The sequence below is a fragment of the Magallana gigas genome, chromosome 1 (genome assembly GCF_963853765.1).
Source record: "Magallana gigas chromosome 1, xbMagGiga1.1, whole genome shotgun sequence".
Taxonomy (NCBI): Eukaryota; Metazoa; Mollusca; class Bivalvia; order Ostreida; family Ostreidae; genus Magallana; species Magallana gigas.
This window is the reverse complement of record NC_088853.1, coordinates 65,729,808-65,857,697: the sequence shown is the minus strand read 5'-3', so window position 1 is coordinate 65,857,697 and position 127,890 is coordinate 65,729,808. Positions and strand designations below refer to the sequence as shown.

The window sequence follows — 127,890 nt, the reverse complement described above, 5'->3', positions numbered from 1 at the left end:
TCAATGCATATTTGAACAGATTTTTTTAGTTTAAAAAATTAAATACCGGTATATGTTTGAAAATACATGATTCTATAGAGTTGCAACTTTTAATAACCAGTGTTTGTCCCCTAATCTTACTGCTATAAATATACCTTTTTTTCTAAAGTATTCTTTTCAAAATCTACAAACATAGCTTAATCAAAATTCAAAACAAAATTTTGGGGTCTATATGCTTCATTTGGCGCTACGGTGTATTTAAAATGTCCTTCCTGCACTGAAAATGCAAATTGCATATGAATTGCCTTTCCCTCTATATTTTATTCTCAGAATGATCCATGGGATCAAATACAAACTTATACTTATTGGACCAAAAGAAAAAATATGTGCGTTTTCTATTTCATCAAATTTTAAAATAGAGTAGGTAGGTCGGATTATTTTTTTTTTTAATGAGCTTTTAAGTTTTCCCCTTTCCTAGCATATGATTTTTCTATACAATAAGAAAATGTATTTTACAGGTGGAGCAATCGTGGATAGTGACAACTGTTACAGAATTAAAGCTTTCTTAAATCTAAGGTTTATTTGGAATGTATCGAAGATTTTATTTTCATGTAAATAGAAAATATAAATATCACAGCCACTATCAATACACAGAGTATAATACTCATTACCACAAATATATCATATATTGGTTATTAGTTCTATTTCCCTGGTCAACTGACATAACAGTAAACATTAATATTGTAACTGTAAGTGTTGAATTCAGAAACAGAGGAAATTCTGGTTGATCAGACGAGAGCCTTAGAATTAAATCTTTTCAATAATTCCAAAAAAAAGGGAATACATAATTAATGGTTTAAGACTAATTCTGAAAATTTCATTTGTAATTGAACTGCAGCATTTTAAAATCATATTTATAAAGTAAATGATTGTTGGGCCTATTCAAAGACTTACGATGTCTGCAGTCTCCACACCCAGAAATATAAAAAAACAACTTTGCCTCTGCTCTTTTCTTGTACATCTTTATATTAATTTTGAACACATCACTGCCCTATGAAACTATTTATTGCATTGATAATTTAATTAGCTAAAATAACCAACAATAACTCTCATCCATACTGTCAATCTGCACTTAGAAATCTTTAAAACGCTTTGATAAGTGGTGTTTTCTATTGAATTGCTACAAGCGTTTTTTGAACTCTGAATTGTAAAGACTCTACTGTTGAAACCAATTACGGTTGGTAATCTGGATTTGGAATAAAAAGTGTTAGGGTCAGCGTATAAAAAAAAGGGTCGGTCAGGAAACTGGAAATACACATATTTTTTATTTTGGCCTTAAAATAAATAAAATTAAGGTTATCATCAATAAAAATGTTACAATTTCTTCACCTAATTCATATTCTGACCCTTTTGCACTGAAAAAAAACGCAATTTTTATCCATTACCAATTTAACATGTAATGAAATTATTTAAAAATATCAAACTTTTCCTCAAATTATGATAAATTTGTCAGAAAAAGCTTAAAATATCAAAAAAAATAAAGCAAATGTAGGTCTATTATGAAAAATTTGATATATGGCATGAAATAAGCTGATTTTAGGCTAAAATTTGAATTCATCTTTCTTTGACTTTTATGAATTCTAAGTTAAATTTGCCAATGTATGTCCATAGGAATATAAAAAAATTGTAAAATTATGTTTTTCGTAACAAAATAAAAATATCCTAATGAACAAACTATCTGGAAATTTTGTTTGAACTGAAAATAAAGAAGCTAAAGTGATGGTATTTTAAACGGACTTGGACACGATTTGACTTAAAATTTTCACCATTTTCAATGTTTACACTGATAAATATAGAAGTTTATAATGCTATATCAAAATTTGAAAGCAAATATCAAGTTATAAGCAAGATACAGAGTTCATAACTCTTTGTTTTGTAAACAAAGCTAGAATATTGTCATTTTTCACATTTGTGTTTAATTGGTGTAAGTTTCAATCAAATGTATCTCTCTTAAATTCTGTTGATAATAGTATTTATGAACATATTGAATTAGTTTAAATTGTTTTTTACATGTCATTTTGCCTAAGAAGTGGTAATTTTCTACATTACATTTTTGTAAACAGGCATAACACTCGAGCTTTGTTTACATAACAATCAGTTCTTAACTCTGTATCTCGATTGTAACTTGACTTTAACATTCAATATCTTCGTCATTCATTTCAAATACACCAATAAACCATTCTATACATAAAAAAATAAAAACAAAATTTTTGATCTCAAATCGTGTTCAAGACCCTTTAAAACAACTGAGTTATGAAAAATCAGGGTTGTCTCTAAAAATTGAAGTAGAAGGAGGAAATGAAAAAGTAGAAGGGGGTCTGGGGGTCTTGCGTATAGCTACTTTGTGTTTGAAATGCCAAAATAGCCGGGTAAATAAGGCATTATTGGTGAGGGAATTCCCCGCCTCCCGGGTCTTAGAGACAACCCTGAAAATGTTCATTTCCTTCTTAAAAACCTTCCGCCACAAAATATAGTCCCATACTAAACTCTGTAAGTATGTAATTATACCTTTTATATTTCATTTAAGATAGTTTAACTGGCATTATAAAATTCGAATTTATGAGTAGAATCAATATATCATACATGATTTCTAGAATAGATGTTACCAAAAATGGCTTCCCAAAAACACAGGAACATACCTTTAAATTAAGCCATTGACCCTTGCCTGTTTGTACTAAAGTCCCATCATTGTGATAAGTTTTGCCTACTCCCCAGGTTGAAGACATGTACCATTTAATGAATTAATATAAAAAAAATTACATTACCACTTACCATTTCAAAATCTACCAGACCTCTAAAAGACTTAAAAAATGTTTTATTTCATTGCACATTTACTATTACAAGCCAATATAGCACAACACACCAATGATTTCATATAAAAAAAACATTACTTGACAAATCCACAATAAAACTTAACATCTTAAAAAATTCCAGTCCATTATCATTCATTATTCTATCTTATTGCAAAAAGAAATCCACAAGACAGAAGTTAAGCAAATACTCCTATTGGGAAAACCTAAATATTTCTTAAGGTAATACATAAGGTTGATCGAAAAATACCCCTGATGAAAAACCATCTATACCCTATAGTGTTCTTAGAAATCAAACCTTTTATATTAGTGTAATAAAGGCCTACTCTTTTAAAGTTTAACGTTATAGCCATTAAATATCTTTTTTAAATTATAAGAATATTTCAGAAAATCCCTAAAAATTTAATCTATAATTGAGATTTTCCAATATTACAAGTTGCCATCCTCTTATAAATTTAAAATGAAATACAATATCAGAATAACAATGATACAAAATAGATACAAAGCATTATATAAGTTCATCTCATTAAAAAAAAAATAATTTATACCTATCCAAAATCTCCTCTACCACTTTTTGTGTTTTGAAAAAAAAAATTCTTGACATTGAACTTAATATCAAATTGAATCTGAGAACTCAGAACCTGACTAAACAATGTTCTCAACAATATTCCCAAAGGTTCTTAGCCCAAAAATAATGTTACAATTTTATTTTTATATTTCAATATTTAGGAACAAATTTCCAGAAAATAACCATTTAAACAAAAAAAGTCTCTATCAAATAATTATAACCATTATGGATTTATGAAAAACAATTTAAAATAAAACCCTCAATCTCATAAAAAATCAAACAATCAAATACCCACTCATCAGAAAAAATATCAAGTAAAGTAATATCATAACAAAAATAAAGCTCCATAGAACAAAATCAAATCCACATTGAGTATGACTATTAAAAAAAAGTTACCCAAACAATCAAATACCCACTAATCAGAAAAAAATATCAAGTAAAGTAATATCATAACAAAAATAAAGCTCCATAGAACAAAATCAAATCCACTATGAATATGACTATTAAAAAAAGTTACCCAATCATCAAAATAAAAATTAATTACCTCCCAAAAATAAAATAAAACAAAAGCTTAAAAACTTACCGTATTCCGGTTATTAAATCCTCCACTATGTAACGGCGAACCCTCCTCTTCAAGCAGCAACGGGGAAATAACCGCCGAAAAAAATGGCCGCATATTTATAACACAAGCGCGGACGTCTGAGAAAACACCCCCTAAAAAAAAGCCCACCCGACGATAAAAAACTCAGATTTGTGTTTTCTCTGAATCTTTGAACACTAATATCTCTGTCAAATTGAGTTAAAATATACAAGTATTATATATAGATAGAATCGTCTTTTTGAGTAGAAAAACACACAGTGCATCAATTTCCAATTAAATGATAAACAAAAAAATTATCAACGAAACAATACAAGACAAACCTAAATAAACAACATACCCGACTAGGAAAAAATCAAATTATACGCTACCTTCCACAATTGCAACCAAATTTTTCCCTGTTATTACAACTCCAACATATACACTACCGATTTAAACTCAAATAATCACGAAACATATCAAAATTACCACACTATCCTCCACTTATAGTACATTCATAAGAAAAACATTACCAACCCAAATTAATAAACTTTTATGAAAACGAAAAACAATTACCAAACCCATCCAAGTCCCATATCAATTATTTTTAATTAATGACACATCATAAAAAAAGTTGAACACCATCATATATTCCGCTCCATTTAAAATAAACACCTGACCCAAGGTGAAATAAATTTGTCTATAAACAAATACCTAATATCTCATCTCCTAACAATAATTAAGCTACCCACAAAAACATTCAACTTACATACAGCTCAGTCTACTCTAATCTATCTCCAAATATCACTACCGCTACTATATTCCATTTGAGCTGTTCAAACCCGTACCAAAATACATAAGAATGTATAAACCGGAATAGACCGGTAGATGGCGCTGTTTTAAAAGTTCGGATAAAAAGAGAACCAGTCAACACATTTGAAACGTAACTTCGTATTCATTTCAAGATTTAAGAAACAAGCAGTGGCATCGGAAGCAAATAAAAAGTGAAGCTGATAAAATAATCCACAGAAATCTTAACAAAACCTAATCCCCAAAATCATGAAAATCCCAATCTGTCGTTCGCGTTCTCAATATTTCAATCTCTTCAAGATAAATATCAGATCAATTATGTATGCAAGTATTATGAACAAACACAATTGTATATATTTGATATATTAACACCATCAATAAGACAAATATGCAAATTATCCGAACTCAGCCTTTACAATTTCAATGCAACAAGCCAGAAACATACCAATGCTAAATTCAACAAACAAAATCAATTTATAAAATGCAGAACGCTTCACCATGTTTATGAAACATTGAACAAGACAAATGAAATGATTTTCCATTGTCCGTTAATTTGACATTCATCGATAAGATATATAAGAATATTGTGTTACTGATATGAAGTTAAGACCGCGATACATTATATAACGCAGTTTTTAACTCGACCAACGAAACTTTAAAAAAATATTAATCAACATCGCACATCTAACTCCATTTCTTTTAAAAAATAATATCGGAATTACCAGTTCTTCTATATATTCGGTTTATTATTACTGTTTCCATCCAATATTTCCTCAGACGGCCGTGTCATTTAGTCTCCGCCCATTTCAAATGTTCCGACTATAAAACCTGAAAGTATCGAAATTTGCACATTTCGACTCTTGCCAGATAATGTTTTGCAATTTTTTAACTAGACTAATTGATCAAAGAATTTATACACACATCTTAACAACTGGATGATACAAGTTTCAATTTTCAAACGAACTGATGATGACATTAATTCATATTCAGTCAGTGTTTATATAAACGCTACAATACACAGCCCCTCTTGACAATTTGCACAGCACGATACCGAGACAGGAAAAATAAGATGAAAGACATTGTGTGTACATGTTTATACACACACATCTTCAGATCTAAATGGTCGATCACTGAATATATAATATATACCGTTTATCATGTACACAGACTTTCTTGGCAGTACCAACCGCACATAAAAAACAATTAAGAAATAAGTCGTCACAAACAACACTTTCTAACATATAAAAGCTCCGAAATTCAACAATAATCCTAAATGTTGTATAAGCCCCCCCCCCCTCCCCCCCCCATCACTTTCTTTCCAATACCATCGACTACAAATACACAACCTTACAATAATCATTTATCAGTTCTAAAATAATCAAACATGAAAACAAATCTTCAAAATCGGAACAACTATACCAATAACAAGAATTTATTTAAAAATCCTTATATTCTTCATCTTTAAAATCGATTTTAAAAAATTTAATTATATTTTCATAATTTCAAACCCGGATCATAACTTTAAAACTATGCGTTACTAGTATTGGAACCCATGTATAAACTTTTACATGAACTATACCAAAAATGTTCAATACAAAAATGCACTTGATATAAGACAATGGACAAAACACTTAAAACATTCAAAACCACACAAATTATCCAACAAACAATCAACTCTTCCCTCTCTCCTCTCTATCTCTCGCTCTCTCTCTCTCACTCTCTCTCTATCTCTCTCTCTCTCTCTCTCTCTCTCTCTCTCTCTCTCTCTCTCTCTCTCTCTCTCTCTGTGTAATAAAATTGCACTCAATAAATACAAAGAAAAACTATTAACATCAAAAAATCTATACTATTGTCACTTTCCATTGCCGAGTGTATCAAAACCTGTTTAAATTTTATTCAAATACAAACCTCAAAAACATAAATAAAAATTATTACTTCTCTGCTTTAGCAATAAATTATGAACCGTACAGCTAATGTCACGAAAAAACACAGGGAAATATAGAAGCTCAAAGTAGGTGACAAAGCCGTAAAGGGGCTGACATGAGTTCACAGTAGCACACAGGTGCCCGTTTCACAAGCATACTTAGGACTAAGTTATCTTAGGAAAAAATTCCCTGAAGTACATTACTTATTCGTTACACAATTCTTGTCTTATCTTATGAAATTTCAAAGTTATGTCTTTACCTTAAGACAAATAAATCGACGTCAAATGTCTTAAAAACACACTCTATATTGCGACTGTTTATTTTTTATTGAATGAATTACATGCACATTGAAGTTGAACAAAAATACAGATGCACAAATCATTAGCACTTGTTCACTTTACTTCTTAACTTAGATTATAAACTATCAAAATATACATATATTTCTTCAATTAACATCTCTCGTGTAAACTTTTAATTTTAACACTTTTCTTTAAAAATCATCTGGTCGCACGCGCAGATGTGTAACGGGTAATGTTATAGCTGGTGAACTGATCATAATGAAATAAGTCATTCCCGAAAATCACTGATATCTCAAGCAGTTTGTTAAAAACAGGATTAAATACAAATAAAACTCAATATCAGAATGACTGGATGCATGATTTGTCCTATTCCTCCACCAAATAAAGCTTTCCCTTTACGACAAAAATTAGAGATCTTTTCTATGAGGTGGGGTGATGGGTTCTTTATTTCAATTTTTGTTGGCTGGGATAGGAATGACTAAAAAGAGGTTCAGGTATGTCAATGTTAAATCATCCACGGGATTGATGTTTCATTAACAAATTGTTGCCTTTCATCCTCGCTACCACTATCAGCCAAGATGCATTTATTTTCAATGTTTCCTTTTGTCAAAAGAAAACCATTCTTATATCAACCATTTCAAGAAAACCCGCATTAAAGATTTCAATACAGAAGCTATCCTAGAGAAAAGGTTACGTGTTTTGTAGCCGAGATCGCTTCCCTTATATAGAATTCCTGTAATGAATCATGAGTACGTGCTGTATATAACAATGCTTGCAACCATATGAAAATTTAATTCCCCATAAACATCTCATTGTTAAAAAATTCTGAAACGATTACACAAATTGTGTTCGACAAAAAGTTTTCCAGACCATTTTCTTCTTGTCCTTTTCTAGACACATCTTACAGGCTTTCAATCACAACACGTTTTTGTAACAAAAGCACAAATGAAAGTTTAGTCATCACATAGATTAAAACCAAATCATGTATATCTCCAACACGCAGCAACAACGGAAGACCTACTCGTGGCTTTGCCACGAGCTCTGCTCTAGTTTTTATATAATTTTTTTACATCCTTGATAATTCAATTTTTTATAAGTAAATTTTAAAAAAATTAGTTGCTGTGAGAAAAAGTGTGGGGGGGGGGGGGGGGCACCCACAAGCTTGAATTAATAATTGCCTGAGGATGCATCTTTAATGTGTCAACATTTATATTCATAATTGATGAAAACGTTATATGGGATGTAATAAGCACAATGAGCAAGAGTGTTCAATTAAAAGGGCATTTCACATTGCACGTGTGTAATCCTGATTTAAAAATAGATTGCCATATTTGAAAGGTCAAAAAAAAAAAAAGAGGGAGGTGTCATTGCAACAAGATGATACACATTGTCTAAGTAGTACAATGTAAGTAATAGTTGGTGTTGGATTATCATCATTAACAAAGAATGATCAGTTTGGATTAATTAAAACAAATATAAATTCATATAATTGGAATATTTACTGGAGGGGCTACGTACAAGTAATTCGCCGAAGTGGGGTACGTGTGACCCGATTTTCGATCAATTGGGCGATTTCATTCATCTGGAAAAGGGTTTCACTCGCGTGTACAAATGTAAATGTACATCTAACAATTGCTAGTCAATTAAGTGTGTATGTTAATTCGATAGATTTCTTCTAAAACATTCAATCCAAAGTATAATATATGTAGTTATTAGTTGACACCCTCTCAGTGGATCTATGCCGATGGATCTATCTGAGATCTCAGCTGTTGCGTAAATGGTAAAGAAAGACTTCGCGCCATAATACGTCTCATTCATAATTTTGGCTCGCCGATTAGTGGGCGAGTCCAAGTTAGGCCAGAGCACATGATGTGTAGATGGTCTTACCCACTCTATTTTTTTAACTGGTCATATAATAAATAGAGATGTCATGGATCTTTCACTTTTGTCGGAGCATGTAATAAATGGAACCAAAAAATAAAGTAATTCTAATTGAATTAAATTGAAGTTAAAATGTAAATACCCCCTCCCACCTACGGATTAGGATTTTCAAAATTCCCCATTTTTTAAATTCCTTGTCAAGATTTTTTTTTGATGAAGCTGCCCACCTAAACCCCCCCCCCCCCCCACACACACACACACTTTCAAATAACGATGCTACATGTACGTGTTTGAATATCCTTTCCTATATGGTTAGAAATAACAAAATGTCTTTGATTTTGCATCTAATATATAACAAATTCAATTTTCAATTTGGCTGTTTGAGATTATTCGATACATGTACATTCCTAAAATGATTTAAAATAATGAAATGATTTAATTTCCAGTGATATACAGGTACATGCACTCGATCGAAGAAAAAGATTGAAATTGCTTCTAAACTCTGCGCGTTCAATTTAATAATTTATGATCCGCAGCGAAAATTAAATTTCATTTCTTATAAGATAGCCTAATTGATACATGCATGCTTCCATTGAATAAATTTGGGTAGTCAGGCAAGCTTTTTGGAAAGCTATTGCTTGTATAATATTAAGGTCAAACGCGACCTTCATGTGTCTTCCATTTTTTCCTATCCCCACAATGTGAATTAAGATTTCCACTTTGTTATTTCATAATTAAATTTTTATGTAATATGATTTTTTTGGTTTGAATATAAAGTGTTCAAATTAAAATATATAGTATGACTTTACTTATAAGCATTCAAATGCATTTTGCGTGCTATTTTAAGGGAAGTTCGAAATATTCTAGCTCCAAAACGAGCCTGGTAATGTACTCTAATTTTTTTGGAATTAACAGGTTTAAATGTTAATAAATAAGGAATGAAATATCAAAGAAAATTATATAAAATTGAGGAACGTTTCGTCTGTCCTTAATTAAAATAATATAAATAGACATCATAAATCCCATATCAAACGACATATAACCACTTGAATCTGCGCGTCTTTTAATGAAATTATGAACAGCGGCAATTCTAAGTTAATGTTAGCTGCAAGTCTGTATAGCACTTGTATGCAAAATTTCGGATGGTACTTAATTTTTCCAGACGGAGAGCTACATATATGCAGCTAAGGTAACTAATAATGCTTCCGATGAAATACTTTGTTTAGTAATGCAAGGTTTTAAGAGAGCAATACTTATTTGTTTAAAAATAACACCCTAATACTTCGCATTTCATTCGCTGTTTGTAGAACAAGCAGAACCAGTATCAGTTCGATCCCTACCGTATGTACATTGTTCGAATTTAATAGCCCTTGCATTGGATTGCTTTGCATGTACAAAATATCTTTTAAAAATTCAACACTGAAAGTGTTTATCTATATGGCTATTAATCTATATGTACATGTACACATAGCGTACACATGTGATTCAAAATACCCCAAACGGAAAAATTCACTTATTGAGTCTACATTTTACAGAATTTGCAAAAAATACATTGCGGGTCTGAATGTTGGTTAATGTGTCAATCTATCAATATACAGTTTGTTAATTATTTTCGATTGCTAAGGCTACATCGTTTTTTATGAACATTGAACAACATTTTTTCCATGCCATTATTTCCACGGAAGATAGCGAATACAATTATAAAGCACAATTTATTTAATTATCTCTTTAATATTGTGTACTAGTATGTAATAAAATATTTATAAAGTGCTGCCGAAGGTTGTTTGGTATTTTCGTTTGTAGATGCATTGCAAGTAAAAAACGTGAAACGCGGGGCAAGTCATAATTAATATCCCTAATAACCGTTACTTAAAAATAGCGGCTTTGGATTCAAATATTATCGTATACGAATATTAAGTTCACTTTTTAAAATCATCTCCACGATGATAATATTATATCCATCGGAAATCAGTATTTTGTTTTGCTTTAAAAGAAATGTTCTATCGGGAGCAATCCCGCGTTCGTTTAAATTGCCAGCGTACATTTGTCATGTCAGTAATACACATTGTGCTTTATATGACGGCCGTGTATACGTACTGTAGAAAAGTTGAGTTTAATTACCATGCATTCGAACCATTTAATTAACACATCTCCCAGTACTGAAACAATTCAAAATGTCTCTGTTACAGTAACACAGCGGGGCGTTAAACATGTGTACGTCCAGCTCTACAAGCATATGCACTGTCGTCAAGGCGACGGCCTGAATACAGCTAGCGACTCTTCTATCGATCGGTTACCTGAGTCTCGTAATGCATCTAAATATAGAAAGGGGCACAGTTATGAAACAAACATCAAAAATAAGGTCAAAGACGTTCATCTTTATGAAATGAATATGTACATATGAATAAAAACATTTGGGAATTTTATGTAGAATTATTTTTGCGCGCTGCATGTATCAGTTAGTGCATTACAAAAAGCCCTTTCATAACCTCCTAAACGTGCGCACCCCCACAAAAATCGACCGAACTGACAACAATTGTTTCTGCAAATACTGGCTATAAATTACGAAAACATTAAATTGAATACCACGGAAGGATTCAAAATTAATTTCTTTACAACTTTGCTTCAATAATGCATTAGAAATTGTTATTCCTTTACAAGTTATTGACAAGAAACTTTTGACGCATCTAACTCCTTAATTATAGGGGCCAGCCCCTTTTTCTGTATACCGAATGAAAGGTCTTGGTAAGACCAAGATCTTTTAAAATACATGTTATAACAAATTTTTATCAGGTAGGAAACTAACACGGAAAATACGCGAATTTTTTTGAATTTTTTTCTTGCCTTTGTTTCAACATCTATACCACCCCTTTTATTTGCATTTAAATAATAAATAAAATATATCTCGCACAAATTCAATGTATTAGCTTTCAAACCAGCCCATCTTTGAGACTCTGCCAGTCATCGTTATAGCTAAACCCCCCTGGACAAAAGAAGTCGTTAAATTTTACTAAAAGGGGAATAACTCAAAACCGAATGGGGATTTTCCTCAACTAAAATATGCAACGACAACATCACGCGGCATGTTATCAGTCCTGAAAATTTCAAAACAATCGGTGAACAAACGAGCGAGATATTAAGGATCAAAGTTGGCGTCTAGAAGAAAAAAAAAATAATAAGAAATTTGAAAATTTTTCAGAATAATAGTAAGGTCTTCCGTTGGAAACGGAAGACCTTAATAAGAATTAGGTAAACATTTTATAAGTCGGAATAAATTCCTATACTTCCATTAACCAAATATCTTCATTGTGTTATTGAATCGTAGATTTCGGGCATTCAATCATGTTCTAGTTATCACTCAATTTTAAAATGGCTGATTGGTCAATTTGTATTGTTTTCAGCTGGACTTACATAGCAGGTCGTTATTTTTCATAAATTAGCCAGTAATTCTTTTTTTTTCTTTAAATATCCACATTTTCTGTTATATTGGATTGTAACAATGTATCTTGACAACGTAAAGAACAGCGATAATAACATGTAAGAATGACACGTTTTTCTAAAATTTCAGATGGGAAAAATAATTATACAGGACTTCTTCTGGGCTTTATATTAACAGTTTCTTACTCCACCAATCAAAATGAGGGTGTCGTCTGCTACAAAGACACAAACCATACAAGGTCAACTATATCTTTCTCATTCGATATAAGCTGCCCTGTGATTGGTCAATATGTCTCGTATTACAATGAAAGACTCCCGGACATTAGCTATCCAGCTGGTTACAGTCAATACGCCCAGTCAGCTCTCTGTGAAGTCGAAGTGTATGGTAATTATTGTTTGGATTTTTGTTTGTTGTAGCACCATTCACAATATTTATAGCCTTTTCGCACAAATGTGTGTTTCTATATACAAAACTAGCGATACTTTGCCTTCCTTTCTTTGTATCCAGGTTGTCCAATTCCTGGATTCGACGGTCCGCATTGTGCTGTCCCTTGCTTCTCTAGCTGCAAAAAACGTAAGATCTTTTAGGATTGGTCAATTTATTTCAAATAGTTTATAAACGTGTCCCAAGTAAAAGACATGCAGCTATTTTCTATACTAAATCATGCAATATTGTACTATATTTTTTCTACTTTAAACGTTAAAGTGAATTGAACGATTTGTAAACAAAATTGGGGTCAATAACTGATATCCTAGATGCATGTAAATAATATTAAACATGATATGTGATTAATAATCCTATACAGTCGTTTGTTTGCAGTAATTGTCATGTTTTTGTTGGCAAATTATTATGCTTTTCTTAAAAGTTATGAGTTTTGTATATTGAACGGATGCTCTTCGATTCCCACGAGACTCTAGTTCAATGCAATAATGCATCTTTGTTTTTATCGTTAGATCTAGAAAATCTAGCTCTCTGGAAACCAACATATCAGTCTTCCACGCGATCTGGCGCTTCCGGTTCAGAGAAGGCAGTTGATAACCGGAAATCTGATCGGACGTTTCGCGGTGGTCAATGTTCAGCAACTTTACCGGATACTAAAGCAATTTGGCGAGTTGATCTGAAAGATATATATCGGTTAGATCGCATTGTGATATATTTTAGGACAGAGAACAAGACATGGGGTAAGATGCGTTAGCGATCTTTTATCTCTTAAATTGTCTTATTCTGTTTATGTTGATCATCGGGACATCTAAAGTGAATTTAATAATGAGTTTGGCACGTCTTCTTACTCGCAAATGGTTGTTGTATAGAAACGACATAGAGTATTTTCTTTGTGTGTGTTTTTTTTTCTTCATAATGATTTGTTTTTTCTTAAATCTGCAATATCTGGTCATTATATTTCAAACTGTAATACCGTATGTGAGTTTGTCTTTTTTGCATTTAAAATTAATCTACTTTTTGAATGTAAATTCAAAGGTTGTATGCAGCGTAATCATTCTATACCGAAAATTAGCACCTCAAATGTTGTCAACGAATATCGTAATAGCTCCGACAGCGGCTTCTGAGCAATCGACCATTAGATGTTACGGTTTATATCACATCGTGTTACATGTACTCAACTGCAGCCGTTGATGTAACTAGCGGTTTTTTTTTATATATTAAAAAAAACAAAACGTAGATACATACAAGTTACATCGATAAATTAAAATGAGTAATTTCTACACCACATCATTAAGGAAAACTTTAAGGTTTAAAAATTCTAGGTAACTTTCAAACTATTGATAAATCATTTTTACAAAAACGTAAATGAGAATCATGGTAAACAACTTCTTGAATGACGATTTCAAGCTATTGATGAATCATTTTTCACAAAAATGTAAATGAAAATCACGGTAAACAACTTCTTGAATGACGATTGTTTGGGAATGCACAAGGAAAACACATAATAGGATTTCGTCTGCTAAACAAGTGTTATCGGTAAGGTGAATCAAGTCTCTTTTTTCGTTTTTGGAAAGAATCTAAACGTGTGCTTGTTTATTTTTTATTGTAATGCAGTTTCTCGATTAAATAATCAACTAAATCAATAAATTTATTTGAAAAAGCAAATACTTGCTCTTACGATAATTATTTTAATGAATGGACAACGTTCAAACGTCATAAATAGCGTAAAGCACCGAATATCAATATGCAATAGTCAGCATAACAAAAGAGATGTGTTGTGTTTGTACTATGCTAAATTAATAGGCAGGGTTTAATACATTAATTATGCACTCGCTTCCAGCTTGTTTACTATGTTTCAAGCCATGACTAGTATTTATATAATAGTGTTGAGTTGTGCATGTACTATGCCTAAATAATAGCCAGGGATTGATTCATGTTGCATGAGCCGGAGGCGAGTACACTATCAAACCCTGACTACTATTTAGGCATAGTACATGCACAACACAACACTATTGTTATTATTATGCCGAGTTTTGTATATACTGACGTGCTTTGCTTTAAGTAGCTGTGACGTTTGAGCGTTGTCTTGTCCCATAAAATAATCACCGGAAAAGCTAGCGTTTGTTCTTTCAAAGTAATCAATTGAATTCAAATTGATTGAAACTTTAATCAACAAGTTGTTGTACAATAAAAAATCAACAAATGTTCATGTTCTTTTCAAGAAACAAGGGACGTTTCACTTTACCGACAAGACTAGAAATGTTTAGCAGACGATTGAATTTTGTTCTTGTACATTCTTTATCAAGCGTCATTTAAAAAAAGTGTTTTTGTGATTCTCATGTAGAATTTCTTTCAAAATTGTTTAATCCATTTGTTCAAAAGTTTATCAAAACTTTAACTAATAAAATTATCGTCAATGATGAGGTGTTTTTGGAAAGATTTATAAATTTAATTGCTTGATGTCAATCGTATGTTTCTACGTTTTATTAGGTCACCTGAGTCACTCAGGTGACCTATTGCAATTGGTCTTCGTCCGTTGTCGTGCGTCGTGCGCCGTGCGTCGTGAGTTAACAATTTTACATTTTTAACTTCTTGAAAACTACCAGGCCAATCGATACTACTTTTAGTGTGAAGCATCTCTATGGTAAGAAAAATCTATATTGTGAAATTCATGGTTCTACCACCGATGGGGTGCCGTGGGCGGGGCCAAATAAGCAAAAAAAAAAGCCAAATTTTCAAAAATCTTCTTCTCTACTCCCACACATGCAGGGAATAAACAGGTTGCATATTTATGATGTCCATGAAGCCCTCTACCAAAATTGGGAAATTCATGGCCCCTGGTTCAGGGGTTCTGGCTCTAGGGTGGGGCCAATATGGCCATATAGTAAAAATGTATTAAATCTTAGAAAATCTTCTCTACTCCCATATATATTTGTTAAAAAGTAAATGCATGATTATAATGTCCATGAAGCCCTCTACCAAAAGTGTGAAATTCATGACCCCTGGGTCAGGGGTTCAGGCTTTAGGGTGGCGCCAAATATGGCCATATATAGTTAAAATGTATTAAATCTTAGAAAATCTTCTTCTCTACTCCCATATATATTTGTTAAGAACTAAATGCATGATTATAATGTCCACGAGGCCCTCTGCCAAAATAGTGAAATTCATGACTCCTGTATCAGGGGTTCAGGCTCTAGGGTGGGACCAATATGACAATATAGTAAAAATGCATAAAATCTTAGAAAATCTTCTTCTCTACTCCCATGAATATTTATTAAAAACTAAATGCATGATTATGATGTCCATGAAGCCCTCCACCTAAACTGTTAAATTCATGACCCCTGTGTTCAGGCTCTAGGGTGGGGCCAATATGGCCATATAGTAAAAATGTATTAAATCTTAATTTGTTTTTTCTTTACTCCAACACATATGGGAAAAAACTGAATAGATGGTTATGATGTCCATGAAGGCCTAAATTGTGAAATTCATGGCCCCTTGGTCAGGGGTTCAGGACATGGGGGGGGGGGGGGGGCAATATAGTGTTAATGCATATAATGTTTAAAAATCCTCTTCTCTATTCTCACACATCTGTATGAAAAACTGACTTCATAATTATGTTTACCATCGTCGGTGACCCACGTGTGATTCACATCGATTCTCTCCATCATCACCCGTGGGTCACTAATGAAATTTTGATTTTCATGTCCCCTGGAGTATGGGTTTTGACTCTAGGGCAGGGCCAAACTGGATGTATAGGTCTTAATGCATATAATGTTTAAACATTATCTTCTTTACTCCCACACACCTAAAAGGAAAACTGAATTCATGATTCTGTAGACCAGAAGTTTTTCACCAAAATTATAGGTTTCATAGTTCTTTTTGAAAGATTTCAGGCAGGGAGGAGATCGTTATTACAGATTTATAATTGTTCTACTGCAGAATGAAAACTAATTAAATGCATATATGAGACTCGACAAGTTTGTGTATGGGTTATATGCTTCTCAGGTGACCGTTAAGGCCAATTTGCCTCTTTTATATTTAAATACCGTCAGACATATCATCGGCTGCTGTAGTGTAACGATAACGCGTTGGGCTTCAAGACGTAATGCTTTTAGTAGCACGAGTCCGAAACCCGCTGTCGGCGCTTGCAATATTTTCGTTGTAAACATTTGCCATGCTCTATTTCGGCATAGTATGCTTACGCTATATAAACCCATTGTATACTATGCGAAAATAGATGAGTATTAAATATATAGAGACAAACTGACAAGAGGCATAATAATTCGGCATAGTAGATGCACAACTCAAATCTATGATAATAAGAATATGAACTGTAGAACAAAAACCAAAAAATACATTACATGTTACCGGTAAACACTGTAATAATAAATGTACTAATATTTCTATGCACATCTTTTATGACAACTTTGAATAACGTTGTGCAGATGAACACAACCCTCATAGAGCTGTGCCCCTTGGGTTCTACCTCTACATCTCTAACACAACCGATATAACGACCGCTGTCCGATGTTATCACGCTAATTATTACACAATCTACGATCTTCCGGATGTTATGCACATTCTCTGCGCATTGTCCGGACGTTACATCATATACTACAACGAACGGAAAGAAGGATATGTCTATCCTGCAAACTATTCCCAGTATGCATTTGCTGATTTGTGTGAAGTGGAAGTCTATGGTATGTTTTTGTTGCATCTGGATTTAGGAAGAGAATTTGAAGATAGTACGATTCAAGGTTTTATTCAGGTTTTCCGATCCGATTCTCAGCCTCAAAGTTTGTTGTTTTTTTTATCGGGGGGGGGGGGGGGGGAGTATATATCTTGTGTTTTTCATGATAAAAGTCTCATGTTTCTTTTAAACGTTTTACAAGAGATGAAATAAAATAAAAGTTTTAGATTGTATCAATTCATTTCACAAAGTTATTGCATGGATATAATATAAACGAGTTTTAAAAAAAAGCGCCGGTGCACCCGTTGCTCGAATTCTTTATCATCATGTCAAGTAGTTCTCCGTGAATCCACTACGCCTAGCACGTAGTTGTGTACCTGATGGTAATACAAACACTAGAATACTACTACATGTAGTAATTAAAATTGTTCGTATAAAAGATTTATGGTACGGATACAAGAAATCCGGATAATTTAGAGTTATCGAACCTTGCTGAGGATCGGAGATCGTTAAGGGTATAGACTGTTGATGTCTTCATGATAAAGCCCCTGCTCTTTGTTAATTCTTCCATTGTTTTGTTAGCCGATGTTTACCGATGTTAAATACCGTGCTTGCATAGCTTACCGTAATAAGCCTGACCAGAAACAAAGTGAAATATAGTCAACATTAGCTTTAAGAATAAAAAAACTGATGTTCAATAATAAGTTCCCGGCGGTGGAATTATGAATAGGCCCCTTTGATTCATTGATGAAACAAAAACTGTGTAAAAAAATATATCGGATAAACTCCGGAAATCAATAGACTACATTGTGTTTGAATGCCCTGTCTTTGATTCTCAAACAATTTGTTTGTAATGATTTTGGTGATAAACAACAAATCAAATTCGGGCTTTTTAAAAGTTGTTCAACCGATAAAAATACTTGTACTAGACCTATTTTAAAGGAAAGTAAACCAATAAATATCCCCAAGTATCCTTCTTATATGACGAGGGTCTTGAATCAGATAGGAAGAATGTAGTTTCAGCAATACTTTATGTATAGTTTAAGGAACACTTTAAGACGTTTTTAAAGTTTTTTGATGAATTAATATTTAATTTTGAGGACCTGTAATTTATCACTGAACGGAAATTTGATTAAAACGTAAGTGAGATTAAACCTTCGAGAAAAAAGTGAGAATTTATTGAACAAAATACAGTATATGTTGGTTTAATGTATTTCATCGCAGGCTGTCCTGCCCCTGTAGAAGATGGACCAAGGTGTACTCGTCCCTGCCCAACTAACTGTGAACAGTGTTACCCACATACTGGGGTCTGTCAAAAATGCAAACATGGCTACCAAGGGACTGAATGTGAACCTGGTAAGAGCAGACTTCAGTTTACTGATATTCATATATTGATATTGGCTAGACAATTCATGTTTCAAAATCATAATTATGATTGTTCGATAACACAGGGTCCCTAGTCTAGATGAATATGCTTAGCGTATTTCAGTTTATCGATAGTTATTTTTTTTGTATAATGTGTAGATAATTTAGAGTTCAATCTTTTTTTTTAAAAATAGGTTCGATAATTAAACTTCTTTCATGGTAGTCTTTTGTTTATACTAGTAACAATTGAAGGGACTCATCATTAGGTTGTCAGAAAACGAAAAATGTGAACTTTGCCTATCTTTACAAAAGTAGGACTATCGGAATATTGAAAACAAAATACCTTAGAAAGTGAAGTATGCCTGATTGTAAAACTTGGATGAAAACGTACGAAAACTAAGTAAAGAATATATTTATTTGCTTTGATTGAGTTGATTAAAACACTATGTTATGATAATAGATGCTACAATATTGAAACCAATTATATGAATTGTTTTGAGTTTATTGTATCGAATCGAAAATTTTTACTATATATCGATGTATATTGAAGTTACTGCAGTTTACTTACTATATTTGTTTTCTATAAAAGTTGTTTGCAGTGCCTCTGCCTCCATAAGTATTTCACCAAACAGTACAATTAATAGTCCTGACTACAATGCTATATATTCGGCGGACGGACTCACGCTTCCTTCCAATGGACGACTCCGGGTGGTGTATATCTACATTGCGTTGCCAAAGCTGACATCCGACCTAGCTTACTTGCATATATCTATTGTTAAAGCTGAACATTTCAATGTATTGTTTCTCTCAGACAAAATGGAAAAGACTGAGGTATGATTTAAAGCTTACATAAATACTTTACTAAAGAACACAGTGATCGCTTTTTGTTTCTGTTTGTCGGAGATTGGTATTGATTCCCTGTTTGTTTTTTCTTTGTTTTGTTTTTCTTTAAATTCCACATTATATTTGTTTATTTGTTTCGTGTATGAAGGCGTCAAACACACGATAAACGCTAAAATGCTTGTCTGTTATACAAAATATATGTAAATATGCATTTCTGTTTATAATCTAAAACAGCCAGTCATTTAGTAATTAAATTATTTTAGAATTAAAAAATTTTCTTATCACTTAATCAGTAAAATGTCAGTTTAAAATGTAACAATAAAATAAGAATGCTATTTAGATACTTTTAATATTTTGGACAATAATATTTCAGTATAGAAGAACGAGTATTCAAACTGTTCAGAATAATTTTCCATTTAGATATTATAAAACAAAGTAACCGTCTCTTTCTTTCTAGCGTTGTGTGTATTGTAGGAACAGTATTGGACAATGTATCCCGCATCAAAATGCAAATGAAATACACTATAATACCTTTTTAATTTTGTACATTTTATTCAAACATATTCTCTCTCTATTGATTTGCTACTATTAATTCCATTCCTTACATATTATTTTGTCGTTATCTATTGTGATTTAAGACATTTCTATTTGCAAAGAACGCGTAACTTTGAGTTTTGTAATTTATAGCATAACATTTGCCACTCAGATATATACATAGGTTCATTCTTAATTAAAATATGTAATTTGTTGATGTTTTATAAGTTGTCAATGGCTTATGGAAATAAGATAGATAAATCAATCGTATTACATAGGCAGAATCTGAATGTCCTGTTTCTTATTTTGCAGTATGATCAAGATGTTGTGGGCCCTTTTCATGGTCGCATATATGCACGTACCAACTATGGCTCTGTAACCCAAGCTATCCGTATTAAAGTACGATATAGGAATTCGGTTACCATATCCAATCTCAAACTTCCTCTGAAGACGTGCAGAAATGTTACAGTAAGACAACCAGACATCTTATTAACTGAACTTTAAAAAAATATGTCACAATGAAAAATTATGACAGAAAAACGAAATGTTTAAGTAGTAAAGGAGACGTATAATGTACCTTTGATTTGAATTATTAAACAAATAAATACGTCTCAGACAAAACATCTAGTCAAATACAGAGAGAGACACAGAGAGAGAGAGAGAGAGGGAGAGAGAGAGAGAGAGAGAGAGAGAGAGAGAGAGAGAGAGAGAATGTTTAAATAAATGTAATAATTATTTCACTTTGTTTACAGACGCACACATAAACCAGGTGGGAAGACCGGAGAAAAACAAATAACTAACATAATATGTTTAATGCGTTTACAGATTTACAACAAATTTGTATAAATGTATCTATTAAGCTATTTTTGTTCTTTTACGTTTCTGATATACAATCTGCCCGACATGAATTCTATACAAAGTCTTCATTGTGTGTACATTTTTATCATTTTAAATGTTTGTACATTTTTTTTTATTTCTACAGTAATATAAGTGCCTAACTTTACTCTTAAACTTAAACGTTTAAGAGCTTAATGAACTTGTATGAATATTCTATAAAACTTATCATCTTATTGGTCTAGAACGTCATCTGACATGGTAAACAAAAATTGGTTTTCCCGGGACATAATTACCAAACTCAACCTTTTTGGAAACGTTGGGATTTTTTACATTCGATTTGTATGAGAAGCTGAATTAAAAACATCATTAAAAGATTATTTGAAGATTCTCATATTTTTTATCTTACAACACACATCACAATATCAATTAAGTTTTTATTTCATAATCGTCTTGGAGATATGACGATTAATTGCCAAATAAAAATCAGATTGTCCATTGGCAATACCCAAAATATAATTTTTCTTTGGTAAAAAAGAAAGATGTAAATATTCTTATCAGAATTATTGTACTTTCTTATCAAAATTGTTGAAAGGATCTTATGGAATGACGATATTTCTGCCTTTGGTCGTGGGGTATCTTGATATTCTTTAAACTATTTATAGATTTCTGGGTTTGCACACGTTATATTTTTTGCTATTCAGAAGGTTTACGGACACTCTACTTGATGTCATTTTTAATGAATAAATAACAATTGCTAATCAACAAATAATAATAAGGTCATTTAAAGGAAACTTCAGAATATTTACAGTACATGTCATACTCCGATATAAAAAAGAATTATTTCTTTAATAAACGTTTAAAAATATATAAAAGAAGAAAGTATTCAATTACAAATCATAAAACAAAAATAAGCAAAACAAATACATTGTGTACGTCTGACTATCTGAATAAACTTGATTCATTTTTTTTTGCAGTATTGATTAAGATGGATGGATAGTAGTGGTCATTTCTTTATTAGATTGATCTCCTTTCAAAAAGAGCTTTATATGAAATAAAATATTAACATATTCAAATTTAAGAGCATAAAAATGTGGAATATTTCTTTATTGAACAACTGTTTTGGCTTTAAAAATCATAATTTGAAGTAGATCCAGTCTTTGTTGACCTCCCTGCCTTACTCACAGTACACTGTCCGTTATTATTCACAGTACACTGTCCATTATTATTCACAGTGCACTGTCCGTTATTATTCACAGTACAATGTCCGTTATTATTCATTAACTGAGTTAAAACGTTGGTTTTTGTTTCTTATTTGTAATGGAATTGAACGAAAATTGCTCTGATAAAAGGCCACGGTATGTTTACAAATTAAGCGCGCTTGTAAAAACACGTGTAAAAACAAAACAATTGTTTCACAGATATAAAGCATTAGATATTTGTCTATCGCCTGTCGGCAAATGGCAATAGCAGTATACGGAGACTTATAAGGATTTGCGCTCAATTCTTCTTTTCATTCTAAATGTCTTCAATTATTATGATTAATGTTAGGAATCGTTCGCTGCAAGTGAACTACAGGGGTTAAAATTCTTTGTTTAGTAAACAAAGCTCGAGACCTGTTATAGTTTACATATGCTTTGTATTGATATCACTTACAGTCTAATATTGGTTTTTATTGCTGATCGAATTATTCAATTATGAACACCTGTCTGCCAAAGTTGTATTGTTAAGGATTTTGTAATTTATGTACATTATTTGTAAACAAATAAAGAACTCGAGCTTTAATTGCATTTCAATAACTTCTTTTCTCAATACCTGGATTCTAATTTTACTTTTAACATTAAAATTTGATAATTCATTCAGATTAAAATCTGTTTATACAAAAAACTAATTATCTTTAATCAAGTAAAGTTCGATTGATGCTAACGGAAAATGGAACTAATTTAAACACCATCTTTGATATAAAGAAAATCAAATTCTTTTCTAGCATACATTATTTTCCATCCAATCGCGTTTTGTTTTTTCTATGTGTCATAATGTACAGTATGTTAACACTTATTGTCAAATCTGTTGGTGATGTGACGTCAGTTCGTGCAAACGATATAATGAAAACTTTTGTATAAAAGGAGAAATACGCTGGACATTGGAGATGTTAGAAAAGAAAACACTTCTGAAAGTGGCCTTCTGTAAAGGTGTTAGTTAGCTTCTTAAACATTTTAATATCCTGAAGGTTAGAGGACACCGTACTTAAAATCATTTCTAATCAATAAGTAGCAAAAGCTAAATGACAAAAAATAAGACATTTACAAAACCTGTTTTAAAGTTATAACAGTCAAATGTTGATAGTTTAAACATATTTGTTTATAACCGATGTAATCTGCGTAAAATTACAAAGCACGGAACATAATAAGAAAACCAAACAGACGTTGTTGTCCAAAACAAAGAATGATCGGAATGTAATGACATTGGCCAGCATACCAGTAAGGATATTCCTCTTAAATATACGTTATCATAAACGAATTTAGATATCCTTGTCAAATGTTGATAACTTGTGCATGATGTAAAAAGTTATATTGGTCTTCTGTCAAAGGAAACTATTTACGTATAATGCAATGTCCTGTATCATTGCAATATTAGTCACTGCTACAATTGACTGTATAAGTCAATGCGCACTTTATTATTGTTCATTCCTTTAGAATCTGTGTCACTAAAATAAAGTTAATCAAATTTTTTTTGGTGTTTTTTTTCAATCATTATTTCATTAAATAACTGTAATGTTGTATGCTTATTTATTTAGCAGAACTTGCTGATTTATCATGGAGCATACAAAATATATAATGTCTTCATTGTTGATTCAGAGTTCCTTGTGCATACTGAATCTGAAAGAAAAAAGTAAAGTTTTAAACTATGTGCAAAACTATTTTCATTGCTTTATAACTTACTCCTGCTTATTTAAGCTTTTTCAAAACGTTATAATTCGATATTGAATATCCTCTTGAAATCTGCTTTAGTCTTCCTTAAAATAGATTTCTTTGTTGTTTTAGATAACAAATATACAATTATATTTTATAACCAAAATAAAGGATTTTCTATCATCTGTATAAAAAATGAAATAAACATTGCAATGTATAATAACGAAGTTGGTGGACACGAAAATCAAAAAAAAAAACTTACTAATTATTGATATGCTTAAAGCATTTCCTCAAGGGAAGTCTCATGTTAGAAATAGTGAATGGGTATGTATAGTGGACAACTATAACGACGTGAGACACTTGGGCAATGACGCTGTTTGCCATTGAAACTTTCCAACGTTCAAGATCCTTAGAGTGGTCGTTATACTGTAACGTCAATATGTTAAAAAAACAAATATTGTAAACGTTTTATATTTGGTGGAAATTAGTTTTTTAACAAGTCGGCGTGAATTTGAGTTAGTGTATTCTTAAATATGAATCGTACTATCCCTAAACATATGTGCATGGCATTTAACTGTACTTAATTTCGCGGAAGCAGAACACAGTAAAATTTCACTGTTCAATCTGACGATACAATAAGCAGTATGATGTTTTCTTTTACCAAAGAAACCTGTCTTCTTTATCGTTATCTATTCTCAAAATTATGTAAAGTACATCAAATGTTGTTAAAAACTAGTCTAGCTGAGTATATTTTTGATTTACATGTACCAGTATTTCGTATCATATTGATGACGTCACAAGCATCTTATCCAATACAAATTCCTCAGATTTACAAAAGTGTAAAACAAAAAAAAGGACAAAAATGTAACACTTCCCCGAGTATTACGAAAGAAAAATCTTCAAATATCAAAAGCAAATGACATATAGCACTAAGAATGTTCGTACTATAAACATTTGACTTGTTGTTACTTAATATTACGGGGCATGTTTAATAAAACAGCAAAATTTGAGAGAGTTTGTGATAAATGATGATATTTTTTATTTATAGGGATTAATAATTTCATTCTAAAAGTGTATATTTTAAACAAGAACTAATTGTCGATAAAAAAAAAAGTGTATCATAGATAAAATGATTTCAGAGCAGTTTTACTCATTTGATTTTTTGTTAAGGCAAAATAGTAGTATATGTTTTACTTTCAAGTGATGCAATGGAAGGAAAGTTTAACAGAAAGACTTTATTCACAAGTAAAAGTATAGTTATTTTTAAAGAACACATTCACTTCATATTAATATTTAGAATTGTTTTCATAAAAAAATAAACAATTGTTAAAAAGGAAATTCAAATTGACGATCATTAACCTTGGAGTTACCTTAACCTACAGTCTTAATTATCAACTTAAAGAAACGGATTCTACTTATCTTTAAAGTTTTAAAATCAACCACCCATAAAAATAATTTACGTAAAGTTTGATTTAATTTTACTCATTGGTTTTGGGGATAAAAAAAATGTACCCAAAAATAAAATGTAACAGACAGACAGACGGACAAACACAAACTGTCAATTGCGAAAAAAAGAAAAAAAATATTATTAAAAAAGCTCTCTTTATAGTTTATTAATGTGAATTAAAAGGTGAACAATCTTATCTAATGTCTTCACATTAATCCTATATGTATCATTCTATTTAAAAAAAATGAATTAAAATCGCCATACGTTTTGACAGACACTTCATAACACGAGATAAGAATAGCTGTTTTTTTTTTATTTTTAACGATTTAAAAGAGGATCCACTAGAAAAAGAATATTTACTCACCAGTTTGATTTCATGAGCTTCTGTACTAAACAAAACCACAGTGACGTTGTGTGTCTTATTTATTTCAAACGATATGTTAGCAAGGTTTGTAGACATTCCCGATAAATACAGATTGATATATACGAGACCATCTTCGTCTGCTTCTGAAAAAGATAATCCGTTTCTCGAAATCATGGCATCATATATCGATGCATTAAAGGTACTTGAGGGTAAAATGGTGGTTCTAGCCAGGGCATGGCAAACTAAAAAATAAAATAATATAATAGTAACATTAAAGTAAAGAGAGCACTTATAAACCATTAAAATAGTTGTAAACTGTTTACAATTTTTTTTATTTGCGAGCGAGACACTTTAGCGATTTTCGTGATTACATCGTCGTCGCGAATATTCCCCGCCGCGACTCAGCCCTTGTCGTATAGTTGTAATAAAAACACAAGTCTTTAATGTATGTAAGTTTTATTCCCAAAAATAAGTCATCGCAAATCAGTCTCCAGTAAATCGCTAATCAGTCTCCAGTAAATCGCTAATCAGTCTCCAGTAAATCGCTAATCAGTCTCCAGTAAATCGCTAATCAGTCTCCAGTAAATCGCTAATCAGTCTCCAGTAAATCGCTAATCAGTCTCCAGTAAATCGCTAATCAATCTCCAGTAAATCACTAATCAGTCTCCAGTAAATCAGTCTCCAGTAAATCGCTAATCAGTCTCTAGTAAATCGCAAATCAGTCTCCAGTAAATCGCTAATCAGTCTCCAGTAAATCGCTAATCAATCTCCAGTAAATCACTAATCAGTCTCCAGTAAATCAGTCTCCAGTAAATCGCTAATCAGTCTCCAGTAAATCAGTCTCCAGTAAATCGCTAATCAGTCTCCAGTAAATCGCTAATCAGTCTCCAGTAAATCGCTAATCAGTCTCCAGTAAATCGCTAATCAGTCTCCAGTAAATCGCTAATCAGTCTCCAGTAAATCGCTAATCAGTCTCCAGTAAATCGCTAATCAGTCTCCAGTAAATCGCTAATCAGTCTCCAGTAAATCGCTAATCAGTCTCCAGTAAATCGCTAATCAGTCTCCAGTAAATCGCTAATCAGTCTCCAGTAAATCGCTAATCAGTCTCCAGTAAATCGCTAATCAGTCTCCAGTAAATCGCTAATCAGTCGCCAGTAAATCGCTAATCAGTCTCCAGTAAATCGCTAATCAGTCTCCAGTAAATCGCTAATCAGTCTCCAGTAAATCGCTAAATAATGTCGTCGCGAATAAAAATTGTCTACTACTTTATGTCTTTAAAATAATATTTCTGATTAAATAGTAAATACGGTGCATGACAATATCCAAACTACATTATATTCACATCTAAATAGCTAAATAGTTATTAGGAAACATTTTGATCATTAGGTATACCATTGAAGGAGTCAGCAAGATTCCAATTCTTCAAGAAAAAAATCTTTCTACGCTTCGGGAAATAAGTTTGCCTTGGGAGTAATGGAACCTTGCTGTCTATCTTAATATAATATTTTTACTGTTTTATTTTACCGTCACAAGTATTCATTCAGAAAAAAAAAGTTCAGTTCAGTATAATGCTTCCTATAGCTCACAAGGTAACATGTCAAAGTCAATAAAATCAGATATCACGTCGATTTGTGACGTAGGCAAGTTATAAAGATGAATAAATATAGTTAATCCAAAAACAATGATAATCGTTGCAACGATAATCAAATCATATGGTTATGCACATTAATGATTTATTTCAGAATAATACTAAACTTTCCCCTTGGTTATTAGAAATAACTAAGTGATCCAAATAGGTTTGTATTAGCTCATCGAACTAATGTGCCTATTTCTAGAATTTGGTCTACATTAAAGGTATTCAGTTTGTTTACAACAAGTGTTAAGCTATCAGCCAAAAATATCAAAATACTCTAATAAAATGAAAAAAGAAAATATTTTTACTTTTTACAAATTTTGTCGTCTTGATATCGCCATAAATTTAAAAAAAATCGCACTTTTTTCTCTCAAAACGTACAAAATAATTATCGTTTAATCAGAAGAAACTGTTTCAACACTAAATGTTTCTAATCTTATGGAAAAGGTGTTTTACAATTGCAGTTGGTATCCCAATCATTCTTTCCCTGTTAAAATGGATAGTAAATGATATATATATATATATATATATATATATATATATATATATATATATATATATATATATATATATATATATATATATATATATTATACAGTAATAGAAAGAGGTGAAAGTGATACTCACCTATATCACAATCGACGCCATCGAATCCAGGTTTACATTTAGAACAAAGCCCTGTACGAAAGTGACATTTTTCACAGTTTGAGGGACATGGTTTTGTGCATTGTGGGACATATGCAACGGGACTAGGGCAACCTAAAAGAAACGCCCAACATTAGAGAATTAATACAAATGCATAAAAGGAACACAGTTCATGGGATACAAACCTTTCAAAAGACATACCAAAAACCTGTACTTCGCAAAAGTCCGCCTGAGCCTTAGTAGAATAACCCGGGGGATATTTAACTCCAGGGAGACGCTCGTTGTAGTATATGACAAACTGTCCAGAGTAAGGACATTTAACTTTTAACAATTTTGGAATGGTTTGTTTCGTGAATGTTGTATCGTGATGACAAAGAATTCCATCTTCAAGATTAGTTGTGTTTGAGATATACAGGTAAAATCCAAGGTATACGGCCGTGAATCCATTGTCGGGTCCTTAAAAAAATAAAACAAGTCTTAAATTAGAAATAAACATGAACAGGGGATTTACCATTATACCAAAAGGAAACAAATACAATATTTTTTAACAAATTATGTGCACAGTTCTGTTTTCAATTTTAAGTGAAAACAAACTTTAAAGTATTTGTTTCTGATTAATTAATTTAATATTTGTTAAAAAATAGAAAGGAGCAAATGGGAAAAATGTATGAAAACATATCTGACTACCCCAGGGCAAGTTATCAGTCCGGAACATGAAAACTACGTGGTCAATCGCGCAAACTCTCCCCAAGTTCACCCGCCATGTTGCTTTTGTTGACGGTATTGTCAATGAACACTGTTTGCCATCCCACTTTAATGATTCAAAATGACCGTCAACAGCCTTATCACTTGTCCCGTCTGAAAATGTCGAGGACTGCCATGTTTCTTTTCCAAAGCTTAAATTTTCCAAATCTACAAAGCTCAACAATCTATACCACTATATTAAAATAATAGACTCGATTTTTTGGGCTTTAATACCGAGAAATCGGATATTATGTACTGTCTTTTGTTTTATATATTTTTAAAATCATTGTTACTTGAAGATTATCATTTTTTTTTCTCAATTAAGCTTCGCTAATTTATAATAAAAAAAAATTCCTTTAAAAAATCCGGAAATCATCTGCAGTTTTCGGATTTTACAATATTGTGCATGCGCTTTACATTCACGCTAAATCACTGGAGGTCCTTCGTTTAAATTTCCAAATCATCACATTTGTATGGATAAACTCAGAAACGATATGACAAATACGAGTAAATCTTTTATTGAAGGAAATTTAGGAGATAACTCTACCTCAGTGCATTTTTTATGAAAAATTCCGAGAGCTCCGAATGTAAACATGGTGTGTAAATTCAAAGCGAGGAAAAAAGTTGGTTAGAAGTGTTAAATTCTTCATAAGTATGAAATAAATTTTGAGATGAAAGATATTTACAGCCTCAAAATGGTATATTTGTGAATAATTTGACTGTTATTTACAATGCAGCTTCATTAATTTTCTCCAAAGTCGTTTCGGAGCTATTCTATAATTTTTTGCTTCATAACGGATAACGAGGCGTTTTAACTGTGGTTAAGGCCCGTCCCGAGATTTTTCAGTTAGATTTTTCTAACTAAGCAGAGTGTAGTGAAAATTAAAGCATTATAGTAGGCTTAAAGCTTGGTTATGAAATTCTCAACAGTACGGTGTGTCAATGTATCAATTTCGTAAATGTCCGATATCATATGTTATATGTCAACCCGTGCACGCGCGGGACAAAGTCTAGTATTAGTATTATGACTTTTCATTCTAACAAGGTAACAGAATTAGCTGTTAGGTATCCAAATATATGTGAACCAAAAAAGTTCAAACACTTGTAAAGAGTACATGTATGAAATGAAATGTTATTTTGTTTGATGAACGGCAAATCAATATTGTAATTTGAGTGAGTGGGCTGAAGTATTGTGTAACAAGTCTTTTTGAATCAAAACTCTCACTATACATACGCTCTTGTAAGAGGTAATGTCAGGTGCCATGGAGAAGTAAACATCCGGTACTGACCGGTAACAACCGCCGTGTGCTCTTTGTCGTATTTAGAAAATCTGTAGACGACTTTGTAATTTTTTCGCTATTACAGTAGCAAAAAGTTGTACATACAATTCAATTATGTGAGAAAGTTATATACTTTTGTCTTCTTACAACATAAACTTCGGTGTTCTTTCATAGTTGAAATATTCAAATTACATAAATGAATTTGATTTCCTTATGGGCATATTACAAAAATGCATAATATTATTATTTATAAAAGGTTTGTCTACCGAATAGTTGTGTTTAATTCATATCCTGATGTTACGTATCGACTGAAAACAAAGCAAACATTAGAAATATTAGGTAACAAAATACAGGGTTTTATTTTCCTGTATTTCTTTTTTTTTTTCTTTTTATTATTATTTTTTTTTTTGTTAGCCAAAACATAATAATCTATATATAAATATAATATATATATATATATATATATATATATATATATATATATATATATATATATATATATATATATATATATATATACATATATGATGTAGTCATAGCCGCCTTCAGGGGCGAATTTTGATATGAGGCGAAATTACGTAGTCTTTCTTCATGTCTTGTTAAAGCGTTCACAAAATCTGATGTAAAATCGGACCAAGCAATGAATATGAAAAACGAGTGTCAGCATTCAACTTAGCGCGGGAATTTGTTTCATGACAAGGTCGTTGTATCGACGGTTAAACTGACGGAACAGGGAATTCAATTTAGACTGTTGTTAATCTTCAGTATTTTCAATTTCAGTAACTTTTCAGTCCCATTTCAGTTGACTGAATGGCACAGTTTCATCATGTGTTTAACGTTTTCGCTTCTCTATATGTGTATATAAAGAAGCATTCTTGCAAATGTAATTATTGATACTTAAGTATATATATTCAACCGTCCTTTAAAGTATTATAAGGGTACACATTAAATGCATATCCATATTTATTCTAGATAGCAATGGACAGTTATAACAGATACAAAAGACCATTAAAGATTTGCAAAATTTTTCGTTCCTTTTATTTCTATTTAATTTTTTGAGATAAATTAAGGTCAAGATCTAGTAAATGAATCTAGAGTGTCCTTTTGATGAAAAAACCATTATGACGTCATACTTTGCATCATCAAAAAAATTTATTACTATTATATAATATTATAAATCTGTAGGCACCTTTCATTTACTAGATCTTAACGTTACGGAGCTTTCTGAATCAAGGCATAAACTGTAAAGTGAAAAAAATACCAGCAAATAAATTGTTTGTGTTAAGGTATTTCGCAAAATATTAACTAACAATGATGTTAAGAAGTCACGGTTGTGAATCACGTAAAATGATTTTGCATCCGTCTGGGAATGTCGTTAATTCATATCTTATTCATTAAACTTTTCATACTAATGATTTTTGTATACACAAATATATATCGAATATTAGACTTAAAAAATGTAATACTGTACCAGACTTTGAGTAATGATAAGGTAATTTGCCGCTGATTTCAGAAACTATTTCAACGAGAAGTATACACCTATAAATATATCACTTTATATTCTGATTTACCCAGATACAGCTTAAAAATGCATTACTTTATGGGAAACAATAGTTATAAAAGTTTCAAACTTATACTTTGTTTGACCAGAGCAAGAATGGATTGACTTTTTGAGAATTAAACAAAGTTGGAAAAGGTCAGAATGATAATTTTAATCCACCAACCATTTTCGTGCTTTATATTTCAAAATTCATGTCTATCATGTTGAATTGTACTTGGTTTTTCAAATCAGATGGAATTCTAAATTCCAAAAACATTTACTGCAAAATCATGAAAATTCGTCGGGGCGAATAATTTGTGGATTACTTTTGTTATTTGTTTGTTCGGACGTAAATTCTTGTACTTTCTTACACCTACAAAGGAATACAAACTTCCTAGTAACCCATTATTTTTATTTGAGGAGTATGTCAATTAGTGTATGAGAGGTACCCAAGAATTCCACAGAAGTTGAGCCACCTTAAAAACCAATGATTTCACTGTATCATAGCAAATACTTAATTGTCGTTGCAGTTCATCTCTTTATGAATTGTAAGGTAAACATACTCACTGCTGCAGCTGTAAACAACAGTAAACGACTGTAAACTAATATATACCACTCTAAACGACTGTTAACTACTATAAACAAATGTAAACTACTCACAATTTTTACAGGTAAATATACAAGGGAGTGTACATTCGGGATCCCTGTAACCATACTGTGGAGAGGGACACCCTATTGTATGATAAATACATTATGAGTTTAATTGTAAATATCTAAAAAAGTTTCCGTTATCCTTTGATCCTTATCTATTATTGTTAACAATTGTACTGAAAACATTTCTTGTGTATATACAATGCATCAACATTGTTTTATGTTTTATAGTTAGTTCGGAGACAAATCTTTGACTTTTTTCATTTTATCTGTTTCAATTGAATGTCTTTCTCAGGTATACATATGTATTTTATATTAAAAATCATCCAAATGTGATGATTAAATATATTGAGACACGTTAAAGAAAACCAAGACCTACAAATCTACTTTAGACTAAGAAGATGAACATTTCTTTGACATTTTTTATCTGATCTGTTTCAATTGAATGTCTTTCTCAGGTATGGATATGTATTTTGTATATTAAAAATCGTCCAAATGTGATGATTAAATATATTGAGACACAGTATAGAAAAACAAATCTACGTTAGACTAAGAAGAAGAACATTTCTTTGATATTTTTCATCTGATCTGTTTCAATTGAATTTTTTCGCAGGTATTGGTAGGTATTTATTTTTCATCAAAAATGAACCAAATTTGATGAATAAATATACTAATACAGAGTTTAGAAAAACAAAGACCTACAAATTAACACAGGACATTGATTATTTTTATGTGTATACAATGGAATAAAGTGGATTTAGAAGAAAAAAAATCGATCTAAAACTAACCGTACACTTCGACCTCACAAAGGTCAACAAACGCGTGTGGACTGTAGCCCTTTGGGTATTTTAATCCATTGATTCTCTCATTGTAAAAGATAACGTATCGACCAACAGCAACACAAGTAATGTCCATCACTGCAGGTAAGGTATAAATGGTGTGGTGTTTGTCATGGTAACAAATTGTACCATCCGTATGATCTGTTTTGTTGGAAACAGCAACTGTAAATCCCAGAAACCTCGCTCTAAAACCATTGTTTGCGTCTACAATTAAAGTAAACATTTGTAAACAAAACATTAAACATAGAACAGTCATAATCATCGAAAAAAATTTCGAAGAAAAAAACTGTACATGTAAAACACGTAACAAGAATTATATGTATCAAGTTTTAAAAAAAAAATGTAGGTTTCATACTTAAGATAATTGTATCAAAATGGATATTTTTTTATTATCATTGTTATTATAATTATTATTGTTATCATGATAATTATTATCATGATTATTATCGTTATCAGTATTATAATTATTATTATTATTAAAAACACCAACAAATCATAGACTATAAATTACCCCACTTTTTGTTGTCCGTTCTAGCATACACCACAATGCGCTCCACCTGTGAAATGCGCTCTAAATCCACCCTCCACATCGCAATCTCTTTATTTTCCAAGGTGGCGGTACATTGACCGCCTGCATATGCAAGGTTAGATTTCATACCATCGACAAGTTTACCACTTGGATTTTTAGATGAGAACGGATAAAGCTCAGTTGTTGGTCGATGAAGTGCTAAGTTTTCTACAAAAAATGTAAATTTTGAAAGAAATGAAAAGTACTTAAATTGTTTATTCATCACAACATCAATCTTTTGAACAACATTTTATTCCGTAATAATATAGATCTTGATAAGGATATTCTATTCAAAATATTTTTTTTAAAACGATTATAAGTAATACTTTTGATCTTTGTGAAAATTGAAAGAATTACGTTATATCAGTGTGATATTAGCAATCTTGATTATTTTTGTTGTAACAATAGGTCCGATACTTACCCCTACCCCTCATCAAATAATATTGCTTACTTCGTACATAATTTTCACAAGATTGTCCTGAATAACCCAGACTGCAGTCTCCTAGGCATTTCCCCGTTATGTAGTTACAATACGTGCAGTTCCGGGGACAGGGGATATCGCAGTTAGCTCCGTACACTCCAATTGGACAACCTTGTTGAAATGTCAAAAAATGAAACGTTAAAGGATAGTTTTTAAAACAAACAACAAAGAATTCATTAGCAGGTGAACAGTTGAAGCAAAATCATACATGTATGATGTTGAACAGTTATTTAATTTGTGCTTAGTATATTAATTAAAGAAAACTTCTTTACAATTTATGCTTACAAAATTTGACTAGCACCGCCAGGGTGTGTGACTTAAATATAAAAAGGTTGATTAACACAATTTGCTCTTGGTGGGATTGATTATGTAATGAATACAATGTTTTCTTGTACAAATGGGGTGTGCTACTGCATAACAATATTCGTTCGTACCATAAACCTCCACTTCACAAAGATTATTAAAAACCTTTGGAGAATAATCGTGGTTGATGGGCGACAAGTTTTTTCTGGAATTGTAGTATATCACAAAACGCCCGAGAACATCACATGATATGTTCATGGTCGGCGGAATAGAGGCCGCAGTAAAGTTGGTGTCTTTGTAACACAACATCCCGTCTTCTTTGACCGTTGTATTTGATACATACAGAGAAAATCCAAGGAATCTGCTCGCATATTGGCTGTGTGCTTTAGGAAACAAAATTGAAATACAAATAGCGAGATAAATTGCATTGATTTATTATAATTACTTTACAATCTACTGAAAAACGATATTATGTTTTAAATGATAACTCCAGAAAAATACACAAAAACAGTAGGAAGTTAACTTGCATTATATCACCTCACTTTTTTACCGTCATACTTTGCTGTGCAACTTTTTAACAAAACTTGAACCCCTTCCCTCTTGATTTAAGGTTCTAGCGACTTAAATAAAATCTTTAAAACTCCAACAAATAATAAAATGGTCCGGTTTTGAGAAACTGGGTTGCATTTTATGTGGCCTGTTTCGTTCTTCAAACAAAACATGGATATTATGCAGAGGTAAATCAAATGTCCTTAACTGTTATAGCTATTATTGAAAACCAATGCACATATTTAGTTGGTTGTCTCCTCAGTGGGGCTATCGACGTGATTTGAATGTTAATGACTCACCAAATGAAGCTCCATCTGTCCTGTGATAAATGACTATTCTACTGATGCTTTGAATGTCCTCTAAATCAACCAGCCATGTGTTTTCTTTCGACCCAATCGACTCAGCGCACTGGTTTCCACCTGCAGGGTCTTCATCGCGACGTCCATCCACTGCGAACCGTGAAGATGCCTTCTCCCAAGTCTGCCATGTTGGTTTCTTGAACGCCAGATTCTCTTTTCAAAATATGTACAGTGCATTGTTTTTAATTTATTTTATGTCTTTCCATCATATAAGTTAGCATTGTTTAACAGTCTAAAAGGATGCTTTTTGCACTCCATGCAAACCATGATACAATGAGTTTATAGAGCTTATTTCTTAATTAAATGACTAATCTTAGGTTTTAGAAGTAGTGACTGTAATAGGATATCTAGGTACGCTGATGTCAGATAGATAGATAGATAGATAGATAGATAGATAGATAGATATATATATATATATATATATATATATATATATATATATATATATATAAGTCCAAAACTTATTATATGGCTTTACCAGAACAGGTTAAGATAATCTTCTTGATGTATACGTTTAATCCCAGTTTTAACGAAAATATGACATAATTTAACACCTGCATTGTTCATATGTATATGAATTTGATTTTTGGGGGAGGTCAGGAATGATTACTTTGGCAGAGATTATGAACTTGTGATAAACTAACTTGGATGATTTAATTCTCCTAAATAGAATATTTTTATAGTAAAAACATATAATTATTCTTACGACGAAGGTTTATCTTTAGAGAAAATTATAGATGTAATTTATGAATTACGAAAGTGTTGTGGGTATCTTTCACATACATTTGTCAATAATACGTCTAACGATGGTTTGATGTTTGTGGTTATTTATAGCCTGTCTACATCATATTCCTACATGCTGCTGTGTCTTCATGTGATGACGCAACTGATCAATTGTGAAATATACAGTCCGATAAGTTTTAATGACGTATTACTAAGGCGCAATTAGGGTTTTCATATTCATATCAATTTATCAAATCGTACAATAAGGAATCATCTTTTTTAAAAAAAATATAACGTTTTAATGTCTTCGGGCTTATTGAATCATCAATATCGTAAAACCATAACACACAGACAACGACTTATAATTTATTTTTATAAACATACCATGTTTGATATTAGCTACTCTCTTTCAACTGTTAAGTAAGGACAATTCGTCTTACTACAAAATTTAAAAAGAAAAGAAAAAAAGAAACAGGACTTACTTCCGTCACCTTCATTGAACATCAAAATACACACAACGAGAACGACTCTTAGCAACATCATTTCTATGATATGTCATTCATCGCAATATGGTCTTTCTTATATACAATATAGCGGGTTGGGGTTTTCTGTGTGTTAAATTTGACTACTCTGTCGTGTGGTCAAAACTCGTATTTGTTCGCCTACATATTTAATTGATTAAAGTTTATTTGTCTGAGCAGCGTTTAGATCATACATAATAGATAATAACACGTGAGAAGTTTATTATCTTTTGAAAGCACTCTCTTTATGGGCATCAATGTTAACATTAGTTGGCGATTATAAGTTCATATTATTGTGTTATTTGATTCTGTTTTCCTTTCTTTTTTTGTGATTAAATATCAGTTAAAAACAAATCTGTGTTCAATCAAGTTCATTTTCATCGACTGGTTTTCTTTGGTAACAATCAACACTTGTCGGTATATGAATAAAAAGATCTTACGAGAATTCAAAAAGGAACCCACTTTGTAAAAAAAAAGAAGTATCCCTTCAATTCAATTTAACTTGCAACTAAACAGTCTTGTATTTTTTTGCGTTTCTAATTACATTCATTTTGTTCACAATTTTCTTTAACGAATTACTGTGTATCTTGGCATACTGTTTAAGAGACCTGGAATATAAGTAAATGTGGTTTCTTTCGGATCTGCTCTTTTTGGCATGTTTTATTATAATTTTACATGCACATGCAATCAATCAACTTTTTACAACCATACTTGTGTTGTTAAAAATCATTTCATTATCTTATGACTGTGCATAATAATCACATACCACCACGAATAGTAGATTTTAAGGCAGTATGCTTTTGTTTCTGTTTATTTTGTTCTATGCAAATACGTGTATGCAGTTTCTTTCTTTTTTTCGTTTGTAGTCTTTAGTTTTCATTTACAACAAAACAATCTTAATATCTATAGTATCTGTAATGGTTAATTTAATGAGTACATGTTAACTTACAAGCAACCAGCAACATGTATTCCTGACAGAGGGTCCATTTAAGACGTTTTAATGTAACCTAAACCCGCGGAAAAAACCGTCGATAAAACTGGACTTGATTCAGTGGTGCATTATCTCTTATCGAGTAGTACATCAGAAATAAATGCAATACAATTAAAGATAAAGGCATGAAGTCGTATATTAATGTTTTCACTAATGTCTTTATTCGAAGTGTAATGCGTTGGTTAAATCACTTTATCGTTTCTTTTTAAGTTTTATGCTTACTTAAACTAATTATCAATTTGAAAACGGTAGGCAATGCTATGGTATATAACCACGTATATTTTATTTCAAGATTATTGAGTAAATTAAATTAAAGAGAAGATGTTGATGGCAGTTTGGTTGCTTATGTTCGCGTTTTGGTTTAATCTGCTGTTGAAAGAAGCAGATGGGGGTAAGTTTTTATAGCTTAAAAACATATGCTTCCTTTCACGAAAAGTTGAAACTGATTTATCTGCCAATTTCACTAAGAAAAAAAATATTGCGAAACATTTTTTTTTCAAATAAAACTAAATACTGTGGAATCATTAATTTTCGTGGGGGGCCAATTTTCGTGGATTGCTGAAATTTTATAGGTTCGTGGGGACGTAATTTCGTGTATTTTCTTATACCTACAAAATGAAATATTACTTTATAACCCTAATATATTATTCGTGGAGGATGTAAATTCGTGGATGAGAGGTACCCACGAAATCACCGAAAATTGAGCCACCACGAAATCTAATGATAAAACTAAATAGCTGTTTTACAATAGTTGATTGAGGTAAGTTGGCGTCCATGACCTATCAAACATATACTGTTGTATATAATACTGATAATGACTTCAATGGACAACTGTAGTATCATTATTCTACTAACATTTTGCAGGACGATTTATATAAGTTGATTTTGAATTTTCAAAAACGTATTCATTGTGCATTATCTGTTTGTGTTTTATTAATGGATTAAACTATAGATTGCATGAAAAAGCAACACTTTTAAGCAAAAAGGAAAAGTGTACTCCCTGGGAAGAAGATACGCCTTTCTTATCAAACGTGAAATAATTTATACATTTGTAAACTGTAAGTCAAACGTTTACTTCATTTATTCATAATTCTTAATTTAATTTCATAAACTAAAGAATTGTCGTTTAGTCAACTGAATAAAGTATAGAAGGTTTGGAATTTGATTTTCTTTATCAATACACATGAATTGTATCATACTTTGACAAATTGTCCTAGGGAGGTTAAATGGTTATTGTATGTGTCGGGTTTTTTTTTAGATTTTAGTTGTTTGTATGTTTTGCTTTTGTTTTCTGGGGGTTTTTTTTGTTTGGGGGGGGGGGTGTTTTGTTTTGTTTTGGTTTTTGGTTTGTTTTTGTTGTTGTTTGTTTGTTGTTGGTTTTTTTTTATTTTATTGTTTATCTTGAAATAATTTGCTCTGAGTCACTATTATCAAGAAAAATACAAGTTTAATTCTCTAAATAGTAGGAAATGGCCACAACCATATGGCTCGCTCAACCCAAATAATAATGGCTATAGTACTATCTGATTTGTGTTCTTGTCTTTATAAAGTTAATTTGGCGTATGGAAAACCGACCTGGCACACGGCGGGAAAACATACATCGGATAATGCTGTAGACGGGCGATACGCAAACCGCTCAGAGACGGGGAACCAGTGCGCACTATCTTTTGCGTCAGAGGAAGTGACGTGGCTAGTAGATTTAGAAGATATTTGTAGTATAAATACAATAGTACTATACCACAGAGTAGAAGGAACACAGTTTGGTGAGTGTATAATATGATTTTGTTTTTGTTTTTTTTTTAAGTGTGACCTCTTCTTCAGTATTCAAATTACTAGTGGTTTATTCTGTAATAAATCCACAACCAAAGGACTATATGCCCAAAATTTAGAAATATGACATTGAAAAACTTTTTCCGCCATTTTTGCATTTTTAGTGTATAACAGCTTGTTTTCAAGCAGTTTTTCCTTCCGAAAACATAGAGCGCATTCTTGAAAAAATAAAAAAATTAATCAGAGATGTTTCTAGCCAAGCCTAATAAGTGACAAAACAATTTTCCTTGTTCAAGCATGCGCTCTATATTTCCCATTCGTAAATAGATAAGAAAAATGTCAATTTTTGGCTGATTTTGATTGAATTATAGAAATGGCGTCACTTCTGACGTAATATACTGCCAGTGAGTGCGACTAAATCAAATAAATAGATAAAAAATATATTTTACATCAACTCTTCTAAAAAATTAGTTAACATTTTATTGTACCCGAAAAACTGAAAAAAATGGCGAATTATGGGGGCCAAATTCAACTCTTATCATATATAGTATGTTCAATGCATTCATTCAATAGCGTAACGCTCTGTATGGTTTCAAGCAGTATTGGTGAAAAAAAAATTATTGGTGATTCTGTAGTTTGCCAAAAGAAATCATAAATTGTCCTGTATCAAATATAAATTTTGGTTTTGCTTAAAACAATTTGTTCAATAATAAGCGCAAACACTCTATTCATATTATTTTGTTTTATTTTTTAACTGTTTTAATGTTCTTTCATTTCATTCCAAAATCCACAGCAAACAGCGTCTACGCAGGAAGATTCCTGGGTTTTTCTGTCTATGTTTCAAATTCAACCAACAAAGAGGAGGGATTCTTATGCTACCATGACACTAATCACACAGTGACCGACATCCCCCCGGAGCTGACCGTCCCCTGTGACGTACAGGGTCGTTATGTTATCTATTACAACTCACGTAAATCGGGTCTGTCACCGAGATTTGGCTATTCTGGAAAAGCGTTCATCAACCTCTGTGAAGTAGAGGTCTACGGTAAAACATCTGACACATCTTATTTTCTGCATTTAAAAACATCTGTAAAAAATTGGAATTTCTGAATTGATAAGAGAGGTATTTGCACTTTTAAGGACAAATCGTAATTTAACTTTTAGAAAAGGTTGTTTGCCCTATCCTGGTTGAATATTGAACGATCAGCAGACTGTTACGTTGAAATAAGCATAGATAATGAATTTTCATCATACACAAATATTGATTTTGAATCTAATACATATTATAATATTAAATAACACCGAAATCTTTATTTTGAAATGGCTTGGCATTAGAGTTTGTAAGGGTTTTTTTAAACCTTCAAGAATAAATGTAGGTCGACTGGCCCCCGTTTATTGATTAAGAACAAACAGACCCAAACAATGAATTAAGCAGAAATAGTGTTATGTACGTGTGTATGTGTGTGTTGTTAAATGTTTATTGTTGCTTTTAACAAGGCTGTCTTTTTTATTGCACTTCCAAACGTTAAACAGGTTAAACGTTTCAGGAGTAAATGCATGTTACATTATAGTTTTACTTAAACATAAACCTTTTTTCCTTAATCTTTAGTTGTTTATGTTTATTCTATTGGATTTAAGTGCTTTATTTTAGTCACTCCAGAAAAAGTTTGAATTAAAGTGTTCGAATGTTCCCATTAGTTAACAAGGTTACAATGATTAATAGTGCGGAGTATTTAATCTTTCTTAAATAAAGATGTACTTGAATGCCCGATTATTCTCATTATTTAAAAAGGTTTGCATACTTTAAAACTGTAGAGCAATAAGTCACTCTGTAAAATGTTGAGGTTAAGTGTTCGAATGTTCTCATCATTTAAAAAGGTGATCCTATTGAATATTTCGGAGCGTTAAAGTTTTACTAAAGTGTCTGATTGGTTCCAATATTTAACAAGGTTGTCCTCTAGGATACTTCGATTCAGCTTGTTTTTATCACTGCCCCCGCCAATGCAAACATTGTCACTACATGTACGGTACATGTCTCGGAGGTTGTACATTGGGGTTCGCTGGTCATTCCTGTGAACAATATGAACGAAGTAAGTAATATCGTGCTCTAAATATACAGAATTGTTATGATAAATATAATCGTGTTCTAACTATATAGAATTCTTATAGAAAGCTGTACATTTATTGAAAAATCCATGCTTGTTATTTCATACAAATTAAGATGAATACTCGTCTTTTTTCCTTATCTTTGTTAACTTAATTGTTTTGCTTTTCTTGTATATATTGTTGCATTATTAAGTGCATATTTTAGTTCATACACAAACACCTTCAAAACAATATATGTGTAATTTTATGAAATATAAACAACTTTTAAACTTTTAAACTTACCTTATTATCAATTAAAAACTAGAAATATAGAATACAAATGACGAACACATTCTTCACTGAATTTTCGTTGGGAGGGATTTTAGTGAAAATCACTCCTCTGTAAGCGTCAATTCATTATACACGTGTAAGCGTGTTCGCTATAACCGTGTTTGACAGTTCTGAGAATATCATTCATTTTCCAATTTTAACCTCTTTTCACAGTCAACATGGCGCTTCACCAACCTACCTTTCAGCTTAATCCTGTCTACACAAGTCGGAATCTTGTTGATGGTAAGAAAACCGACTTTTCTCTAGGAGGGAATCAGTGTACCACTACAGCCGAAAACAAAGCATTCGCCATGTGGTGGGTGGATCTGAAAAACACACGACGTATTGAGCGTATAAGAGTGTACTCAAGAAGGGACGACAAGCAATGGGGTAATGTTTCATCAACTGTATAATATAATTTAACCGAACCACCACCCTGTCGCCTATCACACGAATCCAAAGAGTGTCATATAGCATGCGGTATAGGAGCTTTATAACAAGTCTCTTTATATATTGCAGGTCTAAAGAACGAATTTACAAGTCGGTTTCGCGGGTTTACAATTGTTGTTTCCAACACAACTGAACATAAGAACGGTGTAGTGTGTTACAATGATCGAGTTTACCTCAGTAACATAGTACCTTCTGTGGTTGATGAATTCTGTTCTGCGATTGGTCGATACGTTATCTATTATAATGAGAGATTTTCTGACCTGACGTACCCATACGGCTACAGCAAATTTGCATTTGTTGATCTCTGTGAAGTGGAAGTCTACGGTAATACGCGTTTTGTAGAATGATTTGTTTTTTTTAAATGTGAGCACAGGTTTTCAAATGCATCATATATCCAACATAATAGCAGATTGTATCTGTTGATCATAAAATGAAAAAAATCACATACAGTCAATGTGCATTTTAGTTTATTTACCTTAAAAAAAAGGAATATCACTACCTGAAGTTCAGTCGAATCTGGGTTAACAAAATGTTATAAAGACATTTTAACATTTCTTTGTCTTAATATTGTAGGTTGCCCTGTTCTTGAATACGGATTTGAAAACCCTAAGTGTACAGTTCCATGTGCGGCTATGTGCAAAAGCCGTAAGTGCTCTTGAGATTTTATATCATTATGTTGGATACTTGAAACAATACATAGAAAAAACATTTCTTCCTCAGCTAAAAAAAAAAAAACATAAACAAAAGAAACAAAAAACAAAAAAAAAACAAAATTAAGCCACAGATGGCGATTTAAAACAAAGTCGTTTAAGCTAAACTTAAATGAAAGCCCAAGGGAGCTTATCTGATAACATTTTTTCTGTCGTCCTTCTGCCCGTCCGTCCATCCGTCTTTAATTTTTTTTTTATTTTGAACATCTTCTCCAAAACCATTCAGCCAATTTAAAATTTGGCACAAAGCTTCCTTATGGAAAGGTAAATATAAATTGCAAAAATGAGTTTCCAGTCTTTATTTCAATTTTTTTTCAAATTACAGTTTTTACGAAAAAATAATAAAGAGAAGGAATAGGGGCTTTCATCAGTTTATATCTTCGAGTTCAGTATTCCGTATCTCGAAAACAAGGTTTTTGGTTTGATGCAGCCATGTTGCATATATAATAAAAGTGTCAATCTGACAACGAAGAATTTATTTCTTTGTTGTTTAATATTTCGCGTGCAAAGAGAATCTTTGAGACATTTAAGATACATTGGTGCCGATTTTGTGAAGTAAATTGTGGTTAAATATTCCTATGCGTTGACATTTTAACTTTGTACAGTAGTTTTAGTTTGTTTCAATTCTCGTTTCATTTTCATAAATTATGTTTTTTTAATATGGGAAACTATTGCCTTTAATGTTATTTAACGTATTAAATCAAACATAGACTTCGGTAAATAAGACAGCTTACGTTTTTATTTGGGCAAAATACGTCGCATTAATGGGTACCGAATATTGTAACAACATACTGAAATACAATTCTATTCAATTATTAATTACCAATAATCTATTGATATACGGTAGGATCTTTGCATAATGGTTGACTAATGCAATGCGTTTTGTCAGATGCTCAGTATTTTTTTTGAGTTTATTCAGTGTAAACAGATATTATTTTCGCTGATGGTAATATGTAGGAATATTTGTTTCATTTTAAAAAAAAACATTGTTCTTTCTTTGTTAAAGAGCATTTTTCTCCTGTTTCATTGTTTACAATTTTTTATTTACTATTCATATTTGAGTGTCAAGTTTGTTTCAAGCTATCAGGAATTTACAGAACTTTTCGCACAATTCTACTCTTTGCACACAGAGGTGCATGAAGCCATCTTTTTATCCGTTAACATTTTAAATGTGGGAAGGACATACGTGTATCAAGTTTCAAAATCAAAAGTTGAAATTGATAAACTCGTGTGTACAAAAACATTACTCGAACCGAACAGAATTTTAAGCTCTTCATCTTGTTAACTATCCTGCGATTGAGGCTGAACTTTTAATTGATCATTACAAATGTCTCGCTAAATATCAATTATTTGAAAAGAATAAATGAAAGGATGACATTTTGTAACTACTTTTGGACTCCTTCTAATACGATGAATTATATGAGATATGGACAAATATTGATAGTTTTTCAGAAACGAGTTTTAAAAAAGAATTCTTTTAAACAGTTTCCATAGTTCTAAACCAATATTGGTATCTACTGTTCTTGAAATTCGTGTTTAGTTTATAGTCACTTGTTGTTTTTTTTTAATAAAGATGAAAATGATGAGTGAGTCTTAGCACAATTGGTGATATGTAATAGGCCTGCAAATACATTGGTTAGAATGACTCTTATTACGTGACAACATTTCTTTTTATTCTAGTGTACTCATTAATGAAGTGAAAAAGATTTGTGAATGTAAGACGAGTTCGCACCAGGTAAACAACAATCGTTTATGATGGGGAGGCCAATTAGATTTTTCAAAGTTATTAATTTGAAATATTGATTGCATTGAAGTACAATTTTCTTCCTTAACATTGAGGTATTTTTAAAATAATATACAATAGCAGGTAAAAAATTGAGGAAGGAAATAAAATTATGTGTCTATATGATGTCATATATTTTGATTAGGGATGTCAATTTTACTCGGTTGGCTTAGTCGATTAATTGGAGGCTTAAGTCGACCGATAGTCGAGTACTCGATTTTTTAAGGGTATGTATTTGAAACCTTTTTTAATCAAATGTTACTGCCACATTGATCTTACATGTATCTTAAATAAAGAACATTTGAAACTTATGGTAACCTATACTAAATGTGTTTGATTTAAATAAAATTTGAAAGTATTTTATCGAAATATCGCTAGAAAATGTTCTGGCTTTTCCTGTTTTCTCGTGACTTTTACATATTTTTAATTGAGCTCCGTATCGTCGTAGGCAAAGATGTGACAAAGTCATTGTCCTTATCTAATCAAAAATCAAAGTTTTAATGATTCTAAAAACAAACCTCTTAAGATAATTATTGATATGATTACAGTTTTGATACATGTATACAAACATCAAATCAAAAAAAGAAAAAAAAGAAAAAGAAACACGTTCTTGATCTTAAGTAACGGTTAATGTCTCTAAGTAAATCAAAAGAAAATAATAATTATTAGCAGCGTCAAAAATACACAAGGGACATCGATGAAAAATTGCGAAACTTTACGGATCAAACATGTCGATAAAAGAAAAATTGTTATCAACATTATAACTGCAGCGTAGAGAAGGTATAAATGACATTTTTAAATTTTATTCACTTATTACGAGTAATCGACTAATAAAATTTAAGTCGATGATCGGTGTAACCGAGCGATAGTCTAGTACTCGAGTACTCGTTGACTTCCTAATTTTGATCGCTTTATAAAGTGTTTGAGTGTGTGTTGGGGGGGGGGGGGGGGGCTAAAATAAATTGTAAGTTAACAGTGTATTCCTGAAAAAAAATTAGTATCATTTTTGCACTTGTTTTTTTTTCTGTAAAAATAAAAATAAGGTGTCATAGATTAAGTGTATGCAAAAATAAGTGTAAAATCTGGATATGTATTTGTTGTTATTCTACTGAGGGGTAATACGGCAAAGTATCCTTTAAAAAAACATTTAAAGCCATTGTTGCTCAGGTTAGCTGTGAAGCCAATATGCCTCTTGTTTATAGCCGGACTTTACCGCATTACACTTTAATTTTAGTCGACATTTTTCCAACATTTATCTTGATACATTGTATTTAAAAATAAGCATATCGTTGATAAGAAGATGACAACACCTAACACTTCTTTGTTTATTTGCATGTAGAAGAGTGTTCAGCATCATGCTAATTAAAATTATTAATGTTTAAAATATAATATACATATGAGTATAAGTTATTTGTCTTAAAATTCATAAGGAATAAGGATGAGATATTTGCTTATGTTTGTTTGATGAAATAATGTGTACTGAAAAGAGATATTCACTCCTGGTTTTTTTTTTTCGGTTCTTTATGTGTCCTTATCAGAGGCAGATTTAAAGACTCTGCAAATTCAAAGCATTTTTCTTTTAATAAATTAACAATAATAATGATTTTTTATCATATATTTAATAATCTGCGAAAAATACAAACCGGACCAAACTAATATTTAAAGACCAGCAAAAACAGTTAAAAATAGACTTGCTTAATATTATTATTTGTTGTTGTTGTTGTTTGGTTAGTGTTGAACTACTTTTTAGCAATCCAAATTTCATTTCGGTAATTATTATTATTTGTAGCGAAACCGTTTGCAAGAATAACAAAGCGGCAAAAATAGCACTGTTTATTGTACGTTTAAACGATCTGTTTATGGCATCAACAAAGCATCTCGTTTCATATATCCTTAACTTTTGTACATGTGGGGCTACTTTTATAACATTAAAAAGCCGCCTCGTTTTACATTTATTATACTTGTGGCTGGTATTTCCAGGCCTGGAGAATCTGAGTTACAAGAAGAACACTTGGCAGCATACAACGCGTTCGACAGGTTATAGCAGTAGAGCTGTGGATGGACTTTATACAGATCGGTCCTATAGTGGCAACCAATGTGCGGCGACTGGAGATTCATATTTTGCTCTATGGTGGGTCGATCTGGGACATGTATCTAGAATAGACCACATCGTCATGTATTTCAGAACAGATAACGAACCATGGGGTAAAAAAAATTATGTTTGCAGCGCAGTTGTTTATAAATGATTTTTGTATCGTATGAACTTTTCTGTTTAATGTTTTATATGTCCTTTATCATTTGAAAACTTTTATTATGTTACCTTTTAAATACAATAAATATTACTCGTTGATTGTTTTGTAGGCTACTCCAATGGTTTAACATCATATTTTCTTGGGTTTTCCTTGTACATTTCGAACACTACCAATCGACTTGATGGTGTTCGCTGCTTCCACGACAAAACATATACAAAACAAACAATTCCTGATCACGTGTCAATTGACTGTCCATACGTCGGCCAATATGTTTTCTACTACAATGAAAGGTTTCCTGGAATAAAATACCCCGAGGGTTATTCTAAGTACGCGTATGGTGATCTGTGCGAAGTCGAGGTTTATGGTAAGTATCTTTTTCTTTAAAGTTAATAACACAGATCAATTAACTACATAAAATACCTTCAGAACTAAGCAAACAGAGACTTGTGCCAGACACATTACTATGGTACACTTTACGCCGATTCTTACGTGTATTACTCAGAGCAAGCTTATTATTTGATGCAAAGTTTAATGTAAAGATGTGTCCACATATTTAATTCACTAGGATTTCTTCATACAAATCTTCGTTCCTTTTTTTTCTACTTCATTTTTTGAGGTAATTTAACGTCAAGATCTAGTAAATGATTCCAGAGTGTCTTTTTGATGCAAGAACCATTATGACGTCATACTTACATGTACATCCCAGGTTGTCCTTGTCCCGTAGCAAGCTTATTATTTAATGCAAAGTTTAATGTATAAGATTGGTCCACATATTTAATTCACTAGGATTTCTTCATACCTCCCAGGTTGTCCTAGTCCCGTAGCCGAGGTTCCCCAATGTTCAGACCCTTGCCCAGTGGACTGTGAACAGTGTTATCCGGGAACGGGGTGGTGCACCAAATGCAAACCTGGTTTTGAAGGCGCTGCTTGTGAAATAAGTCAGTGTTTGGTGACATTTTCGAATTCAATTGAACAACTTTGGTTGCATTATTGAAATAATATTATTGATTTTTTTAACTATTTTGAAAGTAATCAGTTAACTTTTAAACAAAAATGTTCGTTGATATAACAAAAGAACGCATCCATTTTTAAGTTTGAAAACATGTTTTTTCATAGTCGAAAAATAATGTGTTCAATTTAAATAAAATGGATGATTTTGTCGATAGCTCATATTTTAAATAAGAAGTGTAGCAACGGAAGCACACGTTTCATTGCCAAAAAAAGATCTAAATCTCATTAGTTTTATTTGTTGTAACAGAATGAAAAAAAACTGAATGTTAAGAAGTCCTATAAGTACTAAGTGTTAAAGTACCAATTAAAATATGTTTTATGGTTAGTATAAAAGTTAGCTGTTTCTGTGAACCTTTCATTGATTCTGCGTAATATTTGTTTATTATGATCTGTATTTATTACCTCCGACATTCAGATAGGAAAAACAGTTTCAAATTAAAGCAGCTACCGTAAAAATGCGCATTATAATATACATTAACATTTTTAACAAATTCTGTTTTGTACAGAAGAATTTGGATTACTGGCTTAGAAAATAAGGGGGGAAAATGACTGTTTAACCGATAATTGATCCTTTACACAAACAATTAACAATAAAAATGATTTTATTTTTCAGTAAAACGGCAACTTATGTTCACAATCAAGATGTAAAATATCAGGAAATTAAATAACAAAAACAATTTACATTAAGATTGTGGCGAAAAAGATTTGCTAATTTCATAAACTCTTGTTAACACGCTTTAAGTATTTTAATGCACTTGAACATAGGTACGGTAATCTTTGCAATGAAAACTAGTTTAATTACCTTTGAATAATATATTTCAGTTTGCCACGCAAAGACGGATGTTTACGTATCACAGCCACTTACATACGGTGGTTCAAAATACGATGCAATGTTTTCGTCCACTGGGTTATTCTTCCCAAAACCCAAAACACCTTACCCCTTTACACACATCATATTGCAACTTTATGGGAAGAATTCGAACATCGCAAAAGTTTCGCTTCATGTGGAAAAGGCTTCAAACGTCACTGTTTCTTTATATGATAGCAAACGATCTTATATTAAAAGAGTAAGTGTAAAAGTATTTGTTATATGTCTGATTTTATTCATCGTTTTGAATATTTGTCATTCAAAATATATGTTTGTTTTTTGCAGCGCATGGAATCCTCTCGCGAACTTCAGAGTTTTAACGTTAACATAGTAAACAATTTCAATTCCTTTGTGACCTACATAGATATTATTGTGCATACTTTTGAACCTTTCATCATTTCCAATTTGAGACTTCCTCTGCGTGAATGCGTCAAAAATATAAAAGAAAAGGTAAGTTTTTAAAAAGTTATTGTTTGTTTTTAATTGAAATTCATGCAATCACATATAAATATCTGCTTTGTAAATTTATAGAAAGTTTTTGCGTAAAGAAATCCGTTTACATGTCGTTACATATGCTTTGGTTTTTTGGGTTTTTTTTGTTTGTTTGTTTTTTATTTTTTTTATTTTTTTTTTTGGGGGGGGGGGGGGTGGTTATATTTTAGGAATGCATATTAACTAAACTACAAAGAGCAATTAAAAATACAAAAGCAATATACATGATTCCTAATGGTTTTCCTAATATCTGCATTTATAACTTTTACCGTTCACTTCTTTTGTAACATACATAAGATACAATATTTTGGCGTTAATAAACTATGAAGTGATCAGCAGAAGCTGAATTTCTTTTTTAAAAAATGGCTAATTGCAAATGGCACGACAACTCACACACAAAACAAATTGACAAATACATTTAATTAAACGTTACAACTTCTATTGTATTTTGAACTTTTTTTCAGATTCCATGTAATGATCAGCCGCCCGAGTTTCTCAGACAAGCAATGCAAGGGGGGAAAATGTAAACAATCAAAACATGCAATAACAAAATTAGTAAATGCATAGGAAAACTGTTCGTTTTTGTTTTATTCATCTGAAATGAGAATTTTGACAGAAAACAAATAAGTCAAAAAAGATGCCCATCCATTGAACATTTTTTATTCCTAAACACGAACAATCGTGGAGGACTTGTTCCATCTATTTAATTTGATAATGCGTGACTCGGGCTTTAAAATATGCATATAAAAATACGAATACATTTACCATAGTTAAATCACTTAAGAGAATTGTTCCAGAAGAATTGAGACAACCCAGATATTTTCTTTTCTAAGTTACGAATATCAGTGAAAATTGGCATAAAGTTTGAACAAACCGCAAAAAACAATTTTATGTCACAGGTGGGGAAAATTCAAGTCTCAACCGGTACTCGAACCCAGGGCCTCTGGTGTACCGTGCCAGCGCTCTTACCACTGAGCTCTTAAGACCCGATATATTGACTGACAGTCACACACCTGTTAACCCGGTAACATTTGCGAAGTCATATTTTAAAACATCAAGTACTTTGGTGTTTTTTTTTACGGTACACTAACTAGTCGATGATCGGGATCGCGCAGACCTAAACTCGGCAATGAAATAATGTTTAACTTTACGTACAAAGTTTCTGTAGACTTAAAGTTGATAATGAAATATATCAAATCATATATGCTCATGTTGCTTTTCATTGTGTATAAACTTTGCGTAAGTTTAACTTGTGTTTAAGTTGAAATACGGAAATAATTTAAGAATATTTACGAAACCAAAAAAAATCTGACTACGCTGGCATATCGAATTTGGACGTCAAGGCGGCGCAGAATATCAAGCTTTTTGACAGATAGTTTTGTTAGAATGAAAATACATTGAGTAAATAACAAGTACTTATAACACATCAACTGATGTCAACGATAGTAACATGTGATCGCAATGACTGTAACAGACGTTTCACAATTATTTGACTTTCTGATAGCAATTATTCAAGCTTTGTTAACAATTTTTGGGGGAAAAAAATGTAAATCTTTGCTTCCAAAAATAAATACCTCAACAGAGAAATTATTTATATTCCACATTTTCTGTTTATTCCTAAGATAAGGTGGTCAAAAGATAAGATCAAATCATGCTATGGACTTTTGCATTTTTACACTTGCAAATTTTATCCTGGTGTACATTCTGAAGAGTTTTCAAGGGTTTAACTTAATTTTTTAAGGAATAAGAGTTAATATCTTAATACCTTCAGAACAGCCTTCGTAACGTCATATTATTACTAAATGTTAAAGACATGATTTAGCAACAGTTTCAAAAATCTAAATTTTAAAAACAAGTTGAGTTATTCTTTTATTTCTAAGATTTTTTTAGTATCCAATCTTGCAATACACGACAAAAATTGTTTTCAAGTCAGTAACAAGCAATATAATGTCCATAGTAATGTCTCTAAAAATTAATCTTATAAGAAAATCGTATAGAAATATATTTTTCGAATCTAATTCTGCAATACTTAGGTCACGACACACGGCACAAATTGTGTTTAAGTCAGTAACAAACAATATAATGTTCATATTAATGTCTCTAAAAATTAATCTTATAAGGAAATGGTAAAAAAATATTTTTTTAGAATCTAATTCTGCAATACTTAGGTCACGACACGAGGCAAAAGTTGTTTTTAAGTCAGCAACAAACAATATAATGTCCATAGTAATGTCTCTATAAATTAATCTTAGAAGAAAATGGTATTGAGACCCATCAAATTTAGCATTTTCATGATTTCTGTTTGCTAAAAAGCCAGGATATATTGTTTTGTTTTACAGATACTAGTTACTTCAGACTCATAATACTCTTCAAAAAGACTAAAAACATTGTCGTGACCAAACAGCAAAGCGCAATGAGAAGTACAAACCATATGTAAACTGTGAGAATGCACAATGCTGCAAATAATAGGTCAAAATTGATTCATGCATTTGTCTTTAACTGTTTGATAATTTGTAAGGATGATGGTCACTGTAATTTTGATCCCAAAGAGGCCAATAATAGAAAAGAGATCTTCTGTAAAAAATAGGTCAAAAGAATAGATACCGTCATCTGAGTGGCCCCCGGTAAACAAGGAGACATATTTTTTTTTAAAAAATGAAACCGTTGAAGACCTTACTCAAAATTCTCGAAAGATATGAGCAAATGGAAATTTTTCGGTAGTTCAGTGTCATTTTGAATTGAAAGGTTAAAGGCACAAGAGACTAGGCGTGATAGAAATAATCGATATTTTTATTAACAGTGCGTGCGTCATCTTGACGTCATCTTTTTAATATTACAATAATCGATGGTGATTACACATTTTGTTTTTAAATTCAGGTATCAAAAATACCTTATAATCGAGTAGACAGAAACTTTACATACCAAAAAATGAAAGTGGTGCATAAAATATTTTGTTTGTTATGTTATGAAAATTATATGACAAACATCCTCATTGTCTTTGTATATTTGGACTGACCCTTGTATACCTTAACCAAACACACATATAACATGAAAAAGATCTTTTCAATATAAGGACATTTAAAAAGTAATTCAATGCTTTTAAAATACGAAATTTTGAATTAATCTCACACTTAGTTTTCGAAACCAATTTATCAATTAGAAAAAGAATTTAAAGAAAAAAGCAAAAGAACAACGTGTTTCGTGCAACCTTGTTTAAGTAGCATCGTTTTAATGCCTTTAAAATTTTAAAACGGATCAAACAGATAATGTGACATAATTTTTATAAAAGATATCAAATTTAAACATCAGGTTCATTCTACAAATAAGACTCTTGAACTTACATGTATGAGACCTATTGAATTTTTTTGTACCACAGCTTCGCGTTGCAATCAATACATACAGTTAATCAGACATGTTAAGTAAAAATCAAATTTCTTAAGTTTCCTATCGTTTTCTCTAACAGAACATGATATCGAAGTTCATTCAGGAAAAATTAGCATAATGTTGCCAGTAGATATCAAGTGGAAAACTAAAAAACGTTAGTATTTAACAGTACGTTTATCTTCACACTAAAAATACATGCTTGCATAAAAACGTTTCTGTGAATAATGTTACTTCATATTATGATTTAAATTGCTGCGAAGAATAATGAAAACTAAAGTGCTATATTAAAGTTTTGCCAGTAACAGACGCCAACGATACATCCACACTTTCCGATGAAAAGATCTTAAAATACTGCACTTACAAAATATAATGAAGCAGCAATATATAATTAAGATAACGTTGCAGTTTCACCATAAATGAATGTAATATTGACATATGCTGTTTAGAATATTCACTAAAGATTCTAAATAGCCACTTAATGACGCAATACTGACTGTCGCATGACATCTTACAAGTTTATATCTAATTCATGAATAATATCTGACACACAAACCTTCAAAAATTTAAACATTAGGAAAACAAAATGATGTTTCAAAAACTCCCTATTTTAAAATAAGCCTATCAACAGTTTCTGTGCTTTTTTACATCAAATATATTGACAAAAATGAGATATTGTCCTATTTCGAGATATATGTCTCACCAAAATTCTTTTAAAGTTGTTGGTTAACAGAATTAAGGTTCAATATTTTGAATTCAAATATGATAACGTTTTCTAAACATATGTTATCAATTAATTAGTTTCAAAAATGAAATTATTAATCATAATCCAAACACGTCTTTTACAAACCTCCAATGTTCATCGCCGCATCTACGTGGCATAATGTCACAAGTACTTGTTGTTAGGTTCCATTTACAGGTGCGAGAGGAGAGGAGTGGTGCAGTCCCGGACACCTTCTACTTTCCCACTTGAACAGTGAGTGAACGGTGAGCGTACTCTGAGCGAACGGTGAGCGCACGCTGAACGGAATTTGTGAATGCTATAATGAACGTTGAACAATGAGCGAACACAGAGCGCAAACGGAGCGCAAATTGAACGCTTTGCGAACGCAAGATGAACGATTTTTTCGGAGGTTCTCGATGGTTATCATTACATTGTATTCTGTCGGTGATCAGGAAAAAAATGCTAATAAACTACACGAACAGTGCTGCTACATGTATCTTGAAAGTTGACAAAACAATCCTATCCTATCTACTATCCTGCAAATTATATCTATCCTGTATTATCTTTAAAGTTATACTATACCATTTATGTTTAGGAATATAAGTTAAATAAAACCAAATTTGAGACCATTATATTAATTTTATCAACGAATAATCGAGTAATGTAATAATAAATATGTCTTATAAGTACATAAAACCGAAAATCTTTAGAGCGAGATCACTTATATACCAGTGCATCCGAAATAGTAATTGTTTTGGAGTGTGACTAAAATGGGTAGCGAAACCCGGGCCGGGTCGTGATTTTCGAAACTGCAAACCGGGTTTTTCTTGATTTCTTAAAAATTCTAATTTGTTCTGCACGAAATTTGCAGAACTACTTAATTACAACTTGTTTTGTCTTCGCTGAAATTTTTATTATCACAGAATGAGTTTTTCAATATTTATTACAGATTCGTATAAATTGTTATGTACAATTGTCAATCGGCAGTCTGGGATACGGCGGCCAGCCTCGGCCACGTCAGACTCACCCAGAGTCTTGAGTCCGGAGGCCACTACTGGCCATATCAGACTTGTTTGTAACATGTCTGTCTGTTAAATTGTTATAATGTTGACATCGTTGAGTCTCGTCCAATAAATGTGGAATCCGGCATCAATTGCCTGTTTATTTCTCTGGAACTGTATACTGGTGGACCTTCGGGAATACGGCAAACCTACCCTTCCTTTTTACCATACGGCCTACAACGCGCCACAACCTTATACCTTATATCCTTTACGCCAACATTCCCTCACCCCGTTCGTACTGCACACGACGGATGCAGATCCAGACGAATTCTCTAGCACCGTAAAATCTACACAGTCAAAGATACCGCGTTTTGATTTATTGTTATTCTATAAATTAACACGCATTTATGCTTACATTTCTTAAGTTGATCTGTTCTGTTTATTGTCGAGCATGGATATGTTTGTGATCGAACATCGAAGGAATTATTAAATGAATCGTGAAAAGTGCACAAATACAACGTCCGTTTCTTATATTAATATATGTGTCGAATCGTTTGTTGATTGAATTCTTTTTTTAAACGACTGGACTGACGTTTAAAATGAATCAATAGAAGTTATCGCTGTGTTGTGTAACTTAAAATTTTCACAGTAACTGCATACTTACGCCATTTTTGATCGACAAAAATAATGCCTGATTTGGAGAGTGAAAAAAAAACCCAACAAAAACAGACCTGCTCAAGAATGTGTACTTTAAATTCCACGGACTTAATTCTTATTAAAATGATGTTTTATGTGCAATATAACTTTCCTTCCACGTTTACGCAAGGGTTCTTTTCCCATTTTGCTTATACCGATCTTTTCATTTTGGATTTCCGAATGAAAATGAATGAAAACTGACTGAACGATCAGTTAACGCTGAACGAATGGTGAACGTAAGGTGAACGCTTTGTGAGCGCACAGTGAGCGCACGGTGAGCGCTTTGTTAACGGTGAGCGCGAACGGAGCGGAGCGGAGAGCGCAAGTGAGCACACGGTGAACGCACGGTGAAAGCACCGTGAGCGCAGGATGAACGCACGAAAAAATGGAAAAGAAGAACGTTTCAGGGACTGTAATTACGGGCCTCACCGGGATCATTAGACGACCTCGCTGTTGACAATTATTGTGGAAGATTGAAGATCGTAACAGAGACTGTTTAAATCCGCTACCATAACATGCGCAATCACTAGTTCTACATGTATTACAAATTATCACTTTCTTAAACATATTTTGTAAAGTTTGATCGAGTCTATCTGAATTTACTTGGGTGGGTTTGGCCCACTTCGAAATATTAACGTGAATGGTAGTTCATTTATCCAATAAATATCCCATGTAACTTGAAAAAAGAATGACAAAAGATATTGTTTTAATCTTGTATTGAGGTACATCAATTAAAACCTTAACAGTCACGACCTGCATGCCAATAGCTGGCAATGTAACATATTGCGATACGCTGTTCAATTATTAATCATAAAAATAACAGAATAAATATATTGATCTTTAGTTACTTTTATTACTTTATTTTCAAACATGCATCGCTTTTGTTTTTACGGAAATTCCCTATACCTCTTTAACCGATATACTACTTTTTATATTGCCCTGTTATATTTTTCACGTATGGCGCACCACCCTTTTTCTTGACCTACATTAAAAAAATGTAAACAACATCAGTGTCAGATTTATAACTTAAGGACATCGAGAAGTACAGTAGTTACAAAACACAGTGTGTTTATGATGAACGAATAAACTATGTATTTGAGCGCCTTTGAAGCTGTACCTTTAATATCAAAACTTGTAGCTAATTTAATTACAAGCAGAGGTTGAGTTGATTTGTGTACACAATGAATCGTTCTTTCTTTTCAAGGAAGCGATGAACTACATGAAATCAATGCATGCATACTATACAAATTAGATATGTCATTTGATAAAATCAGTAGAAATATTTATTTCAGATTTATACAACGTTTGGAAATTCAAAGATTGAACAATTTTAAAAGAAAGCAAATATTATTTTGGTTTTCACCGTATCATTACCCATGATGTAAAATATATTTCAAAGTCTCTTCTCTCACACAAATAACAACTATATTTATATGGTTTAGATGTGTTATTGTATATAACCTGTTGTTGATCTCTCACATACAAGTAACTGTTTTATAAAAAAAAATGTACCGTAGACTATACCGGTATCTATTCTGTCAAAAGAGAAAAAAAAATCATCTAACGTGTTTTAAGTGCAATTTGAAGACACATATTTTATGTAATAATTAAACGAAACAAAATGTGCATGTTGTGTTTATCTATTTCTTTGTAGATTTGCCTTGTAACGCTATAACTCTAAAATTTCCCTTAAAATTATCCCCCTTTTTTTTGCACAGTTAATCATGATGCATATTTTTTAAAAAATTCAAAATCGTCTATTGTTTCAAAATTGTTCAAAGGAAAATGATTTCAAAAACATTAATATTAAGATTTTTTTTATATCCTTAAAATCTCAGATTTTAACAAATATCCATGATTATATTATTATCCATGATCCATCTTATGCATGGTAAGAATACTCCGTAAATCATCACTATATATAGTAAGTAGAAAGTGTTTTATACCTATTTAATCAATTATTTAGGGGGTATAAAGCTTTTCACCAATGCAACAAGACTTTTCCTGATTTAGCTACACCCATTTAAAAATATACCGGATATTGATGTTTGGAAATATTTTAAAACCAACTCGAAATGGCGGCAGTTAAAAATTGGGGTTTTCTTGTGGTTTATTATTGCTGGATCACCTAAAAACGGACGCTATGAGAGAGATAATTAAAAAGGTATTGTAGAACACATATTGACAGCGTAATCGATGTATATTTATAAATATAAGTGAATTTAGATAATTTCTACTTTCGTTTTAGAAAAACAAGATTAATAAAACGTAATGTTACTGTTTTAAAACTAATTGTGCATCGCCTTGAATAATATAGCAGGGGTGAGTTGTTTTCGTGGATTTCTCATTAATTTTACGCCGCATCTACATTTTAGAGCCTGTTTTCTACGTGAGAGCATCTATGTTCAAACTGTCGTAAACATGGTAAGTCAAAACTATACATGTTTTTTTTTTTTGGTTAAGTAAAAAATCGTGGGTGCTTTTCTCAATGATAAAAGTATTTTTTTTACTAATTGTCATTAATAATATGCAAACGATGTGCCTGTTGGGCCGAGCGCAAGTTTTTATAGTTTGAAATGCAGACAGTAGGATCCGCCTGCATGTCTACTAAAATCATAAGCCAAAGTTTAACTGAACGTCGCGTGTTCATTCTACATTAAGACGGCATGTTTCATGCGTAAAAACGCGTGAAAGATTTGTATTCGGAAATGGCCGAAGAAAAGTATGTGATTTCGAGAATTTGTATTTCTTCTTTCAATGTTTATCCGTTTCATAAGATGGTAATTTTCTATTTATACTTATTCAGTATCTAAAAGATCGGTTCCTTGGTTTTAATGTTTTTATTTTCCATCTTATAATTTGATGAGACAAACGTGAAACTAGTCTTATCTCCTGATTAATTAAAGCACTGTTGAAACTTATCTGGTTTGCATAGTCAATTATTTTCATTAAAAGTACTTTCCATTGAAAACTTGGAAAGTTTTTTATAGAGCTAAAGGACAATAAAGATAGAAGGCGTTAACAATGAGTTAACTTTTTCGAATAAAATGGCGGCCAATATGGCGGCGCCCATAGCTGGAAGAAAAAATTTCAGCCCTTAAAACCCCGATTTAACATCGATTTTTCACTGATTTTCTTATAATATACGTTTTTCCATTAAGTCCGCCTCGCTTTGCCCGCCTCATGCTGCGCTCGGTACAAGACCCACTCTATGAACTGAATAAATCAATTAATGTGTTTGTTTTTTTAATCCCAATTTAAGCCCGTTACTTCCTTGTTTAGCCACACACATATAGGTCTTTTTTTAATTGCTGTGTCTCCTAAACACGAACAATACGGAACATTAAAAAAACAAAAATATTGTATAACTCATATTAGAAGCACCATCAATATGTAATATTAAATCATATATAATAAAAAATATATCTACTTTTGTTTTGGAAAAAATAATGAGGAGGGGTTTTTTACGACTTTTTTAAAACTAATTACGTATTTCCTCGATTGATAAAACAGGGATTTGTTGTTTACATCAATTTCTCAGAGATTTTAAGCAGCACCTTCGTATTAAGAGCCTTTGTTTCGGGCAGGAGTTGTTTTTGGTTGTTGTTTTTTTTTTGGGGGGGGGGGGGTTTGTTTGTTTGTTTGAATGTTTTGTTTTTTTATTGTTTTTCTTGGTTTCTTTTTGGGTTTTGTTTTTTTTGGGTTTTTTTTTGGGGGGGGGGGCGGGGCTAGCGCATTCATTATTCAAGTTATCGTAAACATGGTAAATGAACACAATTAAATTATTCAGATCCACGTAAGAACAATGAAATGGCAAAGAATTCATTTGGTATTAATTCAAAATCAGAAAATGCTATCATACTTGTTGGCTCTATAGTAAAAGTACCTTGATTACGAATTTCAACCCGTCTTTGTCAATATGAATAGATAAGCCCTGACAATGACTTGGCTCTATTTAACTCCACGCTTACAGTACAAATATATAATAAATTAATTAATAATATTTGTCCATTGGGTAAAACCTGGTGGAAAAAAGTGTTTCCATGTCAAATTATGGTCGATAGTGATCTGGACTGTACAAATTTTAAGTACACTGATATTCAACTGACAATGATACTGAAATCTTATTACATTTTTTAAGAAAAAAAGAGTTATTACTTAGGTACATAAAGCGGATTTCTTATCTGTCGAATTTTATATTTTTTAATATTCTTGATAAAGAAACCTCTATAGATACACGGACATATGATAATATTTAACAAAAAATTATATTTTAATAGTTAAACCTTCCGTTCTTATCCGCTACCGCCTATATAGTGTTAACCTGACTTAAAGGAGCATTGACAATAGACATCACATTAGATATACACTCAGCGGTATAAGTTTACATACTCATTCATATTGTGTGCAAACAACAGTATCTAGTATTTTAAGTATTATTTCCGATGCGATTAAGAGGATTAAATGGGCAAGGTCATTTTAAGGTAAATAAACCTCCTATTGGAGACCTCTCTTTAATAATGATTCCAATTTCAAAGAGCCGAAACAGTTGTATATTTCTCTTTACTTAATGAAATTTTATAGCTAGAACTTTGTGCTAAAAGAGGATGGGTGGATAAGGCGTGTAAAATGCCCAAACGCGGTCGGACAGGCTACTGAAAAATTAAAGTATCAATAAATCTGATGGGTTTTTATTTTTAAATCATTTAAAACAATATATATTTAACGAATCATTGATTTTCAACCTATAGGTATGTTCAATACTTGGAGTATGTTGATTCAAACAAACGTATACGTATCAAAACCTGCAAATACTGTCATTTTTTATAACTTCAAGACATTTTCTTTAATAGAGTGGGTCTGAGCTCCATATTTTTCTCATAATCTAATTAAGGTCTATTGGAAAACAAACCGATTTCAATCAACAAAAACGTGGAGAGATGACACACTATACATTAAAAGTATCATTTTGTATCCCAACAATTGAACGTTTTGAAAAAATAATACAAGTCCGGTAGTTTATAGCCTTATTCACACATGCTATTTAAAAAGCCCACTTTGTTGTGTCTGAAATGGCTCAGTGGTAAGAGTACATGGCATATGCTAACATTATATATCTAAGGTTTTTATGTAACGGGTTTGATACCACCAAAATATCCAAAAATATTTTTTTCCCTATTTTTTGTTAAATATATTAAAAACTGACTATAGTTAGAAAAATTTGCTTTTGCAAAGTTGTATTATAATATATTTGAATAGATTTAATTGGGGAAAATAAATTCAAAATTGTATTTCACTTCTAAACCGAATGGGCATGTGTGCCATCTTATTCCCCCATCTTCTTTATTTTACTTCTAATGGTTGCTAAAAGGGCATGGTCACGATTTTATTTAAAAAGTATTCTTCCAATTTTCACGTTTTAAATGTAAGGCATTTGTCAAAGGCAACCAACGCGGGTATGATAAGGCAACTCTCAGCGATGGATTAAGTAAAAATTCCTCTGATCGTCATGTTTTCAGAAAAATAAACAATATATAAAATGACCATATTATCCACGATTATTAAACTCAGAGTTGCCTGAACCCGAGAAAGTTTGAGTGTTATTCGTCGAGTCTTGAGCCAGTTACAAAGCTTACAATGCTTTGCTAAGTAAACACGCTTTTGATTATATTTTTAATGTTGAAGTGAAAATTCCAGTTTTAGACCTTGAATGTTCTTAATATTAGGAACTGTTTATTTATGCATAAAAAACCCGTAGACAGGTTGGCTTGAAAACGAATTTTACCGGTATATTGAACACATGTAAAGAAAACGAAGGCATGAGCTTTGGTTACATGGCAAACAATTGTGAGCTCTACATCTTTCTTATAATTCTACAACTATGCTGCCTATGACCTTTACAAAAGATTTGCTGTAGTTTAATCTTCATTAATGTGTGTGTGGTTAAATATGAAAACACAGCAAAGCGTTCTTTAAGATACAAAAATACAACTAAGAAATTACAGATTTACTATGCAATTCAATACGTGACAGAATTCGTGACTAGACATTTGACTATGTTGGTATAAAACAAATGAACTCGATCCATTTAAAAATGAAAACCAACATTTTAAAACATTCCATTTGAACTTCAATTTCGTACAGTTTCTGAATGTTAATAAACAGCCTAATACACGTTTACTTGTCATAGGGCACTTAATCTTCCCTACAATTTTTCTATTAATATGTTTAATCTAAATAGTACAAAATGATAAGTCAAATGATGAACCTAATAAAGCTACATTTAACATTGCAATAAAGGGATTTTTAAAACGCATACACTGATGGCACGATAACAAACTCAAAATTTGCATAATATTATAGCGCCTTGTAAATAGGAAAAATACCATTCAAAGGTTAAGTTCTCCGGTTATCTGGTTATCTTTTTTCTGTGGTATTTTGCGGGTACAAAGAATTCGCAGAAATTAAAATCATAAAATATTCTTAAAATTAAATTAATTAAAACTACTTTGTGTTCCAATGCATGGTAAATAAAATGCAGCAGGGCTTGGCTACCCGTTACATGTACGCTGTCCAACTTATCCAGAAAATGTGGTTCAAACATAAAATAAAAAATATACTCAGTACAGATAGAATATTGTCGGGGGAAAAAAAGTAGGTAACATTACAACGACTGATTCTAAAATTCCATTTGACCATTAGAAATGTATTCCTAAAGCATTGTAAATAATAAAAGCAGAAAAATAGAATTTGACTAAAATCGTTATCATGCCCATTTAATACAGGGTCTTTGTATTGTACATCTACATGATTATACCATGCAACCAATAATTTAAAAATACATACCCCTGCAAACACAAAAAAATGCTTTTTAGCGTTAAAAAGGATGGGTTATATCTTTTACAACATGTATATGTATATATGTCTTGTATATATGTTGCTTTATATAATGTCATTTATTTACTTAATAAATGACCTTTTTACCTTTATATGAGTTGAAGTATTTTTCTTGGCAGGCTGACATAAATAACGTTGCGGGTACTGTAACAAATATAGTATATAAGTACATTTTTTACGTTTCCCTTGTTTAACTGATTTTAATAAATCTCGTTATGTTCTGTACAATACTTTACTTCGAAGGTGCTCAATGTTAATCTCTAGATTATGTGAGGTAAAAATATATTTTTTGCACAAGATCTACATTTTTGGCTTAGTTTTTGTAAGATTCTCTATTTGATCAATTTTTAATAATTCCTTTATTTTATTTTTGTAGACATACCACGTGTTGAACTTTCAGTAGAATCAACTGGTTTCTTTGGATCCAAGGCAACTATAAGGTCCAATGTTTTTTCATGTCCATTACCAGAAAGAGTGCAATGGCAGAAAAGTAACAACAAAAGGATTTTCCTTCCCGTCGATATCACAGCACCAGCATATAGTGGGAGTACAGATGTTCCCCGATCTGCGATTCTTGTTATTCCCAAACTGTCGTTTGATGAAAAGCTCTTCTATCGTCTTTTGGTTCGGAATAAAATCGGGCAGAACTATAGTAACCCCATATATCTCAACGTTACAGGAAGTATGAATCAATATTCCTCGTAAATATTAATCATACTATCGAACTTGTTTTTATAGAATGTCTTTTGTAGGTCCTCCAAATATTACTGTTAGTCAGGAGACTAACATCAAAAATAAGTCAGTAAAACTCTGTGGAAACGTTTTCGTGTATGACAATTCACCTGGCATTCTGAGTGTTTATTGGGCAAAAGACGGAAAGAAGATAGATATTACAGAAAATGGTGGGAAATTCTCACAAGTGACTATCGATGAACCATCATTGAACATAAAAGATGTCAACCTTGATGACATCGGCGATTATCAACTTACTGCCACTAATGCAGTTGGGTCTACAAAAAGTGATGTCATCAAACTTGGTATCATAGTTTATGTGTATAATTTAACTTTATGATTGGTTTTCATTTTTTATTTTAATATAAGTGTACATATTAGACACGTTTTCCAAACAACAATGCTAAACAACTCTCAATCGAGTTGTTTAGCTTACCTGACCAAATTTGACCGGTGTTTATCCGTATGTCGGTCTTGTTTTTTGTTGTTTTTTTTCTATTAACTTTTTACAATTACTACTTCTTCCCACTTGGAATAGTAACCCAAACATGGTACAATCAATGTGTTTAGGAGATTCAAGTTTGTTAAAATAGAGGCCCACACCTTCTTTTAAATGGAGATAATTAGTAATTATTGGCATATTTTTAACATTATTGAAACAATCTTCACAAATTATTATAGGTATTTTTCTAAAACCTTCCTAAAATAAAGCATTCTCATTCCTAAAGCATCCTCAAGTAGGGTTATTTTTAGTTTGTTTTATCACGATCCTCTCCCCGAGGAAAGGGGCAAGCCACATCATGAAAAGGTGTTTCTCTGGTAAAAGCAACTTTAGATACAACGTAATGTAGATTAAAGGTTGTCAAAACCATGATCTTTTAGTCAAAGCTATACATAGAAGAGTGTTTGTTTTTAGATAAATCATTCGTTTTAAAAAATTGTATAGCTATATAATGAAAATTATATCTAAATGCATCTTAGCACATGGTAAAATACTGATTATTTACATTTCAAACCCTGGTTAATTAGTGTTTAATGATTGGTTTTATATATTTCAAATCATCTTAAAAGGTCCTCCTAGCCTTCTTTTGGAAAAACAAGAAGATAAAAACACTGGGAGACAACAGTTTACGTTGACTATTAAATCATTCCCTGCACCATGCGATATTAGATGGAGTGCAAAAGTTAATGATGACGATATATTCACACCAATAGACATGAATGCTGAAGAATACAAAGGCACAACAGTATATCTTCCTCACCCAGTTTTAGTTGTGAATCAGGGCAATCAACTAGAGAACTATACCTTCAAAATTGAAGTAAACAGCTTTGTAGGAAGCACTATTGAAGTTTTCTCTGGTAAGAAGTACGTTTACTTACAAGCGATCTCATTGTACACATACAATATGATTATAATGAGGATTTCCGTTTTAATGTGTTTTCAAATATGATGATTAAGAATGAGTTATTTTTGTTTTTAAGGTCAGAAATACCCGTCGATTGCAAAAAAAGAAGGTAAGCCTTAATTAAAATATAAGGTTTTTTTCAGTTTATGTTACGTTAAAACTATATTAGTTAAGCAGCTACAAACGAAATACCTAATTTTCAGGAAAAAGAGCTTTACAAGATAATTTATTAGCAAATCTTGTGTTCATTTTATCGTACGCCCATAATTTAATTCGAGATTTAAGATTCAAATAACGAGAGCTGATGTACGAAATGTAAGATTTTGATTGCAAAAAAAACTAATTGATCAATCAATATACACAATTAAACACTTTACAACCTAATCTAACAAAAGGGTATGTCGTTCCTTCTCTTCTATACAAAAATTGTTGTAATACTTCTTGTAAATCACATATAGAACTATAAATAACTAAATACGTGATAATTGATATTGTGAGTTATGCAAATTTAAGATGTAGTGTTCATCCTTGTATATTATCCCTTATACTTCTAAAACCAAAGTGCATTAACAAAAATCACTCTTATCGAAATACATGTATATTGTAATATAAATGATATTTAGAATGAAAAGTATAAGTTGTTCAAAACTAGAGTGTATGAATGAACGATAGAAATAAACAATCAAAATATACACTATTATAAAGGTTTAAGTTTTAAGTTAAATTTATTTTAGACATTATAATTTAACTTAAAAGTTCTGACGCATAAGGATTTTTAAATAAGTACACATAATGAAACATCATATTATAAATTACAGAGAGAGAGGGAGAGAGAGAAAGAGAGAGAGAGAAAGAGAGAGATGGCCAGGCTATCATTTATACCAACATAAAGGTGCTATACAAAATTTAACTGTACCCTCCTTGCATAAATATGGCATAACATTTGAAGGAAGGAATGTGTTTATTTTCTTGTAAAGGGACAGGGGTGCAAGATTAATTTCAGGAAATTTAGCAATTGGCCTGAAACAACTACAGTATCACAAAAGATGTTATTATTAAACAGTAATATCCGCATATAGTGGTGCCGCTAAATAACAGTCGTGCCTGTACCAGCTTCAGTAAGAAAAAAAAAAGGCCACTGGTACTTTTTTTTTTAAAATTATAACATCTTATCTCATAAAACACATCTCATCATTAACACTTTGGGGTTGAACTGTTTGCATGGGAATTATAGATTAATTATAAATTCTAACATTTCATGTAAGAGAAAGTATGGTTTGTATAATTATTACAAACAAAATAACATTATGCCTCTTCGGCGGTTGCCGGCTTTAGATTTTCTTTTGTATGCCAACATCACGTTTGCGCGGAATTAGAATAGGGTGGCGGTGAGAGGTGCAGATCCCCCTTTAAAGAAAATTATATATTTAGTTAAACTACCAAAACATAAACCCATCCTCCCTCCCACGCAAACACAATTATTACACTGCGCCCCCCCCCCCCCCTCATTCTTTCATGGATAAATAAAATCCATCAACATATTTGGTTACAACGAACGCCTGTGCATGTAATTGCAACAACGAAGATTGGAACCTTGTAAACAGTGCAAAATACATGAAAGCCCCGATTCGAATTTTCTACCTACGGACATGTCGTGAACGTTTAACAAAATGCGATTCGCTGTTAGGTAACATTTTTGGGGGGATATTATATTTATATTTTATTGTTTCAAAAGGAAGTACGTCAGAACATGCAGTTGTTCCAATTACCACCCTAAAGCTGAAGTGTGTCATTTTCAAGGCTAATTACCTAATAACATTAAGCAACGGATTAAATAGTAAAATAATCATTGTCCGAAATTACGTATACAACGCTGGTCTACAGGTTGCATTAGCAGGTACATTGTACTAGTTTTACCCATTTCTTTGGTTAGATGGATTTTACATGGCGTACATGCATATATGTTTTCGATATGCAGTATAGGATTAACTAACATGAAAAAAACTTTCTTTTTTGGTAATAAGCTAATGGAATTCATATTGCGCTTTAATTGGATTATCATTATGATGTTGGCAAATAGAACTTAGTATAAAACATAAAGTAGCGCAATATTATGAGACACCGATATACATAATAGTTAAGGTTTACATCTATTTTCTAAAAAGTAATCTTCCATTGGCAGCATACTACATGTATATCATTATCTTTATTTGAATAAGGTAGTCATCATTTAATTTCCAATTGCAGTTGTATAGTTTCTGTAATTTTACTTGCAAAAGTGTTTTTTTTTTAAATTTAGCAAACTTAAACTATTGAGTTGACCTCATATTAACATTTTGTAATAAATATACGTTTTAAATATATGTGCAGATACTTTTAATGTTTATATGAGTTATAATAGGGAGAGAAGGAAGAGGTCTTAACACCATCATCACACAACAGTAATAAAAAAAAAGGTTAATGAGTACTATTTTCTTTTTTTGCTAATATTTTTTGTCAAGATATATCTGGTCCTAATCAACTATCTTTTTTAAAAAATGTTAATGATCTCCACCCCTTGTGTTAACCTAATCACAAGAGATAAGAGGTTGTCTAGGAATTAGGTTTTTTTTCTGGGAGGAACATCATTTTATCAATGCGATTGACCCTCGAATAAAATCAACTTTATATATCTAAAACTTTTTTGCACGTTTATAGGTCAGCATATTCATTGAATAACAATAGGAGTTCTGCGGCAAGGTTTTTTTTTAAAGTGAAAAACGTTAATTTTCTGGTACTATTTGACTCCCTGGATGAAAATTATTTTTTAAAAACCTTAATGCACCTCTACAGGACACCCCTATCATATTCTTAAATATGTTGTGTCTTTTCATTCCAACACCAAAGGAGTTCTGGAATCTAGGCTTTAGGAGAGATAAACGTCACTTTTATTCAACTATTTGACTCCCTGGGTGACAATTTAATTGTTAAAACCTTTTTGAACATCTACAGAATATCCCCCATCTCATCCAAAATATGACGAAGATTTTCCATAATTTGTAAATGGAGTTGTCTGAATCATACTTGAAAGGTGTCAAATTGTGATGCCCACCGACTGCCCTTTTGCAAAACGTTGACGTTTTTAAAATCACGCGTTTTCTTAAAAAAAAATCATTTTCAACCCAAGGACAAAATTAAAATTTCAAAAGCCTTGTTGTGCATCTATAGGACACAACAATACATATTCAAAACAAAACAAACAAAAAACAAAAAAAACTGTCTTTTTTACCAGTTATTTGACACTCGGAATATCAGATATGTTGGAATTCTTTTTGCAAACAACATAATGCCCCAAGAGTTTAGTTTGCTGGTTTATACCTGAACTTTAATAATTATTGAATATAAGTTATGCTCATAGTTATGCAGACATAAAATTTCATAAACCTTTCCAATGCCTCTTTACATTATTTAGTGAGGTACTTAAATATAAATGTACGTATATTTTAAATGTAATCGTCAACTTGCTTTTGGATTAGAAATGTTTCAAAGATTTAACAAAAAATCGTTATCTTTGTGTAAATGTGCGTTCTATTCTTTATTGTTATTAGAATGAATGGCATTCTCAAACGATATAATCAAATTATGAAAGATGCATGCCCTTAAATTTTAAGATTTTAATGTGTTCTTAAAATGAATATTGCTTGCATTGTTATCTAATCGGTAACCTATTACGCCTTTCTTTGATTGTATATAAGTCTTACTTTTCAATCTTGAAAACAATGCCAACAATTTGACTTATTCATGTTTTTTATAGAAGGAGGAGTCTTATCTATTGCATAATTTAACGTAGATCTGATTTAATTGAATCTCAATGTTTATACATGCACCTGGTGTAAGTTATAAAAAGATATCTCAGTTTCATTGTTGGAACCAGACTGATAATTTTTAATTCTTTTTAAACAGATTTTAAATTACAAAATTCCTCACCAACCACTTTTTTTTAAACAATTAAGTTAAACACAAGATTTTCATGAAAATCGTTTGATGTCGCTATAACACATGTGTTTACATATCTGATTTTATGATAAGATAATAAATCTCGAAATTAGAGAATTTTGAATCTCGTATTTCGATTTTTAAATCGTGTAAAATTAATCTTATTGCTTTTTGTGTGCTTCAGAAGTTGCAAGCTTTACAAAATGTGAACCGGATCCCGCTAAAATGTTTCCTTGACACCCAATCTAAATGCAATGCCAAAGAAACAAATTGTAATGAATGTCATTTTTATGACCATATTACTACTCTCGAAACATGCCTATATATATATATATATTTTTTTATCAGATTCTATGGAAAATACACTTTACGAAGACAAAGGTGCAGGACTTAAGTTTGCCCTTCTCAATATCGATCTAGCAAACCAATTTCCTGTCGAAAAAGTAAAATTGCTTAAATTCATAATACAATGTAAGTTTTTCTTTTACTCACATTATTTAGATTTTACTTAATCTTTTATATAAATGTAATATAGTTGATAAAGTATGTAATAAACAACAACATATATTTTGATGGCACTACAATTGTCAATTAGCGCATTTTGTTGGCTGTACTTAGGTAAAACATATTTAATGCTGTCGAGAAAACTGTTAATTAACATACACGGCATAAAGCTCTGCCATTCAGTCAACTGAATGATAACTGAATGATCTGGAAAGGTGACTGAATGGCACAGATACACCATTCAGTCACCTTTCAGTTACCTTTTAGTCACCTTTCAATTGACTGATGGCATACATTCATCCTGTGATAAAGCGTAGCAGGTATTCCAATCACATAAGATAAATACTATTATTATTATAATTTTCAGAAGTCTGTACTCTTACATTTTTATCTTAAGATTTTTTTTATTTAAAGGAGTAGACTATGAATAACAAAATATTGATTGCCTTACTTTGTATTTCCCGCTACTATTAAAACTGCCATGAAACTCTATCAATGACGTCATACCATCCATTCCGGGTCGTTTTATCAACAAGTCATTACTATTAGCAAATTACATGTAAGATATTCGCTCTAAGTGGCAAGTTCTGTAAAACAAAAGAAAATATCACTCATCATTAAAGCTGAATCCATTACAATAGCATCAGTATTAGCTACTTAAAATATCTGCTCTAAACTGACAAGTTCTGGCAAACATGGAACAATATTCAATTGAGACTGTTCTTTTGCCTTTGCGATTCCGCTAAATTAAAAACTAATAACAAACACAACATGTTCGTCTACCTGACATGAATCTAAAAGCAAAGTTGGTAGAATTGCCTTCAGATGTCAAACATCACAGAAAATGTCTGTTTTCGTTATGTCGACATAATAATACGAAACTTACAAAATTGTGAGTGTGTTTTAAACATCCCGATTACATTTAACTTCTTAAGTTGTAGCAAAGAATTTCGGTCAAATACTTACTGGCGGAACCAATTTTTTTAAAAAAGATACCATAAAATGTTACTCGCAAAAAAATGGGTTTTTTTAACGGATTCTGAATAAATAACTTAAAAACGTTGTTTACAAAGAATTTGGCATAAAACAGTAAATGAGTTTAAGGCTAGCACAATTTTGTGCGTCTTTCAAACACGTCTAGAGATGTGGCCACAGGGTCGTCCATTCCTTTTTTTTAATCGGGAGCTACAGATCTGGAGCGACACAGAGAATGACAAAAAAGCATCATTTAAAGCATTGCAATATTTCAAACAGAAAATAATTTTGACTTTCCTTCCCTTTTATCAAATGCAAAGCAAATAATCAAAAAATACTGCAAGAATTGGGTTGGTACACGTCTTTAAAATGATTTTATTTTTGGCAAAATACGCACATCAATATGTTCATGTCAATTGTAGCCTCTGGTAAAGTTGAGGACGTGACTTCTTTAAAATCAGCTGATTCTGCAATGGAATGCTTCACTATTCTTCAAGATGAAAACATATTTTCTAAAACGGATGTTATTTTTGTACAATTTCTTTGCAAAGTGACCGGTTGTAAAGAATTGTATGATAAATGTAAGGATTATGCATTATCGCAAAAAGCATTGTGTTGTTTCGAAAGGCAAGTAGGTAAGTTTTCCTTCTTCAATATTTTAAAGGTTATGGCTTCTTTTATTTTGTAAAGGATCATTAGATTGTCGTATAATTGTCTACATAAGAACAGAAACCATTTATGAATATAATACTTAGTTTTTAAATAAAATGTAGTGTTCTGAAAGAAAAAAAAACAGCGATATTTACATAATACAAAAGTTATACGTATCAGTAATTTCAGATCAAATAAAATAATACAAAGCTTTTTATTCAAAACAGTTACGTAAAAACGGTTAGGTAAAAACCATCGTGTTTCTAATTCTTGATTTTTTTTTTAATTTATTTTTTGTTTATCAGAGAAAATTTCTGTGTGAAACAAATCATGTCCTCTTCATTGCACGAATACAATTAAACACGCAAAATAATTGGTCAAACGTTTTCAAATTCATAGAGTTGGTTTTTTTAATATTGTTAGATCTATTGTTCTTAATGTTAATGTATTTGCCGTTTCTTAAATTTTTTGAGTTAACTTTTTGTTTTATGCCAAAATTCAAACTACCTTTCCACTTTTGAAATCAGAAAACGGGTATACAAAAGTGCAGTTTCACGTTCAAGGAGACCTCAATAACTACACCAGAGAAAACATTATAAATATCGTTGAGACGGTTGCTGGTATCCTGAATTGTAGGACAGACGAGATTCTAGTAAATGGCGTTTATCATTCAGGAAGTTTTATGCTAGTGTTGTCAATGAAGGATATTTACATTAAGAAATGGATGAACTTAAGTGAACGAGACTGTCACCATCTTACAAGTCTTCATATCGACTATTTTATTCTTAACCAAAAGAGCTTTCAACTTGAGTCGTCAAAAGGTAAAGGAAGTAAAAGTAGCATTCTGCTATACAAAGGCATATGCAAATTTCTAAATGTCATTAAACACTTGAAGATTTAGATGATCTTTGTGATCACTTATCGTCCATCTGTCTGTAAACTTTGAAATAACTCGGCAAAACAGGAAAGGGATTTTAGATATTTTAAATAATGGACAAAAACCTTTTAATTAGCAATTGTTGATGGTGAATATTTTAATTATATTTTTCTCAAGACCCATTGCAACAGAAATTCATTTTTTAAAACAATACCTACGTACATAGGGAAGAGTCTTAATAACCCAAAACAGTAGTAACTATTACTTACTGATTTTTTAAGCATCATGCGTCCGTCGTCGGCCCATCTGTCTATCTGTATGTATTTTTGATCGATGTCTTTATATTTTTTTCATTAATTTTTTTTCTTTTTTTTTAACCATTTGGCCAATTTAACCAACTTTTGAAAACGTGCAAGGCATCCTTATGTGAAATAAATTAAAATAATGTGTTAAATCCATTAAAAAGGGATATTCTAGTTCTAATTTCTAAAAAGAGCTCTAGAAATACGTTTGAACGGCAAATTATTATTATTGGTCCAGCATGGTTTTTGTTATCCTAATATGATAATTAATATGTCATGTATCTTTATATAAATTAAATTTTTAGTCTAAAAAAATATGCTGGCCTTCATGAAAATGGCATTAAGTAGCTCAAATGGCGATTCAAAATTGCGGACAGCCAATCTTCAAATTTTTCTCTTAAAGTCTTTTCAATTGGAAAAAATAATGACAAACACTGATGAATTGATCCAAAATGTGTGCTGAGTCTTACAAATCATGCTGGCTTTCCACAAATGTGGTTCATTAGGTCAAAGTGGCGATTTAAAATAACAAACTTTTGTTTATTCGTCTTATATTACTGAAATGGAGATAGGCATGAGACAAGCAATGAAAATTTAGTCCAGCTAAGTTTTTAATCATAACTTAGGTGTGTATAGTCAGAAAAATTATGCCATTTACAAGAAAATGTCGTAAATAATCTTTAAAAAAAAAATGACGATTCTGACGGTTTAGTTTCTTAGATGTTGATGCTTTTTATCTCAAAATGGCGGACAACCAGATTTCATATTTTTCTTTAAACTCATTTAAAACGGAAAAAAGCATGAGACCAACAAGTTTAATTTGGTCCAGCAACGTTTATCAATATAACTACGACATACTGAGTCTTCAGAAATATGTTAGCTATGATGGAAATTCCGTAAAATAGGTCAAAATGGTGATTTAAAAAGGCCTTTAGCCAGATTTCATCACTTTCTATTTAAGTTTTTTAACAAGAAACAAAGCATTAAAACAATTATAATCCATTACAACAAAAAGTTTTGATTCATATTAAGGGTATACTGGGTTTGACAATATATGCTTACTTTTACAAAAAAGGCGATATTTGGGTCAAAATGGCGTTTCAAAATTGCCAACAGCCAGATTCATAATTCTCTTTTACAGGGATAAAACGTGTAAGTATTACATTATACAAATATGCACATAAAAAACGATTAGAACACTTTAACGAAGAAAAAGACAAGTTCCATATCTAAACTTCTATATTAAAATAACTCGAATTATTAGGCTTTCATACCAGAAAATCTGAAGAGTACTGTCTTTTGTTTTATATATTTTAAACATTATTGGTACTTGAAGATTACCAATTTGTTGTTTTTTTTCTCAATCAAAGTTTTGCTATAAATAACCAACGAATATTCATTTTAAAAATCCGGATATCATCTGGATATTTTGGATTATACAATTTTGCGCATACGCATTACAATCACGCTTAATAACGGAAGGCTCTTTAGTTTATGTATCCACAATTTGTATGGATAAACTCAGAAACAATATCACAAATACATGTAAATTTTCATTGAAAACTTAGCATGTATTCTTTTCCTCAAAAGGAAATACGGGATATAACTCTAAATATGTGAATTTAATATTAAAAACCCCGATAGTTCCAAATGTTAACATGGTTTGTATATTTGAATCGAGTAATAAACTTTCGTGTTAAAAGTGTTTTATTCTTCATTAATATGAAGTAAATTTTTAGATAAAAGGTATTTACAGCCTCAAAATGATTTGTTATGAATAATTTGACTGCTATTTCATTACAGCTTCTTTAGTTTTCTCCAAAATCGTTTCGAACGATTTTGCAATTTTTTAGCTACATTACGGCTATATGAGTTCCAGGTGAAGGCCTGTCCCGAGACTCAGTGAGATTATTCTAACTAAGCAGAGTGTAGATAAATTAAAAGCATTATTGTGGGCTTAAAGCTTGGTTATGTAAATGTCACCAATACGATGTGTCGATGTATCTATTTCATGAACGTGCGATATCATAAGCAATGTCAACCCGTGCACGCACGGGTCAAAGTCTAGTTTTACTAAAAATTGTTAATTTGTTCTGTTTTGTCTTATTAAGGCGTATACCGGTATCTTATTTAAACATTCTGTGTTCATGCTTCTCAATGTCCATTTTGTTCCTTAACCTTTCTGGGGTTTTTTTTTAAATTATACTTTAAATACCGATTTCTTCGACCTGCAAGTTCGTGAAATACAAACATGCTTACAGCGCAAAGTTTGAGAGAGGAGAAATATTTCTGCACCATAAAACTGGTGTTTTTAGGCTTTAAAGACATCGATGTCCTAAGCTTATATTATAACAGAGATACAATCAGGTACTTAGGAACAGTGTACGACATGTATAACTATTCTAGAATACATGTATGTTTGTCTCTACCTTTAATACCTTACCAGCATATCAATCTTACTAATATATCATCATATACAGTGGAAAAGCTTGTAATTTAAAATGAGTCGAGATCAACATATCGTCCAGCTTTATATATAGTAATAAGTATGCGCAATATGTTTTGGGCAACGCAAAGAATTTTACTCGTTTTAACATTACTAGGCACAGTGTAGAGATAGTACAATGAATCAAGCTGTCTATGTCTTCGTTAAAGATGAAGAACCTCTTGCAAAATGTTTAACATGCTTTTAGCCAAATGTGCCGAGGAAAGTATAGCAATGTGTGTCCATATTAAGAGGAAAAGTTAGGCTTTATATGTTAGACATTGCCAGTGTTAATGTGCAACATATCCTCACAAATAAGTTTGCTGATGGATTTATGAACCTCTTTAAAGCCGATAAACATCCCGGTCAATGTTGTTGAAGAGAAAATGTTCCCCTTTTATAGAACTTTGAATTAGCACTTGGTTCATTTCATTCATTGATATGATGTGACACAACTTCTTATTTCTACAGCATATCGAGAAAATCGACATAATAAATGAACAGAAAAAGGTATGAAAAGGAGAATTAACTGACCAGAAAATCAAAGAGTTCGAGAAGTTCTTTAGTTATATGAATAACCAAGACACATTGCCCACTGACACGGTTTAATTTGCATTTTTCCTAAAATCAAAGCCCGGGAATATGTCCACACTAAGATTTGCCTTACGTTGCTTATGAAACAAACACACACCAAGGTAATGATAGGGAGATCGGCATATATAAGCATGCCCATATCAACATGCCCAGCCGAGATAGGATAAACAAATTTAAGTAATGGTTGTTTGTTGCTGGAACTAATGACCTTAAGATCTTATGTCTAAAGCTTTCTTAGATTTGATAGCTTGCAACTGTCCCACAGGTTGCAGAACTTTTACGTGTGAATGTAAACGTGCCTAATTCCCGGGTAAACCATTTACAAATTTCAAATCATAATCTTATCATTCAAAAAAAGATTGTATAAATAACATAATTATATACTATATCTTAACAATTGAAAACAGAAAAAAATGCCATATAAAAAGCTGGTTGACGTTTTTTCAATTAATACACGTGTTCAAATTTGTCAGTTTCTCATTAGTATTGAAATTATGATATTCAAACATTTTCCCCATTTTAAAGGCCTTTAATAGTCTATATAGAGATCAATGAAATTTGGCTACTGGTATACACTAATTGCCATTTGACAAAATAAACGTCATTTTCATGAGAACAAACACATTTCACCTAATTATGATAAATATGTTTGCTAAACCAATTTGTGATTTTGTATTGTTATTTTTGTTTTCATTAAAGATACGAAAAATTGTGAAATCTGGCTGTCCACCATTTTTACTATTTATCACGATCAACATATTTTGTTGGATTCACAACACCTTAGTTATTATAAAATGCTATGGTAAACCAATTTATAATCGTTTGTTACCTTACCTAAAGAGAATTAAGGAATTTGCCTGTCGACCATTTTGGCCGCCATTTTGACCTTATTAGCGCCATTTTTGTCATAGCAAGCATAATTTTGGACTAAGCACGACTTAATTAATATGCAAAAATAACATTGCTGGACTGAATTATTATTACTTATTAGGTTAGTTACTGACTCACTACGGAAATATATTGGGTTGATCAATGAGATTGATCAACCCAATATATTTCCGTAGTGAGTCAGTAACTAACCTAATAAGTGTTTTGTTTTCTCGAGGACTATCAAGCGACATATCTATTCACAAATAGCGATGATCTACGCAAAGCCATGTACAAGATGCCTAACATCTCGTCCAATTTAACTCATTTAAACTCTTCAAAATTTTCAATCTCACCTTTCAAATACTCTTTCAAAATCTTTGCTTCACCCATGTTTACTTACAATGTTTTGTTGCCATTCAATTTTAAATGTTTTCTACCTTTCCTCTGCAGAGATTTGAGCAAATTTCGACGCTGCCATTTTGTTCTGCTCCAGACAAAATAAAGTGACGTCAATATTCTAAGGGCAACTACTCTAATTTTAAAGAATTACAAAGGGCAACTACTCCAAATACTTTAAGAATTTACGGCATGCAGTTTATGTATAAAATACTATGAAATGTATAATGAGTAAAAATGAGTAAGCGAAGCGTCGACCAATGACGGCCATATTGCCTACTATTATTTCTCACAGAACAAATATAGAGATATATGAGGCAATCACGTGCTTTGGTTAAACCAATGAAAATGTGACATTTCAGTCGAAGGGAAAACAATATTGTTTATTATGCGTTTTCTCTAGTTTAATTTTTTTAGGAAAAAAATTATAAAATCTGGGTATTTGCCATTTTGAATCGCCATGTTGACCTAATTAACGCTTTTTGTGAAAGGCCTGCAATTTTTGAGAGCTGATTTTAATCAACTCTCCTATGCAGTTACTCTGGCAAACCGAAAGTGAAGCAGTGTTTGGACCTAAGCACAAATCATCACCGCTGACAAGATTTAGTTCTTGAAAATAATCGATAAATTCGAAGTGTCTTGAAGCATTGGTTTTTAAGAAACTTATTTATTACTACCTTTAATATAGTCAGATGTAAAATAGTACGAACAATTTAGATATTTTTAAGCAGTCGTATGTATTCATACGCCAGAGTTCAATAAAGTTTCGTTCAACCATCGGCTGTCTCCGTAAATCTCCGACAAACAGAGAGTCATTCTATATTTAGAGGTCGTGTCATCAAGCTATCACGTGACCTGGTGTACCCATTCTCTTGCTTGTTGGAGATTAATCGAGCATCTGTTTGAACGAGACTAGAGTTCATTAATGCTTGGATCCATACAATTTTTGAACAGTTCGATTACTTATGCATAGTTTGATTGAATCAATTCTATCATTTATCATTACACAACACGATTTATACGATTTTTTCTCAAAATTCTTGTCGGAAAAGTCCGAGAATTCATATTATAAAAATATGCGTAATTCAAAGACAGATTATAAACTACTCGCCAAGCAAAGTAACATATCGTTGATTTTAAAATGAATAATAATCGATAAAATCAACTCCCGTCAGTACTTCAGTACTTTGATTTTCAATCTTAGCACACTTTAGATATGATAAAATACTAAGCTGGATCATTCCATTATTGTTTGTTAATAATAAAAAGACTTTAAGAAAAAAAAATATAAAATTTGGTCGTCCGCCATTTTGAGCTACTTTACGTCTTTTTTTATGAAGGCAAGCATATTTTTTTTGGAATCAGCACACTTTGGTTACATTTAAAAACCATGCTGGACCAAATAATAATTAAAAGCTATTTTTTTTTACTAAATCGGACTAGACTATAATGTCATCCACCGAAATAGTAGAATAGTCTCCTGTCTCAGAGAGACAGATAATATCAGAACTAGTATCAAACTTTCATTTTTTAAATATGAGAGAGAGACAGAGACAGCTCTAGAGACAGAGAGACTTTGGTTAAAGTTGGCAGACTTGCTTAAGCTATAAAAGCTATCAAAAACACAATTTTGATTTTTAGCAAAAAAATTAACTTCTCTTATAAAAAAAAGCGTAAATTGAAAAGAAGTCCTATAAAAATGCATTTTTACAAATTATTGCAAGTGAAATTATCTATCTTAGGATATGAAATTAATTTTATTTACAATACGGATCCAATGTCATCCTATGAATATATATTATGGAAGAATAAAAACCAATATCATAGTGCATGTTCGCAGGATATTAAGTAGTTGTTATTGCTTGCTCAATTACAAATCAGTTGCAATTGTGTATATGCTAAATAGTTGTTGATTTGAAATTAATTATAAGTCATCACCTATCAGCCAACTATTTTTTTTAAATGTATCCGAAATAACATGTATAATCTAATTATGTTGTATTGAAATAATTAATTTGAGTTTCACATGGTCGGGGTTGCTGTCAAAATTTAGTTATAGTGGGATTGTCGAATTGGAAAAAAATTGGAATTTAAAGTTATTTGATAATATTCACTTGCAGACCAGTACATTTTAATTAATATAGAAATAATACTAGTTCATAAAAAGGGCATGTGCCAACAATGCGTTTTTATCAGAAAATTACATAGCCGATAATAACTGTAAATGAAATGCGTCTTTAACTGTAACAGCTTACAAAATTTACAAATCCGTCATACAAAAAAAAATGTTGTATAAAATATTTTTTTGTAGATTTGGTGGAAAGCAAAATAGCAGTCTTAGACAAAGAACTACAGTTTGCAAAACTATGTGGTGATTTGGCAAAAGATTTTCCACGGCAGAAATTCCAACAGCTAAGGAGTATATTAAGCGGTTAGTAATGAATATAATTTATAATTTTGATAAAGAATCATGTTTGTAATACAACTTAGAGTAATACCAAGCTTTAGCCGACCTTTTAAGCATTTCTTTCCAAATGCAGACTTTAAGCTTGACTACATAAACTAGATATAGTTATATGCAAGATATTATTAAGTATAAACGCAAGAGTAACAGCATTTGCGCTATGAATGAAGTTTTAATAAACGTTTCATCAGCCAATTCACGAAAAGATGTGCAATGTCAAACGAATTCTATCTTGTTGTTGGTTTTAATTTCTTGTTGAAATATGATTGTATAGCATTGTTTGAGTTAAGTGATAATTGATTTTGTAGATTTTATCCATAGGTTTAAAAATTATCTACAAGTGTTGCATTTAATTTTCAAAATAATTTCAGAAAAATATTATTAAGAGAATTCGTATTAAGTGATTTGTGTATAATGTTATCCCTTTCTTAAACTCATCAGTATTAAGATATTCTCTACAACATATTATCTTTTGTCTGAACATTATAATATTTGACGACAATTTTAATTTTCTGAATATACTGTTTAGTTTGTCGGAAATTATTAGACATTTTACTTATTTCAAGAAGAGAAATTAATCTTGATATTAAATACAACATTGTCTTTTTAACATAGCAATATCATTTTTTTTTAATTTCATTTTTTAATAAGCTAAATGAATTAAAATATGAATTTTAACATTGCCGGTTTTCCATAGCAAATTGTTAAGAAAAACTTTAGAAAATTAACACTTCAAATATTCAAACTCATTCATATCTAATAACACAATACGTCGCACTTACAAAACGTAACATTATAAATATTGTATTATAATTTATGTTTTGTAGATTCTACAAGAAAAATGGAATCCCTCATGCCGGCAAATTCCGTGTTGGAATGTTTTGCTTATCTTCTAGAAAAAAATCTTTTTTCGAAAGAAGACGTTAGTTTCATACAATTTCTTTGTAAGGAAGCGAACTGTGAAGAACTGCATAAAAAATGTGTGGAATATGCACAAGGACAAGAACTACATTTTTTTGAAGAAGGTATGTGTTTTAATATTTAAATTCTCAACCTTATTCTACAGTTATCAATTGTACTGCCAAGTTATACAACATAACGCCTTATATATAATATAATGATAATGATTTTTAAAGAATATTGATGCATTCATTGCATTGGTATGGAATTCAAGTTTATACTTATATTCTTATACTTCTGCAGCTTTCGGTGTTTCATTCACTCAATATCACACTTAAGCTTTTACATATATATATATATATATATATATATATATATATATATATATATATATATATATATATATATATATATATATATATATATATATATTATGTTCAAACCACGGCCATTATAGACCAGAGGTAACAAATCAATAAAATAAAAATAATACTTTATTAATTTGTTTTGTGATTAAGATCAAAACAATAAAGTATACAAATTGCAATGTTTTAAAGATTGAGGAAAAATATCATATAAAAACATTGTTTACATTAAGTTAATTTATTTTATGAAGCAAATATACCATCTGTTTATTCATTTTATTTGTAATGTTTAATAGTTTTACATGTAATATCGTGTTTTTTTAAGATTTTCCGATTAACAATTTCTTTCTGAAAACGTTTTTGTGTTCTTATTATTTTTTTGAATTCGACTTCAATTGTCAGTATCTCGATCGTTGTTTTATAATTGTTTTCTAGTATATTGACATGTCACGCAGTGTTGTTCTAATACTTGATTAAAATTTCAATTCGCTCTAAAATAAGTATCCTTATACAAATAGTTTTATCACATGGGCAATTTGTAACAATGACAAATCTGTAATTGCCTAGTTTGGATGTAGATAAATACAAAAAAGGAACACGTTACCTATAAAAATGATTTTAAAAGATATTTTGTTAAAGAAAATTAATCAAACAGTTGTGAGTCTTATCCAGACTATAAATTTAATTTGAATCAAAATGGGATTATTCCAATTTTTATGGAGTTTAAAAACTTTTCAAAAACTTGAAAAGGAAGAATCAATCCGTGTTTTGTGTTTTCTGAGTTTGGTGCAACACTATCCAACGTAAATACATGAACATTACCCAATTATCATTATTAGCAATACAATGTATGATTTTCAAATGTAAAAAAGGAAATATCATACATTCATGAAATAACTTGAGATTTATACTCAGAAAAAAACAAATTAACATTAACAGATATGTTTATCAACATATGTTTATCATATGTTAAATTTATATTAAACGTGCTTTACATAATCATATGAAAACCACATTTTTATAAACACATGTTAATCATTTGTTGAGCACATGTAAATATCATTTTATGTATATTCATTATGGTTTTCAGTTTTAAGAGGACCTTATTGCTTTTGTAAAGCCTTTAAATGCGATATCTTTAAACGCATGGATTATTTTTCTTGAAATTTACTTAGAAAGTACGTAGATCTATAAACAACTCTTTTTGTATGAATGACGTCAATTTCGGTCGTTGATTTCCTTAATTTTTTTTTAAGTTTGTAATTTTGTCCGCTTAAATTTGAGATAGAAAATTGAAATTTTTCGAGATGTTAGATATATCATTTGTAGAATGTACAAAAGGTATAGGATTGTCTTTTGTCATTTTCGGTCGTGACCTGAAGGGAACAAAAAAAGTAATTTTTTCAAATGATGGTCAGTATGATGATTTTTTTATATTGTTTTCCCCAAAGTTATTTAAGGCACTAAACCAATCCTTACGAGTGAAAGATTTACATGTTTCGTTAAATTATCTTGGATATTTCATTTAAATGTGTCTTTTTTCATTTTGTCCGCACAAAACTTTAAAAACGGCTTGTGGTTGAGCAACCAAACTTTGCTACAGTATAGACGTTAACATGTAAATGTGCAAAAAAGAATCAATATTTTGTCAGCCACTTCCGGTTGTCATCGGATACAAATAAACTTTTTAGGATCTACCGGATATATTTTGAAATTTTACTCAATAAATGCATCATTATTGCGTTCCTTCCATTGAATCCTAAAATCTCATTAAGATTTTTCTTTCCTGATTTTGTCCCCAAGAGGTCTCAATAACGTAAAGTGCCTGAGTAGCCAAACATCGCTATAAAATAGACGTGATCAATCAAATGTGCAGAATAGAAATTAATGATTTGTAAAGACTACCGTTCTTTTTCTTTGAAATACTTGGTTATATCATTAATATGTTCTTTTTTGTCCTGGCGAAATCTAAACAAGAGACCCTTGGGACACGTCGCTCATTTAAAGGATAGTTCTTGTATCATTCTATATCGAAATATTTGATTATAAATTAATCTCGTCAAAAATATTGTAAAACTTCCATATATTCAAGATTGTACAATACGTTAAGCTTAAAAGCCTTAGTACATCCAAGATCTTTAAACTGGACAATTTAATTATCTTAGGCTTCAACACATAATTCTTAAATAAACAATATAAAAAACACAATGAATATCACTTATTACATGTACGTAACGATACATTCCCTAAGAACGATCGGAAGGAATGCCGATCGTGACGTCAAAGTTAACTATGACGTCATATCTTATGAAGTACAGACAAGTGACTTTCTACATATCGCTGTGAAATTAATCGGGCACATCTACACATCGCTGTAAAATAAGTCAGGAAACCATTACATACCCGCGCCATATAAACAAGGAACTGCTGGTCCAATAAAAACAGGGCATTCCTGGTCCGAGTAACTGACGCCAAATGTTCTCTAAATGTTCTATTCACGCGCTTCCTGCCGGTATAGCTCGCTTCGCTTGTCATTTCTGTGCTGGCTCTATATAAGTGGAATATCATGTATAAATATATTGTTTTGCTTTTAAATGAGTTGAGGTTTTTTTGTGTGGGTCCAAATTGAGATTTTAAAATCTTACATAAATCATTAGAACTCAGTAATTGTTAATACTAGTATTTATCATACAGTCAGAGCCATATTTGATTACCATAACTGGTATATGGAGTGTTGTGCAGATAACGTTGAGCTTAAAAAGAATATATTGATCCTGGATAATTCATCACAATGTTTTCAGTCTACATCCATAGAAATCTTAGAAATCTCCATTTGCTACAAATATACACATTTTCACTCAATAGTTTGCTATATCAAAATGGTTTGCATATTTTTTCCTACGCATTTATATTGTTAAAATATTCACAAAATATTTACAATAAAAAAAATGATTTTATGCATAAACTAGTGATTATTTTATATGCATTTTACCTATTTTACCACAATTGTACATGAGTTTAGAAATATACATCATGCAACAGTTTTAAGGTGTAAGAAAATTAATGTTTAAATTTAATTCCAAATCATATATATATACTTACATATTAAAAATTAATGGAGAATCTGTCATTGACTGTTTAATTGATGCTATCGCTGATGTGTTTAACAGCCAATAGAAGTTTTATTGGGAAAATTGTTTTGGATGAAAACAGGCGTTTTAGACCTAAACTTGTCTTAATTGTTGCGAAATATAATAGTCAAGAAATGCGTGTCAAAGAGGGTCTGGTCAAGTTAATACTTTTTTTTAATTCAAATAATTCTATTGAAAATTAAAATTGTTATTTTCTGATATACTTTAACCTATGGAAAAATTCTAAAGAAAAACAACTAGTCCCATGACGCACTTATCAAACAATAATGATTTATAAAGAAGTTCATACATCAATTCTAAATTTTAGAAAAATTGCAAATTTTCAATTTGAATCGATCACAGTAAAAAAAAAGTTATCCTGATCAGAATCATTTTTAAGATAAAACTTAAAAAAAAAAACACTGCAGATTTTTCTGAAAAATTGATATGTATCATAAGTTAATAAACGACCGAACCATTTTTAAGCTAAACAACCTCGGCTAGAATAAGTGCAACATTGTGTTATTTTTCAATTTCATATGGTTTAATACGTGATCAATTTATTTTCAATCGAAATCGGTTTAAATTCAAAATTTTCCAGCTTTTCTTGAAATTCACAATTTTGTCTCGAATTCTTGTTTAAATTTAATTGTATTGCAATTGTAAAATGTAAGTTAAAGTTGGCTTGTAGATTTTATCCGTAGGTTTAAAAAATATCTACAATTTATTAAAAATATTTCAAAAAAAAATGTTGCTGTCTTTCACCTCTAAACATAGAAAATTGTTTTATATTGATACCATTTTTTAACTGTAAGATATTCTGTTTGCAGCAAACCATGTTTCTGGTTTCTACTGAAAATACCAAAAAATCATATGGAATAATTTAAAACCGACATGGCCTCATTTCGTATAATTACATTTTAAACTTTATACCTTTATGATCTAATAAATAATGCACTTGTGTGTTGAGCCACCTTAACTGACTAATTGCGCGAGGAGACATAATCGTTGCTTTGCAATGAGCTTTTTTTCTACTTTTGGGAGCTTCACTCACTTTCTAAGTCTTTAAATGCGTCTGATCTGAATGTTGTGTTCACTATAAGGATTATTAAGTTAAAATAAAATATAGCCGTAAGCTTTTGAGTTGTAGCTTTGTGAAAAGAAATTTACAGATCTAACCCTTCCCAAGAACTCCTCATTCTAACACTCGTGATCATGGTAAATACGAGGGTCAATCAAAAAATACGAAGACAATGTGGCTGTCTATCATATATTTTTCATGAAGGTCATATTTAACAGATTAATCTGTGCACCAACACTTATGTTATTGATTTGCGAAGTTTTAGTCCATTTGATGAAACGGTATTTTTGTTACCCCTTTTTAAAAACAACATGTTTTGTCACTACCGCGCACGGTAACGTTCAAAACATGACGTCAATATTAAACACGCACAGTTTATAGATACACCCCATCTTTATATCACGGTTAGTTTCTTGTGCTTTTCTCCTTACAATTTAAAATGATACTGAACAACTTAACATCTCATTTGCACACATTTGTTCGAGAATTATAAGTTAGTTCTTCGAAGTTTTAATTTTCTAATCGTGTATCTCTTAGTTTACAGTAAGGATACATGAACGTCGGTTGCCGTTACCTATTTTCTGACCAAATATTTACAGATTATCTAATCTCTTTTGGACTGTTTTTTATTCAAAATACAATTACCATCACAGCTTGTATCGACTTTATCCCAAGTTAAATCCATTTTGTTTGTGCTTCTCGATGCGCCGTGACGTCCGGCGACGTCGATGATTTTAGTCAATTCTAAAGAGGACTATCTTTCTTTAGTTACTAATATCTGTTTGACAAAACAATTTATCCTGTCATTATTTGGTACATTAAATTCCATGACTATACTTAATTTGAGGTTTCAATATTATTTGTTTTTAAGTCTAATTTATAGCGATATTACCTTCAACATTATATGGTTTATTCTTGACATAACACAGATTTTGACCGTGCGCCGTGACCTCATTTTTGCAGGATTAGATTCTAAATAATTCTTAGAAATAAAGGAATTTCTAAACTTTTTTTCTTGCGAATTGTTTGAAAATATTGCTAAATTATGCTTACCAAATTAAGTAATTATATGCTGTTAAGTGACATAGCTATGACAAACATCTTCGTATTTTTTGATTGACCCTCGTACTCGATAATTTAATCACTGTATTTGCCTCGGATATTTTTCTTCAATTTAACCAGCTTTAGAACTCCAAGTATAGTGATGGTTTTAAAAAGTAAAAGAATATACAATGACGACATTTCATTTTTAGAATATAGGCTAAGGACTTTCAATACGAATTCTCTATAAAAACACAACTATAGTCTGTAGAATTACTCTATTCCAGAAGCAACTGTACAATATCATTTTAAAGAAGGAATAAAAACCTATTCTTTACTTAAGTTAACGTTAATTCCTCCAGCATATTGATATCTGCCTCTCTGACGTAAAATATATTTTTGCAAACAATAAGATTATTTATAAAAGCCGATTCAGGCTGAAATGCAGATTTGCTAACAAATATTTTTTCTTTAAAAATTACATTGGTATTGTTATATACCTAAGTTGATTATATACATTTTCATTAATACATAAATGTAAAATTTAAGCCATAAATATTAGTAAACAAAAACAACTCAACTTAAAAACACTTGCTGACCATATGTTTGAAACAGACATAGGTTACAAATATGTCGAACATAGTTTGAACATATGAATATCAAATTTTTAACATACGTTTTGAATCTGTCATATGTTTACCATATATTTCAAACATATTTTTAAACACAAGTTTAACATACTGTGAAAAATTCATATGTTCAACGTATGCACAACGTATGTGCATCATATGTTATTCGAAACATATGTTGAACATACGTTGCAATTTAACTTGTGAGCGTGACAGGAATAGACAAGGCACACAATAAATAATTGCAATGTCTGTTCAATATATGTTATTAAAAAAGTCAATAATTGATTTTTTTCTAATTTTCGGTTCAAAAACCATATTAAATTAGAATTTATTCAATGTAAACGTGTACTACAGTAACTGTAGATCACAACTTTTGCCGAATCACTTTTGTTAATGAGTCTTCTTTTTATTGCATACTAACAAGTTTTCTATATATTCTTTACAAATCTTGAAAGTTTTATTGATATTTGTAAAGATAAATGGGACCCACTGAACATGGTTATCGTTTATTTTGCGTCTCCAAAATCTGTGAAACTGCATCATTTAAAAATTGTCCGCCCTTTCATTTTTGTTTCTTTGTCAATAAATGTATGTAATTTACTTCTTTACTTGGCAGTGCAAGAATTGAAATTGATAAATGCATAAACTATTCGAAATTGCTTTAATGTCATGTGCTTGGGAACAATTCTGATGAGAACAACAATATAAGTAAGTTATGCTTGTCAAACACAAGATTATCTTTTAAATTTGACGGATTTCAAAGGTGATACACAAACACATAGCAATGTTTTTAAACTTAGTATTAACAAATGATCAAAAACCTAAAATAAAACTTTTTATTAAGTCAAAAATGACCTTTTAAAAAACAGCCGGGTTTTTGTGCCTATACATAGTTTCCATTTTTGTGTATATTTCGTGAAAATCTATTGATTTGTTCAACTGAAGAAAATTTCTTGAACATGTACAGAATATACAAGCTTTACGCTAGCGATGTGAAATGTTTCTGGGCAGACGGCTATATCCACATATATAATATGGAGGGTAATCGTGTTCAAAAATCTAGACTTGTAAAGTTGTAAATCCGATTATTTAATCCTGTTGGTGTATGAGCCTGAGTAAGAATATGTGTAATTTTGATCGTGTAACCTATAAAACTCGGGCATGAACACGTGTAAGATTTTAGTCAGTTCCTTCGCATGATGCACATTTTGCAACTTTATTGTTCACATTAGTTAATTAAACCTTTAACTTTGCACACTTTCAATCCATAGTTTCTGCATTTGGAACTTCAGGCTCGGCAATAGCGCATCTAACATGATACAAATTGACAAATGTAAAGTTTTCAAGATAGGAAGGTGTTCTTTTGCAGATCAATTATGCATATATCAGAGGTATGCAAATTGCTAGGATTCTGATAATTTATGAAAAAATATCAGCTGTTGAACTTAGTCATTTTTGGGCAAAATCATTGCATATAGACTACCCCATTTCTTTGGATAGGTAGTATTTATCAATTCAGGATTAACAAATGGATTATGAATACTGTTCACACAAAAGAAAACCCGGTTTGATGTCACATTGACACTTTATTCTTGTTATTTTTCTGAATTAGTTAGAATAAACGACCTGCAAAGATGTGGTAATTTTTTGCGGAAAAATTTGTTACTTTACATGTATTTATACTTTTATTTTGTTGTGCAAGTGAAAGATAAATAATAACACAATCTTCAATAATAATGTAAAAAAAATCCAGCGCATATTTTTGTGCGCCGTAAATTGAAGTTATTTATTATGGGAGGCACTGTAGCTCCCAGGTCGTCCATCTGAATTTTTTCAGACCGGGAGCTACAGACCTGCAGCTAGTTCACATGTGGCTGTAAAGCTGTATTATAATAGCTCCCCAGTAAATTTTTATCAACCAACTTCACAAAGTGAGTCTGTATTGAACCGACATTCAGGACGTCATACTCATATCCCGTAATAATTGCTTGAAATAAAAAAAAATGCCAATTGTTACCTGCATGATAGGCTTTTTTCCCTATATATTGCCGACAATGCAATGAAACATTTCTTAAAATAATTAATACACATTTTAATTTCACGACAGTTAACCTTACCTTTTGAATTTTTATTAATTTATTTTTTTAAAAGGCTGTCACTTCTTATGTCTCATATTAATCACAATCTCAAAACCAATGCCTTTAAATGGTTTGTTTTTCTTATCGAAAACTTTGCAACTCAGCTGGCCGACCCCGTTTAATTTTTCGCAAGGGGAGGGGAGGGGGGTTCTTGTCCCAACTCTATGGTAGCAATAAGGATGCTTTTGGAGATGTTTTCTTAATTCAGCCGAGGCCTATACTCTAACAATTTTTTTGCATGTACTCTAATAAAAATGCGTATTTATCTTTATACACGTGTATTCAAACAAAGTCATTAAATGTATTTTTTTTTCAGTTCTAGGAAGATATCTAAAGCCAATTGAATTCTTCATTCGCATCTTTTATATATTCTCTTGATAAAATGAACACAAATCTAAAATAATACTTTCTAAGAAATGTTGTTATTCAGAGATGATAAATTATAGGCCTATACATAATATTTTTTTTATTTACTCCGTCCCTGTTCCTGCGATTACGGCATACCTTTACCTGCAGATAGCCTTTTTCTAACAGTGACGTCACTGTTTCCATATATGGTCATGTCGAAATTCGACAAACTTGTAGACTTTACATTTGTCAATTTGTAACATGTCAGCCGTGACATTTCATAAAACGGAAATACAAATGCAAGGATTACAGATGGAAAGTGTGTATTATAGTAGCAGGTTAAATGTAAATAACAAACAGCATTTTACAGCTACAATTAAGCACCTGTACGAAAAATTTAGACTGAATGCCTGTGGGGTCAACTCTAATGTGTTTATCCCTGAGTTTTTTTTTGTGATACGATCAAAATTACACTCATTCATACTCAGGCTAACACATCAACACGATTGCATATTCGGATTTACAAATTTACATGTTTGGATTTTTGAACACGATAACCCTCAATAATATCACTATCAGAAACGTGTATGTATTTTCCCGTTGACCAGAAATGAAAACAAGTCTAGTACATTGTCATAACACCCTTATAAATGATTTTGTGAGAGAGAGAGAGAGAGAGAGAGAGAGAGAGAGAGAGTCTTTGTGGTGGAACATATTAGAACCCCCCCCCCTTTCCACGCAATACAAAATTATCACTCAGGCCTTCAAAAATTAAGGATTCACGCAGGAATTTACATTTAAACTTTTTAGATTGATCAAAATTGACTAAAAGGATTTTTTTTAAAAATAGAGACAACTTAAAGAGAGCGTAAATTCCTTTCAAAGGATAATGAAGGTGGATAAAAGAAGTATGGACATTAAGCTATTTAATCTATAATAAAGGGATATTGAATAATTTTGAATCATTTTAAAACTAGTTAAAAATATAATGCAAGATAACGATGAAAGTTTAATGAACCAACATATAAGAAACCGGTCATTGTACACCTAAAAATGGTTTAAATACGAGTTGTCTTTCCTTGATGAAAAAAATGAAAAACAAAATATCGTCGAAATATCTGCGGTGAATGATTTATTTTTTATATTTTATCAAAGAGATAGTTTAGGCATGTATTAACCAAGAGATTTTTACTTATTTTAAGTTACTTTTTACAATATTTTAATAAAACATACGTTGCCCATAGACCTCAAAACAAAATTCATGGTGTAATTAATTTGACCATAATCAAAATTTTGAAAATTCCTTTGATAGAGTATTTTTATTTGTTAACACCTTCAAAATGATATCATTATCAAGAATATCGGACAATTCATTAATTAGGTTCTAAATGTGGTCGTTATACATTAAATACCTTAAGAACTCTAGCGTAAATATTACGTATAGCTGGCTAAAGGGTGGTTTAAATAGGTTATATTTTTTAAGTGTCTATAAATCATCTTTAATCCATCTTTACGGAATTGTTCAAAAAAGATTTTTTTCCCGCTTTTTGCATTTTATGTCATCATCCATTAAAAAATATATGTCCTTGAAAGCGGTTAATCCGGTTTATCGTAACTTTAGATATAAAATTATCTTATGTATTTAAAAGAATGTATCAATCAAATTATTATTAGGTCTTTCCACCTTTCAGGTGAAAGACCTTTTGTATTTCTTATGTTTTTTATTAGGTCTTTCCACCTTTCAGGTGAAAGACCTTTTGTTTTTCTTATGTTTTTTATTATTATTATTATTTTTTTTTTTTCTTCTCTTTTTTTCCAGGGACAGCTTTTTTGTTTCAAGAGATATTGAAGCATTTTTTTCTTTATGTGACTGGCCATTAAAAGTTATGATACCAAATGACCCTTTGGTTGATCACTCCCAGAACTTACAAAGTTTTTGCCCTTTGTGTACGAAGTGATTGTTATCGCTACTCCTCTGAAACCATAAGAGATAGAGACTTGAAACTTTTATTAACGTCTGTAAGTCACTTAGACGCTCTTTCAATCTATTCATACCGAAAGGTTCCGAGACCCCCTTCTATCAGTTATTGCCCCTGAAAGTATTTCAATTTCCATAAAATCACTTCCAATTTTTTTACTATTTGTCACAAAGACTTCGGACCACTTGGGATGGAAGCGTCTTCCATGGCCGATCAAAATGACGTAAAGGTCAAAGGTCAAGGTCATCTGAAAACCTGTGTATTCATGAGTTTTCGTATCTCTTTTGTTTAGGGTGATATAGAGAAGTTTGATCAAGGATGTAGTAGGACGTCTTAAGACATTTCAAAATGTAGCCCTTCAGCTCCCGTCTTGTAATAGTTAGTGAGTTATTGCCCCTTTTGTTCGAAATGCTTGTTATCGCTACTCCTCTGAAACCAAAACAGGTAGAGACTTGAAACGTTTACCAATGTCTTCATTACACTTAGAAGTTTCTTCAATCTATTGATCCCAAAAGGGTCAAACGTCCCTTTCTGGCAGTAATTCCCCTTTCAATTTCATTGATTTCACAAACACAATAGAAATAAACACCCCCCCTTTTTTTCTTATGAGTGACCTTGACCTTTGACCTTGACCTTTGACCTTGACCTTTGACCTCTTAGGACTGGTGTGTTATAAGTATCTGCAACATCTATCATATCAGATTCATTTATATGTACGAATAGCTCTTTCAAACACAAATTCACCCCCCCCCCCTTTTATTTTTAGGTTTGACCTTGACTTTTGACCTGACCTTGACCTTTGACCTTGACCTTAAAGGACTGATGCGTTACAAGTATATTTAACATATACATTTCAGATTCATTTATATGTGCAATAAGCTCTTTAAAACAACCAACCCCCCCCCCCCTTATTTTTAGGTTTGACCTTGACCTTTGACCTTGACCTTTGACCTTTGACCTCTTAGAACTTATGAGTAATAAGTGTATGCAACATATATATCGGATTCAGTTTTATGAACAATTTGCCCCCCCCCCCCTTCTTTTATACAAGGATTGAATTCTTATATGAACATGACCCTCGATATTTGAACTTGAAATTTAATATTCCTTTTTAAAATAAAACCTAAAAAAGCGTTACAACCGTTTGTCAGAATTTTTTTAAAAGGTGAAAAACTGCCTGCCATTTGACTCCAGACCGCGTTTTAGACTACGCCTCCAAATAAAAATTCCAGCTCCAGTAAAACTCTGTAGAACTCGGCGAAAATTCATGGGACTGTTCCCCACACCTGAATCTAATTGCCTGCCAAATTTCAAACGAAATGAACCCTATTGAAGAAAGTTATCCACCTCAGCGGCATCGAACCATCGTCCCGAGAAACGAAATTTCAACGCTTCGATATTTGTATCTAATAAATTCACGCTCAAATTTCACTGAAAATCTTTGTTTACATTTCTATCGGCAACCTGTGACGACTTGTGTTGAAGTGCAACGAAAGATAACTCTTCCTTCCCAGACCCCGATTTTAGATGAATTTAATTTACATTTTCTTTCAGTTTGTTTATTTCCCGACTTGGCTGAAATACATGACTGGCCTTAATTCAGTTCCGATTTTCCGTACTTGTAATCCACGAATGCATGACAGTTTATAGATTTCTAAGCACGTGCATTTCAAATCACAAGGAGAATTCGCATCAGCTAAGTTCCAACAAATGTTCCCACACCTTCAAATACCCGCTGGCGACCAGAGTTTGACCTGGCCTGTTGATTTCTTAGTCAACGCTATCTGGCCACATTGTTTACAAGCAGCACTGATTTTTATGAATAAACTGGTGAACAAATACTGCCCTCCCAACCAATCGCTAAGCCCCTATCTATTCTAAAGGTTCCTCAGCGTTGGGTATCAATTTTAGATGGACAGAAGAACGCTTCGTCTCTTCTTTCTATCCTCATCCAAATTCACTACACAACTCAACAAATTTTACCTTCGATCAGAAAACAAGCGAAATAGCGTAGTGGCAACACTCTCGCCTAGGAATCTAAGGGTACTCGGATCGATACCACTGTGCGGAACCGATTTTTTTTTTTCCTTTCTTTTTTTCGTAAATTGATTTTTTTCTAATTTCTCAATAATTATCAACATTTTCGGGAATTTTTTTGAATCATTATGGAAGGTGGAAAGGCCTCTAATTGTTCCGTGAACAATTAGTCTACTAGTTATTATTTTTTTTCTTCTCTTTTTTTCCAGGGACAGCTTTTTTATTTCAAGAGATATTGAAACAATTTTTTCTTTATGTTATTGGCCATTAAAAGTTATGGTACCAAACGACCCTTTGCTCGATAACTCCTAGAACTTACAAAGTTATTGCCCTTGTGTACGAAAAGTTTGTTATCGCAACTCCTCTGAAACCATAAGAGATAGAAACTTGGAACTTTTACCAATGTCTACAGTACACTTAGAGGGTTCTCCAATCTATTCATACCGAAAGAATTTGAGCCCCCCTTCTAGTAGTCATTGCCCCTGAAAGTATTTACATTTCTATAAAATCACTTCCAACTTTTTTATTATTTGTCATAGAGACTTCGGACCACTTGGGATTGAAGCGTCTACCTTGGCCGAACAAAATGACATAAAGGTCAAAGGTCAAGGTCATCTGGAAATCTCTTAATTAATGAGTCTTTAGATCTCTTTTGTTTAGGGTGGTAGAGAAAAACTTTTTCATGGAAGTAGTAGGACATCTTGAGACATTTTAAAATATAGCCCCTTGCCTCCTTCCTTTAAATAGTTACAGAGTTATTACCCCTATTTACATAAAGCTTGTTATCGCTACTCCTCTGAAACCATAAGAGATAGAAACTTGGAACTTTTACCAATGTCTTTAGTACACTTAGAAGATTCTCCAATTTATCATACCGAAAGGATCTGAGCCCCCCTTCTAGTAGTTATTGCCCCTGAAAGTATTTACATTTCTATAAAATCACTTACAACTTTTTTATTATTTATCATAGAGACTTCGGACCACTTGGGATTAAAGCGTCTACCTTGGCCGAACAAAATGACTTAAAGGTCAAATGTCAAGGTCATCTGGAAATCTCTTAATTAATGAGTTTTTAGATCTCTTTTGTTTAGGGTTGTAGAGAAAAACTTTTTCATGGATGTAGTAGGACATTCTAAGACATTTTAAAATATAGCCCTCTGACCCTTACCATGTAACAATTACAGAGTTATTGCCCCTATTGTACAAAATGTTTGTTATCGCTACTCCTCATTAACCGTCAGAAATAGAGACTTGAAACGTTTGCTAATGTATTCAGAACACTTAGATGCTCCTTCGATCTACCATACCGAAAGGGTCTAAAGTTCCTTTCTAGCAGTTATTGCCCCTGAAAGTTTCGATGATTCAATAAATACACAAATAACTTTTGAATCAATAATTATAGATACATCGGACCACTTGGTTATGAAGGGTCTACCTTGTCAGATCAAAATGACATCAAGGTCAAAGGTCTAGGTCAAGCGATAAAAAAATTGCAAACTTAATCGTTTGACACTTTTTTTTTATAAAGTAACGCAGAAAAAAATACTTTATTCTATTGAAGCAATCTTATTTTAAACATAAAAAATAATGAGGTGGAAAGACCTCTAATTTTTCGAGAACAATTAGTCTACTAGTTTTATAATTATATTTCATAGGAATATTTGAAAATACCTACACCACATATAGAGTACATCAGTGCTCTAAGTGTCCGGGAGACAAACATTACTATTGTGAATCGTGCCCATGTGCTTTGTGCCCGCAGTGTAAAGAGAAACATGTAAAAGACCTCAGAACAATAGATCATACTGTTGTGACATTCCATGAGAAATTGAACTACATCCCCTCACAAGAGGTCTGTGTTCGACATCCTGGCAAACTATATAGAGCGTATTGTGAACCTTGTAATCTCCCTGTCTGCTTCCATTGCAGAGAGCATAGAAGGCATAAACAACTAAAAGTAAAAACAGCATTTGAAAAAAGGCGACAACAGCACAGTGGTATCATTTACACCATCAGAAGTGAGGCTCTCTTTTACAGACCTGTTCTCCTGTCAAGAATCAGATCTGATTTTAAAATCTGTCACACAAAATTCTCCCTCCATCTATCAGATATGTTAACAAAGGCCCAGACACTGAAGCATCTCATTGACTATATACAAAAAGATTGCATGTGTAATGTGTTCTGTGACTTTGATTTCAAACACAGATGTTTAAAACAGAAGAAAGAAATGATCATACACATTGTCTCCCTACAGAGATATGTACACATATATGAACAGATGAGAGTAATCAGACCGCTACAATTCCTCTCCTCCATAAAGACAGCCCTCCCCCAGATACATCCTACACTCCACACCAGCCAGCACTCCATGACTGAGTCACTCAACAAGGAGGATGTGATGGAGTCACTGAGTGCAATCCAAATCACAGAGAGAGGAAACCGACGCGTAGGAAACCAGTGTCTGCTGGAAATGACGTCTGGTGCTGAGCTTCATCAATGTATCACACTGACAGGTGTTGATAGTTGTAAACACATTTCCTGTGTTTCATCAAGCCGGGCCTGGGTCAGTAATGATGAAAGCGAACTTATCCTGACAAACAGCACAGGTGCCTCTCTGATTTATATGCCGATGGATATGGATTGCACACAGTGAACAGTGAGGGTGACTTACTTTATATGAGTAAAAACATTTTTATCAACAAACTGTCAAAAGATAAGAAAAATACTACTATATTCATAAAGTCTGCATGGACACCAGGTTGCATGTATTGGTCTCCTTCTGGGGATATACTGATTGGGATGTATAGAGAGAAATTTAAAAAAGGAAAGGTTAACCGGTACAAACAAAGCGGACAACTGACACAAACCATACAATATTACAGCAAAGGATTCGAACTGTATAGACAACCTCGTTATATTACCGAGAACAACAATTGGGATGTCGTGGTATCTGACTATGACGATAAGTCTGGTGCTGTAGTGGTAACAGAGCGTGGGGGAGAACTTCGTTTCTTTTACACAGGACCTCCATCAGGATCAGGACTACGGCCACGTGGAATCTGTACTGACGCGCTGTCACACATCCTTGTGTGTGATGATATAACCAAAACAGTACAGATAATAGATTGGAACGGACAGTTCCTGTCTTACCTACTGATAAGACCATCAGGAATTTTCTATCCACAAAGTTTGAGTTATGATGTCAAAACCCACCGTGTCTGGGTTGGATCACAGGACAACAACAAGGTGGTTATTTACAACTATATTCAGAGAGTGGCAGGTATGTCTGATTTGTTATCATTGCAAATTGAATGACATTTTGTTTTCGGTGTGACACGAATATGATCATACATTTACCATTTTTCAAAAGATTTAAGTATGCACTTGTTAATTGTCGATCATCATCACTTGTTTTCTTATATATATGTATATATATATATATATATATATATATATATATATATATATATATATATATATATATATATATATATATATAAATCATTTGTTATTGTTTAATCAATTAATTAATTAATTAGAGATAACTTTATGCATATCAATGATTTAAGTACTTATTAACATCATTTAGATACAAAAAGTTTTATTTTTTGTGCATCTCACAAGTTAAAAATGACATGACGATCGTTTGAATAAGATTCGGTACAGATGACTTCGGCATACCTTTAAAGTTGTTGATATCAATGAGTGGACTATGAGACTGACGCATTTATCATATTGTAATTTATACAACTACCTACATGTGTAAAGTCCTTTGTCTTGGTATAATTGATCTAAATTGGCACATTACAACAGACAAATTAATGGAACAGTTATTTTAAAAATTCTTATGTTCTGTTCAATCTAATTATTTATGTCTTATGTTTGGAGATTTCTTTCCAGCGACTACTGATGTGACGGAGTCACTGAGTGAACTCACAACCACAGAGACAAAAATCTCAGGTAACCAATATTTTTCAAATGCCATTATGTTCGTATAAATCTGTTCAATCTAACAGAATCTGTTTTATTTTTCTTGATCTAATTTCAGCAGTGATTCATTGAAACCATTATTTTCAAAATTCTTATGTTCTGCTCAATTTAACTATTTATGTCTTATGTTTGTAGATCTCATTCCAGCGACTACTGATGTGACGGAGTCACTGAGTGAACTCACAACCACAGAGACAAAAATCTCAGGTAAAAGAATATTTTTAAAATGCTATTCTGTTCGTAATAAATCTGTTATATCGAACTGTTTATGTTTTATTTTTGTATATCAGCCACCGTTGATGAGATGGAGTCAGTCAGTGAACTCGCAACCATAGAATTAGAATGCACACAGGAAGGAAACGACTGTCAGCTGAAACTGATGGATTATCCTGCGCTCGTTCATGTTTTCACAGTGAACGATGTCCGTTATTGTTATCATATTTCCTTTGTAACATCAGACCAAGTCTGGGTCAGCGGCAGAAAGACTCTCATCATGACAAACAGAGCAGGTGACACTCTGCATCGTGTGGAAGATATATGTAGTGACTTACGTGGTGTATTACACACAGTAAACACCCGTTGTGAGCTATTATATATTGATAGTAATTAAAACATCAAAAAGTTGTCATCGGATATGAAAACAGCCACCACATTTTTAAAGAAACCAACATCAGCATGGGAGCCACGGTGTGTGTACTGGTCCCCGTCCACTAGGAATTTACTGGTCGGGATGTGCAAATATAGGACAGGTATGATAACCCGGTACAACCAGAGCGGACAACAGACACAAACAATTAAACACGACAACACAGGACTAGAATTGTATAGAGAACCTAACTATATAATAGAGCTAAAGAATGGGGATGTAGTGGTGTCTGACGCATTCAGTGCTGTAGTGGTGACAGGGCGTGGAGGAAGACATCGTTTCTCCTACACAGGACACCCTAAAGGATCAGGACTAGAGCCACGTGGAATAGCTACCGATGCGCTTTCACACATACTTGTGTGTGATGGTAAAACCAAACTAATTCATATTATAAACAAAGACGGTCGGTTCCTGTCACATCTAAAGATAAATTCATCCGATATTTGCTCACCATACAGTCTGTGTTATGATGCCAACACTCATCTTCTATGGGTTGGATCAGGGTATAACAACGAGCTGTGTGTCTACAGGTACTTAGAACGAATGGACACTCAGATTGGTACGTTGTATTACTGATTTAGATAACCAAGATATTTTCGTGTAAATTAATAGTCAACAAGGTAATTGAAAGACATGTTTATATGCGTAATTGTGCCAATACGAAATTATAACAAGATAAACTGCATTTACCATCCGGTGTAGTTAATTACATAATCAAATATGAATATGAAATACAGTATTTCATTAATTAAATCTACTGTCAAGTTTCATTGTTAATTTAAATAACAAGTCGTTGTAATTAACCAAAAAGCAAGAGTGGTACTTGGATTTATATTTTTAATTTGCAAATTGTATTAATTTAGTTACCTATAATAAATAAATAAGATATTGTAAATTAATTTGATATAATTATTTATAACAATACCAAAGTATGTTTTATTGTAATCAGTTTGAACTCTTGGTGTATGTAGCTTTATCAATTCATGTAGAGTATGATAGTGAATAATCAACAAATAATCAATGTCATTGTTGTAGATCAGAGCATACGTTGTCTTGATGAATTTGCCTTTGCCTCGTGCAGCTCAAGACCAGCTTGGAGGTAGCTTGGATATTGACAGGTTGTTATTTTTTTTGTACAAATCTAGTATGCTGTCAAAAGGGGGCATACTGTTTGTCGCTTTCTTCTAACCGTTAAAATTTACCTGTGTAAAATACGTATGGACTACAGTAATAAGTCCTGTTAATGCTTCACATTGTGATCATCAAAACATGGATGCAAGATTCTGTGGATGAATAAAAATGATTTAATAAGTGTCACTTGGCTATATGTGGAATAATATGAAACATTCATATAAGATTTATAATAACTGACATGTTGGAAGAAAAAGCTGTTTAATATTCTTTTATAACTTGAAATCTTTGTCTTGTTAGATATTTCATCAACTTACCTTTGATTTTATTCATTACCAGAATCATTAACTTTATGTACTTTATCATATTTTTTTGGCAGAGTAGCCAGTCTTACCACACCTAGAGGGGGAAAAATAAAAGGTCTTGGTACCCAGAATTCCTCCATGAAAACAATCATATTTAATGTGACATCAATGTACTCTGATGTATTTAACATTTATAATGTGTTCAGTCACTGTGTAAATGAACAGTGATTAAACATTTTGCCAATAGAGACTATTATAATGATCGGTTATTGTGTACATGAACTGTACAGAAACAAATAAATGTGTAAATAAATTCGACGCTGTTAGTTTCTGTGTATGTGACATTTACGGTGATCAGTTATTGTGTGCATATATTCTACTGTGATCTGGTAGTATGTAAATGAACTATACAGCGAGCAGGGATTGGTGATTGAGCACTAAAGAGACCATTAACTGTTAATTCTGATGGTATTAGTTAAGTCAATTGTCTTTATAAAATGTATTTTAAATATCCCGTTTAAACAAGTATAACATGCTTATTCAGTTATATAAAGAAGAACTTGACTTGGAATGAAAAATTTACTCGATGTCACTCCCTACTTTGAATTGTAGCATATTAAAAGCTGTCATTTATTTAATAAATCTACCTTAGTTTATACATATATTTATTCTTTATATTTACGTGTAAACCTAAAAATTAGCAATTTGTTCTGGTAATTACTTTAATAACAGTAAGACATAAACCAGCGTTGTATTCAGAGCACTAAGTACATTTTATATTTTAACCAAACCGGAATACAGGATGTGACGTCAAATTTTTTATTTTTATTTAATACTGTGGAATCATTTGTATCCGTGGGGGTCAATGTTTGTTAGTATATTAATTGTCCTGGTTAGTTCGGACGTAATGTCGTTGGTTGCAAGTTCGGGATAATTTTGATAAATATTAAAGAAATGATTGTACATGTACATACGTTCATGGGGATGAATATTCGTGGGCATGGGTAACTCACGAAAGCCGCAAAAATTGGTCCCCCACGAACAATGATGTATCACGGTTCAAAGGCGTTCTACATCATGTCAGTCTTACGTAAATACGTGCACAAAGCCTAGTAATGTAGTTTATTTTCAAAACAACATTACCACATGAGTTAATTCAACTTTATCTATACTACTTTATTAAAATAATAAACTCACAATTTTGGGCTTTAATACCGAGAAATCGGAAATCGGAAGAGTACTGTCATTTGGTTTATATATTTTAAACATAATTGACACTTGAAGATTACCAATTAGTTTTTATTTTTTCTCAGTCAAGCTTCGCTTATTAATAATCAACGAAAATTCCTTTAAAAAATCAGCAAATCATATTTTTTTTTCGGATTTTACAATCTTGCGCATGCGCATTACATTCACGCTTAATTACGGGATGCTTTTAAGTTTAATTTTTGTTTCCACATATCACATTTGCATGGATAAACTCAATCAAATGAAATACGGGAGATAACTCCAACTCATTGCAGTCAAAAACGTTGCTGGAAAAATTATTGAATTCTTTATTTATATGAATTAACTTTTAGGATGAACGGTATTTACAGGCTCAAGATGGTTTATTATGAATAATTTGACTGTCATTTTCAAAGCAGCTTTATTAATGTTCTCCAAAATCGTTTTGGAGCGATTCTACAATTGTTTACAATGACATCCACATTTTGTTTACACTGTTTGTGACGTTGTCTAAAATATTTTTTGTTATCCGCTAAAGCACCAAAAAACAAAACAAAACCAAAAAACACAAAGAAAACAAAACAACAAAAACACACAGCTAGTTTTGAGGGAATGTTGAAAAAAAAAATGGAGATCAGATATGAATTCGATACAAAAAACTAGAAATTAAACTTAAAGATTTGTTAGAAATTATAACTGTTAAAGTCCATAAAAAGGAATTTAAATGTATAGTAAAGGTTTTCTGAGTTTCATTTAAACAAAATAAATAACGTTATGTTACTGCCATGCTAGTTTAAAAACCTAGAAATTATTATGCAAATAAAAGTGAAGAGAAAATTAAACAATTATATTTACATTCTACTGTGTTTTTCTATTAAATTCCGTGATGTTTAAATGCCTCTAAATGCAACACCTATTCACTGCGTATGAATTTACAAGTAATTTACATAAGTAGTTCTCAAACAGTGATTTCTATGTTATCGGTTAAAAAATGTATTTAATGAATGTTGTCAAAACACCTTGTTTTATAATCATTCAACAAAAAGGTTGACTATATTGTTAAAAGCAACATTTCAAGAGTTATTTATCATGGATTATATTTTCATGCTCGTCGATCTCATCTCAACAGTCTATGTGAAAACCAGTTTAAACCGGTTTTACAAAACAGCTGTTCTTGCTGTTACTTATTCACTCCCTCCGTGATCTGCACTTGATATCGATTTATTTAAGTAAACAATTGATTTCTTCAGTAAGGGAATGTAAATATAAGCATTAAATGATTTATTTTTGACGTCGTCGTGTCAATAACTGCCGTCAGATGAGCAGACAAATTATCATAACGCGCTAACGCGCGTTATTCAATTTGTCTGCTCACCTGACGGCAGTTATTGACACGACGACGTCAAAAATAAATCATTCAATGCTATAATATATGTGCAAATTTTGAATCAGAATCTGATACAAATTCAACCTGGTTTGTTGTATCATAGTGGTTTCTAGTACCTAATATACAGTTTAGTATTCATTCGATGTAGTGGAATTATTAATCACAATATATAAGGCGCTGATACCCATTTATTCTGATTACATTTATATCGTGGTGGGGTTTTTTTGCGGTGATATTTTGAAAGCATGTTAGCAATTAGATTTTTTCACTTCATACTTAAAAGTACACATGCATCCCAGATCGCAAATAAGTATGAATATCTCTTTTTAGAGATCCTTTTATATTTATATTCAGTCGAAATATTACATGTCTACCAAATACAACGTATAAGAACAATGCTCTACTATTAAAATAAACATACAGATGATAAAGATTTGGGGCTATGTAAAGTGATCGTTATCTGGCTGATGGCAATAGACATGAGCAATATGTTACCTCTTATCATTTTGTTAGAGGTTCTCAGGACATAGATATAGGTAGCCATGTCAAGCTTGATTGAAATATGTCTCAGTGTTTGTGTTTTCTATGGAAACTGTTTATATTCCAATGCTGAAACTGTTGAATTAACATCAAGGGATTGGAAACAAATGGTTGAATTCGCTTGATGAAACTGGAAAATGAATTAACACTTCAAAGCAAGGAAAATGAAAGAATCAAGGCAGAAAACGTCTTCTTACGAAGTCAATTTCAGGAGTCAAAAGATCGCGAAAATGAATTGTTAAAAATAGTGCACGAAATGAAAAGGAACATTGAAGAACTTATCAAAAGTCAGAATCGTCCAGACAAAAAACACAAAAAATACCTCCAAATGGAAACTAGTGCTCCCAGTATTAGTCACATCGATGTTGAACCCGTCAAGCGAATAGGTAGGATAAGAAGCCTTACAAAATATTGGTAAAAAATAGTAAATCAAAATTACGTGATCTTGTTTTTACTTGCATCGATATGTCAATGAAATCGGTGTTCAAATTTCCAAAAAGATTCAATCAAGAGAAACTTATATTTGTCATTGAATCAAATTTTATATTGCAGTTCCGCCAACATTTTCAATGAACACAGATCCAATTGCTTTCTACAGCTTTATTTCGGCTGATGCAACCACCAAGCTACAACTTCATCAAATATTGATCTATGACACAGTCAAAATAAATTTAGGTCAAGGGTATCACCAAGACGATGGAATATTCATAGCCCCTAGATCCGGTATCTATGGTTTTGCGTGGACGCTGGCTGTTTCGTCATCCGGTTGGGTAAGCACGGAAATTGCCATCAACGGTCAAAAATATGGCAGAGCTTCTGTTGATGGTGATGATGGATCTCATGGGTATGGGACTGGTTTTGCTTTAGCTAACGTAAACGCCGGAGACCATGTGTATATACGAATGAACATAGCAGGCGACCCTGTCCTCTATGGAGATGGCAGAACATCATTTTCTGGATGGATGTTGTAATTTGATTTACCATATCATTAAATACAACCTTAATAGCTTTCGATATTTTGGCGTAGGAAATTCATGGAAATATAAACATTGGTAAGAAAACAAACGTAAAAAAAAACAGATTTAGCCAGAAACTATTCATCAATACGATTTAACAATACATTATACATAGATCTAAACGCTCTTCATTCCTAACATTCTTAAAAAATGAACAACAAATTAACTTTAGTAAATTATTTAATACAAATTACACCAACCAACATTGAACAAGCTCCTTAAAGTGCTAGTTTTCCAAAAAGAGTAGTTTTATTTTAGCATGACCTTTCAAAACAAAAGAAAACGTTCACGGTGAGTGTTTGATAAGGTACGTGGACCTTCCATTGCCATAGTGTTTTGTTTCTTAACTTTGCTGTTGATCTTCTGTAATGAAAAAAAATGACAGTAACAAACTGTCAATCCTCTCAAAAATCCATAAAACGAAATACAAATTCAAAAAGGAGCAACACGGACCTCTAAAAAGATAGAGGTAGGATCAGGTGCCATGGAGGAATGAGCATCCTCTGCTGACCGGTCACACAAATCTAAATTGCTTAACGAACGCTTGGATATGGTTCTTTGATATGCATCTAGCTTATGTTGGCGGTTATTTAGGGTTTTTTTCCCTTGCAGCTCCGATTCAAAGTCAACTAACTTCATGGCGTCCTAATCCAAAATATTTAAAACTAAATTTGACATTATAAAAACAGCTGAAGCTTCTTAAATATTTCAAAGCGATTATTTTACAATAATTCATCGTATTTTGATAATAAAGTTATTTATCGACTGAGATGAACAGGGAGCATGATTTATACGAATGCTACAGAATTTAATCATTTTGTTCAAAGCATCTCATTATTTTTTGTCTTTGAAAAATGAACCATTGCGTCAAATGTTATTTAAAAGATTAGAAAACCCATTTATTATTATAAATAAGTATAGCACAATCTATACTCTGTCCAAAGATTATTGTGCAGCGCTTGTTAGATTATATGACATTAATATATACACCAAGTTTTAAATATTGATTCAATATATAACAAAATCACAAGATGTTTCTTTTGAAATGTTTTGCAATCGACATCGAAGTACCCCGGATGAAATGTTACTTCCAAATTAAAAAACAACCGATTTTACATATTATAAATTTCCCTTATAATTTATCAGGGTTAATACAGATGATGTGTCAATGAAAATATTTTGTATTGCTTTATATTTCATTGTTTAATTGACAAATTCGTTTATCATAATATAAAAAACAAACACACTATAATTGAATGATGCATAATTTGTCTTATATCTATTTTTTTTAACATTGTCTAACATTTCTGAATTACAAGACACTTATCCTCCAGTACCAATGTCTGCGACCTATATTCGATTTTATTTGTCACGAATGTTTGATAAAAGCACACATTATCATAAAAAACGGCGTAAAGAATCAGTTATTCCATATTTAATTTTAAGACATCAAACAATATTAATAAGATGACAATGAAAATCATTTAAACAGGAACTCTCCTTTAAAAAAACCTAAACGGTGTACTCTGTGATTAGTTTACACTTTTGAATCAGATTTAATATTTTTAGAATAAGTGCATGGTAAAGGAAAATGTATTCGGAGGCGAAGATAACTTAAAAGATTGGTCAAATAAATATTAATATTTTTCTCATGATTGCTTGTCTTATTAAAGAGCATCTTGCGCATGTTGCAAGTGTTGTCAACAAAAATGTTTGATAGATATACACGCTCTACAGCGTGTGTGTACTTTTGAAGAGTAATCAAAAACTATCTTAATCAGAATAAGGGCATAATCAGAATAAGGGCATGGCCAATAAAAAGTGTTTCACATTGAGTGGTCCCTGAAACTGGTGGTTATGGTCTGTGGGACTGGTTGAATAAAACATTTTTAAGACGATCTCGCGTATCCACGAGGGGTATAAAGTTGATTTACAGACCGTCGGTCAACGTTGATTATGAATTGATTGACAAGGCCGCTACAGAAAAAGGACGAGACAGTCCTCTTGAAAACAGGTCGAAAGGATTGGTGTGGATACAGGCTTCTGCATGCTGCATGGCACAGAGTTGTACCTGCCAGAGCCGATACACGTTTCGTTGTTTATACAATACAAGTCTCATTCAGTTCATCTCCTTAAGAAAAAGATGTTATTCAGAAACAAAAATATTTCGGAAAATACAAAAAAATTGTTGTGCACTCAACATTAAAAACGTTTTGGACAAAACGTCAAAAACATACGATACACTTTGCAGAGAATGCTGGACAAAATGGTTTCAGGTTGTGCTAATTAATTCATGATAAATACGTGGTTTATACATGTATTTTTGAGACTGTACATCTCAGTATGTACTGATTGTGTAGTTGGTGAACCTATTCTATACAACACATTTTATATTACTTAAGGTAAATAACTCAGGGCGAGATTTTGGCATTTAAATGTCCTCTTTCGCGACTCAATGACCCGTAAAGTTTTCTTTTCCGATATTCTCGTTTATTTCACACCAACGTTGTACCCAGGTAAAAAGATGATTTCCTTTGACAAAATTTCTTTATTTTTATGTGTCCTCTTTATTTTTCTTCTTATAAATTTAGAGGCATAAAATAATGACAACACCCACCCATCAGGTTGTTTTTAGTAGCGACTGTTAAACTATCTGAAGGATTGTGTTGTTATGATTTAGGTGACCGTAGTGGCATTTAAATCGATGTTCTCTCAACAAGATGACCTATATTTAGAGTCATGCACCAGTCTGGATATGCATGTTCTACCTTCCCTACACAGGAACAGGTAGGTGCTGATATGCATCATTTGATCTATTTGCTTGGAACAGTCTATATATAAAGCCTCTTACAGGCCAAGCATTTCAATTTTGAATGTTTTAACTTTCAGTTTCACTATTTCTGTTTTATGAAACCGGTTTCCTTTTAGGTCGTATTTTGGGATTTACTTTCATTTGATTTTGCACTGTCTATGTCTTTTAAATTTAAGAAACGGGTTGAAAACATCTCACCGTATATACTTTTGGTCTGTAATATCATAGTACATGTAAATACACTTGAAAACGTGGTTCGCACGGTACCATTCTGCACAAGTCTTTTGTAAAGCATTTATTGAAAACTCCCTGAAGCGTTTGATAATTACCACCGTTCGAAGTCCAGGGCCAGTTTCTTTTCAGTTGTTGAGGGTCACATTACTACACCATTTTTCTTATTTTATTACATGAATTTTAAAAACGAGCAAAATTATTAGCTATTGGCATACGATAGGCTTATATCTGATTAATAGAAGATTGACTGTTGTGTCAACATTAAAGCGATTTTAAATAAGATCACAGCGAGCATGATAATTATGTTTTAATTTAGTTCATCACCTCAAGTTGTTCACGTCGAGTAAATTATAAAGTTGATATCTCTAATAGAACAAAAGGCTTCATAAATTTTATCCAACAATGCTTACTTTGAAAAATGAAATATTAAAATCGTATTGCAAAGTTTGTTTGTATCTGTTTCTTTTACCAATTGGTACATGTATATAAATGTGCATTTTGACCATTATGGTTATTATTTTTACAGCCTTTTTTTCCTATCTAGATACAATTTAAATAATTAAAATATCTAAATTCGTGTGTTTCTGAAACTCAATTATTTTATTTCTTCAATTAAAAAGATTTTAAAACAGTTGTCAGCAAGCAAATACTTTTTTTAAGAACTTCATTTAATTTTTTAGATCTTACCAGGAAAGTATCTTTAGTTGTAGACCTCTGTGATGGCGTTGACTGTAACGTTCGCACAAGACGTTGTTCGTTGTTCTCTGTGTGACAATTCAGCAGACTACCAGTGTAAACTGTGTCAGGTCAAACTCTGTTGTGACTGCACATCTAAACATTTATCTGACAAAAGTGTTAAACATGAAGTGGCCGAATTTACATCTCAGAGAAACTTGGACAAAATGGTTTCAGAATGTGCAAGCCATGATAAGTACGTCTGTGAAATATACTGTAAGGACTGCAGCATCTCGATTTGTACAAAATGTGTGACTGGCGATCACAGACGACATAATTTTATATCATTAGAAGACTTTCTAGAAGAAAGAAAAGTGGAGGTTCTCAACGAAATTCAAGAAATCGAAAGCACAGTATTGTCAGAATTTAAGAAGCAGAAATCGGGCACGGGTGAACAAGAGTACGAGAATACCATTGAGGCTATTTTTGCTCACGAAGATGAGGTTTGTAGCGCCGTAAGAGAGGCTGGTAGTAAGCTCAGAGAACGGCTCACTCAGATCAGGAAAGACAATCTAGAAATTGCAAACAAGAATGCATTGGAGGAAAAAGAGATAGTAAACATCATTGAAGAAACCAGGGCATTGTTAACCAAAAACGATTCTAAAGACATTTTAGAGCTCAAAGGAGTTAAATGTCAAGTGAATTCTAGTCCTGTATTGGTCAATAAAAGGTTGCCTGTTTTTCAAATCAAGCATCTAGAAGAGGGAGAGATTCAGTCAATGTTTGGTGTTCTGGTTAATAACGAAGATGAGGTGAGTTCTTTACAGAATGAAGTTATATTACTAGTATCCAGCAGAGTTAGAATGCTAAAAAATATTCAAATTTTATGTGGTGCAGACAAGTAATAGATCTTTTACAATGATATATGCAAACGTCACGTTAAATTATCTGTTCCGTCTGTGAACAATGCCATTTGTTCATGCTATAACACCCTGTTAATTGTCAAGATTTTAGTTCAATTTTATACGTATGTTAACAACATATACATGTATGAAATTTCAAATGTGTGGTTATTGTCAATATTCTTGTATATGAGCGAGAAGGGAAGTGAAAACTGTTGATTGAAAACCATTTATTACTGGGATTTTAAAAATTATTTATTGGCACACAAAGAATTAACTTTGAAAAAGAAATATATCTTGAATTAAAAATAGACTATTGGTGGATAACAATGATCCCATAATCTTAGAACATTCTATATTTCTGACAGTTGATACTCTGCATCGCGATAAAAAAAATATAAGTTTGTTCCGCTGCTGGGAAGAATAATGTCGCTGAAATGAAACTCACACAATTCAAATAAATAACTTATCAAATAATTTTTTTATGATTGCCAGAACGAAGTAATTGGTGGCGAAAATCTCAAGAAACAAGCCTGGTTTCATGGATACATCCCAAGAGAAGAGGCTGAACAGCTGATGAAAAGAAATGGGGACTTTCTTGTCCGTGAAACAATGAACAACACAGATCAGGATCGTTACGTGATCTCCTCCTTTAGGAATGGTCCAGTTCACTTTAAAGTTTTTCCTGGAACTATTGTCGTGAGTCAGTCATGTCAATATTTTGTTTCCAAACGAAACGTTTGTTTGTGGGATTATTTAAAGGATCCATAACCACAAGAATTTAACAAATTATGCTATAAAAGTCGTTATACACGTATATAAACCGTATCCTTAAGCAACCGAAAAAACTGACCGAGTTTAAAATAAATTCAATGAAAAAATGATAAATTTTTTAGTTGGTAAAAACTACTACAGTAGACTTTTTTTATTTTGCAAAAACTAATTTGTCAATTTTGTCTATAATATATGTACTAGTAATTACTATTTTTATTTAATTTACTTGGGCAATTTGCTATCACGATTTTGGAAACCTTTCAAATATACTAATTAGTTATGTTTCCCTTTACAGACCAGGGTAGGTCGGAGAGCTACCTTAATTGACTTGGTAAACCACCTGGTGACTTCTGGCGAACCTTTATCAAACAGCAATCCCTCCATTCTTAAATTCCCAGTGGACCGAAACCAGCATCAGCTTGACTTTGATCAAATCAAGCTAGGACCTAAAATTGAGAACGTACGTTTGTATCATTGGGACACAGTTGTCCTTACACATATGGACTGATAGAGACAGCAGATTTTTGTCTTTAGAAAATCGTTTGTTTGTATACCGCGATGGAACACGACGTGTAACCGTTGTGTCTCCTTGTGTGGGAGACAGACTTGCAGTGCATCATTAGAAACTTTTTTTCAATGCATGTTTTAATCTTTTAAGCCATTTAGCCAGTCATATATAATATATATATTAGAACAGTATTGGTGTTAATATCTGTTTTGGTAAAAATAGTACATTAAAATGGTTATTTTTTTTTTTTTACATTTAAATAAATATATTACTGGATAGGATTTTTGCTTCTTTTATCTAGATGCAGAGGGGCCATGGTCTTTACAATGGCACATTTGCAAACAAAGCGATCCTGGTCAGTAGTGACGAGGAAAAAGAAACACGGCTGTTCAAGAACGTCAACTTGTTGCGGTTTTTCGACCATCCCAACATCGTACGTCTGCAGGGCTACTCGGCGCTGTGGAAACCGGTTCTACTACTGATGGAGAATATGTCTGGTAAATTGTAGAATTGGAATAATTATTTTGCGGGGTTTTTTTACTAGTGAGATAAGTTATTTCTTAATGTACGAGAGAGTGTAGGAGAGTGGACAATAACCACAAGGAAACCACAATTCTTAAGGGCAATGTTGACTACAACCTCAAAGTTTACACAATTCATAGAGGCAATATTGACTAAAACCTCAAAGAAATTACACTTTATAAGGATTGAACTTACTAAAACCTCAAAGTAATCACACTTTATGATGGCAATATTTACTAAAACCACAAACTAGTAACACTTTATAAGGGCAATATTGACTATAACCTCAAAGTAATCACATTTCACATGGTTAATGTGGACTATAACCTAAAGGTAACAAAGCTTAAGGTAACTTCATAATTTGACCTGAAAGGCAATATTTGGACTATTTAACCTCGAAGTAATAAACTGCATAAGGGCAATATGGACTAAAGCATTTAAGAAACAACCTGTCATACGTTCAATGTTGATTAGGACCTCAAAGTAATAGCACTTTATAAGGTAATTATGGACTCTAATCTTAAAGTAATAGCCCTTCATAGGGACTTAAGGTTGTTTATTGTTCTATTGGTTCATATTATACAATTATGTAATGCTTGAGTAGTCGATAGACCCAAATACTTTTCCCGAGGTGCAGGGAACAGCTCAATGTGGTCTATTGCCCGAGGCCAACGGCAGGGAACAGCTCAGTGTGGTCTATTGCCCGAGGCCAACGGCAGGGAACAGCTCAGTGTGGTCTATTGCCCGAGGCCAACGGCAGGGAACAGCTCAGTGTGGTCTATTGCCCGAGGTCAACGGCCGAGCTGTTCCCTGTACCAAGGGGAAAAAATTGGGTATATTGACTGTTCAGGCATTAAAAATTGTTTTATTACCTAATTCCGTTTTTATTGTTTTGTGTTCACAATTGTAAGTTAAAGAAGGTGTTCATACCATTATGCATTCAGGTCATTGTTAATCAGTACCGAGATAACCTAAGCGATATATTTTAAGAACAATAGTGAAATAAAGATAATAGAGTTATCTTTTAATCTTGTAGCATTCCACATTTTCTTATATACGTTGCCAGTCAAATAGATCGCAGTCTATTGACCGGCGTTCTAATAGATTGCAGTCTATTGACCGGCAGTTCAATAGATCACTTTCACACCTGAATACACATACAAATAGACGAAAATATTTAATTTGTGATAAAACAACAAAATCCCTGTTGATTAGGTAATAATTGCTGTTATTGAAGGAGGACCATTGCTGACGTACCTGAGAGGTAATGGAACATCACTTACAACCAGGAAACGGACAGAAATGTGTCGAGATGTCGCCAGGGGGATGGCCTACTTACACAAAGACAAGTTTATCCATAGGTGAGAAATCCCTATGGTAAAGACACGCTCATAAGTAAATTAACATTACTCTTGGTTACCGATGAGTCAATAAACATCTTTGGTGAAATATCTGTTAAGCCTTCGAATGTCGAAGTTAGCAGGATGCAATCTTATTTACATGTTAATAATTATCTCTTACCTAAGCAGTGGGATTGAGTAATGCCTCAATCAGAAGATAATTACAGCTCTAAATTGTCCCCTTTTTATTTTTTAAACATTTTTCAAATGAAGTATGTTATCCCAATTTCGTATATAAAGAGATGTTGCTTAATATTCCTATATCTTGAAATATTGCGAGAAAGAAAGAATGTAAATAGTATTGTGTTTTATTTGTTTATTTACCGGTATTCCTTAGAGATGTTGCAGCCCGAAACTGTTTGGTCAGTGATGGCGGTGTTGTCAAGATCTATGATTTCTGGATGACAGAGAAGGGGGAGGCGTATCAAATACAGGACAAAATAGGGAGGCAGATACCCATCAAGTGGACTGCACCAGAGGCTCTCCTCTCAGGTAAGAGAGAGAGAGAGAGAGAGAGAGAGAGAGAGAGAGAGAGAGAGAGAGAGAGAGAGAGAGAGAGAGAGAGAGAGAGAGATAGAGAGAGAGAAAAAGACAGACAGACAGACAGACAGACAGATGTGGCGTAATCTTGTTTCGACAAAAAAATTAACATGTTTCATGTCCATTGTATAATTTTATAAATTCATTGCAAGGAATGAAGGAAAAATAATTTGAAAATCAAACATCTTATTACTTTATCTATATAGTAATGTGGTAGAGAACAGAAAAGGGTGAACAGTGGTTAGTTCAATGGCTCTCTGGTATTGTTCAATAAATAAAGGATGTTTTGTCAGGAAGCTACACACTTTCGAGTGACGTCTGGAGTTTTGGTATCCTAATGTGGGAGACATTTTCATCCGGGCTTTTGCCTTATCCCGGTTTAAGCAATAAAGAAACAACAGAACAAGTTCCTAAAGGTAAAAAATTCGCATAACCATTATAAATATACTATATACCATGAAGACAGAAGAAAAAATGAAACCTTTAAAAGCCACGACTCTGAAACTTTTATGAGAGCTCGATGGTCGTGGCCATTTTTAGGGTATTTTAATCTCCTTAAAAAGAAGAGTTCTGTGTATAGAAGGAATTAGATGATCAAATTTTAAAGCTGCTTGGTCCGATTTATTTGTTATTACAGTATCAATTTTTTTTCCATACAAACCATTTATCTTAGAAAGAAAGTTCTGGACTTTCTCCTATTTACACCAGCAGAATCAGTCTCCTTTCAAAGTTAGAAATATTCAAAGTAAGTAAAAATAATTTCTTTCTGGGCAAACGAAAAAACAAACCAAAATTCATCACGGGAATGTTTAGAAAAAGAAACCGTTTGGTTTCGTCCCCCGAATGATTGAGGTCATTCAACCCGCATGCTATGCATCAATTGTAAAGAAAGCAAACTTCAGAAATATTAGCGAACAAAACGTACACATGTTTATTTGTAATTTCTCTGATCATTTCGACCTTTATTCAAAGCGATGACAAAGTCGTAATACAACCATACCCGTCTCCTCGTCAGAGGTGAAATTTAACATGAGGCGAAATAACGCGTTACCCTTTTATGTCGTTTGTTTTGCTAGCACATTTTGTATGTATATGCATTTTTCTTCATTGTAATTTGGCTTAATTGACTGGGAAAACTACTGCAATGTCTATTATTATACATATACTTAGCATAACCATCGTTTAAAAGCGTGTATAAAATTTGATATAAAATCGGACCAAGCAGCTTTAAAGTTATAATATTTGATTTTTTTCCCTTACTAAATGTTAGCCTTATGGCAAAAAATATCATATGTCATAGTTGAAGACAGTTTTGATGCTTAATTTTTTTGACCATCCAGCCTCCTTGAGTAGCGTTCGTCCAATGTATTGCTATACGTAATTATGGCGGAGGAAGTTAAAGTTACTGTTATCTCTGAAATCGTTAGTCCGCATGCACGTGTTTAAAAAGACTTTCAAAAATGCACGTGCAAACACACATGCATCTTCTTCACCAATTTTTAATCTAAAGATAAAAACTGTAATATCTTTTCAGGTAATTATTTTTAACTTTAGATTTAAAAAAGCAAATTATATATCTGTTTACAAAGTTAACATACATGTATGTGGTTTTTTTTTTTTTACAATTTACCAAATACCATTATAGGGTACAGAATGAAATCCCCGGATGACACGCCAAAGTCCTGCTACAGCCTGATGCTGAAGTGTTGGGAGGAGAACCCGACCAAACGGGGGAACTTTGAGGAGATAGTGAAGAAACTGCAGACGATCGTCCAAAAAACGAAATAATATTGATGGAGTGCAAAGAGACAATATGGACAACATATGATAATGTGCAAATGGAAAAGTGACATGTATAACAAAAACTAGACTAACAAGATGAACTAAATAGTCAAAATAGACATAGTGTACAAAAAAGGATATTTAATGTACATTGTATAACTTTGTGAAATTGACAAAAAAATGGACAAAAGTTGATAGACTAAAATGGGAATACATGAATAGGCAATATATATTCTTAATATGTTTTACGGTGTGACCGTTGGGGCGAGTGCAGAAGGAGCCACACATCTGTCATCATTGTTAAATGCAACCCGTGGACTTAACCAAACCAAAAAACTTTGGCTTTGTCTCGAAAACTTTTACTACCGCAAGGAACCGGAAGATATCAAACTTTTATTCTAATGGTCCTTTCCTAGGATTAAATACACTTAAACATAAAAACTACCACTGAGCATTAATAAAATGTTAAACAGACTTATTAAAATATTTTGATAAACACAAAGCCGGTTTTTTTTTTATCTCTTCTTTACCTTTTAATAATGATCATTAAAATCAATAAATTGTGTGTCTGTGTTATATCTCATTTTGTTCCTTGTTGTTTCCGGTGTTTTAATTATTTTCCTCTGAGACATCAATTTTAATTTGTTTTTAATCTTTTTAATTTTTGTACGCTATATAAGCGTTGTAGACATATGTGCCCTCCCCCTTTTTTAGTGTGTGATATCCAATATTATTGAAAGGTTTGACCACATATGCAACTATAACAAATACATGTTGATATTTTAACAGTTTAATTTGTTTTCTTTTATTCATTCATTACAAAATGACGTGGCTACACGTAGATCTAATAACGATTAGACTTTTCTTTTTTAATAATTTTTGTCACCTACCTAACGTATAACAATGATTGGATCAATATGACAATAAATTTAGCATGGAACTTGCATGTGTATTTACTGAGCAAAAAAAAATCATCAAAACAAAACTAATCAGCCACCGTCAATAGCGAGCATAGTATCAGTATTAACGGTGACTCCCTACTTCCTACACGTTACATTCAGTACAGATGCTTGATCCACCTCTAAATGTATCGCGGGAATATAAAACGCGAGATCACTGTGACGTCATACATAACTTTTTGCGCTCGACAGTTTTCGTAAATTGTCGGACAAATTCGGGGAAGGAAATGACGCCATAGGTACAGTTTTTTACGTAAGCATATGTGTTGTTTACTTTAATGTTTTTAAAAGGATTTTTTATTGTTAAATGAAAATGATGTATGCGATTTACAGGTAAGAATTTTCCTTAAAAACGCTTCCTGTTCAGCCATGTTGCTATGCACCGCAAAGGATCACTGGGATAGTAGAACGTTTTCACGTGGCCTCATAAAATTTTCTTTGAACAATGTGCAGATTTCAACTCGAATTTCCTCCGTTCGAACACGTTGTCTATGGAGCTCGCTACGCGAGCGGCGCTTCGCGCCGCCTCGCTGCGCTCGCTATTAAAAAATTAACAGATCGAAATGCATCAACAAAATGGTATAATCAAATGGAGAAATTAAAAAGTTGACCAAATGAATGATCAAAATGAGCAAACCATTATGAATAGCTGTGCATAGTGGATCAATCACTGCTGAAGTATATATCGGATGATATTGTTCAGCCTGATTACATATTAATTCTACTTGATGATACATACCTAGCATAATGGGCGTGGCAACATGCATCACTTCCACACTGCCGGATGTCAACATAAAATTCAAACCTCCCCGTTAGAATTTCCGCAAACCGTTTTCGTAACTGCAAAGATATTTACACTGTGGCTCTTGTATCTATTGCATTGTTTCTATACGAGGACATAAAATATATTATTAGTTTCTCATGTGAATAATACGAATTATTCTGTATGTATTTATATCTGTTCTAACATCATTGATCCAGATTGCTAAATTTTGGATGTATTAATATATTCATGTAAATATTAGTATATAAACATGTGCATGCATGTGTACAAAAAGTATATAACGTATTTGGTATTTTAGAGTTTCGGTCTGAAAAGATACATAACATTACATATACCAGTCTGAAATGAAAAATAAAAGCAATAAGTAATGACATTGCTTATTCAGTATTTTTATATTTAACATGGTTTCTGTGGGCGTTCAAACATGCCACCGATTTCATCTTATTCTATCTCAACCTCTCCAAAAAAACCCAATAAAGTATCAATGAACAATTCACTGATCTGACTGACCGTTTTATTGATTGATTAATTGATCGATTGATCGATTTTGATCGTTCTATAATTAGATTGTTTGACTTTGCATACTGACTGATTGGGCTATTCATTGTAACACTTATTGCCGTTTAATATGTGTAATGTTTAGACTGATAAAGCTGCATGTATATGTGTACATATTTTCTGAGTATCGGGAGTCAAATAAAAAAATTGAACTAACAAGTTACATAACCGCAGGGTAGTATGTGGATGTTAACTCCATTTGCTGTCTACATGTATATTCATGTACATGTAAGGATGATAGGAAGTCAACTTATTTGTTTTTTTTAGTTTGTTTATAAAACCGATGCATGATAATAAATTGCAGTATGCTTGCTGTCTCTATACATGTATATAGACAGGGTTTACTATAAGGGCGAGTCCTTTTTAACTTCCTTTTACTAGCTACGTCAACCAATATACTGGTAAGACAACGGACGCTATTGATTATAACCGATATCTATTCACATGTTTCAACATAGTTGATATTCATTTTATCAACTTCAAACAGACAATATGAAATCAAAATTTCAAATAAAATAACGATAGGTAAACCTCCGCGAGTTAGACACCCAACAAGTTGCATATAGATACACAGTCACCTAAATATGTCCACCCCTTTCCCTCTCCATTCCTTTTTTTCGGGGGGGGGGGGGATAATTCCTGGATTTCATCCATAATCTATATTTCGGCTGATGTTCCATTTATTGTCAAATGATCTACACTTCAAAAAAGAAAAAGAAAGAAATTAATCATCGGTTCCACACCAATAAACAAGAAAGAGAAAAGGAGATAAAAAAGAAAAGAAAACAGGTAAAAAAATGGTGGATGAGGGGGCGGGAGGTCAATGTACATGTACATATCCCTATAGCTCTGCGAAAAATGTGACTCTGGTTAAAAGGCAAATTTTAAGATAAATCTGAAATGTATAGATGTATAGCGTATAGTAATTATATATATATAAGCGCTCATAAGCGCTGAGATATCTTAAATTTCCGATTATGTAATTTGAAATAAGCTGTTTCACAGTTCCTCCATCCTCCATATACATGTATTTGGTCACCACCCCCCCCCCCCAAAAAAAAAAAACAAAACAAACAAACAAACAAACAATCAAAACAAAACAAACAAAAAAACCCCAACAAAACAAAAAACAAAAAAAAAAAAAAATGAAAATATATATATTTAAAAAATAATGAAAATTATAGATAATAAAAACAAAGAAAATAAATGGTTTTGTGTCGTTTAGATTAATTTCAATGAAAATCATTCCAGCCCATGAGGTCAAATGCTAGCATCCATTTTTTTAATCGGGCTCGGAATGACAGGGAAAAATGTCAACAGTTTCTGAACATCCAAGTAAGTATTGATTTTATCACCCTGTTTTTTCAATGATAGAACCATTTATTATCATCAGGCAAATTGATTTTGAATAAGAAAAAATAGGGAATTTTCCATCCTAAAATTTAACCAATCAAGGCTGTGCTACAGAAGGAAATTTTTTTTTTCTTTTCCGAATTTGTTCTATAGAAACGTAATGTCTACTGCGGAGTTAAAGCTCATTGAATGTGATTTACATCTAAACATGTCATTACAGCTAATGGCAATGATCTCAGATAGAACGTCAGATGTTCCAGGCGTCAAGTTTAATGAGCAATGGAGGATAACACAAGAGAAGAGGGTGATGAGGATGGTAAAACACATCCACCATTTTCCGGAAAAATAAAGAAAAGTGAAATTAATAGAGTTCAGACGCCTGCTTGTGATTCAGATTCTGGTGAATGTCATTGTAAAAGCAGCCACACAAGGGAAGGGCTCAGGAGAAAGTCCTGGAGTGGATCAAAATATTCAAAAGGGAAATCCAAGAAAACTCCCACAATTCCTTGCTCTTCCTCCGAAGCTTGTGAGTATGACAAGGAGCATGGAGAAGATGAGGAAGAGGAAGGGGAGGGAACTCAAGCAGAGCATCCAGAGTTATCTTCCCTTTTAAATGGTCTGTGCAATTCTAAATATGGTAACAATTCTCGAGAAAATAGTCTGCGATATTCCAGCTTACAAAAAAATCGTAGGGACCCAAAGAACCAGAAGCCAAATCGAAAATCAGGAGAGACTGCAGTAAACCAGGATAAATCAGGGCCGGGAGCCAGTCAAGTTCAGGGTACCAGTCAGACATGTGACTTTATGTCGGGGCTACACTATGCCATTCCGTTCTTGTCGGACCGACTGAGATCCAGTCTATTAAACAGACTACGCTGTCATTCAGAGCCCAGGGACATAGGTATTGAATACTGTGGAATCATCATTGTTCGTGGTGGGGACCAATGTTCGTGCCTTTCGTGGGTAACCCTTGCCCACAAAATTACATCCCCAATTAACAAGCATTTGTTTAATATTTATCAAAATTATCCCAAACTTGCTACCAACGAAATAATGTCCCCATGCACCAGGAAAATTTTGGCTATCCACGAACATTGACCTCCACAAATAAAAATGATTCCACATTACACTAGAGTTAAATGCAATTTAAGTAGGCTAACTAGGCTTTTTCATACATTTATTTCCAATGTACTGTACACACTATTGGTATAATGCCATCTGTTTAGGCTGCTTGCTTCATTCCTTTACCAGTGATATACCGCTATAAATGATAAAGCAAATTATTATTTTACACTTATAAACCCCATCAAGATCATTAGTTTAATTGTAGACGAGAGAAAACTGGGAGAAGGCGTTCTAAGTTATTGTAGCAGGTCAGTGCCGTATAGGTTTTTATCAGTACTTCGCGTTGTGTTTATTTTTGTTTTGTGACTGAATTTGACCTCTACATTACTAAACTTTACTAAATTATAAATAAGGTATGAAAACGACTTTACTCTCACTATAGATAAACCAGATATAATAAACCAAACTCAAAGTAAATGAAAACCAAGATTAACAACCCTTTATAAATTTATTATAACAAAATAAGAACACAAGGCAATAGCAAATACTTAAAATCCCCCAACCCTAAAACCTAACTTTAACAGGGACCTTAAATAGACAGACGAGACGGGCCGGGATTCAGGAGAAAAGTAGCTAGCGAAACCAGCTGTCTCCCTCCCCCTCTCTGCTTCAGGAGAAAAGTAGCTAGCGAAACCAGCCGTCTCCTTCCCCCTCTCTGCTTCAGGAGAAAAGTAGCTAGCGAAACCAGCCGTCTCCTTCGTCAAATAAGGACTTACACGGCTTTATATATGGGACAGAACAATAGACAACTGTCAATAACGTTATTGGCTATCGTATAAAGTGGGCGTTACCAAAGTAATAGAATAAATCACACCGGGATCGGAATACTAATAATAATAAATAGAAACAAAATCCCGATCTACCACATTATGAACCTTGTGCCCAATCCCAATTGTATTTTTATACAATAAAAATATTTTAAAATCAGTTGTATGCCACAACCATTGTGATTTGAAAATATTTTTATTGTACAAAAATACAATTGGGATTGGGCACAAGTTTCATAACTTAGACCGCCATCTCCCAGTTGAAAATATTTTTATTGTGGCACAACGGCATCACAATTCTCTCTGTCTCTCTGTCCTTCTCTCTTTAATTTGCTCTTAAAATCTAAGGGACCTGGGAGGTTGCGATTTTGTGTTTTTTTGTTATTAATTCCATCCAAAACAGAAATAGTAAATTATTTAATGATTGGAAACATATTCTGATATTGTCTCTTTGATCCTCTGCTCAGGTTAGAGGTTTGGATTTTAATTTATATTTGCAGTATTCATCAGCAGACATATTCGAAATGAAAAAAAAGTTGAAAATGTTGGTGTAATTCACTCTGTAAAAATATTCTTTCAATACTTTGCATGTTGTAAGACTTCATTATAACCTCTTTTTAAATATTTTGTCATATCATACATATAATCATATTAAGATGGTACCGTCGATTTTCATGATTAGGATCTGAATTCTTTCAGGAACGAATTGTGTCACTGAGCGTGCTCCACAGACCAGGGACTTACGGAATGAGCTGAGTGACTCGGACAGCAGTAGTGAACGGTACGATCTCCCAGAAATCCCACGACCTCAGACCCAACAATTACCTCCTCGTTGTCATGACAACCTGAGTAAACAGACCCCTTTGCCATGCCCATCAGCCAATAAAGACAAGGCTAGCTCTTCTCTTCCAGCTGTGAAAAATGTACTGTGTTGTCAGAAAGATTCTGAGAGTCATTCACAAACTGCAGTCATGGATTTGAAATATTCAGAACAAGATAAGAGGATGGGTTTTTGTGGAGGTTGCTCTGTACAGCAGGGAGGTATAAGGAACAGCAACCAGGGATCATGTGACCATCTTGATGAATCATGCTCATGTGTCACGGACAATCGTGATGAATCTAGTGATATAAATCATGGCGACAATGATATATGGCATGATTGTGTGGAGGGCGCTGTTTGCTCCTCAAGGGAGCCAAGTGTTGAGGGTAATCATGAGGAATCTTGTCATGAAAATCGTGGTGGCAATGATATGTGGCATTGTGTGGAGGGCGTTGTCCTTTCCGACGAGGATGAGGACATTGAGGCGGCAGTGAATCGCCTAGCGGAGGATGTGGGGAAATACAACTTCCTGGAACATTTGAATCTTGATCATCTTGATGAAGAAAATAAGGTGTGTTTGTAAATGCTAAAACCGATAAGCTTAATTGATTGAGATTTAATTGTAAAATTTAATTATTTTCAAACAAAGTGTGCAGTAACATATAAGATATTTAACAAATTTGATCTAAACTGGTGGATTAGTGTGTGTAATATAGGTTCAGTACTTCCATACTCCTACTAACCCTAGCAAGTGGGTTAACCTTCTAGCTCAGTTGGTAGTGCGTTGGTTTTTTAACTAAAGAGTATGGATTTTAGCCTATTTGTGAACCTCCTCCTATTCTACTGTATACAGGAAAATATTTGTCCCAGTTTTATTTTCACCCTTTTCGCCCTTGTTGCCAGCAGGCAAATTTAAGACTGGGCATATTCCAGACAGTGCCTCAAATTATCTCCCTTTAAACATAACTGTGTCTGCATACATTGGCAAATTTAAGATGGGACGAAACTGTTTGCAAATTGAAGGTGGAAAATTACACGGGGCAAAAAATAACCCTATATTCAGTATTATAAAAGAGAATCCATGATATTTTTTCCATGTTTACAGGACAAAAGTGGTAAATCATGCGGCAGTGACAGTGATGTGTGGTATCAGTTTGTGGAGGGCGGTGCTGGGTTGGACAGTGGACTCGCCGCGTGTTCTGACAATGACCCTGATTTAGAGGCTGCCGTTAACTGCCTCGCGGAGCAAGAAGAGAATATCAGCTTCATTGAACATGAACTTAATAAGGCAGAAGATGAGGTTTGTATAAATATTAAAACCAAAAGAGTTTTAAGGAGGCTGGATGGTCGACAAAATTAACCACCCGATCTTTAGATTTTCAGCTATGATTTGACTGAGTTCTTCATCTTAAGAAGATTAATATAGCCTTGAAATGGCTTTAATTATCCAGTCCTCTTAAATACTGTTAATGCTTAACATTTGGTTGTGTATTCATGTATTATAATACTGTAGAAGCGGCATTTCTCTGTTTAATTTCTTGCAGAAAAACATTTATTAAATACAGAAAGAACTAGATGAATGAAATATAGTCTAATTTGTTGAAAAAATTTTCTTCCTTAAATCATACAAATATGCTAAGTATGGTATATTTATTGTTTGTAAATATGAAACAAAAAATCAGTAATTGGATTTTGTAAAAAATAATTCATCAAAATACATGCAGGAACTTATGACTGCTGACTATATATATAAGATTCATCTTTACTACATTCATTAAAATCTAATGGATTCATACTAAATTACTAAATACTTTGTCTAATGAGTAATAATGATTTTAACATGGTCCCTGAAACTCAACAGATTCATTTGTTTTCTATTTTTAGATTTCCAGTGATGACTCCTCTGAGACGGTCCCTGACCTATTTTCGAGTCTGAGCTCAGACAGCTGTCAGGCTGACGACGAGTTTGAGTGTGATTGCGGGCACTGTGTTGGCTCAGGTCAAGGTCACCATGACAATGTCCTTGACCTTGATTGGCAGACAGCTGACAGACTGGAGAGCTCTGGAAGGGAAGATAACTCTAGTCCTGAAAGGTTAGTGTAAGGGCTTAAATACATTGCATTGAAATATTTCTGATTTCATTGCATATTTTACACAATTTAGTAGAACAAGTTCTAAAACTTATTTGCACTCTTCCTATAATTAAAACAAAATACCGTAAATGAATGAAGGCCTGACTTCCTACATAATTTTAGATAACAAATTAATTTCTTTTAGCACTCCTGCCCTTATGAGCCGCTTGGACATTTTTAATTCCATGCAAAAATAAAAGCAATCTTTCTTGCAATTTTAATTCTTTTTTTTTAATTTACATCTATCTGCTTATCAGTGAATCCCCCTTTTTCCCAACTAATTGAATATCTCAATCTACAGAATCCCTGTTGGCTCTGTGATCTCTGAACCAGAGGATGATGACATTGAGGAGGGGGTTTATCAGATCAGCCTACTGCCTCCACTGGACTCGCATCAGCTGGAGGCCATGTTTGAGGTATTAGTGATAGGGCAGTCATCTAGAGGAGGGGGTTTATTAGATCAGCCATTTCTTTTTATAGAACTAGCTTTGTATAAGATTTTTAATCAAAAGTTTCACTGCAGCAAATCCTGAGGTTTTAATTTTGATGAAAGATAACGACTATCCTCAATTGATGCCTTACTGTCTCTCATATGAAATTGATCAACCCAATATATTTCCAGTAACAAACCTTAATATGAGTAATATTGTCTGGGCAAATTCAAGATGCGACGAAAAAGTTTGCAAGTGTAGAGAGGCACGAAAATAAAAAAACATGAGGCAAAAACTTACCTTGTACATACTATATTATGTCTGCTCCAAGGGGGCTTAGTAAATGAGAAACACGTATTAACTGTTTTCAGTATTTTATGAAATATGGTTTGTACAGGATGATGTATTTTTTTTCCCGCAGACAATGATCGCCCAGCTACAAGAGATAAATCTTGGGGGTGGGGAGGAACAGGCTCCGCCTCCCGCCTCAGTATCGACCATTGAGAGTCTTCCTTCCAACCAGGTCACGGACCAGCAAATCGGTAGCTTCTATTTATACACATCAAATCTATAGTCAAACTTTATCTCAAACTAGATGGGACTGTTTGAAAACTTTGAGATATTCAAGTATTCGAGATATTGAGAGTAAAATACTTTGAAAAAAGGGGGTTGGGACTTACAGATCACTTCGCAATATTCATTGTATTCGATATATCAGAGTTCGAGATATCGAATTCAACTGTATCTGTAATGTTATTTAGTGTGCAGGTGTTATTTTTTTTTCATGTAGAGGTGTTATTTTTTTTAATGGTTATACAGTACTGTAAAGTTTACGTATAACATTATATATTTGGCGTCTACGATATTTGGCAAAAAATAGTTTTTGAACAAGTTGGTGTGGATTGGATTTAGTTTAATCCTGAATGTGCCTATTCCTATACATATATGCATGGCATTTAGCGATGAACTTGATTTAGCGGTAGACGCATCCCACTAATAGCGCTAAATAGAATACACAGCCAAATATAGTACGTTAACTTTACAGTAATATTTATTATATAATTGTTAGTTAATTAGGATACTGTAAATTTCTTATATTACGCGAGTACTTAATTCTGCGATCCCGCTGTTTTGTATCAAATCGCAAGAATATAAAATCGCAAACGCAGAACATTTATCCATATTTTCTATAGTTATCGACTATCAGAAAATAATTGCGAGGTTTTAAAGTCTGCGAGAGATGCTTCTTGCCATTTTATGCTATATATTAATTTCTTTGCGTTTAATTAGGAATTCACAGTATAAGAAACTTGTATATGGGGATTTTATACATGTAGTGTAATTTTATTGTTAAGATGCCCATTTAGATGAAAAAATGTATTGAAAAATTTGGAAATGAATATGTGAAATTATATAAGTTCCTCATATTTTAATTTGTATGTATCATGCATTTTGATACTATAGTCCGTCCCAAGATATTTATGCTGCACATTTGGACAATTTTTAATAAAAATACACATACCTGTGAAAGAAGTGCAATTGAAATCAATGAAAGGGAAATTTTCCAAGATAACTTCATTAATACATAATCATTTTTCCCTCATTGAAATTCACCGGAGCGAAAACAGATTTCCTATGGAGATTTAAATTGGGTAATGTTGACATCTTTTTTCCATTCGGAAGTCACTTGGAATACCTCCCACAATTTTCCAAGGTTATCATTCGGGCTTAATTATGGCTGATGTAATGCAAAATCCCAATCTAATTAAAATTAGATCTTTGATCCGCTCCTAATAGATCACTTTGTGTAGGAGCAGATCAAAGATCTAATTTTAATTAGATTGTGCAAAATCCCCTTAGACTTTCTATTTTTAGCCGTGTATTGAAACATGACAAGCTAGAGGGGGCATCTCAAAAGGGAAATCTAGGGATTTTTTCATACTATTGAGTGAACATCATGTGAATCAAGGGGTATTTATAAATATCAAATAATTTAAGAAAATATGTGGCAAAAATATCTTGGGACAGACTATAGTGTGTATACAATTATATAAATAGTGCCTGTTTGGGAGGGTAACAGTTGAAATTGACACCCCGAGAAAACCATTGTCAACCGACGCGAAGTGGAGGTTAATAATGGTTTCCGAGGGGTGTCAATTTCAACTGTTATCCTCCCAAACAGGCACTATTAATTTTGTTATACTGAATGTCTTGATTTTTTTTAAAAATTTTACTGCTTTTATATAGGAATAACGTGAATTCTACAGCGAACCGTACGCGCATAATTTTCGCGCATGTAACATTTTTTAATGTTACCCGTTGCTAAGTGCGTTGCTAACGCTGAGGGTAATAGAAAATATTATTAACTGCGTCTTAACCAATCAGATTTCAGTATTTAACATGAAAGTATAACAATGTGTAATAACACATAAAATGTATAAAAAAGCTATATGATACCAATTTTTTTCTATTCATAACTCTCAGAAAAAATTGTTCACTATTTTATGTATTACGTTATTTATTAGTGACCTTCATATTACAGATGACCTTGCCCCCTGCTCTATATGTCTGTCCTCATTTGTTGTCATGGATACCAGTTCCCATCTTCCGTGTAACCATTTGTTTCATCTCCACTGCATCCAAGCTTGGCTGGCCAAGGTAAGAAGTACAGTAGGTACACAAAACAACCTTAATCTATGTTTTGACAAAACCATTTTATCCTATAGTTACCTTAAAATTTATCTACATACTAAAGTAGAACTATTTTTTAAAAAAATACAAGGATTTTTGTTGTTGTACTGGTTAAGTACTGTATCAATCTAAACAATTAGATATTACAGGTATTATTCCGAAATAAGAGGGAACCCAATTTAAGGAGTTTAATTCGGGTTGGCACAGTTTATGCTAAATCAACCACAAAGTGTTCTTTTAAAAAAGAGTTAAATGTACAAAACCAATTATTATTTTTAATTGGTTAGCTAATGAATTTTCTCCTTATACTTCAATTTACTACAGATTGTGCAGAAAACATTACACTTTGTACTCTCAATGACATTTAATCATAAAAAGAGATTGTCATGCAGAATGTTTTTACATCATAAAAGCATATGTATGCTAAAATTAAATTTTGTACATGTATATAACGTTTTGTGGTGTGTTGGTGACCTTTGACCCTTTTACAGTCTGCTACCTGTCCTGTCTGCAGACGTCATTTAGAGTCTCCAGGAAACAGCTAGTGAGCATGCCCAGTCTACAGGAAATGACATCATGATACCTCAAAACCCCATCACTTTTGACATCGAAAATTAATGAGAGAAAAATGCAAGAAGATTGTTGTATAACTCATGTTGTTACATGTACCAGTGGTTTATTAAGTGGTCTTGTTTCATGTAAAGCAATATTGCTTCATGCTGCTTTTTAGTTTTAAGTGGAACTAACAGAATTGTATTATACTGTATGTGTCTTTTCCAAATGTGGAGTTGACATTTACTCTAGGATTGGAAACAAAGGTCTTTACTTTCCAACATTCTTTCAATTTTTTTTTTTTCATTTTTTTTTTTGCTTTTTAAAGCGCTAAGCATAGCTCAGCGCTTTATTGTCGTTAGACTTCTACTTCCGGTGCAAGGAATAACCGCCCCCTATGAACAGAAGTTTACATCATTTAAACTGGTTAGGGAACCAGTTTCAGGAGCTGCACGGGCTAGTACGGGCTACTGTGAATTTGATGTACAGGGCTTACATACATCATTGCAGGGGCTGCCACGCAGTGATGAGGAAATATATCGCGTATACAGAAACTAAAATGTTATATACATACATGTATATCTTTTACAAACAGAAGCTGGGTTAGCGCTTTTCAGTACTATGAGTACTTTGATTATTACATAATATTAGCACTTATCTTTTAAAAAATTGTTTTGTTATGTTTTTGTTTTATCATATTATTAATCATTTTTGTTTTAGTTATTTATATGAGAAGAATTTATTTTTTATGAATTAAAAGTGCAATATCATTTGTGATTAATTAGAAGCTTTGGTGTATATGCTTACTGTATATGTATATGCCAAGGGCACATAATAGCTTTTACAAAATCCTACTGTTTTAAAATTCATTCTCAAAATACAAGTAGGGTATATCAGCTTGTAAATGTATATGGTTTAATTTAGGGAGAAATGTGTAACACTGTCATCTATATATATCACGTATGCTTGAAAAATCTTCTGCAATCGAAAAAACATGGTATTATTTCTGCAGTTACTTGTTATGTGTAATGTTATAAATGATGTATTGCAAAATAATAAATCCTTTGAATGCTTTTACATCTATATGTTTCTGGAATCTGTCGTTGAATAATCAGGGATGTACTTGAATGTATAAATGTGTAACGGGATGGGAGAAATAATGACTGACCAGACCGGGATTCAAACACAGGCCCCCTGAATCTCTAGTCAGGTGATCTACCAACTGAGCCATATGGCACTGGTATTTAAACTGGTCTGCCCGCCAAAAATGATTAACAACAAACATGGATGTTTAAATTATGAACAAAAAACAAAATGACAGTTTTAATAATCAACAGAGCAAAATGTAAATGGCAATTAACAAACTTATCCATTTTTAATATACTATTTTTTATAATATTGGGGTAAATACAGATTTGTTTACTCATGATACATAGACAAATCCACACTTTATAAAAGTTAAGTCCCTTGGTCGCCATCTTTGGGGGAAAACACATTGATTTCTCACAGTAGCCTTGTAGTTTAAAGGTTTATAACTTTGTCATCCGTTTCGGTTCTGTATTTTGATTGCCCCAAGTTTGGGCAACAAACATATTGAAGGAATAGACCAAATTCCAAAAGATTTCATCACAGGACGCCTAAATACTTGGTTGCATAAAGGAAAAAGTTGGGTTTTCCCTTTTGACCTTTGGGTTGACCCCGCAAAGGGAAACATCTTTTGCAAAGTGTGGATTGGACTGTTGTAGATTAATTAATGAAGTTATTAATCGTTGCAATGTGGTGTAACTCCAAGCTTTTTATATTTCTTTTTAGAGTAAAAAGGATACCTGTAATACTTGTATTGATTGTGGTATTGCATTCTTTATTGGTCTTGTTCTATTTTGATTTCATATCTTTTGCTATTATGTGATCTGATGTTACAGATTAGTTAATTGATAAATTTCCCCTATATATATATAAAGAATATAGTACTTTAGTTGTACTTGATCTTCAATGTGAAGGGGGGGGGGGGGTATTAAACATCTGTGCTATTTCTGATTCATTTGGTTTCTACAATAGTATATGAATTATGTATATAACATGCACAGTATTCACAGAAATAAAGCCATCACACTGGTTGTTAATCTTTATTTATGATCAAGAAAAAAAATCTTGTTAATTTTCAGTCACATTTTAAAAACTAGCTATCGGCTGTGTGCTCCACATATTACCCATAAGATCTTCATTAAATTTGTTGATACGATGTCTGCAGCCTTAAACTATTGTAACAGAGACACTTATTGCCTCTGCTGGGGTTTGAACCAGGGTCCTCTGGCATGCCAGTCCAGCACTCTACTGATTTAGCTGAAGGGTTAAGTCCCTAGCCAGAGCTAGTAGGAATGCCATATACCTGACTCTGCCACAGGATTATTCAGTGAAGTAGAAGTAAATTTGGGCATTTTTCTATGTTCTTATATAGAGATCTTCTTTTAAAGGAATTCAATTCAGTCTAAAAATGACCGCGACCATTGAGCCCGCCTAAATTCGTGATTAAAATAATGTGGACTTTTCTCAAGATTCAGTGAATATAATTATGTGGTTTGTTCAGAATATCTTGTTCAATATACATGTTCTCTGTATGGGGCTCTCCTTTGTTGCTTTTTGAAAATATTTAAGTAACTGTACACACCTATCAAGGAATACAAATACAAATAATTTATTGGCACCAACACAGTTACAATAATTGACAAAGGTACAATATATGCATAAACAGAAGTATTGTTTTTATTACATATCAGTATGAAAGATATACATGTATAATTTTACATTACAAGGAGAGAAAATATGTCGACATCCTACTCAGCTTTTTCCCCAAGCATTCACAAAAAAAAACGAATGGTTGTGTGGGACGAATACCTATAGGCAAGGTTTCTTCATTTAATATACATTCCCTCTTTTCCTCGAGAAGATTAGAAATATATTTCTTAGGAAGAATAAAAATTACAAGTTTGGCCATTTTTTTTTATCTGTGAAGTAACACTATGCAAAGACTTTTCCAACAAATATCATCACCTACCGACGTTCATGTTTACAAATCTTAACAATTTTATGTAAAATCTGTGTAGAATTTTATTCATTGCTGCATCCTTCAAGTTTATTCATTACACATACAAAACATAATTATAGTGTTATATGAGGTGCAGAATGATTATATACAAACGTGTAAGAAAAGCAGGATGTACAAATGAGAAACAGAAAAAAAAACTATGTATTTTGTTACATAGGATGACCGACCAAATCAAATATTTTACAAATTAAAGTACACATTTTCATAAAATTTATTTGGTTTAAATTTAAAACATAATGAAATTCATCGCCAATTTGATTAGCTTCACATAAGCCGCAGTTGC

The 127,890-nt window shown here is 32.3% G+C and overlaps 6 protein-coding genes, 1 long non-coding RNA gene and 1 other non-coding gene across 10 annotated transcripts; 7 read left to right on the top strand and 1 right to left on the bottom strand.

Moving 5' to 3' along the window:
- The first annotated feature begins 13,294 nt into the window (after positions 1 to 13,294).
- On the top strand, positions 13,295 to 21,871 carry LOC117686960 (uncharacterized). The gene is made up of 6 exons (XM_066086693.1): positions 13,295 to 13,529; positions 17,235 to 17,489; positions 18,704 to 18,835; positions 19,434 to 19,675; positions 20,534 to 20,689; positions 20,974 to 21,871. The coding sequence occupies exons 2-6, from the start codon at positions 17,363 to 17,365 to the stop codon at positions 20,983 to 20,985; spliced, it is 669 nt and encodes a 222-aa protein (XP_065942765.1). The 5' UTR covers positions 13,295 to 13,529; positions 17,235 to 17,362; the 3' UTR covers positions 20,986 to 21,871.
- A 150-nt stretch (positions 21,872 to 22,021) lies between these two features.
- LOC105334073 (uncharacterized) lies at positions 22,022 to 35,526 on the bottom strand. Its single transcript, XM_066086652.1, has 11 exons — positions 35,311 to 35,526; positions 34,594 to 34,845; positions 34,100 to 34,270; positions 33,622 to 33,846; positions 33,060 to 33,314; positions 28,744 to 28,968; positions 28,258 to 28,512; positions 28,039 to 28,170; positions 25,779 to 26,020; positions 24,230 to 24,393; positions 22,022 to 23,934 (listed from the first exon to the last, which is right to left on the bottom strand). Coding segments are annotated over exons 2-11 (1,848 nt in total). The 5' UTR covers positions 34,772 to 34,845; positions 35,311 to 35,526; the 3' UTR covers positions 22,022 to 23,933.
- Positions 35,527 to 39,035: 3,509 nt separating this feature from the next.
- LOC105334072 (uncharacterized) lies at positions 39,036 to 50,014 on the top strand. Its single transcript, XM_034464713.2, has 12 exons — positions 39,036 to 39,368; positions 40,169 to 40,420; positions 41,325 to 41,465; positions 41,965 to 42,180; positions 42,310 to 42,564; positions 42,814 to 42,885; positions 46,714 to 46,938; positions 47,095 to 47,349; positions 47,792 to 47,923; positions 48,819 to 49,063; positions 49,150 to 49,314; positions 49,821 to 50,014. The coding sequence occupies exons 1-12, from the start codon at positions 39,089 to 39,091 to the stop codon at positions 49,881 to 49,883; spliced, it is 2,301 nt and encodes a 766-aa protein (XP_034320604.2). The 5' UTR covers positions 39,036 to 39,088; the 3' UTR covers positions 49,884 to 50,014.
- A 7,171-nt stretch (positions 50,015 to 57,185) lies between these two features.
- LOC136274068 (uncharacterized) lies at positions 57,186 to 57,582 on the top strand. The gene is made up of 2 exons (XR_010712360.1): positions 57,186 to 57,322; positions 57,534 to 57,582. It is a non-coding gene; the product is annotated as an uncharacterized lncRNA (long non-coding RNA).
- A 4,830-nt stretch (positions 57,583 to 62,412) lies between these two features.
- LOC117687724 (uncharacterized) lies at positions 62,413 to 98,670 on the top strand. Its single transcript, XM_066086596.1, has 15 exons — positions 62,413 to 62,737; positions 62,808 to 63,092; positions 63,859 to 64,146; positions 64,270 to 64,302; positions 68,517 to 68,639; positions 70,070 to 70,282; positions 70,826 to 71,119; positions 78,134 to 78,253; positions 79,114 to 79,311; positions 93,594 to 95,218; positions 95,839 to 95,898; positions 96,064 to 96,135; positions 96,219 to 97,133; positions 97,610 to 97,692; positions 98,085 to 98,670. The coding sequence occupies exons 3-10, from the start codon at positions 64,005 to 64,007 to the stop codon at positions 94,589 to 94,591; spliced, it is 2,121 nt and encodes a 706-aa protein (XP_065942668.1). The 5' UTR covers positions 62,413 to 62,737; positions 62,808 to 63,092; positions 63,859 to 64,004; the 3' UTR covers positions 94,592 to 95,218; positions 95,839 to 95,898; positions 96,064 to 96,135; positions 96,219 to 97,133; positions 97,610 to 97,692; positions 98,085 to 98,670.
- Positions 98,671 to 101,155: 2,485 nt separating this feature from the next.
- LOC105344787 (uncharacterized) lies at positions 101,156 to 102,173 on the top strand. The gene is made up of 2 exons (XR_010712358.1): positions 101,156 to 101,550; positions 101,717 to 102,173. It is a non-coding gene; the product is annotated as an uncharacterized protein (transcript).
- A 2,502-nt stretch (positions 102,174 to 104,675) lies between these two features.
- On the top strand, positions 104,676 to 112,570 carry LOC117687727 (tyrosine-protein kinase SRK2). Of its 3 annotated transcripts, XM_066086450.1 has the most exons (10): positions 104,676 to 104,696; positions 104,861 to 104,967; positions 105,907 to 106,713; positions 107,299 to 107,502; positions 107,873 to 108,037; positions 108,387 to 108,582; positions 109,845 to 109,968; positions 110,345 to 110,499; positions 110,841 to 110,963; positions 112,193 to 112,570. In XM_066086450.1, the coding sequence occupies exons 3-10, from the start codon at positions 105,946 to 105,948 to the stop codon at positions 112,333 to 112,335; spliced, it is 1,878 nt and encodes a 625-aa protein (XP_065942522.1). In that variant the 5' UTR covers positions 104,676 to 104,696; positions 104,861 to 104,967; positions 105,907 to 105,945; the 3' UTR covers positions 112,336 to 112,570. The 3 variants fall into 3 exon arrangements, with proteins under 3 accessions (XP_065942522.1, XP_065942612.1, XP_065942562.1); XM_066086490.1 differs by lacking the exon at positions 104,676 to 104,696 and having other exon boundaries at positions 104,737 to 104,967; positions 105,931 to 106,713; XM_066086540.1 differs by lacking the exons at positions 104,676 to 104,696; positions 110,841 to 110,963 and having other exon boundaries at positions 104,735 to 104,967.
- Positions 112,571 to 115,891: 3,321 nt separating this feature from the next.
- Positions 115,892 to 124,524, top strand: LOC105344784 (uncharacterized). The gene is made up of 9 exons (XM_011452657.4): positions 115,892 to 115,965; positions 116,204 to 116,884; positions 118,575 to 119,266; positions 119,801 to 119,995; positions 120,580 to 120,788; positions 121,129 to 121,243; positions 121,680 to 121,800; positions 123,801 to 123,916; positions 124,441 to 124,524. The coding sequence occupies exons 2-9, from the start codon at positions 116,263 to 116,265 to the stop codon at positions 124,492 to 124,494; spliced, it is 2,124 nt and encodes a 707-aa protein (XP_011450959.3). The 5' UTR covers positions 115,892 to 115,965; positions 116,204 to 116,262; the 3' UTR covers positions 124,495 to 124,524.
- The last annotated feature ends 3,366 nt before the right edge of the window (positions 124,525 to 127,890 follow it).

Coding starts and splice junctions, on each gene's coding strand:
- LOC117686960 (XM_066086693.1), top strand. CDS start 17,363: ATGCACATTCTCTGCGCATTGTCCGGACGTTACATCATATACTACAAC. Junction 18,836..19,433: donor AGGGACTGAATGTGAACCTG/GTAAGAGCAGAC, acceptor TTTCTATAAAAG/TTGTTTGCAGTGCCTCTGCC. Junction 19,676..20,533: donor ACAAAATGGAAAAGACTGAG/GTATGATTTAAA, acceptor CTTATTTTGCAG/TATGATCAAGATGTTGTGGG.
- LOC105334073 (XM_066086652.1), bottom strand. CDS start 34,771: ATGTTGTGTTACAAAGACACCAACTTTACTGCGGCCTCTATTCCGCCG. Junction 28,513..28,743: donor GACTGATAACTTGCCCTGGG/GTAGTCAGATAT, acceptor TATTTTTTTAAG/GACCCGACAATGGATTCACG. Junction 26,021..28,038: donor TGGCGTCGATTGTGATATAG/GTGAGTATCACT, acceptor TTTATTTTTTAG/TTTGCCATGCCCTGGCTAGA.
- LOC105334072 (XM_034464713.2), top strand. CDS start 39,089: ATGGCTCGCTCAACCCAAATAATAATGGCTATAGTACTATCTGATTTG. Junction 41,466..41,964: donor CTGTGAACAATATGAACGAA/GTAAGTAATATC, acceptor CTCTTTTCACAG/TCAACATGGCGCTTCACCAA. Junction 46,939..47,094: donor AACAGATAACGAACCATGGG/GTAAAAAAAATT, acceptor ATTGTTTTGTAG/GCTACTCCAATGGTTTAACA.
- LOC117687724 (XM_066086596.1), top strand. CDS start 64,005: ATGAATGCTGAAGAATACAAAGGCACAACAGTATATCTTCCTCACCCA. Junction 64,147..64,269: donor CACTATTGAAGTTTTCTCTG/GTAAGAAGTACG, acceptor TTTGTTTTTAAG/GTCAGAAATACCCGTCGATT. Junction 68,640..70,069: donor GCTTAAATTCATAATACAAT/GTAAGTTTTTCT, acceptor TGTCAATTGTAG/CCTCTGGTAAAGTTGAGGAC.
- LOC117687727 (XM_066086450.1), top strand. CDS start 105,946: ATGGCGTTGACTGTAACGTTCGCACAAGACGTTGTTCGTTGTTCTCTG. Junction 107,503..107,872: donor TTTTTCCTGGAACTATTGTC/GTGAGTCAGTCA, acceptor TTCCCTTTACAG/ACCAGGGTAGGTCGGAGAGC. Junction 108,583..109,844: donor ACTGATGGAGAATATGTCTG/GTAAATTGTAGA, acceptor CTGTTATTGAAG/GAGGACCATTGCTGACGTAC.
- LOC105344784 (XM_011452657.4), top strand. CDS start 116,263: ATGGAGGATAACACAAGAGAAGAGGGTGATGAGGATGGTAAAACACAT. Junction 116,885..118,574: donor TTCAGAGCCCAGGGACATAG/GTATTGAATACT, acceptor GAATTCTTTCAG/GAACGAATTGTGTCACTGAG. Junction 121,244..121,679: donor AGCTGGAGGCCATGTTTGAG/GTATTAGTGATA, acceptor TTTTTCCCGCAG/ACAATGATCGCCCAGCTACA.